Source organism: Channa argus, chromosome 16 (genome assembly GCF_033026475.1).
Source record: "Channa argus isolate prfri chromosome 16, Channa argus male v1.0, whole genome shotgun sequence".
Lineage (NCBI taxonomy): Eukaryota > Metazoa > Chordata > Actinopteri > Anabantiformes > Channidae > Channa > Channa argus.
In genome coordinates, this window is record NC_090212.1 from 20,893,956 (window position 1) to 21,038,134 (window position 144,179).

A 144,179-nucleotide genomic window follows, 5' to 3' on the forward strand; every position below is an offset into this window, starting at 1 on the left:
TGAGCCCAGACTTTGTGTAAAAACAGTTATGGGGGTGCACTTTGTTGCAGGGAGAGCTGGGTGCACACCAGCATATAATACTGACTCCTTCTGACAAACTGAAACGCAGCAAACAAAAGTTTCTGTCTTAAAACAGGATGTTTATCTCCTGTTGTTCCAGAGGATCAGTGATGAATTACAGCAAATTCTGAGGTTTGTGTTGGCAATCCAGCAGCCTGTGAAGGGTAATCATTGGATCCAGAAAGACAAGTCGAGATAAAACACAAAAAAGGTCTCCCACACAGTGGATGATCTCTGAATATCTGACTTGTTGATGTTCCGGTCTGAAGCCATTAGTGAAGAAAGACTAATTGGAGACAACAAGATTCTGTTCTTTTGTCCAAAGATTTAAACTTGACTAAAAAGGTTACGTCTCCTCAATAATCAAAAGTGACGAGCAGTCTCGCGTACGAGGTTCTGCTGAATTCCTTGAGAAAGTTTCGTGATTTCACCAGATTCACCACAGCAAACGTCAAATTACTGTTGTGTGGATTTTAAATGAAGAAAAAAAAAAGTCTGGTTCCCACACAGTGCATCACCAATTTTCCTTACATCACATTGTGTGAAGCCTCATTATGCCGATTTGTTAAGACAGGATTGTCAAGTAATTAGTAGATAAAGAGATGAGAACTTGTCAGAGCAATGACTGGATTATTACAAAGACAACACATTTCCCATGGGATGTGACTCTTTGCTGTGAATCAGTACGACTTCTACTTGAATCTCATTGTAAAGAGTTGCACATGCAGAGATTATCTAAAGCTAATTATCTACGTCTACGTCTATCTCAAATTACATCATTTGACTAACGGGTATGAAAAGAGAAAACTTTCCAAGTTTTCTTAAATATCCATGTCAAAAGAGTCAGATTTATATAACTGAAGTATATAATATAAAGATAATTGTGTATCAAAAATCATTTGGTGGCAAAAGTAATTTGATGGATTGTGACCTTTTGGCTGCAAAGAACTAATTTTAAACATAAATACAGACTCTACATAAGTTAATACAACATACAAACACGAATGCACTTTATTCACTTCATAACAGCTTTTAAAATCACTGTGTAGACTTTGAACACTGACTTTATCATTACCGGAGGTAAATATGAAAAAGACACAGTGGGAGATGTGAATACTTTAGACAAAAATCAATGTTGACAGCCATAAAAAGTAAAGTAATAGAGACTGTAGGGAAAAATTGCGCGCGCACATTTTTCATTACATAAATCTATGCTTGCAGACGATCATCACCTACATGTGACACAAAGTGTAGCTATCAGTAATTGTTGATGTGTCAGTTAAACAACTGTGTAAAGATGATTTGGACTGACAGTGAAAATCAGCTCCATTACGTCTCCAGGTTACAGACCCAAACAGAAGCGACTAATCCACTCTCTGGGAAGTGTGATGTGAGACAGGATTAGTAGTGATTGCAGTGTCTTGGCCAATAGTCTTAGCTTACTGTTTGGTTCATCAAAGGTCACAACACCAAGGTAACATCAAAGAGTAAAGTTAAGCTGACTCACACTAAGATTTGACCACAGTTTGCATCCCTGATAATATAATAAACTAATTCAAGTGCCACCTATGTTTATGCAAGAACGAGACAAATTTAGATCATCCTTCTTTAAACCCCTGGGGCTGACTTTGCTACGAATGTCATGCCGTTTGGTGGATGACTCTTCAAGTCCCATCATCTCGTGGTCCTTTAAATGCACCGCGCATTCACCGACAGTCAAGTAAAACTGGCAAATAGTATTTAAACGCGACAGTTCTCACATCTCAACACGCATCTTCATACAAATATAGTAATGTCACATTATGGTGTATGTATGCGTTTCCTACTGTATCTCTGATATTAAAAGTGTAACACGAGTGTGACGATCGCACAAGTGGCTAGTCAGTGTGTGTGAGTCCCACACAGACACACACACACACACACACACACTAAAAGGAACAGCTGCTGCAGAGCTCAAGTGCAGTCACTGTCTTAACAGCATGAATAATCGAGCATGGCATGTCTTCAAAACACACACACACACACACACACACACACACACACACACACACACACACAGCCTCTTCTTTGTATAAGACTGTAATCCATGCGTGTGTCACACTCTCTGTTTGGTAATTTTCCTCACACATGCAAATGGCCACAGACGTTTGACCAAAAGCACTGATGGGATGTAACTAAGTACATTTTCTGTACTTCCTCAGTGTTGTACAGCAGTGCTGTAGGTTTTAGTGTGATCTGATTGCTTAGCTCTGTCCGCGGTCACAAAGGCAACACGTTTGGCTTGTTGTGTCCTTTTATCGGAGGATCCAAAATGCAGCAGCATGCATCACCTAGGATCAGCCACATCGCTGCTAATGTCTCTACACTAGCTTCCAGCAGCTGCTTACATCAGGCTCAACAGCACCCTCTCTACCTAAACACCCTCATCTAGGTTTACATATCCTCCACTGCACTGTTCCAATAACCGGGATCTGGTAGTTCCAAAACCACACAGCAGAAGATCTCAAGTAAAGCTACACAACTACTTACACAGCAGTGTCACTCCCAATCCCAAAACTGCAAAGCATTTCCCTAAATTGGCACTTATATCAAAAAAAATTAAAATTTCTCATCTCAAAACACTGGTGGTCCTATCAGTGTCATGGAGGACAAGGGTCAGCATGGCCACTCCGATCACAGAAAATACACAGCAAAATCTCATACACCATGTGCAAAGGTGGTAGACGTACACAATTTTAATACTTAAGTAAAAAGGTCAAGTATTGACCTAAAAAAAAAAAAAACCCTCCACTACAAGCACAACTTAAAATGTTTTACTAAAATAAAAGTCCTAAGCAGATCATCTACATTTTTCTTAAAGTACAAATGTACTTCACATTTTTAGTAATAAAACCAGCAGGTTCTATTAATGTCGTGGCTGATTGGTGAATAAGTGACTTGGGATAAACATTACTTGTTTTGGGGCAGATTTCTACAAAAACTATATAAAAATGCACCTTTTTGTAGGTTTAAATAGATTTTAAACGCAGGACGTTTATTAGCGCTTTCTAAACTTGACAGACACGTGAAGCCCCACAGACACAAGAACTGTAACAATCTAAATCTGCTAAATCAGCTGTCAAAACGAACGGTTATAAAAACGCAGGGGGGATGTAAGTGGAGCGTCAAAGTTCAACACATTAAATGACCTAAAAAGGAAAAGAACACATGATGATGATGATGATGATACGTGATGCGAATGCTTGGCGTCCAGCTGTTATGGCCGACTGCGTTAGAGGAGGTATGCAGCCATCACGGCTTGTAATGTTTTCACTCCTCACCACATGGATCTGGTACCCATTTCCTGTTTGAAGGGATTTACACATGGAACAATAAAAGCCTATAAGTACAAGTCTGTGTCCGTGAGCTCAGAGCAGTCAGAAACTCAGTTCAGCCATTTGTCTGGACAATGTAGCCATACAACTAAATCCAGGTAAACATCCAAATTCATTGAGAATAAGCCGTGATCAAACCAAATTATAGTGTTTGATTTACCGTCAGGGTGTCCTTTATAGTCCCTAACCAGGCTGTAAAATTTAAAAAATAAGCTACCATCACATGATTTAAAAGATAAGATTGCAGTTGCCTCATCTTTCCACCAGAGCAAACCGCTTTAAAATCTCCAGATTTGGTGCAAAAATCTTATTATATACTAGATTTAGTTTTGTTTTGCTTAAGATTTCCTAATGGGCATGAGACTGAGAGAGACATGTTGAAATCTATTCAGATACAGGTGGTGGCGTGGTTTTATGCAGACACCTGACAGCGAGCAGGTACCTGGTTGGAATCCACCATGTTGTTCCTGTGCTGGCATGAGTCCTCTGGTTTCCTCCCATAATCCAAAAACATTCAGCTACGTTAAACGGTATCTCGAAACTGCACAGAGGTGAAGGGTTGTCGGTTTTTGCATGTCTCCATGTCAGCCCTAAAATAGACCTGTTCAGGCTGTACCCTGCCACTTGGCTGATGACAGCTGGGATCAGGTCCAACACCCCCCACAACTTCTAACAGGCTATAGTATAGTAAAGTATAGAATATGGATTGTTGGACATTGGTGGTTTTGTTGTTTTCATGGTATTTGCTAATTAACATTAAGAATTGGTAAACCGAGTTCTTCCAGCACCAATACGCCACTGCTGAGTGTACGGACTCCTTCAACTTTATGGGATCAAACATTTTCACACATACATGGGAAAATTAGCATTACAATCTTTAGATTTCCATTTATCATCACCATTTATCGTCATTGGCATCTTTGAAGTATGGAGGAATTCTTGACAATGGATCAGGCTTTGAAATAAAAAGCCTTTTATTTTTTCCACATGAGTGGATCCAGCTTTCTTAGGCTGTGGATGAGCAAACCAACCTGCCAGAGATCATCACCGATACGACATCTGTATGTGAATGAGAAGCAGGTGTGTGGCAGCCTGGTTTAAAAAAAGAAAAACGCAGAGCTCATGTCCAGCTGCATGGTGTGCAGCAGTTTTTCAATGATATTAATAAAATTATATGGAAACTAACATGGAATATTGTTTTTTTGCATGCTCAATACAAATTGAAGTTTACACTAGCACATACAGACTTTAAGAAACAGTTATTTGTTGTATTCGAAAGTCCAGCATTGACAGAAACTTATCTTCTCTGGTCTACAATGCACAACCACTTGGAGGGCAAAACGTTTGCTTCATGTGGACTGTGTGCAGTGCTAGAGCACACGCTGTGCACGTGCCACAAATGTAAGCTAGCCACTTGTTTAACATATCGTAGGTATGTCATATTTAAACTGCATGGCCCAAATCTACATTAATGCTTCTACAGAACTTCCCTGTATTAAAATATTTCCCTGCTTCTAAATAAATAAATAAATACATTTTAAAAATCCTCCACATGACATCACCCGGAGTAGGTTTTCCATCACTAGGCATTCATATGATGTCATCCGGAGGAGTTCTGGAAAAAGTTTTGATTGAACGATTTATTTTTAAAAAAAAATGTTATTCAGTTAACTTCCTTAAAGTTTAATATTAGAATTTACGTAAAAGCATCCGTCTCTTCTCCTGAAGTGACCACGCTTCACACGTCGACCTCTATAACATGCACATGCAAGTTTGAGTATATCAGTTTATCCAGTCTCAGTCTATAAATTTGACCCCAAGTTTTTATCTCTCTGCCAGAGAACGAGAGACCAGCTTCCGGCGCTGGCTCGCGTTCATAGGGTTTTAAAATGTTGTAATTGATTTTGAACGATGAAAGCTGGTGTCAGCTATTGGCTAAACTACAACAACCACCTCCCACTGCTGTAACCATAGAGATGGTCTCGCGCCTAAGAGCTGTGAATGATGACTTCATTTAAATATGAATAAAAGCAACCAAACCTCTGAAGGCACCAGGCTGGTTCTACTACTTTTTTCAGCGTGATCAAATTCTTCGATCTGCTCAGCTGTCTAACAGTTACTAAAAGTGAAAAACCATTTAAAATTTGGACAAGAGGCAGATTTACAAGCAGGTTTCTGCTTGTAAAAGACTACAAGCATTGTGTTAAGTGGAACCCGCTCAGAGTAGAAATACATTATATTATCTGCTGTACCACTGTTTAAGGCGCAGTTTATCTTCTGTTTTCTCATCACGCTTTCCTGTTTAGGATGAATATAATGAGAGTAAAAATCTAATTCATTTCTAACTTCTAATTAATTCCACCTTTGTCCTTGTTTTTTTTTTTCCTTGAGCCAGAAAATATTTCCTGACTCCACTGGATATTCATCGAGCTGAATATGTAGTGCGTTATCAAAATAACTTTGATAATGCTGAAGTTTAAAAACACCAGCAGGTTAAAATAATTCTCAGGTCAAACCAGTTCTTACTTGGGAATAAAAAAAATGAAGCATATGATTTAAACGGAACATCGTGGAAGTGTCCCTGAGCAAGACACTGAAGCCCGTACAGCCCATCCCCATCCCCTGCCACGCAGTGCCGATCCCAAGCCCGGCACAAAATTGGGGGTGCGGGGGGTGGGGGTTGCGTCAGGATGGACGTCCAGCGTAAAAACTGTGCCAAATCAACATGTGGACAAACAATCCACTGTCCAATCCACAAGCCAAAAGGACAAAAATAATGTAAAAAAAAAAAAAAAAAAAAATCGCTAGATTGATGTGATCACAACAAGGCGCTGTTCTCAACAGTTGATACTTTAAACAGACCAACCATTTTTGGCTGGTATGAGAAAATGTGTTTTCAATGGTCGTGATATATGTTTTATCCAAAGCACTTTACAATGTTGCTTCCCTTTGACCCACCCACCCACCCACCAACACACTGATGGCAGTGGCTGCCATGCAAGGTGCTCACCTGACCCACCGAGAGCAACTTGGGGTTCAGTGTCTTGGCCAAGGAACCTTGGACACTGAGCCAGGAGTCGCACCACTGATCCCGTGTTCCTTACGGTTTGCCTCAACTAATATATTTGACATAAAGTCAAACTTAATACATTTGGCTTTGGAACTGGTAATAAAATGTACAGTGATAAAGCTAAAAATCCAATCTGCATACCTCTGTGGTGAGTGTTTGCTTCTCGTGTTACGGGCACCACATGCAAACCACGCTGGTAAAGTAAGAGTTGCGTTTCAACAGGGTCTAGTAACTTGGAGACACTGACAAAACAATCATTCTCTCTGCCTGTTCTTCCAGTGTGTCCTTTATTAAGATCCATCTCCTGGCACTCTGCTAGACTTCCATAAGAAGCATCTGGGACTCACTTTCTGTCTCTCAAGATTTTGGAGAGAAGCGAAGTTGAGGCTTTGAAGCGCGGGCCAACGCACCGACCTGCCTGCAGAGGCCAGGCTGAGGTGCAGGATGGCTGCAGGAGCGTGGGGATAACAGAGGAAGTACAGAAATATGCTCTGATTTGCATACACTGCAGTGTTTTCCCCTCTTCATTTGACTGGGTTTAGTAACAGAGTCTAATTCCAAAGCTCTGTGAAAAAAACAGGATGTTCACATCTCACGTTTTAATGAGGTATGATTTATGTCACATGGATCCATTTACAGCAGGCATTAAAATTCCACTGCAGTAGGAAGATGCATCAGAATTATTTATAGATGTGAACCATGTTGAAAAGCAGACACAAACACAAAGAACGTTTCACCTAACACTACCTTTCTTTCACTACCTTAGGTTGTTTGATACTGTTTGCTGCTTTTTCTTCCTTCACATCTCACATGATAAAATTAGATTTGTTTAAGTGAGGGGGGGGGCATATGTCTTTTCGCTGCTGGAGCACTGGAATTTCCCCATCGAGGGATCAAAAAAGTCTTATCTTAGCTTATCTTATTAGCTCCACAAACAGTGTCGGTGAAGGTTCTCAGTCATCCAGGTGTGGTTATCCGAGGATTAAACCACGTCAACCGGACGTCTTTCTTCTTGGTTAGAAAGGAATCACCTCATCCATGCAGCTTCTTCAGTCGGAGGAAAAGTTGGCTGGGGGACCCAGTTAGCAGGCATCAACACATGTCATCGGTTAGAAACGCCTGACTGCATTAATTGTCTTCATTTTGTCTGAAACTGTTCCATTATAACACCCGCGAATCTTCTTGGAATGTCTCAATTAAAAGTTGGGAAAGTGTAAGAAATAAAAAATATATGTAAAGAATGAAACCAATTAAAATGTCGACTGAGTGGGAAGCAAAACGATGCATTTCTAAAATAATTTGCTAAAATTATTTTAAATAGTTAAAACATCATCAAAAAAGTTGAAGCTTATACTGCTGATCATCCCTGTGCTTAAGAAGAAAGGCAATGTCTCCTTTCTCCTACCTGAGCTGAGGGTGGTCGAGTGGTTCATGGTTCATCTCTGTTATAGAACCTATATTTATCTTGAGATCTGACCTGGAAACTCAGGGGTGAAGTGGCCCATTACCCTCCGTCTGGCTGCCTAAAGGCCTCTTCACAGCAGCCACTTAGCGTTGCTGCCGTCGTCTCAGCTCAGCTTCCACTGAAGAGTGGAGAACTTCCCCTTTCACGAGAAGTCATCCATTCCACACTTCATCCATCTCTCTGTCCACCCATACAGGACCAGCGGAGGACAACAAGCCTGTGAAGGGGTGTTTGGTTCAAAGGCTTTTCTAAGTCAACACATCAGCAAAAAAAAAAAGAGTTTTTGACCACCTCCCCAGAATCCGCTAAGGTCTTTGGTTTCACTTGCAGGGTGGAAAAACACAGGTCCTTTCTTGTTGTCAGAAATCAAAGCTGAGGCTGTAAGTGGAGAAGATTTATAAGCTGGTCGTGTTCCCCTGTCAGGTTGATCCATGTTTATACATGGCTTTTTCTCTACTTTGACAGCTGCTGTGGTCAGAGTTCTAGATTATACTGGACAATAGCTGAGCAAACCCATCATAGTCGAGGGAACACAATGTTAAGGAATCCCGGAGAAAAAGGCAACAAACAGTCAAGTGACATGTTCCCTGGATGAAGCAAACTTGGTGCTCGTAGCTGAAGACAAACTCAAGCAAAGCGGTGACGTGTTCATACCAAAGTTGAGGAAAATCACTAAACAATTGCAGTTGCCAAACTGATCACACACGACACCTGATTGTCAGTGAATCATCAAGGAAACTTTGCCAAAGATTTCATCACTGATAATGACTTGTTAGAGAGTAATAACATCACTGTAACGCTGAGTCTCAGAAATTTCTTGCACACACCGACTGCGTAACAGTGGAATGTCTCTATTTTAGATTCTATACTGTCAGTCATGCTTAATTTTGAGCATGTGAAAACTGGCAAATTAAAACAGTAAATTTCAAACTACAGGATTTGTGTTACTGGTCATGTTCTCCAAACGGTGACTGTCACCGTTAGTTGCACAGCTGAAAGTTTTGGATATGTAAAGAATATGAATTTTGATCGTCTCCTGCCTCTGTAATTTGGTGTGCTGCATTTCTGTAAGTGTCCTCAAGCAGAGCAAATATACACATTGAAGAACATTATACCGAGTGAAACTGCTGAACACCATTCGACTGTAAAACGCACGGAGCCCAATGCTGACATGCCACAATCACTTTTGTGACACAGCCAGTGTATCTTTGGATATGAGAACAGTTTACGTAACTTTAGGCTGAGTCATAACCTAATCTCCAAATAACCTATGACTCAATTTGCAGCTACCACCCTGGATGACGGACAATCTTCTCTGACAGTTTCCATTCACAACATTAAGACTTTATATGGCCTCGTAAAAGATTACGGATAATTTTATATTCTAATATCATTTGCAACTTCTACCCCTTTTATTTTTAGACACTGATCAATTTACCTGTGGTCCATATTATAACAGTGCTGATCTTGATGAAGTTTATTATGTTTTCTCCAACTACAGCATAAACTTAAGTTTTGCTTGTGTTTTTGTTAATCCAGGACCAAACCGATTGTAAAGGTCAACCTTATCATAGCAACTGGTTTCAGTGTATTTTTCTGATTAGGTTTTGACTTTGGGCTTTCCACAGACACACAAGGCCTGCTGCTTTAAAACATGAATAAACACTGGTCCTGGCACAGTCTCAAATGCTGCTGGCAACTTAACCTTTGCATACTTCTCCCCTATATGAAATGTCTTTGTACTAAACAGTTTGATGGAAGGGAGCTAACACCAGACCAGTGTCAGAAATTATTATTTAGAATGACTTAGTCAAATAAATTACAGTTTTTTGATAAATTAAAACAATTGACTGAAAAATTTCAAGAGAATCCTCTACAGCTTGACTAGACAATTGCTGTTTTGGTCCAGAGTCTTTTCCAGGTCAAGAAAGTGGCCAAAACAGGCAAAGTTATATGAGAATTTGCACCAATAGTAAAACTACTTATTGGGCTGATTTTAAATAGAGGCTACATGTACACAACTTTGATTTGGCTCTCACTTCATCACTTTAAGGCTAGAGTTTAACTGGATCTGAGAACAAACCAAAACAGACAAAAACATGTGCTGCTGATCAGCCAAGGCCTCTAATAGTAATCTGGGCAAAATCCTTGTGTTTGCAACTCTGTCCTCAAATAGATGAATATACAATATTTATATTTGCAACCTCATGTCATTCAGTGTATATCAAGGACAAGTGATGCCGTGCTTTGGGGCAAGAGCCCTCCTTCTGTCTCACCAGGAAAGGAGCAGCACATTTGGATGGACTGCCATAAATCTGTGACATTAAGCACCGAGTGTTCAGCCCAATCCACCAGCCCAAGGGTTGTAAAACTTCCCGAACCTAAAGAGGAACAATTAAACCTTCAATTCAAGCAGAAGCATGCTAAAAATAATCAAAAATGCACTTACAGTGTTATTATCCGACAGCTAAAAGGTAACTTTTAGCAAAGTCTCTTTCATTTTTGTCTGCCTGCTGAAGCAGACAGATCTCAACATGTCATATTTAAAATGTCAAATCAGCTTCTCCAAAATCCTGAGGGTAGCGTAGGAGGTTTCTAATGATTAGGCTGAGTTTGTTTTCCCCTTATTTTCTTTTTAGAGCTTAAATTATCATTCCTCCAGCCTTTAATCATACCACTGTACCTTGCCCCTGTGGTAGAACCTTGATAGACAGGTAGCATAAAATGGAATGAGTGAAATGTCACCAGGTAGGAGAGGGTAGAGATATACAGTTCAAGACAATGCTTTTCATTCACTGAAGCAACTAAGGAGGCAGATTTAATGTTGCAGAGGTGTTGGCTGGTGCTAAACAAATCAGGCAGAAGGGGGAAGGAAGGTTGGCATTTGATGAAAGATAAGATGAGAGCAGATAGAGGAGAAAGTGTTGAAAACTTGAGTGGAAAGCAGCAATTGTAAATATTAGAATTACACATGAATCAAAGTCTTCGTGCGTTTGCCTTTATTGTTCCTTTTTGTTTTTTTAAAAAAGGGCATCACAACCAACCACAACATTAGAACATGGGAAAAAAATGCTGAATATGATCGACAGGTGTCAGAACACACAGTGTATCACTGCTTGCTGTATTTGAGACTGTGTAGCTGCAGAGTGATCAGAATGCCCATGCTGACCCCTGTCCACCAATATGTTAAAACCAGCAGGTGGTGTTAATGTTGTGGCTGGTTATCATGTCGATAAGATCCTGCTATAAGTCAGGGCTAATACTGATTTTAGAATGGCTTCTCGTTTTCTTCTTATTAAAAGTTTTCTGAACATTTACCAATACTAATACTGTAGTACTAATAGTAAATACTATTGAAAGTGAAAATAACAGTATCTAGCTGTTTTGCAGCAATGTGAAAAAGGTTGCAAAAGAAGGAATTGCTGTACATTTAACCTTTGGCAACTGAAGTAATTTTAAAGAGAGAGGAAGAGGCGGTGAGAAAGCAGGGAGCACATAACAGGTACATAAATGCAAAATGGGAACAAAATGTGCCTGCAGACCACCAGACAGGGGCAAACACTCACTTCAACATTTCAGTGCAAAGCTATGGTTAATGAGATTATGTTTATGAATTAGAGAGACAGCAGAACAACACGAGTTATATGATTGAGACTTAATTAGCATTATGCTTTGCTGGGGGGACAAACTGCAAATGTGCAAGTGGTTGAAGAAGGCGGCCAAAGAATGTTTTGGGTGGACAGAACCCAACCAGTCATATTTTATGATGTTAACCTTAGTCCAGTCTTACCCAGGACCTACCCAGTTACTTCTGCCCACACAGTACATTAAATAAGGTTGTTACAGAGACCTATGCGGAGTCATTTCAACCCTTCAATATTACAGTTAGCATCATTCTTTAGCTTCTGATTCTTTCTTTGTTGGTTTAGTTAACAGCTTCAGCTTGTAAAGAAAAATGCATACGCACCACATTCCATGAGGGAAACTGAAATTGTGACTGGTATTTACGACCATTGTGTAAAAGTGAATCACACACACAGAAATGGGGGCAACAGAACAAATTCCTGCTTATTGGGGCTTAATGTTTTGATGCCTTGAGCTCAATAGCATCTGGTTTGGATGCTGTCAGGTGCTCTCAGAATGGGAACAGAGGTTGTTGAAGGAGAGGAAAGCCACAGAAGAACGTGGAAATCACAGGAAAGTCAAACGAGCAGTGAACCAAACTGATTTAAAAACTACTGGGGAAGGATTATGGGAGGACTGTTACCTAAGCCTAGATAGTTCATCAAGTTGACTGACAAGTGCTTAAAGACACCACCGAAAAAATGTGTTAATTCGAGTTTAAAGGTTTCATGTCGTAGCTTTAAATAAAATATAAGAATACAGAAGATGGCTTACGGTGGCAAAGTCAAAGAAGCAGACATTTTTGCACGATGTGTTTTTTAGCGAGATGGGTTCAGGGCAGGCTTGGACGCAGTTCACTTTTTTCTAAAGGGAGTCCCGCTGCACCCACAGTTGACATGCTCACCCATAATGAGAACTGATATGGGACTTAATCACGCATTAAGCCTTATTGTTGCACCTCCGGCTAACTGATGACGCAGTGATCCGCACATCGCGCTGTCTCAAACCAACCACTCTGGCACAACCACACGGCGTGCAAATGGCATGATGTAAGGTCCTGCTGGTGTCATGTCTCTGAGTGTGTGTGCGCTGCAGGAAGTGAGTGTGTGCTGTACTGGTTTAAAGAGAGGTTAATAAAAGGTCAGTTTGTAAAATCTATCAGTTTCAAAATCTTGTTCAAGTATCAGTTATTAGGAAGTTGTCAAATACATATACACAATGGCACATTGTGTGCAAAAGCCTAATTCTATGATAACCATGTACAGTATATTTATTTCACAGTCTCTATTACAATAAAACTATAAAATGTAGAATATATAACTGTTTAAAGAGCGAAGAAGCTAATCTGAAATGGCCTTTGTGAAATGATGCCACTTTTTCGGAAGGGGAACAGGGCAAAAAGGCTAAGATATGCAGAGAGGAGGACTGGAGATCATGGAGTCATAAATCCGTGTAAAATTTATAGCCTGGAAAAATGATTGCTTGAGGAAGATGAGGGGAATTAATATATATTCTACAAAAAAAATCCTCACTCCCCCCTGTAGGGTGGTCTTGTTTTCCTTTAAGCTCAGGTCCTCTATAAAAGGACTGCAGCCTTCTGCACATAGATTTTAGCTGTTGTTCCTGGAATCTATTTGGTAGGTTTGCCATTATCAGTTTGTCAGTTTCTATGCATTTAACTTTTCTCCTACAATTTGGAATAATTTAAGATTGCACGACTAAATGTACAAAAATAAAATAAATGTAAAATAAATATTTTCCAAAGTTTCATTTAAATAACCACACTTGTATAAAATGGTTTAAATAAAGGTGTCCGTACATTCAAGAATGGAACTCACTTAGTTTTAGGATCATCAATAGAAGAAGAGCTTTTCCTTTCACCTTCAGGCCGTTTCTGTTGCATCATGAAACCTACTGTAGCACGTCATTGGATAAGTTATTGCTTGAGCACATCTATATAAGCGTATCAACACACGATAAAAATCAACTTTCCCCTTCCTGTGTCCCTTTGCCGTCAGTGTGCGTGAACAGCAAAACCCCGACATGAAACAGGATCCAGTCCATTTACTGTGATGAATAGGAGGATGACATTGGGAGTCACGGCGTTCCTCTCTGAGTTGAGGCTTGTCTATGAAATGTGTAGCCTTGGGTGGTGTGCATGGAAGCCAGGCGTGCCACTTCAGATTTCAAAAGGCAATAACATTACTCAAATTGTTGAACTGTATTCATTGTGTGTTTTAATGTTTTACTTTTTTTTTCTTCTTTATTTTACTGTTTAGACAAATGTTTAGAGCCTACTTTGTCAAGACAGTGGAGGGTATCAGGGTAAATCTAATTTAGAGATTATTCCATTTTTAATAAGGCAACCTTATCCCCCAGTGACCTTGACTGACCCGAAAGGCACTTTTAAATAAAAAGGTATTATTTTAATTATGATGAAATTTTACTCGATTACATACTTTTTCCACACTGGGCTACTTAATATCACATTATAGAGGGATATTTGATGATGTACTCCATTGTAATCTTTTACAGCTATAACTCCAAATTATTTTGAAGACTTTACAAAGCATGGGAATATAAATCATATACTGTAAATCAGTTTCTGGCATATCATCAGCATAGGATAGTTTAATCAATGACAATGAAGCATAACAGTATATGTAATGTAAGGAATCTAGAAAAAGCATTTCCAAAACAAAAATGCAGTGTGAATGAGTCAGTGCTCAAAGGATTTGGCAAACAAATCTGAAAAAAGTATTTAGAAAGGCTTTTTAAAAGTAAGTTTCCTCTGTGTGTGTGTGTGTGTGTGTGTGTGTGTGTGTGTGTGTGTGTGTACTCAGGATTTTTTGTGCTTTTAACAAAAATTAAACTGTGAGGTCATTTTTAAAACAGCCCCCGTTTGTGATTTGAGGAGAATTTCTGGACCTCTGTTATAATTGGCTCCAATGGGAGTTTCAGACGGCACTCTGTCCACGTCAAATACTGTCCCAATGAGAGTAACATTTCCTGACAGAAGACACAAATATCTACGCTTAAATGTATAATTTGTTCAGGAAAGAAGAAAGCTGAATATTTTGGACTGGACTATGTCTAATAGATGTTAAAGATATTAAAAAGCTTCACACGTCCCCTAATAAGCTCAACGTTTTGAAGTTTAAACTGTGTTTCTAGCTGAACGTAGGCTGAAGTAGTTAAGTGCCAAAAAAAAAAACGTACAAAAGACGGAATTTATAATTATAAAAGATTAGAACACGGTTAGAATTAGAATCCTTTAGCATTCACAGTATATGACTTTGGGAATAATTTGCAGAGCTGTGTGATACGGTCTCCTTCAGGGGATGGAGATTCTTAAGGTGGCATGGAATTGGACCATAGTCCAGGTTTAGCAGTGGCACTTTTAGGACTTAAAAACCGTATAGTCCTTAGCTTAAATTCATCCCTCCAAAGTTGTCAAAGGTTTAATTTTAGATCCCAATGTTAGCATGCTCTAAGCCCCCCACCCCCCCACCCCCTTCATTTAGCTTCCAGTAAAAGTTAAAATACTGTACTTATGAGACTTCATCCAAATAAATGTGATTTGTACAGTTTTAGTGTGGGGGAGAAAAGTATCTTCAGTATTTCAGCATCACTATTTATGCATTTTTTAGAAAGCATGAATATCCTCATTATTTTAACAAGAAGAATGTATCCTGTAATTTTTAAATCTGTTACATTTATGTATGTTGCAAAAACATATTTGCGTTTAGTATTGTAGTTGTAATAGAAACAGTTTGTCAGTTTTTTACAATGTTTTCTATAAACTTGCATATGTATCAGTAAAACTGATCCAAATCAGACTAATGAAAACGACTACACACTACACATCATCATTCATCAGTCTGCGCCTCCATCAGCTGCTACAGATCCCTAAAGTCTAAAACAAGATGGAGCGTTAGAACGTTGAAATGTATTTCTGAGAGTTCAGTCCAACATCCAGGGCTTCATAAAATATTTACAGCTAATTCTGCACTTATAGCTACCAAGAAGAGCTCCTTCTTTGGACAACAGATATTTTCTATTTTTTTGGTTTAGCAGTTTATGGCACAAAACAACTTTTCAAGTTCTCCTCCTAAACTAATGGCATCTTACCAACTATCCGTCTGGAAAACTCCACACCATCAACTGATCGAGTTAATCAAATAAAAAGGGTTGGATTTAAATCTGTCTCTTAAACAAACACTGCGCTCAGGCTCACATTTCTCAAGCTACAGATAACAGCTAACTTTTGGAAAACTGGAAATGTTGAGTTTAAAGATTTTTGTACAAATTGAAATATGCTTGTTCTCACCCAGTTTTACCATCACACTCTCATGCAATATCATAAACTAATGAAATATACAATTTAAAAAAGTGCTGCTTAAGTGAAAAGTAATTTTAAAAAAATAATAATTGTACATCATCGTAGTAGTATAACTTAAGTAGTTTTTGTGCATTTACTTTTTAATCTATGGTTATAAAACATCCTCACTAGAAAGCAGATGTTGCCATGAATAGAGACAAAAACCTTCAGTCCACAAGCATTTACATTACAGTACGAGTGAAATTACTAGCAAAAGGATGCAGGCGTGGGCTCAAAATATGTGTTGGCTTATCCTCTGCTCTATGAATACAAACCCTCAGGACAAAGGCATTAATGTCAGCTATTCTGACAAGCAGCCCAACCCACTTCTTACCCTCCTAAGTCACTGATTCCCTTTCTCTGCACACACACACACACACATCAAATTTTCATTTTCTCTCTCTTCTAGAGCTCATTGTTTTGAGTCCTCCTCCACACTTTGATGTGAAGGGGTCAAGCAGAGGCTCCCTCCTCATCTCGGGGGAGCGGTGAAGAGCAGAATATTCAGTGTTGGGAACATCTGGGAGAGCACGTTAAGCAGGGCTTACTTGGCAGGCGGTTGGTATTGGCACCGGCAACCTTCCTACCGGGGGCCTTTCATCTCCGTTTGAACATGTGGACTCAGCCCTAACCCTGGGAGGAGTCGGAGGGCTCACCGCCAGCAGAGAAGCTGAGGCGTGGTTGCTCCAAGGAGGAATCCAGCTCTCCTGCTGTCCTTAGGAGCACCATTGAGCATTCCTGCCTCCCTCTCCGTCTACCTATGCATGCGTAAGCTTCCCTTACCTCCTAACAGGCTGTCAGACTCTGAGACTCCATCTGCTTTGAGCACATCCAATTGGCGCATTGGGGTTGAATCGATTTAGGATTTTAAAGACTGATACTCATTTGCTGGGTTTAATAGCAGGCCCAGAAGCTAATGTTTATCCCAAAACGTTATTTCGTTCAGCACAGCAATTCATCTTCGCTGAAACCTAAACAGATCAAATTCTTTCAGGGTTAGCGTCTCCTCGAGGCAGCGTGAATCACCATGACTGTCAATGAATGTGGCAAAAATAAATGAGCTGTATGGAGCCCAGTAGGTATCGGGTGTAAATTGATTTTTTTGTGAACAAAGCAGTCGTTGCTATTGTGCACAAACTGAAAAACAAAATCAAATGTGAAGCAACATAAGCAGATACATGGTCTGTTAGGTTTTTCACTGCAGTACCCAAGAGGATGTAGCCAACAGCCAAAATCAACAAGGAGTAGTCACCATCAACAGTACCATCCTGTGAGTGAAGTCATTTCTGTGCTATACTGAAATATACTGACCTCCATGACAAGGCACACGCAGGTTACAATTTGTTGAAGCTAATGCACACAATCAAATGCAAACTGGTGGCTAATAACGGTTCAAATCTACTACTTATACAGTGATACACCGAAAATTTCAAAACCCTACAGTGCAGTAGTTGCCAACCCGAATAAATCAATGAATACGAACCTTATTCCAACTTTCATGCAGTTTGTCTCTACGTTTGTACAGAGACCGACAATAATACTAAAAATATCTTAAAAGGATATAATGGAAATGAGTAAGCTTTTAACATATGCTTAAGAATCGGTAAATAAAAGGTTTTCAAATGTTGAGACATAATTGATGTTACGCTACAGTTCACTGTTAAATTCCCCCCACATGTTACATGTAAACACAATAAGAATAACACGAACAGGAATGATGAATACAACATGCCTATAAGGGTCAAGCACACATGGATGGTCCCTCTACCGCCAAAGGAGAAAAAAGAAGACAGACACATTCATTTAACCCAAGGTGACTTCAAGCTAGTGAATTCCAACCACACAGAAGCGAGAGCCACTGTAGATTATCATGCATATTTAAGACTGTATCCTATCAAAGCAAGTTCAGTTCAGTGCAATATTTCAAGTCCTTAGAGGGAATTGTAGAAACGTGATAGAAGTCAAATCAATTGCAATCTTTCATGATGAGTTAAGTTAGTCAGTCGTCCCCACGTGTCTGACAGGAACAGATTTGCTCCTATTTTAATAAACCCAGGTGTGTACACAGACCACATTCATGCTTTTCGCAACTCATCTTTCGCTCACACTTTATCTGTGAAGCGTGCCTACAGTATACTCTGCACCTGAAGGTATCCACTGTAGGTACACATGCAGCATTGAATGTGCTCCGCCGGTGTGCTGCTCGCACTGTGAGATCTATGTAAACAGTGTTATGTGGGAGGTAGCAGTGAAATGCCATGATGCATCAGTTACTGGCATGCAATCAGTTATTCAAGTGCATCTCTTTGTATAAAAGCATCATATAAAAACTGTTTCATTTGCTTTTCCAACATTTTCATGGCTTACGGTAGAGAGAAACATGCAACCACTGGAGCACAAGCTTGTTTCTTTGTCATTAGGTGATGTGCTTGGAGCAGCTACTGGACCTGAGCTAAGCAACAGACCTGGTCCAGCAGCAGTGGTTGGGGCAGGATTTCATCATGGCCTGGGTGTGTGTGAGACTAGAGCATGCTGCAGTGATCCGGTGAAAACAGGTGTGTGTGGACTGAGGTTTGGGTGCGTGCGGAGACAGGGTGTGTGTGAGAAGCAGGAGGCGGCTCAGGAAAGTCATTGAGCCTGCAGGCTTTATTATATCTGGGTCATTGTGTTTGAAAGCTGAGCGGCGCCAGACCAGCAGGTCAGGGAATGCTTCAGATTTTATAGTGATAGGCCGAGCTTGGACACCAAACAACGTTTATTTATTCCCAACCACACCGGCCAATAAACAGAATTTTTGACACCAGAGGATTCGCATGTTTTATCTCAACTATTTTAATATAAAGTTGAATAATCCAAAATTATTATGTTCTCACACGCTTACAAGGTGCACGACACGTACAGGCACAGATTGCTGTGGTAACATATTGAAGAATGAACTTCCTCCACACAAAGCAGGAGTTGGACCCAGAGCCCAACACAACCATAAAACCAGTACAACTAGAAAAGCACTGCACTGAACTGAATTGAAGTGTAAAACCATCACAAAATGAAGTGGTCTACAGGACCCCGGGGGCTCTGCCTCAAATGGGATATAGCTTAGTCGAGCAAAAGTTCGTAGAGTTCCTGATTGAAAAATAAAAAACCAAATGAAGAAATAAATAAAAGGAATTGCTTGTCATAATGTCATGTTTTCTTCACAGTATAGCTGAACATCCTATACATTAGGTTCAAATTACCTCATGTTGTGTGTAATTGCATTTATCCTGAATTTATGACTTTACTAATGCAAATACATTTAGCAAAAGAAATGAACACAATCATGGTCTCGGTTCTAAACTGTCAACTACTGATATATTTATAGCTTCAAAACAGTTAGTTTTCTCCACTGTCGCATCCCAACTTTATCTCCGTGTCCTCCTCCCTCGACTTCCTCTGAGATATTAAAAGCCCGTTTTAAAAATCCATCAGTGCATCAATCAGTAATTCTCAAACGTACACAGTTTAACTGAAAACAAGTTCAGAGATACTTTCAACTTAACAGCCTGAAAAACCGAATGGCTAAAACAAACTTTTTTTAAAACTAAAAGTCTAACAGCTTTAAAGGAAGCTGCATCTATCCTCCAAATCCTCCTTTATCACGGCCAGTGCTGCAGCGTTGATCTTTGGTGCAATGGGTCCATTTGTTTTAAGTTTCACATAGCACAAGTGAGAGGTGGGCAGATCTCTTGGTTTTACCAGAAGTAACTGTGAAGTCGGGAGGCAGCATTGCTAAAGCCAAAGAATTGATAGACGGGATCGTGTAATGAAAAGTGATGACCACGTAGTGTAACGTCAGATTCTAGGAGTTTATGGGCACCAAAGCTCACCGTAGGGTTTTTCCCATCAAATATCACTGCACTGCAGCGTACAAGCCCTGTGAGTAAGCAGTAAGCACTTGCTGACTTTTTCCTTCCTGAACCCAAGTCCCAACAAACTCTAGCGTCGTCATTTTCAATAAAGTGCCTTTTGACAAGAAAAGCAACAGGTAGCCAGACAAACCAAACACTGGCACTAATTATCACTTTATTGCAAAAAGCCTAGTTTTACTGAACTCTAAATACTTTCGACCCACTAAGCCACATCCCTAATGACGAGTCCACAAATGAAGTATGGTTTCTCTAGATTGTCTGTGCAGCTACCACAAAGTGTTTGTTACTTTGACTGGAACGTCTAAGTTTACACCTGTCCATTCATTCATCTTGGAGGGTGTCTTTGCTCCAGTGAACCAGTCTACTCACCTGAAAGGAGAGCGCTTCCCTGTCGCTGCATCCCTGGTGACTGTGATATTGCAGCCATCCGTCTTAACAGCAGATTATCTGCCACACTGAGTTGTCTATCGGGATACAGAAGATGATGTGAGACTTTCAGTTAAACATCAAGCAAAGCCTTCAATATATCACTGTGGAGACCGTGTTGTGTTGTTTAAATGATACAAGTGGACGGGCATCAAATGGACCGTGAAACCATGGTGTGTCCATTTGACATCAGTTAGTGCTGTCCAAGCATGCACACAGGCTGGTCGCTTAGGTTGTGTTTGTCTTGCGGCGCCATCTTGTAAACCGGTTGATTTTAAGGAACATATGTTGTAACTGTTGGGGTTTATTTATCTAGTCACTGAAGACTTTAAACATTACAGTATAGCGGTCCAACATCAATAAACACACCTGCTGTAGCTTTTGGAACTGAACACGAGTCACAATGATGTGAACATCCCTTCAATGTATTTAATTAGAATGGAACCGCTTCCCAGCACGAACCACTGACAGTTTGCCCTTTCAGAAAGTGGTATTGTAAGGCTCTGCATCCGGCACTTAGCTTAGACAGACATGAATAAATGCATATTGACTTTAAGAGGCGAACATATTCAGTTGTAGCCAATTACATAGTAAGCATTGTAAACCTATACTCACTGTGACATTTGAACCGGAAACCTTGCGTGAAACAATGCGTAATCGTAGAAAAGGCCACACAACTTACCAAATTACAAATGTGGCTGTAAACTGTGATGAACTACTGTACTGAATACTGCTTACAAATCCGTCAATGTGGACAAAGTGCAATTGGCGTAAAGACTAAGAACTGTGTTTGTAGACGACTCTCAATGGAATCTGACATAAGCTTCTCCCCATGGTCAATAGTCAGGCATTTCAGTGCCTTGTGTACACATGGGGAAGTGGCTGAAGACGAAGTAAAAATGAAAACATCGACACCATATTAGTGGTTTAACTCAGTGGAAAATATGATGGATACTTTATTCAAATATGATGCCATTTGAAAGCATCACAAAGCCACAATTCGTCAGTAGCACCCTATGAAAGGGCACGTGCTTGGTGTTAAAAGATGCTAACAAATGACATATCAAAAGAACATATCCCCGTATAAGCAGTGTGTATAAAAATGTATTTTACCATATGTTATGCAAGCTATTGTGCTTTATCAGTGTTTGTCAGGCTTTCGGGACTGTGCAGTGCTGCTGCTTCAAATCTAATAAGGTCAAGGTTCATTTTGCACAAAACTAAATGCTGCAAAAAGTTTATTTACATCAAGTTTTGAGTCGCTCAACAGGATCTTCTTTAGCAAATAACAACGGAAATGTTGATCTTTGAACATCTACCACGCGTGGGCCAACTTCGTCGCTGATGAAGAACTACTGAATGGAGCTTGGGGTTTTTTCTACTCCTGTGGTTTTCAAAATCCACAATGCACTTTTAAACTAAAAGGCAAGAACCATTCAGACCCAGTGTTGCACTCAGAGGCCCGTTTTACAGTGAAACTTGGCTGCACACCACCTAACGCCCTTTGACACAGACACATGATGCACAACATGCATAAATTAAAAATTAACCAGCATGGACCAGTGGTCTTCCATCTAGCCAACTCTACCTCTGTGCAGTCATTTGGTATCAGCTTGATGTCTTATTCCTCCTCCTTCCACTACACCATCATCTACCCTTCTCCCTCATTGTACTTCTATCCAAGTAGGTCACCGAGTGTGCAATGCAAATGTATGTGACCTGAGTGCTGCGCCATCCAGGATTCCAGACACGTTTCCCATTCTTCCCAAAACAACTGCCGGGTTAATGAACACACGGCGCGGCACATAACATCCCATCAAGCATTGTGGACATCAACACAGCTGGTAGGAGGCTTTCACGCAGAGCAGGCTCGTGTTAATCATTTCCCGCCGCGTCATTAAAGGAGCAGATGGCGGCGAGGGGGAGGAGTCACCTATTAGTAGACTGGCGCTAAATGCGGCGGGAGGGACGGAGCCGATTGGCTACTTCGAAGCTCAATGAACACTCGTGCACGTTGGCGCAATTATTTCCTTGGAGAGTAAACGCCATTTTCCTAAACCAAACATATTGTGGCAAACTTTGTTCTAACATGAGCTGCTAACTAGCTTAACTACCTCCAACCTGGTCTTAAGATTAGCAACACGGCACAGCCCAGAGTCTAACGTGTGGTGCTGTTAGCTGGCTACGTTCAAGCTAAACTAAACGCGGCGTAAACTGGGAAGAAGAACCGAGCTCCACACGTCCAGAGCTCGGCTTTAACGCTGTTCCTGAGATGACGTCATGTTTATGCCAAACCACGTCAACGTGAAACGCCGTCTGAAAACACCTACCTCCGTCTATCGAGGAGCCACAGTGACGAACCCGCCACCGGCGTTTTTGAAGGTGCAGAGGACGTTCTGACGTGCTTAGCAACAGTAACTGCGGGGGGCGGAGCGTAGTGAGGAAGAAATAGGTCACCCACAGGAATTAATTTAGTCTCAGCAAAGTAAAACCAAACAACTTCAACTTTGGTATAAAATACTTTAATAAATAATAGGATTGTTCTAAGAACAAACAAAAAAAAAAATTCCACCAACAAACCAAAACTTTTACCAAATTTTGTACAAAATTACAATATTCTGCACATTCAGCCCATTCTCTGGGGCCAACACAACATAAAAGGTTACTGACTGAATCATTTTGGGTTATTCCATTATTTTCATCAGCATTATTAAAAAATATATATTAAAAATAATGTTCATCCGCAAATAGCGACAATACGTGACTGTGTTTTCTCACTACCACTGTGGAGGTATGCTAAATGTTTCCCCCTTCCTGTGTGTTCTTAGTGCAGAAAAACACTGGACAACAACCGCAACAGTCAACATCATCAACAACAATACAACTTGTTCCCTTCATTAGACCAGAATAGATACACAAGGAGAGGTGGGGCTAAAACAAGAGGACAGGGTGCAGATTAGGACACACACACGTTGCGAGGAGATTCCCATTTAAAGCACACACACACACACACACTTTGATTTGTCTACACTGGGGACTCACTATTTTGATAAAGGACACTTAAGCAGGGTGGATGATTGCTCTCATAAAAGCGAATCCCACAGCACAATGTGGTTTTCATACTCCCTAAACACCCTGCTGCCCTGTGTGGCATCTCTGCTGTCAACAGACTTTGAAACCACAAATTTATAACTGCAGTATGAGGAGACCAGCACTGGGTGGTTGTAAGCAAGTGTGTATTGAGCACAAGGCAAAAATCGTTTGTGCCATTTTGAGTCACTAATAAAGGAAAAAAAAAAAAAAGTGTGTTTTGTAAAAACACTGACGATTTCGTAGGTGAGAAGCTGTGGCTAAAATATTTTAAGGACACAAAAAAAAATCCTGATATGAAAACTGTAGTAACAAAAACTGGCAAAGCGCACAGGATCCAGTGCAATAATTTCAAGAAACAGAAAGTGCACCGTAGATCGATGACATATCAGTGATTATTAAGGGTTTGGGGTTGTGCCAAAATATACAACCTGTGGCTTTTCCTTAGAATTTTCAGACTTGTGTACTTCTTTGTTGGTTTGGGACTTTTGGGTTTGTCGTTTAGAAATCTTACACAAAAAACGTCCGAGTGAGTCCCTGTTGCCGGGTCGCTGAGCGACACCGTTGTGTGAAATGATGGTTTGCTGCTGTTCAAAAGTTTGCCAACGGTGTTTTAATATTTACTACACATACATTGGGAGGTGTAAGAAAATATATAGATACAGTATTTCCCCCCCAAAAAACACTTTCAGCAGACTGACCAACACTGTTAAGAACCTATGTGAACTAAAATGAGTGTCAGTAAATTTTGGAGGGCTGGCCCCAAATAAAAATACATTTGAAGGTGTAGAAGGTGTTTTTAAAACTGTTATTGAACAGATAATATTTAAATAGATGTTAATAAAAAAATCTTTGTTTTTAGGAATTCACTCAGAATTACTGGAAACAGAGTTCCGTTCGTTTTTCTATATGTCGCTCAGATCCAAACAACCTTGCACAATGATTGACAGGCTTAACAAACAGCTCTCCAAACTATTTATCTTCTTAACAGCTGTAACAAATAATCATAACAAATCAACACAAAAGGTCAACATCTGTTTTCTTTAAAACCAATGCTCATCGATCAGTGGGACCCTGGAAACAGTCCGAAAATTTGTATAAAACCTGTCGTAGTGTCAAAAGACACTAATAAACGGAATGACATATTAAAAAAAAAAAAAAAAAAAAAAAAAACAACCACAAAAATCTTATTTAGAATACCTATGATACAAAGCATCACTTAAGTTACTAAATTCAAATATACACAGCCATTTGTTCATATTTACATATTTACAAGAAAATAACCTTTACTGTAGTATGAACAGTTGTTACTAGGACATCTTTCCCTTTACATGTGTTTAGATTCTGCATAAATTCTACAGGAGAGAAAAGGAGAAAACACAGGGGCTGAAGGCACTTTTCTATTAAAGCAAATACTGAAATATCATTATGCACACTTGCAGAAAACAGTGGAAATCATTTTTTAAAAAAAAGGTATCTGCATAAACACAAAATGGAAAAGATGTCTATGAATGTAAACAAAGAAATTGCCAGGTATCATACAGTGGGTTTTCTGTGCCAGCTTCCAAAGAACTTAAATGTATATAAAACATTAAAGGTTTGTATAAAAAGACATGATATCAAGCGTAGAAAAGGCCCATAGATTTGGGCTAAGGCAGACAGGAACCGAATGCACCAAACAGTAGAAACATCATTAACAGCTGCCAGCCAATGACATTCAGTTAAATCTTCAAGGTCAAAAGAAAAACAGGTTCGTAAACGCAAAAAAAATAAAAATAAAAATCAGGATCAGTATAAAAGAAAATTCTTCTTAACTGAGACAATTAAAATGAAATGAATTGTTTTCCATGTCTTTTTTTTGTTGTTGTTGTTGGTTTTCTGTATTTTTTTGTTGTTTTTGTTAGAATAAGCCTATAAGTTAAATAAGATGTGACAAAATAGAAAATTAAAGCATCTGTAATCTTCACGTTTGGTGCTTTTAAGTGTTGAAAAGTCAGCGTCATTAAAGACTTTGCAGTTTGTTTCTCCTTTGAATCAGGAAGGTCCCTTCTCCCCGTGTTCATACGTAATGGTCTTTAATGTCCTCACTGAGCTTGGTGGCGTTCAGGTTTTTACACCGGTTGTCTTTAGGGCTGTACGCTGTCCGGTGAGGCGCCTTGACTGGACCACTGCGTGTTGTGGAGATGACCCCTGCCCTACCCATTATCCCCCTGTCCTGCACCCCAGCGGCAGAGCATTTCTGGGGTAGACATTTCTCCCCCGTGCCCAGCGCTCGCTCCTCATCGTCCCCCTGCTCCCCTTCCTCCTCGCCTTCGGCCCCATCGCACGTCCTGTCAGAGGGGCCCATCAGTTTCTTACATTCATAATGAATGTCTTTGTCGCGGTTGTCCTTGGGGGCGTTGCTCCGCAGCGGTTCCAGCTGGTTGTTGACCGTGGTGTCGTCAGCTCGGGCCATTCTTTCACGCTCTTTCTTCCTCTTGCGGGTCCACCAAACGCAAACAACGATGCAGAAGATCCAGAGAACACTGAAGACGACGCACAGTACCGGGACCAGGTAACCTTAAAGAGAAGCAGAGGGAAGCAGCTGCTGATGACAAAGTCCCATTTCCAGTTGAAGCGCCCATCCCCATACAGCCATACAGTGCTACTCCGTTTTCTAAAAAACTAGTAAAGGATCACACCTATCTGTGCTTAAAGGCTGAAAAGGACTTCTGCCTTATTGCTACCAATTTATAACTCACCGACAGGAGGAGGGTCCACTGACGTCTCCACCTTGACCTCCACAACAGCTAGCAGGATGGTGCTGTTGTGGCGTTTGGACAGGGCGCCGATTATGGAACCGAGTGCCTTCTGGATGGGTCCACGATCACTGTCCTTTGAGTGCCCGTCCTGCTCAAACGACTGCAGACATGGAGGAAGATGAGCGATAAAGAGGAAAGGTTTTAATAGGTTTTGTTTTTGCACTTCACATCTTAAAAACATCGCTGGCTTTATGTTTAGCCCATTACTTCATGGACTCGATCCTGTGGGTTTATAGCAACGCATGACAACAAGATTCCTTCTTTCTAAGGAAACCGTTGGGATTTCTGATATGCTCGCAGAAACCTTTAATATTATTCATATATTTTATATATTAATATATTTAATTGCACGATTTCTTATTTAGCCTTTTTCTCCACTGGAAAGTTGATTTTCATCATAAGAAACCCAAGTCTTAAAAATTGTCTGCAATCACACAAAGTAAAGCTGAGCTGTAGGTAATGATTAAAACCGACAAAACCACCAGTGAGGAAAATAACACAGACTTAATCTGTATTGTGTGAAGAAAGAAAACAAAGCACATTTGCCAAAATGCTTGAGGCTATGCAGGACAACAAAAAGGAGAAGAAAAAAAAAAACATACATTCATCTGTCAGAATAAAAGAGATTCTCATCCTAACATCTGGCAGGCTGTGGACCCCCTCTTGCTGAGACCACAGAGACTGGAGTTAATTGCCTAATAAGGTGCTGAGGGTGAGAGCAGGGAGGTGGTGGGGTGCACAGGGGGATTAGCAGTGCAGTTCAATTAGGACAAACAAAGGAGAACAGGCCAGCTGTGCTCCCTGCTTGGCCGGGGACAAACACTCCTCTTTTCTTGTCCTGAGGATATCAGCAGCTCATTCACACACCTCTAACCCGGCCCAGAAATGACTGACAGTCCACATCACAGACACGGGGCCGAGGTGTGTGTATGCAAACGGTCACGTACCTAAACTAGGATGTTTAATCTGAACGGCTGGTTTACATCACTTGAACGTTAACCAGCATGCTGAATAAAAACTAAACTGACACTCTTGGATTTACTAAGAGCGGCAGACGGGTGCCTCCAAACATTATGCTCAAACGACTTAAACATCTTGGTTTTACCCCAGCACACTTCGTGCAGCTTCTACGTGTCAAAGTAAGGCAGGGACGCCTCACTCTCCTCATACTTTCGCCACACACACCCTGAAGAGCGTCGAACCACTTCGATGCCTCGCGCTCATCGGTTCAGTGGTTTACAAATACACTCGGCGCCTTTGGAAGTGAACGAATCGAGACGTCTTGGTGGCAAGTGAACCAGCTGCACTCAACGAGTCTCACTGAGATTATAAAGATTTCAGCCACACTTGGAAATGAGCACTGACATTTTGCTACAACACGAGTCAGAAGCGTGTGGGAGTAAGGGTTTTTCTGAAAGCCTTGTTGTGGGCTTTGGGTGAATGTCAGGCTCACCACTCCTTTTCCTGTATCAGTCGCTCAAAACAGGCCTGCAAACATAAGAAAAAGAACTAATCCCCTCCATTAACAAATTAGAGCCCCAAATTCACTGATTCCCCCGCCCCGAGTCTGGGTGGCCAGGAGAAAGAAGGAAGGAAGATCAAAAAGAGAGAGCGGAAGAAAAGACAGCGAGTTGCTCAGAAAAGATAAAGGAGAAACAAAAGCAACCAAATAAAACCAGGATGTAAAAGAGATAAGGAAAAGAAGAAGCGCAAGAAAAAGGGAATGAAGACGAAGAAGAGAGAGGAATCAGACAGATGAGCAAGGTGTTCCAACAGAAAAAAGCTAAATCTCATCCAGATGTGGTTAAAAGCTTCAAACGTCTCTCCCTCTACTTGTTCTGTTTCTCTTGGTATTTCTTCTTTTGTTGTTTCAAACAAAAAGGGCAGAAACGGAAAATAGAAAGTGGTTCACATTTTACTGGACTCCTCTGGAAACAATTTGCAGTGATGAATTAAGTGTGATTTAATAATGTGGGAGAAGAGGATGGGAGGAAGAGAAGGCAGCAGCCTCTAAATCTGTAGATGTGCTCGTTTTAAGTGTGTGTTATTGTGCGACTGTCAATATGCAGCATGTGCGTGTGCGAACACGGGAGATTAACAGACCAAGTTATGCCGCATGGCTGTGTTAAATGTTCTGTTTTATTATCAAAGAAATGCCAAAAATTGCAATTTGAAAGGAATCACAGTTAAGAGCCAATAGGGAATTATCACCCAAGTTGACTTTTCTTCAGCTTTTTAGTCTCTTTCAGCTCACTGTTTTGGTTTTGGGGCTAATGCATAACTGTTTACTGCTGTCAGCCATTTTCTTTCCAGCACCAAACGAGACAGTTAACTGGTGAACATTTATTTCATAAGTAGCCATATATTTCACTCAGAGACCACAACAGAGAAGATAGGAGACTGAATATAGGGCTTTTGTCTTGAACTCGAATGTATTATTCCCAGTATTCATCCATCCATGCATCTAAACAATATAAAAAACATAAAGATTGTGTGCTGGCATGTGTATGTGTCGTGTATAATCACCATGGCGACTTCCACGGCATTGTTGTTGGAATAGGATAGGTCGCAGAGGATGAGGAGCGCCCGCTCTTCGGCCAGCATCTGAGTCACAGGGAGGTACCTCAGCTCGGAGCAGATGTTTTCTACAGTGGTGCCCTGCGACACACACACACACACCCACACACGCAGATTAGTATCTGTGCTGTTGGCAAGGAACAATCAGCTCTTAATTCTTCCTAAGTCTGTTTCAGATGCAGCCAATCGGAATGTCTCGCCCAGCGGGGGACGCTGAGGCTCAGGTCTCAGATCAGTATCAGAGGTACAGATTTCTTTTCCATTCATAAAACTTCATTCAGACCTGCGCCGGGGGGCCAATTAAGATCTTATGATACAGTAGTAAGCAACCAAAATGCCATCTGGACTAATGAGAGACACACAAAGAGAAAAGATTCTGATTAGTTTAACAGGTTCAGGAGCAATGTGGGCATTACAGAGGGAGCCTGCCTTTCCCTTTGTGGCTGAAGTAAGAGTTTTCTCCTTAAATAAAACTGCCAGTAAGTGCAGCTTCAGGGGCAACTACTTTCTAAGTTTTTATCATTAAGAGCTTAGAAGGAGCTTCCACATCTAATTAAATCTGCAAGCCAACAGATTTCCAATATTGGTTTTTAGTGTGTGGGCGAAGACAAGCAACCTCAAAGCACCAGCGTCTTAATGAGGACATTATAAGGTATGAGACCATTAAACACACTATTCGACAGTCAGGAGGAAAAACAATGCAGAAATCCTCTCATCTCTTTCCATTAAAGCATGATGTGTAACAACCATAGAGTTGAAAAGACTTGTTTCCCGGCCTGAAGCCACTGCAGGGATGTCATAGCTGATAAAACCTCTGTCCCGCTTCGACATAGGATATATCCAAATACCTTTATGTCTTGTCATATGTTAAACATTTTCTAGTTCATTTTTAAAGCAAAGCGTGCCACACAATTTTTTATTGCCGGAGGTAGGAACAAATTTCCTCAGATTTCAATTTTTTTTTTTTTTGCGTAAAGAAAAAAATAAAACAAAGTTCAGGCCAGCGCACTACACGTTCTCTCCCTCTTTGCTGGGACAGCTCAAAAGGCGCTGGTTTAACTCAGGGCATCCAAAAAAACCAAACCACTGACTTCAATTATTAACTTCTTTATGTCCCCTACCTGTGGCACTTTGTCCTTTTTGAAGACAAGTGTGATACGAGCACAGCTGTTGTCTAGGTAACCACTGTTGGGTTCACACTGGGTGTGCAGCGGCGTTGGGGGCTCCGGTGTCGAACACACCCCCCACTGGTGACACGGTGGCGAGAAGCAGGTGAGGAACTGGTGCTCCACACACTCATGACCTGCAGGACACGAGTGAGGGTTTCCGTCCAAGGTAGGACGAGCTTTAGGAAGCAGGCAGGGTCGACGACCACACCTCACCTGGAAAAACATGGCTTCAGTGAGTTTCAGATTTTTATTTGCTATGCACGCACTGATGAAGAAAAATATATATGGGTGTTCATAAACCATAAAACATACACCATGAATATATTTCTCAATAAAAGTCAACTCTGATGCTGACCTTAGAGCAGCGGACGTATCCATTGACACACTGGCAGGTGTTACAGTCCTCCTCCCACTTGCTGCCATGAGGAAACTGCAGACCGGTGTGACGACACGATTTTCCGAGTCCTATGACTAGAGTGAATAGAAGAGATGCTGTTAAATGTACACAACCATACTTTTGTTAAAACATGAATTTTCTTGCTACTTAGTGCTTTGACAGGTCGTGTTTATCTGCTGAGAAAGTTCTCAGGTTTGGTGTTAGTTTTAAATGTTAAATATTGAGAAAAATAAAGGAAATGTAACTTAAATCCTGTTTGTACTCACACTCTTGACAACGAGGTCCAGCGTATCCTGGCGGACAGACACAGCGATAGCCGTTGATCTCATCCAGGCAGGTAGAACCCTCAGCACAAGGGGAGGACTGACACTCATCTATGTCTAAAAAAAAGGAAGCTGTTATTTTAAACATGTAGGGAGACAACGAAAATATCATCTTATTCCTAAAGGTAAAAAAAATATGGGCACTTAATGATTATGGTTATAAAATACCAATTAATCAACAGACTTATCGGTGGATTAAGCTTCAAATGTACAGCGTCACGATTATTTTAAGTAAAACACTGATAATAGGTGGAATGATGGAAAATCCATCTAAGTAATAGAAAAGCTTTGTGGTATTCAGTCAAACTTGCATTCTTGATTTCCCTTTCAACGCTTCCCCTAACTTTTCCTGACAAAAATGGCAGCTTTGAGAGATTTTTCATATTTAAATATTTTCAGCGAGAGCTGGAATTCAGAGAATCACCTTCTGCACAATGGGCAGTCTAGTTTCAAGTGATTCAACTGGATAACTGAGGTTGTGAAAAGGCTTTTCTGAAGAGATTTATCCCAGAAGGCCGCGGGAGAGCGGCGTGACCCGTCTGATGAACCTCAGCTCCGACCTCGGCTCAGCACAGAGGGGAGAGGTTAAGACAGGCTTCCTGAAAGGCTTCCTAATCTGTCGCTTCGAAACAATCGGCTCACACTCCCATGCCGAGGCCTTTCACCTCTGACCCCCCGCCCATCTGACCCCTCCACACGTCCCCTCTGGTTCCCAGGGACTCACTGATGCGGCAGTCCGGTCCGGCGAATCCTGGAGCGCACTCGCAGCGAAACCAGTTCACACCATCAACGCAGATGCCTCCGTTGTAGCTGCAGAAAAGGGAGTGTTTGAAAAAACGTGATGAAATGCTGCTAGAGACACAATCAGGATGAAAAAAAAAACAAACAAACTCACTTTTACTTTTGTCACATTTCTCCCCTAAAGCGCTAAAAATGACAGATAGGCTTTCAAACAATGTAAATTAATGAATGTACACCAGAAGCTGGAGCTTCAGGTAAGTTGTGACTACATTTTGGAAATTCTTCAATATTCTTCAAACTGCCAGTGTGGACTGTGTTGTCCTGGACTGTGCAGCTCTGTTAGCATTATTTGGTTTCCCCAAAACCACAGTGAACCATACAGAATCTAACTCCTATCAAGGGAAAACATTTTTCTGATTGATCTGAAAAGTATCACAGGAATTATAATGAAACACCAAAGTGAAAAATAAAGCAGCGTACAGTACATAGCAATGTAAACCACAGTGGCTCTTCTACTAAAAAACAAAGGGGATTGTTTTCTGCTAAAACATTGGTAGAAATTAAGCATCGTGTTCCATCGTACCTATTGAATTACATAGGGGACAGTTGGCGGTTAGGGTTTAGGTTCCGTAATTTCTAATAACTTCTTAAAAAGGAGCTGGTATGGAAGTGCCAACTCTGTGGGAAATCTCATATGAAGACCAGCGTCGCCGATTCACCACTGAAACTTCCGTCTTCTGTGGGACTACGACGACATTTTTTGTTTTCTGAAAAACTCCAATAGAACAAGCTGCACTGTAAGCTGATGTATTCTCTTCAGGAAAACTTAAGAGTTGACCAGATAAAAACTTTTATAGGGAATTGTGAAGTAAAAAGCAAATGGAGCAAAACATATTGTGTGTACATGCTTTTACTCAAATACAATCTCATCTTTGTAGAGCTCACTACATCTGTCCTGTGTTTTCCATTCCTGCCCCCTGAACTACAGACAAACTTTCTGTCCAACTTTTTTCCCACAGACTTTACAGAGACTGAGTGGCAGCAGGCTGAGGCTGAAGCTGATCTCTGATCAATGTCCAGACTTCATATGTAAATCCCTGCTGACCACATACTGAGCGCCCCCAACCCCCCAATACCTCTACGCCTCCAATTTACCCCCAGGTTGAAGCCGGTGAATGGTGAGAGGGGAGTCTTTTCACACTCTCCAGCCCCCCTCTCCCTCAGCCCTTTCCACCAAGAACCAAAACCACGACTAATCCACCTGTCAGTCATTGTAGTGGTGGGCGAGGAGGAAAGAAAGCAGGGGGAAGGGTTAGGCTTTTGTCAAGGGTAGCTTCTTGGATCTTAAGAAGCTGTCACGAGATACACCTCCCTGGCTTTTTCTCCAATTGTATGTTTTCATACCAGGGTTTGACAAGGAAATAAAACAACTAAACTCAGAATTTTCCAAAACTCAAGTTGATGCCTTTAAATGTCTTATTTTGAGCGAGCAACCGTCCAAACCCCAAAGATTGTTGAAGCCAACGTGCACATTTGCCCCACGCAAACACGCACAAGTGCAACGCACGAGTGTCACTGGGAAACGCTGCAGCTGCTCCAACACTCTCTTTCATATTCCCCAAGTCAAAACAATGCATCTCAAGTAGTTGGAGTTTATTCAGAATGACTCAGAAAAGATGCAAACGTCAACTGAGCTGACGAATTAAAATTAATGACAGCAAATGTGAGGATCAAAGGCGCAAAAACCCAGCAGCAATAAAAGTCGGTAGAACTTAGGGCTGCAATCCAGACCACCTGAGTTGAATCAATTTCTGAGATCAAATGAAGTCAAGTTTACCTCACAATTAGACGGCAGAAGAAAATGATTCTAAGCACCAAAGTAGGCACTGAACTGCATGGAAAATACAGTGGTGCTGCTAACAGGGCAGCACTGGATACACTCGAAAAAATATCCAACAGCCAACAATGGCCATAAAAGGTAAAAAAATGTATTCCTCTTAAAATGTTTCTAAATTATACTGATATAAAGTAAATCAGGCTTACCAGGGATGTGGATTGCAATCATCAACATCTGCAAAAAAGAAATGACAAGAATGTAAAATGACAATTCAATTCCCAAATCTAAATACTGCTTCTGCTATTTAGTCAACTGTTTCAAGTGCATGACGGATTAAACGTTTCTAAAATCTCACCACTTGTTATATTAATGCAAAATTTAAATGACAACAATAAATGGCTGTGCTCTTTCATCTCTCTTGCTCCTTTTATCACATCCAAATAAACAAATCTGCTTTAGTCTCAAATACCAATTAAGAGTTAATGCTTTGTAACCAGGATTTACGTCAACATCCAAGCTATAATTACAATGGGAAAATCTAGATGTCAGAACGCCCTGATACGGCTAACTTGGCATTAACTAACAGTCAAGTAAAGTCAACTTCGAGGCATTTAAACCCAAATTAAATGGAAATTGTGTTTAACTGTCAATAGCACTTGAAACACTCACACAACCTGCTATAAAATCATACAACTGTCTTGACTTGTCGAATGACGCGAGTGTTCCCAAGCTGTAAACTTGGGAGCCTTTCCCATCTGTACCATCCATCACATGTGACGTGAACATGGCAGAAGCTTTCATAATGACGTACTCTGAGCACAGGTGGGTCCCTCCCAGCCATCCTTGCAGATGCAGGTGAAGGCATCTCCTCCTCCGACACAAGTCCCTCCATTCTCGCACGGACCAGAGTCACATGTGCTGTTCTTAGCTAAAAAAATAAAAAAAATAAATAAATAATTTTCTTTTATGAAAACATTTTAATTCTGACCAGCCCAGGGTGGGAGAGCTACACTTAGCAGGTAAGAACAGGTTCATTTCGTATTTTAGACACACTATAATTACCAAGTCATAACAGTGTAATTATGTGTTCTGAGAGCCTGACCTGTGTTGCAGGTGCTGCCACCCCAGCCCGAGGGGCAGCTGCACAGAAAGGAGTCTCCATGGTCGTAACACGTCCCTCCATTGCTGCACGTAGTGGAGTCGCACTGGTTGTCACCTGGACAGAGGCAGCATGGGAAAAAGATTTCAAACACTTGACTCTGTGCCAGTGGTGAGCAACAATTACTTGAGCTCCAAGGCCAAGATCAAGGAGGCAAAACAATGCTGCACAGCAGGCAGGGAGGGCATCATGCCTCAGAAAAGAGTTTAAGACACTGCGGTACTTAAAAAGTATAAGACCTGACATGTTGGAGAAGACAGAAAGTTTAAGGCAGAGAAGCCACGAATGAAACATCCATAGGTGCTCGCTTTTATTTGCCTAACGTCAGCGATTAAAATAACCTTTCTAACTATTGCAGGGTAGTTTATTTTATATTTTTTCTATTATTTCATGGGACAACAAACAAACAAATTAAAAAATACATACAGTTTGAAGATTAATCTTTGTTTACTCACTGCTTTTAATGTAGAGACATATATCAGTGAATGTTAAAGTCATAGCATGTCACGCAGAAAGACTTACGCGAGTGGCAAGTCTTTCCTTTCCACTTGTCTACACAGTTGCAGTAGAAGTCGTTGAGCAGATCAACACATCGGCCTCCATTCTGACAGGGGTTTCTGTCGCACTCATTGACCTCTAGATATCAAGCAGAGGATCATTAAACTGGTTTTAGTTATTAGCCTTATACTTCTACATTCCACAACTCATACAGTTACAAAACGCATATGAAGGCACTGTGACAAGACATCTATAGAGCCAAATATAACAACTTCATTTTAATCAGAATTTGTGCAGAATAAATTTGGAGTTTGCAAAACAAAACATCAGATGCTTAGTCTTAAGATCTAAAAGCAAGATGTGATTTTGGTTTGTTAATGCTGTTTTTTGGCTCCTCTAAATATAAGTATAAGTAGCAGTGTCATCGGCAAATGTGCACGTTACCACATTTTCCTGTCTGCCTTTATCAATTTCAACAAATCCATCCATTGTTTTGTCTTCTATCAGATTCTCAGACTGTTGTTCATTCCAACACTGCTGCTACTGCCCTGAGGATGCGTGACTCATAAGAAGCATGACATGGCTCTTTCCTAAAACGTGTACACCTGTGTTGTTGCTCCCCTTTTTTCTTACCGACATCACACAAGCTGCCCTCCCAGCCGCCTGGGCAGAAACACTTAAAAGAGTTGATCCCATCAATGCAAGTGCCTCCATTCTTACAGGGGGATGCTGCACAGTCATTAATGTCTGCAGACAGATATGGGGAGATATTTACACACTTAAAGAATTCATGTTAATTACAGGAAGTTTTGCATTTTTGCAAAGCATGAAATCAAAGAAATTGAATTTGTGACTTTTGCCTTGTTGTGATTTGTATGTTGTAAAATGTCAGGTTAACGTAAGAAAAGTAGCTTTTGCTTGCACTTGCTTATTCGAACATTAGAAAGAGTGAATGTTTGCACAAGCTAGAGAACAAAAATGTGATAATCATCCTGTGAAACAAGAAAACCAATGACCGCAAAGAAATTGGATGTGAGAATATTTTTTTCTGCAGACACAATCTCTTTGGCACCATTTCCTGCTGATTTCTTCATCTAAATTTCCTTCTTGTGCTTTTCCCTTTGCTGTAAACTAAACTAAGACGGTGATGATTAGTAAAAACAGGCGTGTGAATTACCGTAAGAATCATGTGGTTCCCAGTGATGGTAACGGATGATAAATATAGTCTATGTATGCGTGTCTGTCGAGCTACTAATGACTCACTCTCGTGGCAGTAGGTGCCAGTGAATCCTGGCTCACAGGAGCAGCTGAAGTTTCCAGCAGGCAGGCTGATGCAGCGGCCATGAGGACCGCACACATTGGATGAGATGTGCCACACCCGTTTAAGGGTGCCGTTGGTTGCTACAGCAACTGTGCAACTGTCAATAACTTTAAGGGGGGGGAAAGAAAAAACAGACAATTAGCGGTGTAATAAATTGTGTCTTCATCTTTCAATTTGTTTTTCGAAAATGTTATAATGACGCGACTTTCAATCCACTTGCTTTATTGTGAGGAAATTGCAAGAGTACATTGTGCTGTGTCGCATCTTAAACAGGTTAAACAAACAAATCATGATGTGTGTTCTTTTAATTGTGTCATCTTGTTGCACCTTCTCACCAGCTCCTAATATTTCCAAAAAGGTGATAGATAGAAAGTGCATCAATAAGCATTTTCTTGAGTCAACTGGCTCAAAATTCCGAACACTTCGGTGCTACGTTGGGATGGAAACGCCACCTACAGATCACAAAATGGTCTAAGTGCTGTTACCTTGACACTGGTTGGTCTTGCAGTGGTCCTTGAGCTCTGAACAGGTTTTGCCCTCATAGTCATCTGGGCAACTGCAGTAGAAATCCCCTTTAAGGCTGTGGCACTGGGCCTTGTTGTGACATGGATTCGGACTACATGGGTCACTCTGCAGCTTCGTGTGGAGAATAGGAAAGTAAAGACATGTTTCACTGACACTGAATAAAGCGGTTACATAAGCATCACACGGTGTAAGTCACCAGCTGGATGTTCTCCTTACCTCACAGGTTGTACCAGCGAAGCCGTGAGGGCACTCGCACATGAATCCGTCCAGTAGGGCGTGGCACCGGCCGCCGTTCCTACATGGACTGCTGGAACAGCGGTTTCTTTGAATCTCGCAGTGCCGACCTACGAATCCTAGCTGGCAAACACACTGATAGCCTCTGGCCACCTCCTGACACAAAGACAAGACGTTTCCCGTCTCACGGTGAGCGAATATGTTGAAGTACCTTCTGATTTCATTCCAAAAAGGCACTTTTTAAACAACTATTTTAGTTCTCCTTTAACCAACAATCTTGACAAGTGATTCCAACTATTCTTAAGTTTACATTTGTGTAAGTGGAAGAGCTTTAGATTTGGACTATTGGACAAAACAGGTACATGGGATCTCGGAGATGTATTTAAAAACAATCAAAGGATTGATGATAATAGTAATAATTCCTAGTTACAATTCAAAGTATATCAGCAGTAGGGTGGAGAGAACTTAGCAATTATGTTGATCCCAATAGTAGCAAAGTTCCTTTGCTATAGGAAATTTTATGATGCTACGCGCACAAAGAATCTGTATCTAATTATAAAACCAGAATACATAACACGTTATATCATAAAGCTTTGGCCTCCAGTTCTACTGTCAGGAACCTTGGAGGGTTTTTTTGTTTTTTTTTTTAAAATATACCAGAATATGTTTTCTTCAACACAAAACAAATCTCTTGAACAGCCTCTTTGACATACAGCTGAACCAGCTCTCTGTTCTTCTGCTTACAGACTTAGACTTCTGAGGGGACCCCCCCCCGATGGACTGAGCTCCTCTCTCCAAACTCTGCTGCTCTAGTTTTAAAAACCTTAGTGCTTTTTTATTAATAAGATAATTTGTCGTGAATTGAACTGATACAAATAATAAAGATGGGTTATAATGTTTTCCACATTGTTATAGTTATTTTAGTCATATTTGTGGGAAAACCTTTAATTACCTTACCTTTTACTTTCCTGACATTACATTACTGGCTTGTTGATTTGTGCCCAACGGGGTGACTGTGTAAACCAGAGGCGGTATTTCTCTTTGTAATTCATTTTGTACTTATTAACTGATAGTAGAAAAGGAAAAACCCTTTCATGCAGCAAGTTGGTAACCACTGTTTCTAAACCATAACACCCTTAAGCATATCCTTTTATGTTCTGACAGGTACTTTGATGAGCAGCAATAACCTTTTTTTCCCACTCTATTATTATAATTATCTACTGCGTAATTTTAATTTAAAACAATGTATAATATAAACAAAGACCTGAGTGTTTCCTAAAACCACAAAGTCTTTAGATTTGACATTTCAGCATCTCACCTTGCAGGTCCCTCCATTCTGACACTGTCCGTGGCAGCTGTTCACATCTGAGGACAAATCAATCATAGACGAAATGTCAGGGTTTAGCTTGAGTTGGACAAACGAGGGGATGTGGAACATGCACCGGAGGTGGAGCATGCAGATGCTCCTGGAAAGTAGGGGATGCATACAAAGCAACGTGATTCATGCCGAGAGGAAATGTCAAGTTTCAGAACTAAGAGCAGCAGACGACCTGTGAGGACACTAATACAGAGGTTTTATGTGAAAGACTTTAAATTCAGGTTTGACAGTAAAGAAAATGAGTTTCAGTCCTACAGCCAAGAAAGGTTAATGCAGGTTGTGGCAGACGGCCTTTGAAGAGGCAAGAAAAACACAGTAAATGGGGAACTGAAGTCCAGCTATGTTTGCTAGCCATCTTCAATTAGGAGACTTTCTCGCAAAGGGTTTTTCTTAGTTCATGTTTTTTGTGTCTATATTTTAATATAAATAAGTATAGTGGTAAGGACAGTATAATTTGAACCTCCTGTCATTTTAACCAGAAGAATGGCCTGAGTTTTGTTGTTAGCATTCAGTCTCAGTTATTAGCATGCTAGCTTTCTGTGGTTTCGAGTCCGTAACGCAATAGGAATCCAAACCGAAGTTTACAATCAGTACTTTGGAGCCGGAAAACAAAAAAAGGGCATATAATAACTAGACCGCAACATCTGGACAATTTGTAGGTTAGAAAAAGTTACAATTAAATTAATGTTATGATTTTTATGAACATTAGTTGAGTGTTAGCATCCTATCAAAGCCTTGTCGGAGCACTAGCAAAATATGTTTCTGTGGTTTTCCGTTTATATTCTAAGATAATTAAATATTTACTCTCATAAAATGCGGTAATGTTTTAATAACTGCTCATTGTAAGCTCCAAAAAGCCATGATTACTTTGCTCGTATTGGCAGGAGCTACATACCATGTCATTAGCATCTCGTTAAAGCCTCTAGAAAAATGTTTAATAGCAAAAATCTTTGTTGTTTACATAATTAGGTGACTCCATTATCTATGGACACTATAATAAACACTAGGAATAATTTCAATAAACCCTTTAAGAGAAAATGCAGTACATTACAGAACTAGCAAAGCAAGTGGACCAGAGTCTGGCCAGCAAAGGCAACAGGGCTGGTGCTCTAATGGTGCTACAAGGAGGTGAAAAGAGTCCGAAGACTAGCGATTTGCTGGAGTGATACTAACTCATGTCACAGTTCTGGCCCACCCATCCACCAAAGCAGGCACAGTGATATCCACCAATCAAGTTTTTGCAAGAGTAAGCATTGAGGCAAGGCTTCCACGCACACTCATTAACATCTGCAAAACGGAGACGGGAGACACAGAGGATGAATGACAGAGCTGAGGACCTGGTCAGAAGCCCCATCACCAAGCAACAACTGAAATTGTGCCCAAACAGTCTAGGTCTCTTTTTACAGGAAATGTCTAACAACTAATACATTTTGGGGAAAGAATGATATTTAACTTTTACTAAGCAGTTCTAACGGCCTCATTGGGAAGAGAATTGATTGCACATCAATAACTGCATTATCGTGCTTCAACTGACTTCCATCATCAACACTGTTGTAGGTCCTCCCTCAATAACTTGTATGTCAAACATTCAAAAGTATAATAATATCAGAAGTACTGAAAATGTGTTCAGACATTCAAGCCCTATATTTGCTCTTATATGGTCGTCCTCTACTTGTGGTAAAACCTTCCCACTGATGGGCAACAGTAGCCAGCCAGGTCCTTCTCAAACATGTAAAATTGCCAGAACATTTAAAGGGTGAAGTTCATGTCTGGAAGGGTTTTATTCCCCCCCCCCCATTCCGGTCTACCTTCCCCCCTCCCTCTGGGTTAATGTCTCTCTATTGCATTCCCTAAAGGCCGACCTGAGGAATTCCAAGTGATCAGTTTCAGAGGCAGCGCTTGCTGCACCCGCCACACGGCCCTGGTCACTATAAACCGACAGTGCATTAATACTACTCCCAGGAGGTAAGCAGCACCTGTTGGCCTACTGAAACTGAACACCGTGAACCCTTTTCCAAAAACCAAACCTACCCTATTACCACTACCCCGCCTTCATGTCCCGCTCTCAAGCAGGTACCATCCCGCTCCCTGAAATGGGGAAGCACTCTGAGAATAACAGACTCTGAAACACAAGCCTCTGCATTTCAGTTCCTCCCCACACGTGTTTACGGGTTATAAAGTGTTTCCTGGCTAAAGCTGAAGGGGCTGAAGGCTCCACTATTCCGACAAGTTGCCTCACTGTAGAGTACATACAGTAGTTCCCCTGCTACACCCAGTCTGGAGCCAAAGATAACTCTCCAGCAGAGTATATTTGGTCCCAAGGCTAGCAGTTGCCAGGCGGGAGGTTATTTTTATCTTTACACAAGTCACCTGGCCCGAGCTGGGGATGATGTCCAATGTGTCTCCATTGGGCATGAGTGTACACAAACATACATTTGAATTTAGTGGCCCTCCGGCTGTAATACTACTGGTTGAACCATACAGTAAGATAAACAAACAGCCAGATATGCTGTGACTCTGCAAGCAAATGGATTCCGGGGACAAATTTGGACACATCGCATTCATCAAAAGTGCAAAACACAGGAAAACACACCGGCTTTACCACAGCAAAATAACATTCAGCATGCAACAGTTTTTTGTTTTTTTTAATTTAGACCTTAAAAATGTGATGTCTACATTTACAAGCATTCCTGCAAAATTAAAGCTACAGTATGGAACTTTCTTTTTTTAAATCAGAGGAAGTCAGACCCTGTGCATCACATGCCAACATGAAACTGTACCTTGTGTGTATCTATTGGACACAACAGGCTTTGACAGTGTCAGTATTTATAGTATCCTAGGTGGATTAATTTTGAGTTTCATTCCCAAAAGTTGCATATTGTACACACAGAACTCTTTACTCACATGAATGCAAGATAAAAAACCTGCCCTATGATCTTTCTTACACAACTGTAATTATTAGGCAGAGACATACCTATTTGACAGGTCTTTCCTGTCCACTGTGGAGGGCAGATGCATTCAAAACCATTTTCCATGTCAATGCATGTTCCACCCTGAGCACAAGGGCTGGACGCACATTCATCTGTGTCTGAAATACACATAACGATAAAGGTTAAGGCAGTTATTACAGTCGTATATAATTAGGCAATAAACGTTTCTGTCTTCAGTTTACTACGTGTTATGATTTCATGGGTGCCACAGTGACAGATCGTACTCACTTTTGTCAATCAGCCACTCTCTGAACTTTGAGTAAAACTAAATCTATTTCCGGATGTTACGTTTTATTGCAACTATGGTGGTCACGCGTTAAATCTTGCTGACTTATGTGTGGAAGAGCAGTTTTAAGCCCCGCACCTTTAGCACAGGTTGGCCCGGACCAGCCTGCTGGACAGTGGCACTCAAAGCCTGATGGGACTTCGTGGCATGTCCCTCCATTCGCACAGGGGTTGGACACGCAGGCGTGCTCCGCTGGGACAGATAGGAGATGGGAAGAAAAAGAACATTAGGTATAATTTTCAAGTCTCAGAGCTGAAAACTTATTAAGTTAATTTGAAATTGTTGTTTAAGGTACGTTTGATTTATAGACTTACCAATCTCACAGTTCTTGCCCGAGTAGCCTTCTGGACAAGCACAGTTATACTCATCTGGCTCTGAGTTCATACACGTTCCTCCATTCTTACAGGGCCGGTTGGTCCCACAGTAGTTCAGGTCTGCACAGGAAAGAGCACTCATGTAACCGTGTGTGTGTGTTTATGTGTGTGTGTGTGTGTGTGTAAAACAAATAACAGACCCCAAAGTGAAATCCAAAATTCCTGACAGGTAAGTTTGTTATCGTGATTAAAAGACTTATCACAGTATCAGTTAAATAATTTTTTTTCCTCATTACTTTTCATCTTTGTGCTGGTTGACTTGTGAAATACAGCAGTTTTACAGAAGGTCTTGTTGCTACAGGCTTGGGTTCATTTTTTTCTTCTGAAAACACCGATTGTGGGTTAGAAGGAGCACAGTGTAAGAACATGTTTATGGTAAATGTAATTTCTACTTTAGTCCTCTGCATGTTGACCAATCATGCTGTGTCCTCGTGTGACTTACAGTATGTGGTTGCAACACAAATCAAGCTTTGAAGGAACATGCCAGTGAGTTTGAAGGCTTTAACCCGTTTACTGGAAAATCTAAATTCGTGATGAGAATGATTTTTTAAAATCCATCAGAGTTAACATCAAGTCTTTTTTGTCAAAGGTAATTTTTGAAACAAATATCCTTCTAAAATTACTATGTGTTATAATCTATGTTGACTAACATATCTAGATGTAAAACACGGAAAAAGTCCAAAACTACGTAAATGTTTTGAAGGAGCTTTGTTTTTGTTGTATATACACAGAAAATAATCTTTTTTTTCCAAAACAATGATGATCTTTAATTGTCCCAACAACCTGAAGCCACTTGTTTATTAGGGTATGTTTCAGGAACATAAACGAAGGCCGGTCGCTGATGATGATGATGTTTTGCATTTCTGTGTAAAATCTGTGCCGCACATTAATAAGAGAAAACAAGTTTTCAGTCTGACCTTTATCACACAGCAGACCTCCCCAGTTCTTCTCACAGGTGCACTTCCAGGGCTCATTGCAGGTACCGTGAACACAGCCGGGGTAGGGCAAGCACTCGTCGCAGAACGGACCCTGCCAGCCGTAGCTACACCTGCAGTGCACAGCACCAAAGATTATTAGTTTCTACAGTGACAAACACCTGAGTGTGAAACTGCCAATTCCATGTTATATTTACTTCTGTCTAACTTTACCTTTGAATACATTGTGGCAATGCTTTATTTGGACTATCATTAAAGGAAGTGGGTGCAGAATCAAACAGCAGCCAAATTGATTTTTTTTTTGTTAAAGTAAATGCCTCTGCTTTCACAATGTGCTCTTATTTCCAGCTCCAGCCTGAGGGAATATCAGCCACACAGATGCACTTAATAGGGCAGAGGGAGTTGGCCATGATAGTTACGTAGTGATAACAAACAAGTCATTTAATACTTTTACAATGAGTGAGAACAGACGAACGCTCCATGTCGGGCATCATGCTAGTCAAATAGCATTTTTAACCATTTCAGCTCGGTGCAAAGGGAAGAGCCACACGTGCAGGACACACGATGAGCAGAACGGTTCAGAGAACATCTGAATGTTCACGGAGTTGCACCAGAATGTCACAGCAGTAATTTGTTGGACAGAACATCTCTATCAAGGTTAATGATATGGTTCTGCAGCTCCTAAACTTAGGACACACAGTGCCAAGGGACATTACTGAGAGTGAGTGAGAGTGTGTGTCCTCCTGTACATCCCTTCCTGATGACGTAATTCCTGTCCCAATTGAATCCTATACATTTTCTTTTTCGGTAAGAATAAGAAAAATCTGCCAATTTACCACAGTTGAAAAGTACATCAACACATTTTTAAAAAGTAATCAAACTGTTTTCAGACTTAAAACCAGCTTTTGTACATACATAGAAGTGTAAGTCAAGCTAATATTAAGGATATGAAACAAGTTCATTTGTTATAGGGCTGATATTCTTCTGATAATTAGACTACAGTTGATGATTACTTTTTTCAATGATAACTCAAATGTCACATCACAGGTTCCCAGATGTTTTGCATCTAAATTGCTTTGTTTTGTTTGCTCAACCCATCAAAAACTGACAAAACTGTAAAGAAGTTGGTATTTTGTCATTTGCTGCGTGTCGTCTCTTAGCGCCCGTCCTGTGTCGTGAGCTCAATTGAGGTCAAACCTTGATTGAGCGACGGGCTTTTGTAACGAGGGCTAGTCATCTCGAAGGGGAGGCCAGGGAAGGGTTAGCTAATCTGTTGGTTTATGGCAGCACTCTGTTATTCCAAGGCCAGCAGTAACCTTGCCCCACCTGTCTTGTCATTTCTCCTCCAGGGGCTATTTTTAGGAAGCAACCCACCCACCCTGACCACCACTATGCTTCAAACACTTCAAAATGGATGCCGACCAAACACTTCTCTAACCAGCAGTGATATACAGCGCTGCAGTGAGCTCGATCCTGTTGTAGTATGCTGGGCAGCAGAGGACAGTGACAGACTCGGGGCACCACACTGCTGGGGCAGGGCACTTGTTGGAATTATATGACTTATGATACATAATAAAAAGGTTGCCAGCACAGATTTGTAATTACCATCATTTAAGTGTCATCACTTTTAGACCACTCTTCAATTAAATAAAGACAATTAAACTCTTTGCATATCAGATCTGTTGGCATCTGCACCACAACTCAGGTTCTTAAAGAACATATTTTCATCCTAATGTCATGTGTTTTCTATTTAATTTTGCAAATAGCTTAAGTTTTATTAATCTAGGCTTGTAAAATCCTCTGACATTTGTGGCTAGATTTTAATACAGCGTACATCATAATATACAATATTCATCCACAGAACAAATTGTTAGGACAGTTTTCCTCAGTTTAAAACCTTCCTCTTTGATGAAGCTTATAGTTATGCTGCTATAGGCTTAGACTGCTGGGGACCCCCCCCCCCACTGCACTGAGCTCCTTTCCTCCTATTGACCCTCTCTACTATCCTACCACAATTGTCCCCACTGTATGACATTAACTTTGTGTCTTTCTCCCCCATAGTTGTCCGTCTCCCTCTCTCTGTCCCTTTCTGCAGGTGTCCCCGGCTTTGGAGCTGTGTGTTTTCCAGTGTGCAGCTTCTGGTCCTACCAACCTGCCCGTTAAAGGGAGTTCTTCCTCTCCGCTGTTGCAAAGGGCTTGTTCCAGGGGGGAATCGTTGGGTTTCCTCTACATATCTTTATAGTCTTGACTGTATCCTGTAAAGTGCTTTGAGATGACTTTGTTGTGAATTGGGGCTTTATAAATAAAGTTGAATTGAGTTGAATTAATTTGAATGATAATAACGGGGGTGAACTGACCTTTCAATAGTGTTACATATAAAAGGCAGAGGAATGGGTTTGCACCCTTGACGCCAAGAGTCTGATTAAGTTTGACTTTTAAAACTTGGCACCTTTTAAACGCCCATTGTGTTCTTGGAATTTCAATATGGGCAGAGTTGTTTTATCGCAGTGATTATCAAATACTTGCATACTAAAAATGCAGCTAGGACCAAGTTTACAGTAGGCGATGTTAAAACATGCACACCTTGTAAGGCGAAACGCCTTTAACTGCAGGCATGTTTAATCTGATCTCTCTTGCTATGTGAAGCTTAGTTATGTGAGTGTGTTTCTGTGTGTGTACGGTCGCTGTGTATTGTTGACTACAGTAAGTGGCGTTGTCCAGCGTTGCGGTCGGAAGTGGTGCCCTGCACACTGTCGGCCATGCGGCGGCGGTGGCAGCGTGGACAGTCAGTCTGGCTGCAGTGTGGGAGAGCGGGGAAATGATTTTGGGCAGCCACAAGCAAAGGGTGGCATTACCCACAAGTCCCATCAGCAGGCTGCTACTATCCCTTCAATAGAAGGGGCCATGAGGGCCAGGCTGAGCTGAAAATATCCCGCCGTGCACACAACCCCCGCCCGCTGCTGCCCCTCAGACAAACCACACCCATAAGACAGAATAGTGGGCAGGGGTAGATAGGGGTGTGTGTGTGTGTGTGTGTGTGTGTGTGTGTGTGCGCCAAATTATTTACAGGCAAGCCTCGTGCCCAAATTCAGTGGACAGACTTAGCCCACTGTTGCCTAGCTACATGTTTAGTAGTGTCACATGAGGGAGCGTAGGTTGTGAATGTGCTGTGTGTAAGAAACAAGATACCAAACACACATTTTTAGTTTTCTCCTGCCAGGCTGAGATGCTTTTTCCCCCCCATTTCTCTCGCTCTCTGGTTTTAACCCTTCAGCGTCTGTCTTTTTCTTTGTTTTTGCCCAGTTTATTTCACTTTCAGTTTCTTTCTGAAATTAGGTTGTCCGATTTGTTTACTACCTGTTTAAATGTACTACAGGATACATGGTTATAATAATTTGCGTTGAACCAGCTCGAGTCGTATCACTTTTCTCCTTGATCTGAATCGCTTCATTAAGAGGCAAACACAAGTGTGAGTGCATGTGAAATGGTGACACTGAACCTACATGAAAACTATACATGCACATGCAGTAGGTCATATTAAAAACTTGGATTGTGTGATGTTACCTACAAAGTTTGTGCAAATTTTACAACTTTATCCTCCGACTTCCTGAGTCTATCAAAACCAAACCTCTGTATCTGAACTGCTAAGACCCAAATCTTTTTCCTGTGTTGAGACAATGGGTGCTACATCATTTTAGCACTAAGACTCAGCTCTTGTTCTCTCTGTATCCATCTCCTTCAGTCTTCCTCTCTCTCTCAGTAGTGTGTGTTTGTGATCTCCTGATTGTAATGAAGCCCCACATCACATGTTGAGGCACATTACAGGGTGTTGCTCTTCCAATCCTCCGCCCATTTGCAATGAGAAATGTCAACTTTTTTGTTGTTTTGTTTTTGAAAACAAGATCTAAACTAACTCCAAACTAAATCTAAACTAACAAGCCTGAATATACAACCCTCACCCACCCACTGTGTCAAAATGTACAGTTCAGGTGTACATGTAATCAAATCTAAATTTCTGTGCTTCCTTTCCACTTCATTCAGCTGCTGCAACATACATACGCTTTTTTTTTATGTGTATGATCCATGATTCTATGTAACTACTGTAATTACCCCTTTACACAATTGGAAAGTAAGGGGTCAGGGAGTAGAGCCAACAAAAACCTTTACTGTGAGGTCAGAGTAACCTCAACATCGTTTTTTTTTTTGCTGTTTTTTTAATTGACCCGTGGAAACAGTAACTCTGTTTTAAAGAAATACTTTTACACTGTAAATATCTGAAAAATCTACCATTATTGGGCTAAAGAAAGTGAGTGAAACATACCAACCACACACTAACTCCAGTATATAAGGGTACACGCATCTTTTTTTTTAATCGATTCTACCCATGTCATTATTTAGCATTATTTGGGCAGCATTGTTTTTCCTCTTGGTCAAACCTTGAGGTGTAAAAGCAACTTTAATGTTTAACGTGAAGCTTTAATGTTTCAGTGTAAAGCCTGTGTAACAATGTGTCTATGCCATTAATTTTATCAATGCAGAGATCGTGCGTGTTTAAATATTCAACCATTAAAAAAAAACTGTCTGAAAGTAAAGACACATGTTTAGGCCTCCTCTTTCTTAACGTCCCTGCCTGCCGGTTGTTTGCAGCCCACTAGGAAGAATCTTTCCAAAAGGCTAATTCCAGCCATAACAAGGTCCAGAATAGGAAGAGGTGATGCGGGCTGCAGACATTAGAGGGGGGTGAATAGGAGGGAGTGGGAAGGCACAGTGTGTCTCTGCTGCTGGAGGAGGAAACGGCAAAAAAGGCTCCTGCCTGTGTGTGTGCAGGCAGGAGCACGCCAGCTTTAGAACAGGAAGCAGAACAATAGCTTCTGGATCAGAGTGGAGCTGAGGGATGGAGGCGGAGGGATGAGGGGCTGAAGTACTTGACAGCGCTATGATAGGGGTAGTTTTGTCGTGGGGTTAGGCTGCTTGGTATGTTATGAAAACACGCAGCCCCTCACCCGGGTCATCACTCTCATGTGTCACTAGTGTTTTCCTCATTAATGCTCTTACGAGGGGGATCCAAACCAAATCGTATTTCACCTCAGCTGACAGCTACTGTACCGTGGAAGGTGAACTAGAGGCGACTCACCTGCATTCCCCTGGCACGTTGCACCCTCCATGCGCAGCACTGCATCCTTGTTTGCAAATAGCTTTTGGAAAAAAAAAACAGTGATTAGTTCCAGCTCAAAGTCTGCAACAGAAGCATTCAGCATTTACACAAGTTTGTCAAAATACCTCTGGATGTATTTCTGGTCGTCTGTTTTCAACCAATAAATTCCAATTTCCTGTGTTTAATTGTTTGTGAAATAGCAGAGAATCTCTGCCATGCTTACAATGGATGGCCACGTCATTGTTTTGAGGCTGGAGGTGTCACTGGTTTCCGAACATTTTTTGAATTCTTGCAACGTGACACATGACATTAGCTTCCAAATATTTTCCAAAAAGAGGGCAGAGAAATCCGGGTCGGTGGGATTACAGGAGTTTAAGTGTGCTGTGTTTACTCTGGCTCTCTTTAAAGAAAGGTATTGCACTTAACTTTTCACCTTTTCTGGACCAAAAGAAATTAGATACTGAAGGTAATACAAACATTTCAAAACCCTATATTGCAGTAAACAATAAGCACTCTGATGTTCACCCATTGGCTGTTAGAGTTGATCTGTATTTAAACAAATCTATTATAGATACTAATACTCCTTCCTGGTGGAACCATGCATTGCAGTCTGTTTGTGCTGTATGACTGACCGCTACCATTACCTGTGTTGCACTCGGGCCCAGTCCAGCCCTCCATGCAGCCTCTGTTTCCTAACTGGTCGCACACGTAGTGGCCAAAGTAGTCATCGCGGGGGCGGCAAACTTTGTTGCACTTGATGCCATAGTAGTGCTCATCGCAGCGCACACGGATGGTGTACTCAAAGCTGGCGATGGAGCTTTTATAGTCGATCGTCTGCTTCTCCTCTCCGGGGTTGATCATTCCTTTGTGGATGCTGCGCTCGATCAGCAGCTCCTCATCTGAGCACAAGACAAACAATTATTGACTTGAAACTATTGATTTACTAATTGAAAACTGTAAAAACATGGAAACCTGTAGGTAATGCTTTCATTTTCCTTCTATTGTTTCGGATGTTAGCAAGCAAACAGAGCTGCACCAAAGATTGGGGGTCGAGGAAAATATAGGTTTTCTGGTTAATCTCGATTTTCCTTTGTCCAATTCCACGTGGATTCATACGGATTTGACAATCCTTCATTGAGGGAAGCTTTTAGATACTTTAAGTAAATGCAATGAAAAAATCTGAATGACATGACTGTGAACAGGATAGATTCCGGTTATGGGATCTGACCCCACAACTCCTCGTTTAGCGAGATAAAACAATCCACGAGGTTTCGAACAATGCCAACAGATCAGAGGCAAAGGCGTAACCTCTGGTAAAACATCACTTAGTTACAACAAGAACGTGGAACAATAAAAAAAAAAAAAAGTGAAGGAAAAAGTGGGAAAGAATAGGAAAATGAAGCAAGCACAAACAGAGGGTGTAGGAGAGAGGCCTGTGAGGGCTTGATAACCGAATGCTTTTTCAGTTTTCCTGCTTGGCGAAAAGCTTTTCGGTCCCTCTCCTCCCCCACCAGCTCTTGCAGGATATCCAGCCCCGTCTCCTTCGGAGCCATGCCGGAAATAATAAGAGACGGGGAACAGACGAGGAAGGGCGACATAGGAAAGGCCCTTTAGCTTGTTCTCAAGGAACAGAAGCAGTGTGACCCCAGCCTAAGAGGGGCGTGACAGAACTGGAAGGAAGAACTCATCTTCACTGGTCCTGGTGGTGTTGACTTCAGCGGCTTAGACAAAGCAGCACTACAACCTGCATTATTTATGGCTTAAATCGACCATAACATCAGTAGAGGTGACTGTACTAGAATAGCTCCAGGTGGGAGAAGTTAGGAATAATTTTACATGTTTAATTAAATTAACAATTTATGACTACATTTTGTCTCTAGGTGAAGTATTTGGATACAATCAGCATAACTGCTGAAGTTTGACTAGAAAACAAAAGACTAAAGCAGCACTAAGAATTCATTTCCATGCTGTCCTGATTCTCTGAGTCTCACTGTGAGTTAACACACTGCCACAGATTTCAGTCCTACACCCACCACCTGAAACACCCAGGCACTCACTCACTGCTGTTCATCTCCAGCAATTAGATATAAAAATATAGACCAATCATGAGCTCTCTCTGTAGTGGAGGAGACATGCTCAGAGAGGCCGTTGTTACTAGGGAGAGCAAGAGAGAAGGGTCCATATAAAACTGGCTTGAGTAAACAACGAGGGGCTTTATTGTTGATCGTGTCAAGACCAACACGACTGCTTTTGCCTGCCAAGAGAAGATTCATTGTGAAAACAAAGTGCATGCGAGATTTATGAAACCACACAACCCTCCAAGCAACATGATTATCCGGTTAGGGGGAAGTGAGGCCTTGACCTTTGACCTCTTTGGGGCTTTCTGCTTGTAAACGTGGTGATCTCTGAACTGGAGTCCAGACTCAGTTCACGCCGCCAGTTAAAATATACCAATCTGTCTTCCTGCACAGTTTGATCAAACAAATTCTACCTACAACTCAAATTAAAATTATATTTCTACTGTTTATTGTGTCTAAACATGGATTGAAAAAAAAAAAACTAAACTAGACTTTTTTCAAACATTCAATCATTTTGTGGTCATGAAAATTATATTGTAAATAAAATTGAACCTGACCTTTTAAACGCTGTCCTGTGATTCCATCAATTAAAAAAAAAAAAAAAAACAATTTTGGGCACATCTCATACAAAGAAACACTTCCTCAAATAACAAAATGTCTATTTTTACTGCTGACATCAGTCTTTATCATTAAGAGTTTCATTAGAGAAGGTTTACTTTTACAATATTGTATCAATGCTTTGATAGACAATACTAACATGGCGTAGTGTCCAAAGTATCGTCCTTCTTTAACAGCAATGTGCCAACGGCAACATTTCATATTTGTTTTTTTGGGCTCAAGAAATCCCTCTGGAAAAACCCAAACCCACTACCAGTGCAGACTGACTGGCTCAGTAGTTTAATAGAACAGCCAGTGAAGTTTTTAGCAAACAAACAGAAGGAAGCAGGAGTTCATTTTAGGGACTATTTTCAGCTGTGAATTAATACACATCTGGTGCTCTAGTGAGTATTTGGCTATGTGGGACAAAATAAAATACAATGTGTGTGTTCATAATAATGAAGGCAATGGAACTATGGAACAATGGAACTATGTGGCACAGAGGAATAAGACATCAGGGTTTGGACGCATGCAAACAGCACTTGTTGTGTTAAATTCACTGGTGGCTTTGGAGTTTGCATGGGATTTGTTGACTGTATGAAAACACAGGATACTGGCAGCCTTATCCTTTTAACTAATGGCTTCTAGTGGGGAAAATGCTCCTTGCTACTGACTCAGTACTGGAAACTCTCCACACCAGCCAAAAATCCACCAGCACGGAGTCATCGATAGCTCCATCCTCTGTTCTCCTGCCATCTTTGTTTTGTTTTTAAAGAGGCGGGGGCTTCCTGAAGGATAAACAGGCTTCACAAAGCACTTTTTTACTGTAGGCCTACTTTAGAATAAATATGCACTGTGCAGCTGCATTATATATGAAAATGCTCAACAGTGTAATAATTATTTGTGTTGGCAGACAATCGAAGGACTCAGATTGGGCTCTTAAGCAAAACAAACCTTTTTTGGATATGGACATCCCTACATTCTTTCCTTTGTGCACACTTGGCCCATAACAGATGAGAAATCTCTCTCTAATTATGCTGCAGTATCATTTATGCTCGCTCCACCCGCATGTAACACCCACAACTAGATGCAACAGGTTCATGCCTGCACTCTGATGTAAACGGAAAGTAATTCCTGAAAATGTAGGAATTCCCAAACTGACTGAAGTGAAACTAAAGATGCGAACATGTAAATCAAAACACCTAATCTCCAAATACCTATACAAACACACAGATGACCTCATAAATGCTGATGGAGGGTTTTTGCTTGTCCAGTGTCTACAGAAAACGTAGTTGCTGACAGACTCCGAGTAAGAAAGTAGTCCAAGTCTACAAGATGGCGCACAGCAGCACCTGCCGTCCACTACGTCCCAGCCTCCTCCCCGTGAGCATGAATAAACCATCCATCCAGCCTTTACATCTACAGGTGGTCAAGCAAGCAAGGTCTTCCACCTGCCTAAGCTTCTATCAAGCCTGTCACATTGTTTTGGGATAATGGAGTAGAATGCAGTAGCTGTACAGCTGCTGGGTGGCTAATTAGGAGACAAACAGAAGACAGAGGGGGTCCAAAAAAAAAAAAAAAAAAAAACAATAAAATAAAAAGAGATGATGACTGGCTTAATGGGGCATTGCTCTCACAGGCTTAAAATAGAAGTGGAATGAAAACAGCCTGGGTGACCCTGAAGAGGGCAAGAAATGTGGACTGAGTGGTGAAGGACTCATTCACAAGTCCCATATCTCAAAGGTAAAGTCAGGAAACAGCTGATTTTTAAAACCTGATGTTTGCACAGAGCAACAATCCCAGTCTTTTTTTTGGCACTGACACATTCAAGGTATAGCCTTCTCCCCAAATCCCACCTGTGTGCTTCACACAAATGTGCACTTTTTAGAGAACATTCATTTTGTTGCACATGAAGGTGGCAGGATGGAAAATGGCCACTTATATCGCGCTTTCATCCAAAGCGCTTTACAATGTTGATTCTCATTCACCCACACACAAAGATGGTGGTGGCTGCCGTGCAGGGTGCTCACCCGACCCAACCAGGAGCAACTTGGGGTTCAATGTTTTGGCCAAGGACACTTCGACATGTAGCCGGGAGTGGGGATCGAACCAATAACCCTGTGGTCCGTGGACGACTGCCTTGACCAACTGAGCTACCAAAAATGAAAAACAACTTGGGAAACAAACTGATTACTTTCTCACCTCGACACACCTGAAACTAGGTGGGCATGAACCTTAAACGTTCTGCTTCATGGAGCTCAACACTTCACCTCCAACAAACACACGAGGAGCTCAGAGGTGTCTCGAGGCCAGATTGCAGTGTGTCCAAGATACACACTGCAGATCCTGAACAAATACTTGCGCAAAAGAGGACGACGCAATGAGAGGACGAAAAGAATGAAGAAACGGCATCAGAAGCGTTGTTATTTGAAGTGTGCCGTTCTTCCTTGGTGGTAAAACGCAACAAAGAAGTCGCCATCGGCGGTGAGGAAGACTCCATGATCCGGGCCCTAAATCAACTTGTCTAAAAAGTGAGCCAGCACCTAGCGAAGCGAATCCCGCTATGTCTTATGACAGAGATTACATCCCACAATTAACCCTTCTTCCTTCCAGCAGCGTCGGAGAACAAAGTCAAATAGAAGTGACATCAGAAGAGCATGTATAAACAGGATACATGTGTTTACCAAAGAAATACGTGCGCAGGCAGAAGACAGGTTAGAACCAAACTGGCTGGGCTCATAAACCAGTTCACATGGTTTTTACTGCTGAGGATGTGTTCTCAGGCTGAAAGATTAATATTTCTGACATTAATACTAAATCAGACAACATTGTTGCTGCAAAAACATCACAGTGAGGCAATATTTTAATCCTCAGAACAGGTTGGCAAAAACCAACACATAATCACTGGCAGTTCCCACAATCAGCTATTGACTGAAGTGAGCTTCTGAGATTACAAGCAGCCAAGCTGAAGTTTTTGTGGTGCACAAGGCAAAGCCACTGTGCTATGCCAGAGCAGAAAAACGGGACAAATACTGTTACTTTAGCAAGATCAAAGACTAAAGCTATTATTTCAAGGAGTATTTCCCAGCATGCAGAGATGATAACGTGTTATATTTGGGGATGAGAGAGACAGAAACATTTTGAAAATACGTATTTAACAGTGTTTGAAACAGCAAACAGCAGCATAAGAGTGAGTCTTACCATTGCTGTGTGTGCCGTTGTCCTTGTCCCACGCCTCCACTATCACAGTGTATGCTCGCTGAAACAGACGGGGGGAGGGGGGGGGGGGGGGGGGGCAGAGGTTATCACAATGCACTTTAATAGAGAAACAGCACACAGTCCATCTGAGTCAGGTACAAAGACTTCAAGATGTAGATGTTCACATGATGTGGAGTTTACAGAGAAACAGGAGATAAAGATATGAGCAACAGTCATAAAACAGAAGACACACTTTTGGCATAAAAGGTGAATAATGATGGGAAAATAAGTTCTGTTCCCACAATGCTGTCACCGATATGCCTGAGGCTAGTTAACAAGTATTGCCACTCTTCTGGCAGAAAACCTTCAGCTTGAAAACACCAGCGCACATTTGGCACATTTCACCACACGAGATTGTGAAACCAAAAAAAAAAAAATAAGCCACTTCTGGCTCAGCTTGGGATTTGTTCTCTTCACTACTATTAATGTGACACTATCGATCCCAGAGGGTCCTCTGGTTTCCTTGGCTCCACAGGGAGGTCAGCACCCCCGGAAGTTAAAGGGATTTGATGACTTGCTTAAGGGCACTTTGTGTGGTAATGCATTGATTTCCAATAGGGAAATTCATTTCTCCTTCCTCCTCCACAGGGATCTGGGGGGGGGACCCGATGGTCCTCTTTAAGTCAAGTGGCAAAGGAGACACTCTGGAGGATGGGATCTATACTTTCTTAGGGTTTCTTGCAACTTATTTTAGCCTGAATACATGTTTACCACTGGGTTAGTGGGTATATGTGTTTTTTCTTTTAAACTACATTTGTTCTTTTTGTTTCTGATTGCACAAATGACAAAGCTTTAAAGAAAATTTGGAGAAAGTTCTGTAGAATATAATAGTCTTTTCTGGTGTAACTTACCGCCGTCATGTTAGCTTAGAACATTCTATAGAAAACAAAGGGTTGTGGTCACTACACATCTACATGTGCACATTGTCGTATTTATCCATAGCCAAAGCCATCTGCTGGACCACCCCAGAATTGTGTTGTCCATAATGTGATAGATGACCCAACAATCTTCTAGCTACCGCACTGTATTACAGTATTACGGGATCAAAGAAACCAAAAGAGATTGCTACAACATCTGGAAATGAACAAGTTGAGAAAATGCTTCTCCTTTTCATCATGTCAATGTGTCCTTGGTTAAGACACTGAATTACAATCTTAATTTTTAAGATTTTATGTTGGTTATGATGCCAAGACTATACACAGGTACCCAAGCAAAAGCAGTGCTGCTGGTCAACAAGCGTTAGAAGAACATTAGGCTGAAGTTGAACTGACCGTCCTTTTACATCAATACCTTCGTTCTAGTGCTACTAATAACATTAACCTAAGTGAAGTACAATTGTGGGTTGAATACTGATCATGACACGCCGCTTAGCACTGCGATACAGTGCCGCTGTTGTGTGCAAAAGCACAGCACGCCGGCACACTATGCCCTACTTTCCAGAAGAGATGGACTCTGGATTGTTTCAGGTGCAGGGATATATTTTTCTTTTTTTTTCCACGGGCATCAGCAAACAAACCGAGATGGAGAACGCCGTCTGTCAACTGCATGGGGCCGGACGAGCAGCTGTGAGTTCCCATGACCCAAGTCTGACTCAGTGACAGAGGGCCGCAGTCAAGATTACAGGGGAGGTAACAAAGTGGCGCTGGGAGAGATTAGAGACAAAGAGAGGACAGAAACCCTAAAACAAAAAGGTGCTTCGCAGTGCTTTAAAGGTAATTTCATGGTACGCTGTGGAACAGTCAACAGAAAAGATGCAGGACAGACAAAATTGTGAGTCAGATGTGAGACCATGTTGTTACAAGTACTTAGCAGTTGCTGTGGCGTGTTTTGCCAACATGCAGGCGTGGAGCTATTATTCAAACTAGGCAGATTTTCTTCTTTAAATCAGGGGAGAAAAGAAAACATGGGAACTTCATGGAAATGACAGCCTGCAAAAAAGCAGGCGTCTGCTCCCTGCTTCTTTGAAAGCAAATCTAAATAGGCTACAAGAAACAACCTCAACATGCGAGGTGTTGGGGTTATTAGCAATGCAACTGTATGTAACAACTTTTTCCCCAATTTTAAATCAAATGTATAATCTACAAAGTGTCAAAAAATAACTTAAAAACACAGTAAAATGTCTTAAATTAGTCATCCAACAAAAACAAAGATATTTCATTAAATTGATATAAAACTGAGAAAACCATGAAAATATCACAATTGAGAAACAGACTCTAATGAATTCTTCAGTTTTGCTTTATAGGCTTTAGGACAACTTGTCATTTTTTAAATTAATTACAATCCCCAAACCAGCTCTGAATGGCCTCTACTCCCTGTCGAATTGTCCAACAACATTAAAGACCCCTCTGAAATCGAGGGTTCGATTAGATGTTTGAATTGGCTGCCAATAAACTGCTCTTTGTCATCTTGTGATCCTGTGTGTCTCGATACTGACACACATCGTCAACGTGATTTAGGACATTGACTGAATCGTACCGCTTTGACCAAGCTGCAGACCACCTTGAGAGCTCAGGGTTAAACATTTGAGCAGGAAACCAAGGGGAATTAGGAAAAACATGTCAGCGGTGCCATCAATTATTCCAGTGATTGCACCAGAACTGTTGTTTGTTGGCACCGTCCTGTTTTTTTTCCTGAAGTAAGCAGCACACAAACAACTTGAGAGCTCAAAAATATGCAGCTCACATTCTTGCTGGATGTTTGTCTGTGTCAGCTAATAGTCAAGATCGTACAACTATGGATTTAGAGGACCCTAAATAACCCGTCTCAACTGAATCAATGCATGCACGTTGCCAATTGTTGCCGTGAAAGAGTGTCGAACTGATCTTAGGCTGCATCATGGGTTACAAATGCAATCAAATGTGGGAAAATGTTTCAGTACATTTTTCAGACCGGTTTTGTTACCCTGGAGGGGACTACGTAATGATACGAAACCTCCAGAGAGCCAGATGCTCACAGCACAGCAGCATTTTCACAATCGCCCTTTTTATAATTTTTTTTTTTTTTAAACCATCCACTCCCTCAGAGTGCAAAGACTTGTTACACCATCACCCAGTGAGAGGCAGCATGGATGTGGAGAAAGCCCGAGCTGATTACTTACATCACCAAAATAAGACGACATAGGAACTGTGTGGAGGCTGTGGTCTGCCTCAAGTTTTCAATTCAACCATTTCATTGGGAACCTTCTTTCCAAACCGTCTCACTGTTGTTCCACTTTTGCAGTAACAAAAATGTATAATCAGTCAGTGAAGTTGTGCAAAAATTACAAAACCCATTTTCTAATTAAATTAAAATCAGCTGGTTCTGGCAAAACCAGAGAAGCAGCTTCCAACACTTCACACCCAGCTCAGTGATTCTGACGAGTTGACCTGTCCAGCTGTAATTTCAGTCTCCACCTGCCACCATTTTTCCACAAATGAAACCACATGAAATCACATCTGTAACTATATGGACACATACATACAGTCGCAGGTTCAGGCTTTCTTAGCCGTAGCTGATAGAAAATAAAGATAAACCATCAACCAGATTTGAACACACAGTGCTTAACATTATCTCACCGTAACCACGTCACGGCTGTTCTGTAACGATCAGACCCCAGATTTACTCTTACTCAAAAAGCTTTAACGTAATTTGCACATATGGATTCACACATATACTTGGAGTAAATGTGTAAATCCATGTATTCATAGTAACTGTGAATGAGTTAGGTGATTGTAGGGAGTGTCCTCCTGATTCCTTTATGATTCAACTTGAATATATTGGGACTTTCACAAGGAATTATGGGAAAGCAACATCTTTTGGGAAAAGGATTTTGTAAATGTGCGTAAATGCCACATTTATCTCAACCAACGACAATGTTTGTGAATCTGAAGCAGCTCCATCTTGCACAACACAAACTGAAATTTACTGCACTATTTCTGTATGTTGTGGCCACCATTTCACAACACAATAGCACAGTCGTGATGTATTCATTGTGAAGCTGCAGAATGGATTTCATTGAGAAAACAAAATGTATTTATCGTGCATTTATTCATACATGGCCAAAGATGTGGCGTTGTCCACGACGATGACCCATAAACTGGTACCTCAGCCCGAACACTCGAGAGAAAAATGACACAGCAGTGATTTATGAACCCAATGAGCAGCTGTCACTCTTGTCATGACCGGAAACAAATTGACATCTTAATCAATCTTCTCCTTTGTAATCAATTTTAAATGCCACAGCCACTGGCTTCCTGACAGATGGAGCTGTCCCAGGGCCTCAGACGAGACTCACGTAGGTGTGAGTGCACAGTATGCATGTCCATCAAGGATCAAACTCTGCTGCTCGCAGTGAGACAGACGAGGAGGCAGGACAGGGTGGGGACATGCTGGGAGACACTTGACACCTCCTAACCAATTTACATGAGTCTGAGGGATTTGAGTTTTCATTAGGAGAAGGGAAACACTCCTACTGCCTTCACCTGTTCAATGAATAAATTACTGCTTCACCAGGGCAGGAACAGCCGCCAGCGACACAACTGTGCACTAGTGCTGCTGCTACTACTACGGTCTGAATTCTTCTTAGTATGATCTGAATGACTTTCACTTCGTTGCTCAAAACTTTCAAGCTTTGGAGTCTTGGTTTTGATCTCAACCTGAAGAAATGACATAATAACAGGCTTTTTCCCTCAGGTGCTATCACAATGTTGTTTCCTGCCATGTTGGCTGTGACGTTTTGGACGTGAGTTATGAATATACTTCCATCACCACTTGTGACAGTCGCAACCAAATGAAATGGTTAAATGAAACTCTGTTGTATCAGGATTCAAACCCTACAAGTCACTGTGTGACTAGAAGCTCTTTCCCAGTGAACATTGAAAGTTTGCTAGAAATAAACAGATACTCAACAGTATTGAAGCTGTATAGAACAAATTCGTGCGATCATCCCTTTAAATTTAGTTTCACTAGGAGGGAATTTTCCTTTAATTGAACATTCACAGCAAGAGAGAATTGTTAATGGGGGGAAGAAGAAAAACCCAAGACCCAATTAACAACTTTTCCAGAGTTGTGATCAGAGGAAGGGGGGGGGGTTAAAAAAAAAAAAAAACCCAAAGCAGCGGCAACACCTGTCACGTCACACCTGTTAGTCTATTGGCATGAATAAAACATGTCGCCCCCGGCAGAGAGAAGCTAGGATGGTTAATTTAGCAAGTTATTAGCTGAACAAGCCCACCGCCCCTCCACCCACCACCTCGTCTCTCTAAGGAGGCCTTGCTGCACAAACCCTCCCCGAGGAGGCCTCGTTCAGAAAGCAAATCTAATCAAAGCTAATCTAATCAGGGCTTTATACGGAGCTGCAGAACGGTGAAATGACCCAATTCACTTTTCCCACACCTAACGTGTGAAAAGCTATTTCTGTAGCTCCAGGTTACACCAGCTCCTCTGGTGACAAGAGAGGAATTCTGTAAATTGGGATTATAAAGTAAATCGACATCTTGGATGTTGAATACATACACCAGGGGAAGAAAACACCACCTTACACCTGTTCTGGTCAAGTTTTATGCTTGGGGCGGGGAGAGAGAGAGACAAACATAAAGTGATGTAGCTTTCTTTAAGTATCTAGAGCCAATACAACATCGTGCTCAGATTTTTATTACCTACTCGTCAAATTATCTGTAATCAGATGCTGCGGCTGGGAATGAGGCTGTGCTGAAGGCAGCGCACCCTCCCACAGTTACACGCATACAACCACTGTGCATATACAATATAGCTGTGTGCTACAACATGTTGTCGAAGCCTTTATCACAGCCACAATCGCTTATCACAATCTCCTTACTTGTAACCTTACACTAGGAGGTGGTGAGAAGTAGGTGGAGAAGTGGCTTTGTTTTATGCAGGCATTGTCTCCTTGAAGGTACATTTAGTACAACAGGCAACGTCCTCTTATGCATCTGAGCACAGTAAGTGTGCAGCAGGTAGCTACAGGGTTTGACAATTACTAGAAATGTAATGAAAACAAAACAATAGATAAGATGACCGAATACAGGGGGAGATGATATTCATTACATTTTTTATTCTGAAAAAAAGATGCCTGGAGGCAAAAGCAGGCTTGTTAGCTTCACTGAAATCTTTAGAAAATAACTTTTCTATGGTAACTGGCATTTATATAACACTCCACAAAACGTGGACTGTCTGACAGGTTTCCTACCAGCTAGTGTGCGTGTGCACTGCTCAGTGTGTCTGTTACCAGTTAAAATGCTTGGCAGAAGCTATTGATTTGATAACAGGCTGTAAACAGTGTGAAGTGGGAGAAAATTTCAGACCAACCATGACCATAAAAGTCCACAGTGACTCACTGAGGAAATCCACTAGATTTTCACAGCGTGGGTTAAACTGATTTCAGCACTGAGTCACTGTGGAAATGATAGAGAAATGAAGTGTGGAGCAGGCTGGAGCTCGGGTTACATCCAACTCTAGAGGTACAATAAGCAGGAGGATGGAGCCCTGCTACACAATGAGGCATCACTAATGAAAAGACACTAAATTGGTGACAAAAGGAACAACGACAGAAAACTGACAAAGGTTCAGAGCTTTATGTTGATTTTCTGTTTAAAGCTGGAAATTTAAACTGTAGACTGAGAACACTTCAGTCAGTTGTTGCAGGGGAATTCAATGCAATAAAATCAATTCAAATATTGTGCTTTTATATAAGAAAAACATAAAAATGTCACCTTTTCTCAATATCTAATATTATAAACTCCTTTAGGGTTTTTGTAATTTATAGATAAAAAACCAAACCAACGGGGCAGCAGTGGCTCAGTTGGCCATAGGGTCAGAGGTTTGCTCCCAGCTCTTCCGGACCACGTGTCGAAGTGTCTCTGGGCAAGTCACTGAACCCCCAACAGCCCATCCCCAGCCACGCAGTACCGGTCCCAAGCCCCGGGAGAAACTGGGGACGGTTGTGTCAGGAAGTGTAAAGAACTCACAGGATAGTTTGAAATGATTTGCTTAATTCTAGTTAGAGTTTGAACTACGTATAAAAATGCTTAAATCCCAAAAATCGCCAATTTTACTCCTCCCTGAAACCACAACAGTAATGTCAGTTGTCTCCGCTGCCCTGGAAACGCCGGCACGCGTGTAGGCTGTGCTAGTCATCAAGCTGGAATCAGTGCAGTTGTATCAGGTGAAGACAACTAAATAAAGCCAAAGAAAGGCCATGTTACCTTGGTGATATGGAAATTTCAGACATGCCAGCGCCTCGCTCCTTCACCTGCTTATTGTGAAGTCCAGAAGCACAAAGTAAAACACAGCATTAGCCACCTGCAGGCAACCACATCACAGTGCACTGTCTGCACTGCTGCATTCAGGGACAGTACAGAGTGTTGGCCATCTGTGGTTTAGAAGAGTTCATAGCCCATACGCACATACACAGCTGCATCTATTGTGATTCTGTATAATGTTTACAATATATAAACAGCCTTTTTAGTGACGTTTATCTTCATCAATATGGAACATATAGCTCCAGTTACTGGGAATTAACATAGGTACGTCTATTTATTAATCATGTACAGGAAAACAATGAAAAATCGTGATTTGCCTAAGATACTGACAAAAAAGAAATAAATACATACATTTTTTTTTTTGGTTTTATCGCCCAGCCGATGACCAAGAGCTGTGTGGAGCAAGTAGCAATGTGTCAGATGGTAGAGGAGCATAGCAGAGCAGGAGGAGTTGGGGCTAGGTGTAGCAGAGTGAAATGATCTGTAGTCTCATGCTAGTGCTAGTTTCAGTTGCAAGTTGTAGTTTTAGAACAAAAAACTGCTTGGTCTCAATATCTTTCCGTGACTTGATCTAAAGCAGCTTAGTTTGTGGAATGTGTACTGTAGATGTTCTAATCCTGTGTTCAGTAAAATATTTTAATAGTGTATAGTAGTTTGGTATTCAAAAAGTATTGGAACTCAGCCCCAATGAATTGATAATATTGATAATCCATGTTTCAATCAGTCATTCATTTCAGAGCATGTATATTAAATAGTTTAGTTTTGTCCTCCTCAGACAGTTTCAATAAATGATTTTCCTTAAAGAAGGCAAAGTTTTCAGTATTTGATAGGAAAGAAAAATTGTGACCCCATTTGGGAACAACCGCTCCCCCTCAAACTGCTTCAGTTCACCTTCCAAAAATCTAGAAATCTTATGCAAGTCTCCGAGCCAAGCAGAGGACTTAAAAAGGACTAGAACAAGATTGATTTTAGTGATCCAAATAACTTTATAATTTCTTTGAACCATAAATTCCGGTCTCTATGTCAAGCGAAAAGCCAGCACCTGAAAGTGGGCGTGAATACCACATCCAGCATGATGAATTCCAGAGAGGCACAAAAGAGGCCTTATGTAAACGCTCTCAAATCCACTCCTGACAGTCGGCCTGATGCAGCTGCCCTCCTCCATCTCCATTTCTCCCTCCTTCCACTTTAGCTGATAACTCAATATCTAGGCACAAAAGCAGAGGAATAAACTCATTGTTCCTGCTGAAAAGTGCGGTGACAAAGAGGTTACGCTAGCCCTCGTTTCCACAGCACAGCCGTGAAAGGGATATTCACGCCATGGGAAAACCCCCCAAGCGGCTTTATCGCCATTGAGCCACACGATCACACGTACAGCAAAACTGCATGCAAAAAACAATGAAGATGAGGTGAAGGCACAGAAACTGTTTGTTGCATGCAACCTAGGCTCAGATGGCCATTTTTGATTCAGCGCCTCAGTGGGAGGAGGATCGTCCAGTGGCTCTGGAACAGTTTGGGCACAGAGTTGTTCAGTTGTCATGCAGTTAAGCACATGCAGGCACTTCACATAAGTGTATACAGAAAAGAGGGAGAGATGCAGTCAAGTAAGCTTAGAGGGAAAAGAAGAGGACAAGGACAGCAGTACAAATCTAGTACTACTGCAAAAGGACAATCTCAGAGAAGTTCAGTTAATATTAACTTACTTCCAGCGAAGCTTAGTGACCCGCAGAAATGTGTCAACTGCTCAAGAATAAAGCATTGACTCACCTAAACCGTCTATTCAGTCATTACTCAGCCTAAACCATCAGTTGACGAAGATGTGTGGTGTGAAGTGTGGCGTGGTCTGACTGTTTTCATAGCATTTGCAGAGCCAGACAAGTTTAAAGGTTTTAAAAGCCATTTAAACTTTCACAGTAGTTTGGGGAATGTAGCTCTCAGGTTTAATTTATTCGAGTGTTGACACCCTGACTTCTCTCTGGAAGTTGCTTGAGGACAGAGTCCTCAGCAAGCGTCCAAGTTAAAGGATAATTCTGGTTTATAAGGAGGTTATTACTATAATAGACAGTTTGGGTAATAATTATATGCTTCACCTTTGTTTTCTGTCTGTCTGTACATCTAAATTTCTTGTTTCACTTCTACTAAACGATGTCACCATCTTCCCAGATCCTAGAACTTTGACAGAACTAAGACAGACTTCCGCTTCATTCTATTAAATCTAATGAGCAGATCAGAGGTCATTTTAAGCATGGTACAAATTCAGAAGTGTGCGCGAGTGTTGCAGGGGTCTCTCTGTGGGGAGGGAGGTTGGGTAACTGCTGTTACTGACAGATTTTGGCCCCAGATGTGTTGAGAAACCCTTGCTGAACCTTCGCCCAATCCCTCTGGAGAAAAAGGTTACAACAGGCTGCGTGACATCCATGTTGCATCAACGTAAAGAAGAAGAACTGTAGTAATACTTGTCAGGGATGATTTCCATCCCATTTACCCCATTTGAATTCTTCAGCATACTTTCAGAGGGCCAAATGATGAGTCAGGGGGCGAACATGCCAAGCATGTTTGCAGGAGTTTACTTGAACTCTGGAGCGTTTACTCTTGAAGTTGGGTTTATCCGTTCATGAAAGAATGACAGTCATGTTAGGAAATAATTGGTTTCCAAAAATAATGTGATGTGCTTATAACTGGGATAAACAAGAGCAGCAAAATCTGTTTTACTTTAGCTGAAGACACACGACAAAAAAACATTAGCACTTCTTGAGACTAGTTTCACATGAATCCTCTGCAGTCCTCTCACTTTGTTCGGTGGGAATGAAACAAATCTATGTACCGTAATGTTTGGTGGATACTCTGCTTCATAGTGCGAGCTTGAATGAGGCAAAATGGAGAAAAAGCCCACAACACTTTGGACCAAAGAAAGTCAGCTGCAGGGGTAACTGGATGCTCAAAGCTAACAAAACCAGCTAACCAAACTGCAACACAGGTTCCAGACGAGTTTCCAAGCTGTGGATATCCAGCTACAAGCTTTGCTCCTGGTGACTACTCACAGAGAAAAAGTAGATAAATTTGGAGACAAATAGAGCAACAATTGAGGTTTGATGACCCCATCGTGCACTTTTTCTATTTCATTCTGTCTCTTGCTTAGGTGCAGCTGAGCTCCATTAGCCCTGTGAACAACCACATGGAGTCAAGTGGGACATTAAGCTGAACTGTGTGTATGTATGACTGTCCAATTTGTGTAGTAACGTGCTTTAATCCCCCCACTGCTCAGCCAACTACTCACAACGCATGCATTTCATTTCCTCGGCCCTGCCTAAACACACACAGACAGTTAACATGCATACATACACAAAGTGCATTATCAGAACACGAGCGTAAACGTGGCACACAGATGTGTGAACAAACATATTCACAAGCTGACTTCCATTTACTCAAACATCGATGGCACCTGTCAGGGGCAACAGGATCAGTACAAGAAGAGCAGAAGATCCTGTGATCACAGGACCAGAGCAATCCCCATACTGCACATAAAAATCATGATTTGTCTGCAACTAGTGATTATTTTATGCAATTAATAATAGTTTTATCCCTAAAATACAAAAAAAAATGTAATTGACTTGAAATCATAATGGTTGCACACTCATTGTCCATTGATTGACCAATTGAGTAGTTGGTGCAGTTTTATATAATAAAAAACACAAGATTAACTATATATGCAATAAAGTACACAGTACACAGATTGATGCAACACATGTAATAATGTTCTCATTTTACATAAAACTAGTATTTAAAGCCATTTTTTTTATGTATTTCAGTACATATAATGTGCCACAACATAACACATATAGTTTGTATGCAAACACTTAAGTGGTCCATACCTTAGTACCTATGGGAACAGATTTATTCCCACACAAAGTTATTAAAGGAGCACACAAACCTGACTCTAAAGAAATGCCTTCAGAAATGCACCAAATCCAGCAGCAGTGTCAACAAGACAGATGAAGCAGCTAATCACACATCTACACGCCTCGGTCCAGAACCTGGTCGACTGACGTGTGACCAGCAGCACCGTAGGAAAGATGAGCTGTCCTGACTGCAGGAAAGCAAGCAGAGAGCTTTTAACCATCTCACCACAGAGCAGTGCCCCGCTGTGCTCATCTGGCAGCCCTGTGTAAGCTTCCCAGGACTGTGCAGAATGCAGAGGGGATAAAGAGGAATGGGATGCAGTAAAAAAAATCCATCTATCATCTTTTACTACTTATCCTGTTCAGGATCGTGGGGGGGCTGAAGCATATCCAAGCTTCTATCGAGCGAGAGGCGGAGTTCACCGCGGACAGGTCTCCAGTCTATCTCAGGTCCAACACAGAGAGACATACACATACAAACAACCATTCACACTCACACCTACGGGCAATTTGGGGGTCACCAGTTACCCTAACATCATGTCTTTGGACTGGGGAAACCGGAGGAAACTCACGCCACCACGAGGAGTACCTGCAAACTCCACACAGGGATTCAAACTGGGGACCTTCTAGCTGTGAGGATGCAGCGCTAACAACTGTGCTGCCCCACTGTAAAACAATGGTAAATTAATAGTTTCCAGCAAGTCCAACTTTTAGCCATCATCTTCATATGGAATAACATTCAGCTGGAGGAAATTAGGGAACAATTTCTGAGTGTTGATGCCACAGGAGTCAAATGAACAATGTGTGGACTGTGTGTTGTTATGTGTGTTTCTACCTGCTATATACTCAAGCTTGTGTCAAGAAGGACAAACAGCACAAGCCTATAAATTAATGATTGGTCTTAATTAAACTGAATGTTTTAAGTAGTTGAAGCATGTGGTACTGACACTCTATGACATTGACAGCCTTGGTGCTGGTGCACATTTGATATTTTAGCACGTGCATTCCTAACATACTACGTTTAAGTCTTTCAACATTCTGCAGGATCCCTGAACTCCATATGCATCAAATGAGCTCACCCAACACCACCAATCCTACATTGTGCACACAGCCATCACACCATCCACCTCCTCTTCTCCCAAACATAATCAACCATGAACACGTCACCAAAACCGAGAAGAGCTCCTGATGGAAAAGCAGGTGCCAAGATGGCACTCGGCAAATGAGCCAAACGAGCCAGCCGACGCCATCAAGAAAATAAGCGCGAGGACATGGACTCACCATCATCCAACTTTGCACTTTGTGATTGCTCACTGATACTACTCTGAGTGAGGAGAAGCTACACTCAACGTGCTGTAATCATAGCGTGTTTTCCTAATGCCATTTCACTAAAACATTTATTCTGAAGCAGGAGGAGGAGGTCTCTAAACAACAGCTGTTCCACCTCTGTCCTCCCAGCTCTGCCAGGCTGAAAGAGAAATTCTGGCAAAAGTGGGGGCAGATGAAAAAAAAAAAGACAGGCTATGAAACTGAAGGAGGAGTACGCACCCTCGATCCTTGATTTACTCAAAGAGGGGTGAGGGGAGGACAGCAGTTCTAAAAATACCGCATAAGGAGTTGGAGGGAGGGGAAGATGTGGAGATGGGAGAAGGTTTGGGTGAAGAAGGGGTTGCAGAAGAGAAAGAGGAAAAGACGTAAATGCTGGTTTTTGCTTCAGTTACTACTGTAAAACAGCATCTTATGTGTCTGTGTCCAAAAATTACATCTCCCTCGTGATAAAGGAGTCACAAGAAAGCCGGGTGGAGGTTTATCTTTATTTTGAAAGGGGGTTGTTTCCTCCCTCTCCCCATCGCACAATCCCCCCACCCCCCACCCAACCCGTTCCCTTTCATGAAAAAAGATGTCAGTGAAGACCCAAACAGCCAGAGGGGTTAACATAAAAGGGAAATGATCAGTGAAGGAGAAGACAGAACAATGTCCTCCTTTTGTTTCAGCAGCTAGTTCATGTGGGGACCGGTGGCCCAGATAGAGGGGCAAACCAAAAGAGTCCACTATAGCAGCACCAGAGGCTACAGGCCACTGCCTCTCACAAAACACACTATGTTAGTGCTGTCTGTTGGCCAAGAGCATGCCACAGTACGAACGGCAGTGAGTGCTGAGAGCAGTGACGCAGCTATCTGCATGTTTGGCTGTTAAGACAATTCAAAAATGCTATTTGACTTTCTCACAAAGTGTTTCTGTGGAATTGTAAAGTTTATTCTGGAGCTAGAAAACAGTTATTCTCCAAGAACTAATACTAAGATTTACTTTGAACCCCAATAGTAGATCATGAAGAAAGGGGAAAAAACACCAGAAAAATATTTCATGAAGAACTTCACTTTTAATTTAGAGTTTAACATTAAATTCCAAAGCAATTTTACTACTAATACTTGTAGTTATTAGCATTTTGAACTGATGCCACCTGAATGAATGTGATTTATTAGGGATGGTTTTGCAATGGCATCCTCTGTTTAGACAAGTGAACAAAAACTACCAAAGCCGGTGCAGTGTATCACCATTCAAGGATCATATTTGGCACTGACAGTACCAGAATTACAGAAATGTTGGTCAAATCAAATGTATAAATAAAAAGGCAATAATCAGGCCACACACTGGTTGGTCCCCATGTTATAATACAAATGGAATAAGGCATGTAAATGGCCATTCCTAATTGTTTTCTGATATTTTATACGCCAATCATTTAATCCATAAAAAAAAGAAAAAAAAAAGGGGGGGGGGGGGTCACTAGGCGTGGTGTCAATACCATACCTCAATACCATTTTATCTGTTTAACAACCAATTCCAGCAATCAAAAAAAGCTGTTGCACATTGCCATCTTCTTTCCTTTATGTCCCCCCTTGCACACACCTCCACTGCCCCTCCCAGGTGGATAGTGGAAAATATTGACCCCCCACACACACTGAGTGAGACAATGACCCAATAATGGACAGAGCACAAACCTGAGAGGCGGCGAGGTAAAGGCATCCCCGGCCCAGATTGACCGGGGATCTTCACTTGGCGACACCGATATCCACCGCCTATGTCACTCACAACTTAGTGGTAACCGTATCTGCCCACAGGGCCCCCAGCTTACTACTCCCATCTTCCCCTCTGCTGACAGCTGACCGTGGGGAGTGATGAATGGAGAGGTCACGTAGCCAACCGAGCACGCAAAGCATACGGAGACGGTTTGAAAATGCAGAGTCATTTTGGTCCATTTTGGTCAGTTCTGCATGTCATTTGTAAAAGCAAGTGGAAGAATCTGCCAATGTAAAGAACATATCTGAACCTGTCTTCAATGACAATAAGCTTAAACCAAGACACCCTCCCTCACGCCTACTTTCCAGTCCGACTCAGAATTACTGAGAACTCTTATTTTGATAGCTTACTCAGCTGATTGTGGGAATCAAACTTGTGACATTTCCTATACAGAATTTCCCATTCAAACCTCCATGATACAAATCTCTGGGTGTAAGAGTGGCTCTTTGGACCAAACAGTAGTTTTCATAAAGGTCTGATTGCAAGCACTGTTCCTGTTTCCCACGCTGGCTCTCCAAATAAGGACTGGGAACAAATTTTCATTGGCTTCTGCTCTGTTTAGATTAGATAATAAGTTACCTGCCACCTCTTAATCAACACCGGCTTGGAAATATTTTTTTTTTTTTTTAATTTCCCTTCAAACATGGCACCACACCCCCTCATCCACACACCAATTAAAACCACGCAAACTACAACTTGTTTGGGAACTCAAACCAAGAAACAACTGCATCTCCGCTGTGCGTAAAAGTCGTGCGTCATGCGCACTCGGGTTTTTGGTTTGATCGGAAACATACAGAGATTCATTCCCAAGCTCATGGCACAAATACGATGTCCTTCACACGATGTTGGATGATCGAGACACGCCACAAGTTGCCAAGTGGACACAGGGAGGGAGGCACGCAGAGAGCCAGTGTACCAAATGAAGACACAGCCAGGATGACAGACTCCACGGCTGCATCATGTGTACCCACCAAAAACATGCAAACGCCCTTTTATAATCCTGTATGCTCTTATATGTTTGGTTATTAAGATAAAATCATGTTTTATCGTGTGATTTAAGTATAAATTCTGGTGACGCACAGACTAGAAGACCCGAAACGTGCATCCAGGTGAATACACGGCAACTTTTACACATCTGCACACACGCACACACTCACCTTCTTTAAACAGTTATTAACTAGTACATTCAGACAGTCAACATGATCCACTCACCGGCCATGCGAACTGGAAGGGAATGGTGATCTTCCCGGCCTCGTTGTTCCGGTTCTGGCCGCTTTTCTGGCCGCCCTTGAACTGAAAAGTATTCCCACCGATAACCTTAGTAGTTTCCGAGCCGTAGGTGCACGCTCCATTGGTCGTGACCTCCGTTTGATATTCCTTTAAACACACTCTGAAGTATGTGTCGCACTCGTCCGCGCCGCAGTGACCCTCCGCCGCGCTCTTCTCCGCATCGCAGCATTCGCCGCTCAGGAGCTGACCTTTGGGGTTTTCAAGCGAAATCAACTGCAACTCGAAGTAACCCGTGGACTGAGACACCTGAGGAGAACACGAGAGCATGAAAATGTGTTAACGCAAAGGAAAAAATCCCAGGAAAAAAAAACAAAACCCCAATGTTCACATTCTCGCGAAAACTGCTGAATTTCGTTTGGAAACGCGTGTGATCGTCTCATTTTGTGAGCAGTTTTAATAAGATTTACCGCGTTTCTTTATTGCACCGCTCACCTCTTACTGTACATTTTGGCACAGTTGAACCTCGGGACTCAATAACACGACTTGGTAACGTTACTCTAATTTAGCCCAGTCTGCAGCTGTACACCACAACACTCCCAACAAGAATTCCGAGCTCCGTTTTTTTTTTTTTTTTTTTTTTTTTTTAAATGTTAAAACATGAACCGTTTCACTTCAAGAACCTGAATATTGAAGATTTGCTCGCTTGTGACTTGTGCAACGCATTTCTGGGTTCTACTTCGCAGCAGGTGAAGCTCCTGCACAAACACGTGAAGCCATTTCACCCACTGATTCTGCGGTAACCTGGTTTTTAATCGTCAGCCTGCAGCTTATTAAACACGTTTAATACTGGCAACGAGCAAAATGCATGAAAAGCAGAAAGAAATAACCAAACCATGTAACTTGATTATTGGTTTATCACGCAAATATAAAGTTAGGACTAAACTGCAAACTTCATTAATTTCTCAAAGGAAGCGGTAATTTGGAACATGATTCAACAGTTAAGTCTGGAGTTTTCCAAATAAACACACACATACACATTAATCACCCAGACGATGGATAAAACAGCATTAAACATACTGTGGCACGAATCGATCAACTTCTCACCTCAGCCTGAAGCATCAGGAGAAGACACACTAGTGAGAAGCGGTGCAGTTTCCCCAGATTATTCCACATGTCTCCGGCTGCTCGGTGTTGGTTACCATTAGGGAAATGAAGAGAAATATTATGTCTCAATCAGTCCATATAATGAAGACAAAAACAAAATCCGCCTCCTCCCGGTGTCCGAGGCATGCACGCCGTGGATGCTCCTCGGGATGCCTGCGGCTCTGGAGGAGGAAACGCGCACCGCTGTTGCTCTGCTGCTTTTGGTCCACGGACGCACAGGACGCGCAAACTCCACTTCCCTCCACCGATCGACGCACTAAACTGCACAGACGGAGCGCGGCAGTGCGTCTCTGCTGCCCAAAGCCAGGACCATGCTCTGGGGCCATTGACAGCTGAGCGCACCAATCACAGGTGCCATGGGTGGAAGCTGACAGCCAATCAGAGAGAAGGGGGCGGGAGCAGCAGGGAGGGGAGGACGGCTGATGGATTTATTAAAGTTTGCTCATATTTGTAATTTTATTTTATTGTACTCACATCGTAAAATTGAATTTGATTAAAAAAATGAAAATTAATAAATAGATCCACGTCAGGATGTGACTGTGTCTCAGCTTTAGGAAGAACTGCTGAAGATTCCTATTAAAGCAATACAACACAAACAGATGCAGGTCAGGGCCAATCAGCAGGAAGCAGGCTGTGTGTAATGAAGGACACCTGAGCTGCTCCTCACAGCCCTGCAGGCAGAGGAAACACGGCTGCTAACGCCCTCTACTGACAGCTCCCAGACGCGCATACACTGATGGGAATGGGACCTGAGGTGGCTGGGCAGCCACTAAAAACTCACATAGCTGACATATACTTCTTTTACTAGAGGAGTCTAATATCTGAGAAACACGTGTGTCCTCCCATTGCACTTCACAACACTTTATGCTTTTACTCTACTTCATTTCAGGGGAGATGTTTTGTATTGCTTCTGCACTTGTTATCCTATCAAATTTGTTGTTTGCTCCTTTCCTTCAACTCACTGATCTATAATCACCCGTCCATCCCCTTCTCTATCCCCAAGTCTTTTACTTTCAGCTATGAGTATAATGGAACTCGTGGGTACTTTGATCCAAAGTCCTCCCCAAACACCTGAATACATCATCGCTTCATAACGTTTTTCACTGGCCAGGGAGCTCGAGAGTGGCTGGAAAGCACCAAGTAAGTAAAGACTTAACAGGCATTTCTCAACACAAATACTTTGACAAGCACACGTGTAACTAACATTAAGGATGACATTTGAAATGCTTTCTGTAAAAAAGCAGCTACCAAAAAAAAAGCAGCTATGAAACCATCAGATAAAAAGTGAAAAATGAAATATTGGCCAAACACACAACACTTGCTATACCCAAAATCCAAGATCAGTTCTTTGGTTTTACCTTCATGGAAATCAACAACACTCTACAGCTGAACCACCTGGAGACAGAAAAACAGGAGAAGAACCGCAGGCAAATTCTGGATCTTGAAAAGGGGCAAACAGTGCAAAACTGGAAGTAAATAGCTTGTGTTACAATTTCTGCCGCAGACAGGTGACATGTTCTGACGTAAAGACGATCAGACTCTAAACGACTCTGTGGAGGTATCTTTGGTTTCAGTGAGCACAGGTGATGGCCACTCAGAATCTGAAACACACAAGGTAAAGGTACAGGTTTTAAGAAACAGATGGAATTGTTGGGTTTAGGAAGGACAACAAATTCTTCATCTGCAAGTTGCACAGCACAAAAAAACACCAATTTTAATTATTTGAAATTAAAAATTTAACAATAATTTATTCAGTTTTTTTACATAACCAGTGTAACTAGTTAGAAAGGAACAGTGTGTATGAGGGTACTTTTATTTTTTTTATTTGACACTTTGGAAAACATTTAGCACAAAAATGGACAATGAGGGTGTAATATTTAATAAAGACCCTTAACTGCTGTGAAACAAAGCTCACTACAGCTGCTCCACAAAGGCACAAACTACAAACTATAAACCTTTAAGGGTGGAAAGTGTCACATTTAAATTAGTCAAGGGTTCATTACTTTACTACAGTATTTCTTCACGGTGGTGTAGGTTTAACCCCCAACCACTCTGTGATGCTTATGTTCACCATGTTCATGTTCTTAGTTTAGTGTTAACCTGCCAACATTAGTTAATTCACACAAAACTCAAATTCAATGGTAATTTATTCAATAGATTTTAAGGCACTTCAGCAAACTAAATATGTACCAGGTTGACTGGGACGTTACAGTCTGAACCAAACATGTGCACAGACCACGGCTCGAAATTGAGCTGAACGTAATAAACACTTGTTATTCATTAAAACTGGCAATTTCCAGTCTTTTCCCCAAACACTGTAAATGTGTTGCTTCCACGTGCAGAAAACATATCCTGTTTCCACATTTGACACAAGACTTCATTTGGGCAAAGAGGGCAAATCCACGCCGTCTCAGATAGCGGACCAAGCGGTGTCTAATAAGACAGTTGTTTCTCCTAAAACAGATCTTCCTGCTGCAGCTTGAGCAGACAGTGGATCAGTTCTGCAGCTACTGTGTCTCTGCAGGACAGAGTCTGACAGGTGGCCTCTGACACCCTGCAGCAGATGTTTCCTCCTTAGGAAGCAGGTGCAGAGACACGCATTTTGTCATTTGCGCATACTTGTGTGCATATGACTCATTCTCACGCCTGCACACAGACACAAACATCTTGTGTCCATCTCTTTACCACTGCTCTTATCTGCAGAGGCTGCTCAGACGGATAAAGTGAGGAATTATTGAGGTTAATGGCTTGTTGCAGTGCAGCAGTTCGGTCACATCAAACTGCCTGCAGTGCGTTTGAACTTGCATTTGTGGATGCAGCGACATGCTGTTGCTGAGTCTCAGCAGTGATTTGGAGTCACAGATTTGGGCCTGTTTTCAAAGGTTTTTAGCCTTGTTCCCTGCGTACAGACTTCTCTGGATTCTCTGACTCTTTTAAAGGACTCTTCTCTTTTTCCAAATGAATCCTATAAGACCCACAATCAATCGACTCTGCTTACGGGGAATCTCTGTCAGTCTCCAACCTGGATTAGCTTTGTCTGTGCTGTAGATCTCACTCACAATCTTTCACAGTCTGCAATCTTTCACTGAATGATGAACCCTTCTCCAAACTAAGCTTCTCTGGGATGTTTTTTTTGTTTATACTTTTATTTTTTGTGTGTGTCACGGGCCTGTTGCTAACTAACCTAATTCATCGGGAGATGTTCCATCAGGATATTTTTTAGCATTACATAACACTTCTGGCGTAGAAACTTTTTTCTGTCTCTCTGCTGCCAAGAGCTGTCGGCAGAGATATTTTGTTCTCAGCTCAAAAACGTCATAAACATCCACTTTGAGTCAAGAATGAACTTACGAGATGTTGGGGTCAAAGGTCAAAGTCACCGCACTGTGACCTCTTTCTTTTCAGCACATCTCAAAAAAGGCTTAAGAGAATTCTAGTACAAACTGACTCATGGATGAAGTAATGAATACGCATATGAAATAAAATGATTTTCATTTTAGGGTCACATTTCATCAAAAATGGCCTTGGCCATGTTGTAAATGCTAAGGAGAAAGCTAACATGCTTACAGTGCTCACAATCTTAGAGTAACCTATTAATCTTTAATTAATAGGGGATAAATTCCACTGATTTTAAAGTTATATTCCCACCTGGACCCAAGTGAAGTGGTCCCTAGCTTGGCTAAAAGCTGGGCCACACCAGAAAGCTAAGCATGGACGACAATGTTGTGGTTCATGCAGTGTGTTGTTGCCGTAAACCAGGAAAGATTCATCTGATTGGTAACATCAAATGAATCTCTCCTGGTTTAGAGAAACAGTAACCAGAACACAATGACAATCTCACCAACAAAAAGCATTTGGTAATAGCTGCCTGCAGAAAGTGTGTACTACTACACACGTTGACTCTTGGTTTGGAAATTTACAAAAACATTCAGGAGTTCAACGTTTGAAGGTTTAAGAAACTCACCATGAGATAAAGTCCCATCTCACATTGCTGGGGCCTCTAATGCAGAGGAAAGACTAAACAAAAGCGCGACGCAGATCTGATATGTCCCGTGGTGCAGATATGATGCTGCTGTTTACGAGCACTGCACCACATCAAATAATACTCCAGTGCCATCCACATTTTTGGCTTGAAATATCTGAGTTTCTCTTTTGTACATACAGTTCTCTACGGTGCTTATATATTCCACTATGTACTATTACGTGTCTTTCATTGCATGTATGTCCTGCAGTAATAAACAAGCTCAGCTCTGTCTCTGCAATGATCCCAATGATCCGAATTCCTGAACACTAATCACACCTGGTGATTAAAGTAATTGTGCCTCTGATGACTGTATTTTACAAACTGAGTGGACATGAAATATTTAGACTTATCCCTCTGTCATTGTGAGAAGACCTGAGTCAGCTGTGCAGGTGAGTACAGAACGGCATGTGCCTACCTGCATGGGAGGAGTCAGTGGTTTTTGACTCCCTTTCACTTTTTATTTCCCCATTTTGTGAATCGGATGACTTCAGTTGCCAACAAGGTCTCAAAATTACATCTGCGTACTACTATATTGTACGTGACTAATCCAAAAACCTTCTCAGAAAGCACTGAGGAAATGAACCCCAGTCTTCTGCTGTCACAATCCTCCCCTTTGTCCCGTGTAAGGAGAAGGTTCCGGACTGATTTTGTATTACAAAGGTAATTTCAGAAGACTTGTTTACATCTGCATAAATCCCAAATTAAGTTTAATTACTGTCCTTCAGGTTTTATCAAAGCAAAAAGAAAAAGATTAAATTCTTATTTTATAATTCTCACCACAATTTACAACAAGCACCTGATCTCAAACTTTGTGTCAGTGTAAAGCCCAAACAACTGTACTGTCATCTACCATCATGTTTACGACGCTTTCTGAATGGGTGACACCTCAGTCCTGATGCCTGCACTGTAGTGATACAATCTGTGATGAAAAAGGATGAAATGAAACATTAAAAATGTTTGTTGTTATCTTGTTTTGAGGTGGCTCAGGAGATTGAACAGATTATCCCCAGCTAATTCAGTCCACATGTAACAGCGTCCTCGTCCCAGTCACTTTTCAATGAACGTGTTTGCTAAATGACTAAAGGTAAAAAAGAACATCTCATCATTACAGTTAGAAACTAAGCATAAACAGACATTTCATCATAAACAAAAGAGGGTTAAAAGCATCACTGATGTGAAGAGGTTTATGAACTTGTGAGCACAAGAATGAACTTCGCATCCATGACTGAGGCTATAAATCTTTCACTTTCTCAAATGCTAACAGCAAAGCTTTACTTTTTTAACAATAATTCATTCCCTTTTTTAGTCTTTTGCCTTTCTATCTTTGTGACCCTCCGGCTCACAACCACATTTTCCTAAATTTTCCCTCTCACACTGTTTTCTTCTATCTAAATGACTCTCAAGACATCAAGACACTGCTTATATGCAATTTTGTTTAAAATCAAACACTAACGTGTTTTTTTAGAAAAGTTATTCGCCCACAAACACAATCGCTTTCACCTTTACAATGTTGAGTGCAACAGCACAGAAGCAGGCTGAGGGCTGAGAGAGCTGCCATAGAAACGTTTACAAGTCCTGTCCTGAAGAATGCAAACAGAACTGAGTAAGACTCTTATCTGACAAAAGAGTAAACTTTAGACAGTCTTGTTGCAGCTTGCCTGTGTGGTCTTAGAACTACAATACTCCACATTGGATGATAATTTTCTCAGAATGGATGATTGTCTTACTATTAATAACCCAGCAACTTGCAGTTCTGTTTACAGGACAGGCTTGAGAGGGGTTGGTTTCTGAATGGTTACACACATGCACACGCTCTGTGCCGAGCTCAAGGAGTATGTTCAGGGAGTGGAGAGTTACTCACTGACTTCACACTCGACTTCCCAGCAGGGGCTGTGATGCTCAATTCCCAAAGCAGCAGCTATTGCTGTTATTTGTCAGTGTTGCTCATCACAAGGTGGGGTCTTTGTCTGGGTCAAAACATTCAGTAGCTGTGAGCTGTACGTCGGTGCAGGCAGGTGGGGTTCACTCCGCTGGGAGTCCTCAGGTTGTGTCAGATCATTTATCACGCAGCATGAGACATGCTCACATCATACTCAGATCAGTGTCTGGAAGCAAAGCTCCAATGATCATCAATGTTCTTGGACCTGGAGGCAAATAAAAACAAGGGTCTGCTGTCTGGGCTGCTAAAAAGCATTTTGCAAACAGGTTATATAGTCAGACAAACTATGAGTACAAACAGTTAACAAACATGTGCTACTTCATCTAAAGAACAAGGAAAATTACATGATGGAATTAAAAACGCTAGACCATGATGAGGTCATGATTGATTTGCCCCGTCTGTTTTAGTGGTCCCCATTTCCTCCAGTAGAAAGAAAAATAAAGAAGACAGGAAAAAAAACAAAAAAATCTTTACAAAATCTTTCAAAATTAGGTGATAAAAAGTTCTTGACTTACAATGACAATAAAAACAAAAAGAAGAGGACGTAGATGAATTTATGCATGATCCCCACGAGGACATTTTTGTTGGACAGCTGCACGGCGCTACTTTTAATGTGTTTTCTTACATGTGGCCAGGAGGAACCATAAAAGTTTGGCCTTCGTTAAAATCATGAGGTAAAATAGTCAAAATTATGAGATAAAAAAGTAAAAATTCCTAACTTTTTAGATAAAATGTCAACTTTTCTAACCTGATAATGATGCTATAAGCAGGGAGAATTTCTGCCAAAGAAGGGGTTCAAGCTTCCATGTGAGCTGAAGTACCTTTCAGCATGATGGCTTCAGGTTTCAGGGTTGACCTTAGCCCGCTCGTCTTCTCACCCCTGAGTTTTAAAGGCTCACACCTCCAGAGGAAACACTGTTTGATCACCTGACAGCTTGCTGACAAGCTCAACCCCACTCTCCACTGGTGCACATACCGACTGGGAAACAAACACACTTATCTCTACTTTATGAGTGAAGTGTTGGAACAGGTATTGGAAATGCACCATTATTCACCACTTCAACCTCCTTAACGCCCCCACACACATATTTTCCCTGTTTATGTATTCTGTAGAAACATTCCTTATCATGGGATAAAATGGGATGGTGTCATTCTTGGACTATTTGTGGGCTGGTTAACAGGCTTCATATTAGGGCTGTGCTCAGGATGCAGGTAAAATGGTTTCAGTCAGAATTTTACCCCCTTCAATCTGAAAAATACCACATGCTGGTAGTATTTCAATGCTTCATTTGCTACCGTTTTATATATATATATATTGGTAGGCAGGCCTGTTGTAATGGTGGTGCTCTTGGAGATTTTGGAGCGGTGCTTCAATAAAAACACAACTGCTAGTGTCATACTATTGCATTAGCCACAGCGCCATCCACTGACAGGTGATGTCAGTGGATAACATTAATTATTTTGCCACAATGGCACACGTCACGAGTCCATTCTCGAAACCAACGCGTTTGAAATATATTTGAAATATATTTGAAATATATTTCAAATATATACGTTTAAGGACCCGAGTGACTTTGGCAAGAGCTAAACTGTAATGGTTGAGCGACTGGGTCAACGCGTCTCCAAAGTAGCAGGTCTTGTGGGGTGTTTCCAATATGCGGTGGTAAGTACCTACCAAAAGTTGTCCAGGGAAGGACAAGTGGTAAACCAGCGACATGGTCATGGGTGCTCAAGGCTCAATGATGTACACAGGGAGTGAAGGGTAGCTGGTCTGGTCCCTCACAAAAGCTAGGACTGCTGGCCGTGATGGACAGGTGGGTGTGAGTGGCTGATCAGCAGCGGGCCGATCAGTGTACCCATGCTGACCCCTGTCTACCACCTGATGCACCTACTGTACAATGGACATGTGAGGGTCAGAAATGGACAGAGATGGCCTGGTCTGATAAGTCGTGTTATCGTTTGCATTATATATATAACATGGGCCCTAAGTGACAGGAATCGACTAAACATCCACTTTTTAAAATTTCTTTGTAATCACTCCCAGTCATGATTGGAGAATTTCTGGTGTCTGCTATGGCCTTAACGGTAAAGACTTGTTCACTAGCTAGGTCCTCTCTACAAGTCAAAGTGTCCTTGCGTAGGTTGCTGCCTTCAAACTAGATGCGAATGGGTGAATAAAGGTAAAAGTTTTATACACTCTCTTCATTACTGTGAGGATAATTTACCATTTAGTACAGCAGCAAAACAACAATCACTAATCGCAGAACAACTTGCAACTTTATATGATTAATCTGATCATTTCAGGTGATAAACACTGAGTGTAAAGAGACCAGTCAGTCAATAGGAATGTGTTCGTGTGGTATAAGTTTCTGTACTATTCACAGGAATGCTTCAATAGACTGCATGATTTATGACCTTTACTTATTACTGGAGTCTTTTGAGCTAATAGAATCTTGGACTATAAGCCTCACATGTAACTGAGAGTGAATGTCGTTATCTGTGTCTGGTGGTTTTTCCAGTGAACAGCAGAGCTCTGGGAAATTCTAATTACTCTCCTGAAAAACACTTAATCGGTTTAACATAGAATGTAACTCAAAGGAAACCAAATAAGCACTTAGAGCAACATGCCTACATACCAGTGCACAAACACACAAATCTGACGTCAGTACTTCCACCAGCAGCTAAATGTCCACACACACACAGGATACCATAGGTGGCAGGGGGCGGGTAAGCAGGTGTTGGTTGTCGGGTGGACTCAGTTCTTTTGAGTTGAGGTCAGTGTGTGTGTGACCAACAGCAGCAGGTGCAGCCCCTCTAATCTAAAGTGTCTGATAACACTGGAGGCATGGTGGCTTATTGCCTTTATCACCTGCAGCACAACAGAGACCGAGCGGCTTCACCTGTCTGTCAGTGAGATAACACTGGGTTTCCATTAGTACATAAAACTAGCGACAACAAATTAGGGAAATTATCTCTCATTTTTAATTCATATTTTAGTGTAATTCCTGTTGGAGTGGTTTGCATTTGACAGCAAAGCACTGCAGATAAGAATCAGCAAGTCAAAAATAAAGGAGTTTAGAGATCTTTGGGCTTCTGCTGACAAGGGTAAGGTGGATAAACATATTGCCAATGGTGTATCAGAATGAGGTGGTGTAATGACAGATGGGGCTGCCGGCAAAGCTCTTCATTTCTATTCCAACCCTCAAATATGGTTCCAAGCTCTGACCTGTTTCCTTTGAAGTTCAGCTGAAGCCAGTAGCGTAGCGACAGGGGAAAAGAAATACAAGCCTAAAAAAAAACAAAAGAAAAACTTTTGCCCACTTTTATTTTGGTGTATACAGATGTCTGTGTTTTGGTATCTATGTCTTTAGTGAACAACGTATATTTCTAAACTGTATTTCATGGATTCTATTCTTTATCCTGATACACAGGACAAAAGCCCCTCCCCCCCACGCACACATACACAAAGATAAGGGAAGCTAGGTGATGTGTCTCGGCAGAAGGATGAACAGTCTACTGGTCAAATGTTAGCACTATGAAATGCCTGGTCTTTTAAACGTACTGCTTGATCAAATAAGTTTGGATCGAAATAATAGTTTTGCTAAGTTTGGACTATATTTTAGTATAGCTAAGCCCTTGTTGTGTGTTTGCTGTTGGTCTAAAATTCAGGTAATGTGTTGGCAGTGGTGTCCATAACTTTTAGTGACTTTTCATAAAAGGGCGATTGTTTCTTACGTTTTGTTTTAACATTTTGTCAGGTAGAAGATCTTATGCTGTGTCACACCTCACTGCAGGTCTGTGGAGGCCAGAGGCTCTGATTGCAGCACTAAAACCTCTTAACAAGGCCAAAAGCACAAAGCAGGTCCCTGTCATCTTAGATTGCAGCATATGGGACATGGGCCCCAGTTCCCACACCCAGCTTTATGTAAACATCTCATTAAGCCCCCCCCCCCCCCCCCCCCCCCAAGACAGTGTCAATTAGGCTCCCGTCTGCGATTCCTGGCTACCTGGATGAAGGTGGTGTAAGTCCTGTGAAGCTACAGTAAGTAGTAATACCTACATTAGCTTAAGTGGCTTTCCATAAACTCCGAGGCTCCCTCCTGCATCCTGCACACTCGAGATGAGGATCAAATATTTATGTGCTGAAAATCTGTCTAACCATATCATTTGATAAGGAGCATATATCTATACACATGAAGACGCCATAGACATAGTGGCATACAAACGCTCACAAGACAAAGACCGTGTCAAAGGATGTTCAGGTGATGAGTTACAACTTAATGCGTGAAACTAACTGGCAGCAATGCGGCAACACTTGCTTCCACAAACTGAATTTGTGTTTACAGAATTTGGGTTTAACATAGCAATTTCAGTATCAGATCAACCAAATTTTAAATGAGCAAAAGTACTGGAACAGATTCTGAAGATTTGGCGGAATCTTACTGCTGGTGAGGGCTATACATCACGTGCTGTGACCTCTGTATTTCTGATCACCACGTTTTCTTCATTTACCCGTTCTGTAGATTACTGGTGATTTCACCAGAAGAAAAACCTGTCACTTCAGACTTAGGTGATCTGATACAAAAGTGCTATGTTCTATGTTGTCCAATACACCCTAAACCTGAAAACAAATAAGACACTTTATGACCCATTGGAAATATACACCACCAATTCAAAAAACGTTGAAACATGAAAAAAACCTAAAAAAAAAAAAAAACTGAATGCAATGATTTCCAAATCTCATCAACCCATATTCTATTCACAATAGAACATAAACAACATATCAGATGTCACAACTGACACATTTTATTAGGTCATTTGATGTCAGCAACACATCTTTAAAAAAGGTGGAACAGGGTGATGTTTGTGTAGCATCCCCTCCTCTTTTAAAGCCTGTTAAAGTCTGTGAAGTGAGGAGACCAGTTGCTGGACTTTTAGAAGAGGACTATGGCTTCTTCTTTGCACGATACAGCTTTCCCTTACATTCGTGGAGTGTGTGCACAGACAGTCATTTCTGGAAGTGTTTCTGAGCCCATGCAGTGATGTCCAGTAGAGAATAATGACTTTTTTTTAATGAAGCCCAAAGGTCACTTGCACCTAGGTTTGACCTTCGGCCTTGTCCCTTGCGCACAGAGATTCCTCGTGATTCTCTTCTCATTCTGTTTTTATTTAGGTTTTACACACATTGTCCCGACATCTTTGGAATTGGCGTTGTAATACGATGTTGATTGTTAAATCTACGTCAGATCTCAGAGTATCTTAATATAAATTCCCTCAGACAGAAAGAAACTACTACTACGAGCTGACATGACTGCATTTCCACATATCAGAGCCTAATGAAGACAAACTCCCTAACCTGAACAATGCCACTGAGGCCAAACATACATACAAATACATACAAAGCCAAACAAGACTTTCCTTAGCCTACATATTGCATTGGTTTCTCTTTTTGACACTCTTTAAACAACATAGTGGGAGGGAGCTGGGATGCGGGAGAGGCTTCACTCTCATGACCATCATTGCAACCACAACCAGGAGCGACAAGTGTGTGCTTGACTGCATATTTGTGGAGGTGGGCATGTTTTCCTTGGCTCACACGAATATTTCTGGTTAAGTGCGGTAGGTGATACCCTCCACTGACTGAATTTACTGGAAATGAGCTCCTTTTTACGACAGCCTTCTATGTAACACTAGAAGAAGATTTAAATCATCTCTTTTTATTGGGACTATACATTGATGCTTTATATTTGAGAGGTTCTCTATTGCTTTTTCTTATTCTACAAAAATGGGTGGGGTCTAGAAACTTGGCGCCCTGTTCAAAAGCTATAAATGCCAGTTGTGGTTCATTGTATTGGAATTAGATTTTTTCAGGAACAAAAGGGCACATTCATATCTTAATTGTGATTCATTATGTTGACTGCCAGCTCAAGCTGCATTCAAGCGACAGCACAGGGAGGGGGAATGGATATTGTCCCACAACAAGAGCACTGTACATGTCTGCATTTACAGCCTAGCGGTAAATGATTGAGGTGTCCTCTCAAGGCGAAACACGCTATTGTTTCCCTAACAATCTGCAATCTGACGCAGGAAGTGATACACAGGACACAAATACAATGTACCAGCGTAGCTGCCGGTTTGCGACAACAGAATGGCGGCTCCACGGGACAGTGGGAAAATGTTCCTGTGTGCTCTCTGGAGCACATGCAAATACACAAACACATACTGTGCACATGTGGAAAACTTTTGTAGCCTCTATAATAAAAAAAATGTATGCAATAAACTTTTGTGTAGAGGTTTTTCACGCCATGGTTGCTACCACATGTAAAAGCTAATTACAGCCGTGGTCTAACAAGAAGTTGACGTTAGCATGATTTAAGACTCCAGAGATAAACATCATACAGGATACTATCTTGTAGGAAATCTAGAGACCTGGAGATCTGGAGCTGATCCAACTAGGGGCCACTTCTCCTAAAACACTTGCTGTTCCCCTTAGTTCAACCTCCTGAACTTGGACCTGATCCAACTTGTCCTTACATAAAAACAAAATGTCTGCTTTTATTTTTTAATATAGATTTTTCTTCTTTTTTTTTTCATTAATAAAAACCATAATAAAAGTAGCATAAGTGTTGAAGGGTATGTTGAAATTTTGTCAAGTCTAAGTATAAATGATGGTTGTTTCTTTATTTTTTGGACAAAGTATTATAAACAACCCCCAAACAGACAGTAATAACGCTAATGTCCATCAGTCTGCAACTTTGAATAGCTAATGATTCTGTGCACGAGAACTCCTTCGCTTCACTGGGGGACATGATTCTTCATTCCAAATTTCTTGGTCAGGAAATTGTTCAAACAAATGTTGCCGGAAATGTTTTCAATCACCACAACTTTTACGGCAGCGTGAAGAAAGCAACTTTCCTGTCTTGCACATGTATCTCATAAAAACTCTCATAATTATTGCGCACAAAGGCAGATGACAGTTCTACTTATGAAAAGAGAAATATATACCTGATTCCTGAATACCTGAATAATACCTGATTCCTGGTATATTTGCAGGTGTCAGGGAGCTACTAGTTATATACAGACTGCCTGAACTTCCTGGAGAGGTCTGCAACAAACCGTTAAGTCCATTGCAGGAAAAGCAGGCACCGATGTCGTGAAGGAATACATATGAAAATTGGCAAACACTGTTTGAAAGGCTGAAACATGGTAACAGACGAGACAAAGCACTGCGACAGAAGCTGTTACATGTCTTGGTTTTTTCTTTTGAGTATATTTAAATGGTAGTTTTAGCATTTAAGCAGGTGTCTACACCACTAACCAGAAGTGATTGGCAGATCTGCCCGAGGCTTTTGAGCGAAATCAAGCATCTCTGGGTGAAACCTGTCGACCCAACCAACATCACTCTGACTAGCCTTCCATCACTTTTCCTTTCTACCACCCACTATCTGTTCTGTGTTTACTGTCAACATAGATAAGAAGCCTTTAAAACTGTGATTTTGTTTGTCTTTATTCTTTTGTCTCTTTTTGTCTTTGCATCTCCAGCAGGAAGCCTCCCGTTTTGTCGGCGCTTTGTTGGAGGACTTTTAGTCTAATCACTCTAATACAGAGGGTACTTTCATAGCTGCATGCTTTTCTCAAAATACTTGGGAAAGTGTTGGGTGTTTGTGATGGGAAGACTAAATATCTTTGTTCTCTGAAGGAGTTTTTTCCTAAGGCCTCTGCAGTATTGGTCCTGTTACTGCTGTGGTTTAATTAAATAGTCCTGTTTTATATCAAATTCAGCAAATGGGATGATTTAAAAACTCTTCAAGTCACAGATCACCTTCACATTGCACTGGAGTCTTTTAAAATGTGTGATTTATTTCTGAAACTGTTAGTACAATCACACTTTAAATCCTTTGTCACCTAGCTCATTTTCTCACTTCTTACTTTCCAATCACTCTACATCTAAGACGTAATTGGTAATAATCCATATCAAGCATAAGCACAGCACACTGACATTGCCTTGACACCACTAGGCTGCAGTGATTATCCTAGAAGCAAAAAGGGGGAAAAAAAAGTGAGGAAAGCAATCTGCTAGGAATGTTGCTGGAATTCCCTGGAATCTCCCCACTTTCCCCCCATCAATGTTCACAAATCCATAAGGAGTTTTAATGTGCAGCACAATGGACAAGAGGAGCTATTCTGTGACTATAATGCAAGGAAATGTTACTTCAGTGTAAATAATGTCATGACTACAGAGGCCCCCGGGACTGGAAACAATCAGTGAGGAAGCCGAGGCAGGTGCCCACCTCCTGTGAAACTATTCTACTGCAACATGCAGAGGGGAGGGCTGGGTGTGATGCTGTTGACAGCAGCATCAGAGCACAGAAGGAATTAAATCATAAAGTCTTAATTGCGCTACACCACAAATTACTGTGCAACACTGTGCATCATAAAACACAGGCCCTCGCATGCAATGAAATACGAAGGCACGTACTACAGTCACCTTCTAAATTATCATGATATTCTGATTATTTCCTCCAAATGATGTATTAGCTATGCAATTCAATAGCTGGACACATGAAAATAAGACCCAGGTAGTGTCAGATGAAGAACTTCTATTCTTCTAAGATGTTACAGAAGTAATTTGAAAAATAAAATAAATACACCAGAATTAGCATGTTGTGCTGATATGCATCCACCGACCAAACAAGTTGTAGTTTCCATACATTTCTGTCTCAGGTCGTGTTGTAATCAGGATTCAGATGCAATGAAATTCCCCCTCTGCCTTCCTGTGTTGACGAGAAGGCGACAGACACGAGTTCACAGAGAGTTTAGATGACCACCAACATCTAATCAGTTCATCAGGTGCAAGAGGGCGTTTGTACCAAATCTGAAGAAATCCCTTTAAAGTTAGCAATTCCTTCCTTCCTTTCGGGGATATTGTGTTCACAAGAATGACACGAATGACAAATAGACACACAAAACAAAAATATAATGCCCATATAATTAGATTTATAATACCTTCAAGTCTTCTGAAATTAATTACTCTTGAGTCCATGGGAGCCTTTAAAAGTGTATTATCATAGTGTAACGAAAAATTTATTAACTGAGGTTTCTCTCCTCTCTTTCAGGGATTTAACGCTTAAAAAAAACACAGTGCTACAGACACACACACACACACACACACACACGCTATAATTCCTGTGTGAGACATGATACTTGATGATGATCTAGACTCCAAACGCTGTGTATCGTTCTATAAATTACAGGGACATTAGAGGCACGGAGTACTGTATTTTCTTTTTTTGTGTCCTGGTTTTTATCCAACATAATGAACGGCTCGGGGTCCCGTGAGAGACGACAGAGATCAAAACTCTGTGGCCTCCCAAAGGACTTCCTTTAATGTCTTTGTGCATGCGTGGATTTGATACTCTCCCTCCTTTAAATTAGATCCCATTGCATCCATTAGTCACAGAAGCTTGTTAATACGTCTCTTCAGAGGAGGAAACCCCCTTCGTGAAGGTCTATACCAACCTTTTGTGACTCTGGACCCCCATTAGGTTGTAATATAGACAGCAGGCATAGTTCCCAGACTAGGCATAGGTTTCACCAATCAGTAAGATGTTTACCTTTGGACTGATGTAGCTTTTTTGTCCATAGATTTTCCTCTTATGTGTTTTACTGGTTTTGGTGATGTTAATGTTAATGTAGATTGAGCTAAGTGGGCACCTGTGGCATCACAGCATTGGTGAAACTCATATCTCACAGTGGGGTCTTCCTGGATCAGGCCTACAAATAGTGAGAAAAGCACTCCACCACATATACATTACATTAAAACAATTTGTTTAAATAAATGGGTTTCTTTAACTTTAACCATTCTATTGGTAAAGTGCATCATACTAAAAACCGGTCGTCACCAAATCACAACGGACTTAAGGAAACTTAATTGTGAATCTCTCATGTTATGAGCTCTGACTCTTACATACAAAGACACAATTATGCTGATACCCAAGTTTAGTTTGCATTGTGAATGAAGGAAATAAGGAGAAAAATGAGAAATGTAAGTGTTTGTATGAAAAAGAAATATGGTGGAAAGAGCTAAAATGTTCAAAAAATGCTTGGTTTGTAAAAAATTACTTACTTAAGATAAACAGAAACTAAAGACTAAAACACCAAGTCTCATTGAGCCTCATTCTACCACCAGCTTAAATGGGATGTTGTAGCTTTTAAACTATACAGTAGAGGTGTTTCTATTTTTTTTAGCAAGTCAAGTCGATGTAGTTGCAATTCAACCGTCAGAAACCCTCCATTCATTTATGTAGTCATTCATGTGGTCAACCAGGCGCTTGGTTGTTGGGTCAAACTGGGTCAACATTTGTCAGTTGTCAGAAATGTTGACCCAGTTTGTCAGATTTGAGCCGTCAGTGCAAACAGCTCAAATCTGGAAATTGGAGATTTTTTTTGTACACATCATTTACAATCCACCTTGTCCTTCCCACACTAGCATTCGGAGTCTCCTGCATCATACTGTCTTTTCCTTTCTGAATGTTACCCCTTTCGTCTGCAGGAAGCCCCCCCCCCACATACACACACACACGAACACACACAGACACAAAAAAGATGGCCTCTGAAAATTACAACACAAAGTCAGAATTTGAAGTCTTTGCGAGAGATGAAGGTCAAAAAGCCAAAGCTGTGTGAGAACATATGTTAATGGGTGTGTGCATGTGTGGTTATCATTGCCCAAGATCTCAAGTGGGAGCAGCAGCATTGTTAATACACAGTCATTTTGTGTTGCACTGAGTGACAGACGGGCTTGAAATGTACATTACAGACTTTGTTAGGAAGGTGGCAGCGGGCTGTGTTTGGGTGGGTTTAGCTTAAGGAAATGACACTTTCTCCTGCAATATCTAATTCATACGCAGCACACTGCCAAGCTCAACAATGCGGTGTTGAAAATGGGAGTGGGCCATGTTATACTCCCCGGACCGGCCTGGTTCCGAACTGAAGGAGTGGTCCAGCTGGTGGGTCTGATAAGGACTAGCCACAAGGCTGTCACAAGGAGAAAGGAGCGCCGCGGTGCAAACTGTTCTGATTACCACCCTGGATAGCCCTGCATGAGGTCACCTACCTCGAAATACTCCAGGGAAAGAAATAAAGGGACCTGCTAAATGAAACGAGGTGATTCATATAAGGTGCAGTACATTGGTGGCTCCTCCAAAGGCACAGTTCACAAAAAGATTAGCAACACATCCAGGAAGGTAACAAGGAGGAACGGTAGATAAGAAATTTACGGGAGAGACAATTAATATCTAAGGCAGCGTCCATGACTTGTAATAAATGAAAGAATGAGTATGAGTAAGCAAATCAGATTATAGCGTCTATGGATGTTTTCAAACCTATAGTTTGTTTTATCTGCTCCAGATCAGTAGACCAGTGAGCTCTGGTTCAGTTTTCCCAATAATACTTTTTCTCAAGAAAGCAACTTATTTAGCTGTCGGTCCCACAACTTTATTATTCAAGGTCAATCAAACTGCAGTTAAAGCATATTTTCAGTCATAGAACATCAACACAGTGGAGCATGTAGCAGCTGAAGAGCCAGATATTTCCTTCAGGAGCTAAAACTGAAGGTAGAGGAGAGTTAAAATTGCATCATCCGGTTGACACAAACATGACCCCAAATGACCCCAAATCCTCTTCATGATAATAATGTGTAAATATTCCCTATAGTAGAAAGCTGTGTGAACATGTCATTACGTAGGACCACACGCCACACGCTCACACGCTAGACCAACAACAGTATGAAACTACTTTTCTTCAGAAAGATTTGTCAGCATCTTTAAGTAAAGACTAATAGGAATCAATGGGACTGTTAATACAAACAGTTCCTGTAACTACAGTAAATACAATCTTTTTTAAAGGGATCACTGATAACATCTTCAGTTTCCCTCTTAAGCTGCCTGAATTGTTCCCGTCACTACATCCATTTCATTCCATTCACCAGAACAAAACATGAAACCTGAAGACCATCACTTGTTGATCCTAATGGTCTTACTATCACCTATTGTGAAACTGGAATCCATCAGCTTCTAAAAGCAACTTCATCCTCCTGATGTCAGCTTTGTGGTCAAGAGTGGACACCAGGGCCAACACAGTCTCAGATCCTAATTACAGAGGCCAACTGTGGGACACACAGTGGGGAAGACATGCCCGGACATGTGACCTTGTGACATACACACAGTACTTTAGGCAGCACCCTTCACCTCCTCAGTCAATAAGGTCATTCTCTTTGAGTACCAAAAAATTATGGTTTATTTGAGCCTTTTGAATTACTAATCGGGTGTGGTTTACCACATCAGAAACACAATGAGTAGTGTTCAATCGCAGGAAAATATTGTTTCAGTTTGTTTAGTTTACCTTACTGCAAATGACAACTCGCATTAAAAACTGTTCATTCCCACCCATGTGGTTCTAAACTAAATGCTGAGACTAACCGTAAGAAAAAAATGCCAATGCTTCGACAGCCAGGTCACTTACAACTAATTCAGGTGGACAAAACTCAGGAGGACGGCGTTACTTTTAGAATGAGAAGGCTCAGAACCTGCAAAGTGATGATTCAGTTAAGGACATTTCGATGCAAAAGAGCTATGGTGATAACAGAGTCGGTCTACTATTTTGGTCCGGACTAAAATTAACGCTTGACAGAAGACCATGAAATTCTTTACAGAAATTTGCCAGGTCGCCATTTTTTTCTGCTAAGCCCTGCTTGTGACGCATTGACGGACATATGTAAAGTGACATATTTTTGTAATGGACTACCCCGATGCGTAGAGTTCTTCTGAGACAGGTTTACCACATACAACCACCTTGCAAGTGAAACAAAAACGAATGTCAATAGCTGCAGAAGTAGTAGTAGTAGTAGTAGTAGTTGTTGTCCCAGTTAGCCTTCAATATATATCACTACAATAACTAAATCCAGCATGTCAAATACATTTTTAATCAACATTTACTCTGGAACGACTAAAAGGTATCACATCAGAATCCGTTGGCAGATACCTAATATTAAATAGATCAGTTCAGTCTCGGGGCCAAAGAAACTGGAGCATGCCCCTCCTGCTTTAAATTCATAAAGGTTCACGTTAAACTTGGGAGGGAGTACATTGTATATCGACAGGGTTCTGGGAGGATGAAGAAAATGGTTTAGAGGCCTCATTAAAGTATTACATTTAAAGCAATAATCAGGTTGAAATTGTACTGACAAAAGTCTTTCTAGGGATGCATGCGTTTGTCTGAGGGTGTGTCGGCAGTTGTGTGCCTCACATGAGCCATGAAGACTGGACACAGACGAGTGGCTTCTGACAGGCATCTCAAACCCCTCCTGCCCTCTCCACTGTGTGGCCTCGCCAATAATGGGAATCTGATCGGAGGGAGAGCAGAGTGGGCGGCGGCGGGGGGGGGGGGGGGGGCGGGCGTGTGGTCCATCTTTTGTGAAAAACTCTTCAAAGCGCCATCCCTCCTATTTGTCCAGTAGAGCTCTTTGTAACGGTATCCTCCACTGTCATTTTGCCTCTTTTATTTTTAGGCAGGGCTATTATTGCTTCCATACCCCTCACATACCCCCAGGCATTGTGTGCAGGCACAGGGTCACTTTTTTTTCCACCCTGTTCAGAACATCTCACCCTCCTCCACATGTTGTGCATATAGGGTAATAGCTCATGCTGGTCGGCATTCGGCTAATTCCAGGTGTCACTAGGAAAACAGAAGATACGTGGTTCAGCCCTTTATTGCAGCAACATCTTGGGGTCTCAATGCCTCTGCTGTACTATAATCCAGAGTTGCAGATTTTCATCTACCATACAAAAATAGGGTTGACCTGAGCAAACTGTCACTTCCCGATAAAGCTCGTTTCATAACCAGATAACAATATATATCAAGCATTAGCACAAACTGATCAAACCACTGTTTCGACTATGGAAACATGTCCATGTCTGCAGCTGAAATGACAACTGTTAACTCCTGTATTCACAATTCTTTGCTTTACAGTGTTCTGAAGACAAAAACAAAACGTCTAACTACTTTTAAGTGCTATTGTACTTCTGCGGCTCTCACATGAGTTGAGTAGGTGGTAAAATGCTAGTGGTGTTTTGAGTCTATTGTATAATTAGCAAAGTATGGCTTTGTGATCCATATCAGACATTTCAAAGCAAAACCATGTCTGTGTGACAAACCTCCCCTGTATTTTGCATAAAAGCCCCTTGTGTTGTCTTGGCTGGTTGGAGTCATTATTCTGTTTGTAATGACTCTTTGCTCTGTCATGTTCATGTTGCTGTCTGCATACAGGCTGTGTTGGAAGAACCAAAGGTTTTTGCTGTAATAAGCGACTTGAGACACAACAAAATAAACAACAGGTCATACTATCAAATTTCCTGTTGTGACATGCTACATATCGTAATCTCTCAGCCGTATACAGTAGTTTACATTTATATGTAGTCATTTAGCAGAGGCTTTTATCCAAAGCGACTTACAAGTGAGTTACAAGGCAGCAAGAATCTAAGTCAAGGAGAAAACATCAAATTAAAGTCCTGTCAGAACTTAAGTAGTGTGGTTTTGTCTTACAATATTTAAAACATTTGGTGTATCTTAGATTCTAAATAACTACAAGCCCAAATACCTCTACTAACAAACTAAAACTAATAAGACTGAAATTTCAAGACGCAGACGGTGAAAATCTTTTTTGGGGGGGTCAAAATGCTTCTGTGTAAATCCTACCAACGTTTTATAAACTGAATAATTAATAGAACAACATGCATAACAGGATCTGGCAGAGAAGATGAACACTGGCTGTGGATCAATTCAGAGCCTGAGCTGACCCACTTGAACACCGTACTTGTTTTTGTTATGTTAAAAATGTGGTTCTTAAGGCTTAACCGTTTCTATATGAACTTAGGTTCACAGGCAGTAAAGTAAAGTTTGGCCTGGGAGCAACAACACAGAAACAGGTGGGAGGTTTGTAGAAGAGGAATAACAGTCTTCTCCAGGATACTGTGACAGGTGCATCATACAGCACAGAGCCCTACAGTGTGATTGCCAGTGTACTCCCTTGTCAGCCTGTTTGTGGCCACTTTATGACCCTGTGGTGCACCAGCGCATGCCAGGCCCCTCCCCATGTTCCCCTGTAATATTTGACATGAGTAGATGAATAATACATCAGAGGCTTTAGCTAGCCAGTAACTCTACCCGAGTCCCAGGACAGGAGGCAGGCCAGTGCCTTCAGCCAACAGAGAACACGTGACAACAGCAGAATAGCCATTCACTGTAACCGTTGATGAGTAAAAGCTGTATTAATATCAGCAATAAAACACCATGTGGTTGATATGAACCCTTAACTGTACTCTCAGTGTTCATCCAGCTGCTCTGCTGCACACAGCTGTGGAGGGAAGGCAATGTGTGTGATCTAGTTTAGACTCTATGTGAGGTCCTACTGTTAGAAGACTTTCCTGCTGCGATGAGCTTCTGCAACACTGCAGTTTGTCTGGACAAATGACAAATTCTCCATGTGTTATTTATTGAGGTGTCACCTTAACACAGCTGAGTAACTAATAAAGCCAAATTACGTAGTTGTTTCATTCAGAGATTTTAAAGAAAAATTGTTTAATACGGGCACAGTCTTCCACTTCATCCAGAAGTCCTTCTCAGCAGAGACAACCATACGTGACCACTCGTCCCATGACTAATGATCGCTATTTAAGGCACGTGATGACAACTAGGCGGACTTAAGCTGCAGATGAAGTCCATAAGATCCAACTGAAAGCTAATAAAGCTAATCACATAAATTACCTAAGTACATACAACTTGGCTGTCCTCAATTAACAGGAAACAACGCTACAAATGGAGTATTTAATCAAAAGATGCCTCGTTTTATCCAAAATGTGGTCGTGAAACCGATGCTAAAACTGTTACCAAAGTAAAAACTTGTAAACAACTATGTTAACAGGAGTGTATCAAAGGAGGTGAAGAAGGTCAAAGGAGCGGATATGATACACTGGAGCAAGATGTAATTACGTAATTACGTTGCATCCTTCAACGGGGGAGCGGAAGCAAATGTCTTTCATCTGAATGAGAAGCTTGTTCCATAGGCATTTCAATGAGATAGAAAATAAAAAGGTGCACTGGGGCTGCGATGAATGGGAAAAACAAACCCAATGAGTCAGCCTGCAGCTGCTGGAAACGAAGGCTCATTTTCACTTTTCTCTAACAGGATATAGCCTGGCGCTCATATCCGTCTAACAAGCAGTACGGTAAACACAGTGCAGAAGCACGTTCTCAGTTTATCCTTCACGTTTTTGGTTTCTGAAAATCATACACTCGAGGACTTGGTGGTTATTTGCCAAACTATGTCCTAATAAAACCTACTGCACTTCATGGCTCCTAAAGTTCAATCCAAACCTTGCCTAAGTCTGATGCTTCGAGACAGATGGCCCAGTACTACTGGGCAACATAATAAGGCTGAAATAATGGCACTTTAGCCACAAGGGAGCAAAAGAACTCCAAAACGCGCTAGAATACATGCAGCCCAGGAGAACTAAGGCCCTGGATTTACTTGTTGTTCACCAACATGTGTGTGGGGAAGCATGGCAGCATCACTCATCTACCTCTGTGTCTACTTTGTGTATTGTTTGGAGGATTTTAAATGTTATCCACTATGGACTGACAACCGATTTCCTTCTCTATGAGCTTCCACTTTTCCCCAATCACACAGAAGCCATGGCAACAATGGAAGAGGTTAAAGTTGAGATCATGGCTGAGAAAAATATTTCACATGCAAACATGTAGTTAAAAGGAAGTATATCCAAGACCTAAGGGTGATTGTAACTACATGTGTGATCTCCCCAAACAGAACCACTGAATGTGCTCATTTGCATTTGCAGTAAAACCAAAACACCAAGAGGGAAAGTTCTGCAGAGCTACAAAGATGGAGATAATTCCTGTGCTTTTATCAAAATGAGCTGCCACACTTTCCATATATTAGACTCATCATTTCATGGTGCTGAAAAAAAGGAATTGTTGGGGCTTTAAAAGACAGAGAAAAAACTGTCAGGGTGACAAACGGAGTTGGTTTCTCAGAAGCTGGGTTCTGAGGAGAAATCCTATCCGGCCTTGAGTCGATTACAACAGAGCCCAATCAACACAGTGTATCTGATTCACACACTGACCAGAGAATAATGCAGCACGCTTGGATGCTCACACAACAAATGCACAGAGAGGGCAGAGACACAAATACACAAGCACAAAAACACACACTCACACATGCCATCCTCTCCGGAGAGGATCAAGTTTCCTTCTGTGTCCAGTGGCTTATTAAACATTAAGTTCAACAGCTTCCCTACAGGAGGGAAAAAGGCCTCCTCCACCTCCCTCCTCCCTGCCTCCCCTCTCTCATTACAGTTGTTAAAGTATGAGACAACAGAAGCGTGGTCACACCAATGGAGCTGGAGGCCGATAGCCAATCAGTATGTCCGTTGTAACGTTCTCCCGGTAACAGCAGGTAGGCCTGAGTAAGTGAGATTAGCCTGTTGTCCTTTTTCCCAGAGTAACAGAAACTCAGCTTTTCATGTGGCGGCAATGCGATGAATATTAATAATGCGAAATATACTCTGATTCCTCATCTACACACTTTAGTAATAATCTCATAAAACAAAAAAAACAATGTGAAAACTGATCCTGATGTTTAATCATATGTAACCTTTTTAAAATGATCTTTTCTTGTATTATTGCACTTATGCACAACATACTGCATGGAACTTAAATGTCATCTCCGATGCTGAAAGGACTAAACAATGATTAGATCATCAGGAAACGATTTTGCCATATGAATATGAATAGTATTATTCTGGCTGCTGTAGCTCAGTAGGTAGAGACCCCAGGCTCCGTTGCTCGATTCCCAGTTTCTTTGAGCAAGGACTTGAACCCTCAGTCGCTCCCGCTGGGTCAGGCAAGTACCTTGTACCTCTCCTGTTACTAAATATTATTATTTATTTATTGTGACTGTGTCTCAAAACTAAAGTTTATTTTTCACAGTTGAGCAGCATCTATCATGTTCTCCACTTTGAGCTCTGAGAGGGGTTGTCAGCTTCTCAGGTGTTGTAGCGACACTCCCTTAAGTGTGTGGTTGGTAGTTTGACACCCGATACCTGACAACAAGCAAGCAGTGTGTGTACGTCTAATGGCTCGAGTCGCACAGGTTGAAGAAAAGTGGAACAGCAATCAGCCGCACATGACCTGAATACTTTGGCTGAAACAACAGTACCACCTGCTGGCAGTCCTAAGAAAATGGATTTTGCTAATACTACTAGTGCGAGGGGGAGTAGTAGGTCAGTGGTAGAGCATTGCATTGGCATGCAGAAGGCCAAGGGTTAGATTCCCACCCTACCAGGTACAAAATCTTCTGCTGGAGGTTTCTTCCCTTAAAGGAAGTTTTTCCTCTCGTCTGTTGCTTAGGACTGGCCCAGGGGGATGTGTTGGGTTTTCTCTACACATCTGTATGGTCTTGACTGTGTTATGTAAAGTGCCTTGAGATGACTTGGTTGTGAATTGGCGCTATATAAATAAAGTAGAATCTGATTGAAAAATACAACTATTCAAACGGAATCTAAATCCTAACCCTATAAATACACCGGAATGTATTGATCATACTGTGTAGCTTTAATGTAGTAGGTTGGAACAAGTTCATAACACAAAATATATTCAGCACTGTCACACCAGCAGTTAACTAAGGTTATTCAAAAGATAAATTTGGTCTTTTCCTAAATCAAAAGCATAGAGTACCATAACCAGACAGATGCCACGAGCAACAGTGAACCCTGCTCTACTCACGTTTGGTTAGTTATCAGCCTGCAGCCTAGGCCATAGGCCTCAACTGTTCTCCTAAAACTATTAATTTAGGAATATTTACTTTAGAAAATATGGGCTGCATGTTGGGGGGTTCCAATCACTTGCCATTCAAACTTTGAACCTTTTTAGAGTAAGACCAAATCGCTCGTATGCCCTTTAGACAAACATCTTATGTGATTATCAAAGAATGGCAATGACTAAATCAACTCTCCTAAACTAACATGAAAACTCATTTTTTCTCTGATTCCTTGATATCAAGTTCTAAGTTCCCTTTCTGACAGTGGGAAAACCCTGCTGTAGACCCCCATCTTCATTTTAAACCTCTAAGCCATCATGTGACTCAGATTCTAATTCCAGGAAATGTCTCCTTTCCTCTTCTGCAGCTCCTGACTTGCTTCAAAGACACTCTTCATCTCTCCTATTTCCTGTCTTGTCACAGAAGCTCTTCTTCATCCCAACAATTAAGGCAGGTAATGCATTGAGCGAGCCACAGATAGTAGAGTGATTTAATTAGTAATCATATTCTATTGGATTAGTCTGACTCAAAATGGGAGAAGACATGAGAGAAGCCTCCATTCAACATCCTCTTGAATTATAGTTTGGAGAGTGGAAGAGTCTTTGAGGGATATTCCAGATTAACTAAAGCTTTCAATGCTTATTCAATAAGCAATAACCCCCCCCCCCCCCCCCCCGTTTCCTGAATAATCTTAAATCTATGCTAATCAAACAAATGAAACATACAGGAAGATGACTTAGTGATACAGTACAGTGATAAATAGGTACAAGAAAAGTGAGGTAGAACTAAAAATTTGATTTGTTTAAACAAAAACAACTTTAGTAAGGAAATAAATAGACCTTTATTTGAGTTTAGACTAAATTACTGGTGCAGTTTACCAGCACTCAGCAGTGATATTTAATTACTAAATAAATTCTATTCCCTTTTGATAACGTTTAAAAATTTGCAATTTATCGACTGCTACGGTAGTGAAAGTTATGATGTCGTGTACTTTTTAGCCTAACATTGTGTATTAGAAGTATTATAACTTATTGCATTTTAGGCAATGAAGCCTACAGGTTAGTAAAACAAACTTTTTGTTCAACAGAAAGCAGAAACAGTAAAGTGTACTGACTTGGGGTTTTGTGTGATTGTAGGACCTTTACTTATGTTTCCAATAATACAGCATATTTTGAAGTTTTCCAAAGTATTTCCCCATGTTTCAAATACAGAAGTGCAAATCTAGCACCGTTCCCCTGGTTTCTACTTAGCCTGAGGTGATGGTTACAATTTGGTTGTAACCGTGATTTCATAAGAGCTGGACATTATTCCTGTTACTGTTTGAATTCATAGTAAGATATTTGCATATTGAAAAAGTCATGTACAGTGAATGGGGTGTACACACACATGCCCGGAGAGACGCAGGTGCATTAAACTCACCTTATGAACACATGAAATCATTCTTCTCACATTCATGCAGCTTGAATATCCGCATTCACGTCGTTAGCTCCTGTCTCCGTACGTGCTAACGCTAATGTTAGCTAACCTCCTGTAAAACGGATCAGGATAAAAGCATAACTAGCAAGACTGAAAACACCGACTTTCCCATTTTGTGTTACTTAAATTTTTTAGCTTTCTTTAGTTTATTCTTACCCGAAGTATAACCACGTTTACCTTTCCCCTCAGTTTCCTTCTCTGTCCATCCACATTTTCGCAGCAAATTGGCGGTGAGCACGTTTACACCGGGCGAATATCAACTTCACATTCGCGTTCTTCGTCGACATCAATTAGGGTGCAATACCAAGTGTGACCGCATGTGCTTGGGTGACGTTGGCAGCTGGCACAACACGGGGGGGCGCTGTTTCACTCATTGGACGAAAAGTGGGGGAGAAGAAGACGAGGAAGCGATAGCGGCTGAGGAAAAACAAAATCAAAACTAACTTTTATATGACAAAATGTCGTCCCTGTGATAACAGTTTGAATAGCAACATTTGTCTTCACTTAAGTCCTTACAAAAACTGATCGACTGTATGAAGTGATGTTTAATGTTACCAGAAAGAAACAAAAGATTTTCTTACATAAAATAGAAAGAAAAACACACAATTTCCATATGGGATCAAGAAAGTTTTTCAAACTTGAATCTTGAAACTTAATGGCCTTATTTGTGGTTGTTTTGTGTCTCCTTTAGTCTCGGGGTCCTGTGGAGGGGCGGGGGTATTTTACCTCCTTGTGTCATTTAGATCTCTGGTAAAACCCTGAGTAAATAGAGTTGGACACTGTCTGACACTGTAGTATAAAGAAACAACAGAAGAACAACTGTTTGACCATCTCATTCATTCAGCTTTTAATGAGCACCAGAAAGTGAAAATCACTATCACACATGGTAGCACACATAGAGATGAAACACACACACACACACACACACACACACCGAGCAGCTGCAAATGATAACACAGAGCCACATTAATAATGCATGAGGAGAAAATGCTGCAGGACAGTAAGGGTTATTAGGGCTTTTAATTAAGTGGACTTTCTGCAGCCCGAGGAGCTGCTTAACTGCTCCTGTTACATGGAGAGAGGAGGAGGAAGACATGTAAGACAAGGTCACATAGAAAGAGAGACAAACTTAGAGGTTTGAAGGTGAAGAACAGTGAGGAAAAGCGTGATGAGGGGCAAAAGCCAATGAGCAAAGAAAGACAATAAAACAATGAACAAATGAATGAATGAGACAGAGAGGATGAAATTCACCCAGTAAATGTATACATTAGGTTGGAGCTGAAAATGAGAATAAATCTATGTTATCTATCAGAGAAAATAAAGTAGAAGGGTTTTTTTAGAAAGTGCAGTGTAGTAGTTCTGTCACGAGGTGGCGCTGACTGACCATTAATGCTCCATTGTTGCGGGGCTCTTCAGAAACAGCTGATCATGTTCAGTTCATTTAAAAGCTTAATCGTTTTATATAATTACACATCTGCAGGGTTTTTTTTTTTTCATGAACCGAATCCAGAAAAGGCAAAAACTACTGTATACTTCTACTACTACTCCAGCCAAAGACTTTCAATTCAATTCAATTCAATTCAACTGTGGGGATTTGATAACTAACCACTGTTCTAAATTAGAAATCCCAACTCCAGTCATTTAAGGAGAGAAATAAGTGCCATAGAAAAACATGAAACCTGAAACAATATGAGAATCTTCCTTGTTCACCTCCATTGCAGCTAAAACTACAAGTACTGTAGCTGTTATCACAAGTGCTGCTACTTTTTCTTGACATCTAACACTTCTGCTGTTGTTGCACTACTGTACTAATGAAAGCTGTAAGACAAAAGCTGTATGTCACACATATTAGTTATTTGCTCTTCATTTTACCTGTAATTATTATCAGTTCGATTGCCACTTACATTTAACTTGGCTTTTTTTAAACTAGTGCATCAGGACCGTGCATCTACTGACAGAAGGGTCACTAAATAACAAAGAGGATGATGAATAAGGCCGGAAATTAAAAGAACACATACACAGATTATGTTTATTTTACTCATTAGTGCCATGAGTTTTCATTAATAGAAGCCTTATGATGGTTGTTCTTAAAGAAATAATTCACCCTTTTGGCCAACACATGTGTTCATATTCTTGCTGAGAGTTAGAAGACAATATTATTACCATCTGCAAGTGTCTGCAAGTTTTCTCAGCTCAGTACAAACAGAAATAGACAAAAACAATCAGAAGGTAACAAAAATCCCTAATCAGCACCTCTGAAGCTCACTAATTACCATGTTTTATCCGCTTTGCCTTACTTATATTTATATTTAAAACATTTCTTATTCATCAGGTTTCCCTCTGCTGTTTATATCCTATCTTTGTCAAGATAAGACAGGTCTTTAGAGACTGATGGTATATAAACACAGAAATAGAAAAATGCATAGTGTGAGCAGATCCCGATTAACATATTTTTAGAAAGTAACAAAGATATCCCCCACAAATGAACAAGCTAAAATGAAAGGCAAATGTAAAGATTAGGACGAGGTTTAGCATTTTAAGATAATTTAATTTGATGTTTAAAATCAGTTTGTGCTGAGCCGTTTCTTGCCTGTGACTTCAGATTCCAGGTCACTGCAGGCTGTGAGGTCTGAGCTTTAGAAGAGCAGGGTGGAATGTTACACTGGATACAGACACGTAGCTGGTGTTGAGTTTCTTGTTGAAGCCTGTTTTCCAAAAGTGTCTCCACAGCATCAGAGAGCAATTAAACAAATGTGTTTCTGTTCATTTCAGCTTCCGTCAGGAGAACACATACCACTGTTTAACATCATCAATACTGTGAATGAAGCAGTTTGGCAACGTTTCCATAGTAACAAAAACAAAAAAACACGGCTGAAGATTTTATTACAGCTCTACGTTATGATCAGATAGTGTCAATGTGGAATTGACCCCTGGCCTGTTGGAGGGCGCTCAGTCTGAAACGCTTCATAATCATAAAATAAGTCACGCTTTTCTCCATTGTATTGGACTCAAAGGAGAGTATTATTCTCTGATGGAGCCTTTCACTCGCACCCCTCCTCCTCCTTCTCATCATCATCATCATCATCATCTCCGGCTCCTCAAGATATCACCTTGCTCTCCTGTGATAGGTTAACTCAATTACACGGAACAATGTGTTCCTCCCTGGCTCCTCCAGCCCAGGCCATTTGTCTAACCACTTCCTTCATACTGGGAATCCAGTAGGCAGCTTGTTGTGCTGTCACTTGAGCTGAAGGTTCCCGTTTTCCTGAGAGATCCAGCTGTCACAAACATGAAATCACCCAAATGATCACATTTCAGGCTCTTCAGGGTGGAGTTTAGCGTAAATACTGTAGAACCATAACAGCGAACGTCTCAGTTCCACTAGTCTACAGTCAGAATGAGGTCAGCATTTAGTCTTTTCGTGCGTTATATTTTATTTATCATTGTTTTCATCTGTTTTCTTGATATTTTTTTAAAAAATGTATTATGTTTTATTGGGTCATCATTTTTCATTGATTATTATCCTCTTTTTATCTATTTTTATCTTTAATAGATGGCCTGCTGGCTCAGCGGTAGATCGTAGGGTTGGGATGCGGAAGGCCACGTCAGATGTGGCCCCTCACAGCCACCATGGGCCACCTTGGTGCTGAGCCTGGATAAAATGGACCGGCCGCGGCAGGAAGGGCATCCGCCGTAAAAACTCAATTCAACGTGCAGAACTCATTCTGCTGTGGTGACCCCTGAAGCTGAAAGCTGTTGCTGCACTTTGAATTACCTGAATCAGGACGAAAGGTGCTATATGAACAAAGTTTGGATTGATTTGATTTGATTTACGGTGTCTATCTGCTGTATGTACAATAGCTATGGTACAAACTCCCCCCCCGTGTGTAACGACAGAGATGTGAAGGCAAATTCATGACATGAAGGTGCTGCACCTCAACATTAGAGATTAGAGCGCTTTATTAGTTTGGCATCACAAAATGCACAAAATTGTAATATGCACGACACCTCGAAGCTTCTGTAACTTTCAATTGATGAATTTTTCACTTTACGCATCACCTGTTTTTACTCCCACAGGTTTGTTTAAACACATTTACACTATAAAGTCTTACATACAGCATCTCTCAGTTTGCTATTAAAGGACTGACATAGAACATAAAAAGATTGGATTTGGCTAAACGCTGCTATTGACCATTAAGGCCTATAATTTAAAATGAAGAAATATAAATTCTCACAGTCACTGGGTGAAACTTTTCACTCAGCGTGTACTTTCTGAACCCAGCAGCAGCTTCCTGAGAGAGCAGAGGCTCCTTTCTTATGTTGTTAGCATTATAAAACAACATGACTAACGAGGTGCCACTGCTTTCTCCTCTTCACCAACGCTGCCGCAGAGCGCTGTGCAGCGGCAGATGAAATATTAAGCTTCCTGAATTGATGAGAGGGGACAGCACGTTGGGGGGGGAAAGAGAGGAAGAGGAGGGAGGGAGAGAGAGAGAGAACGTTATCAAAGCACGACACAATGAGAGAGGTAGAGATGGAGAGCGTGAGGATGGAGAGGAGTTAAGAGAGAAGATGATTTGATTCCCCTTCTCTTTACCACCATTCACTTTAAAACAGCTCATAAAGTCTTTTTTTCAATTATTGAAATCAACATTTGAAGAATGATCTGTTTTTCTGTACATTTGAAGCTTTTGAAATTCTCTGTCATTCAATTCTGTCAGCTCCACATCTTACCAATAAACATTTATTCCTAGAGCCGATCGCTGCACGGCCCAACTGGATTTAACTGATCTTCCACTGCAGAGATTAACATGCCTCCGCTGGCAACAAGTCACTGACTCCAAACCGATGCAGCTTCCTATTTCTTAATCAACTACGCTGTAAGACACGTCATGTAGTGATGGACAAGCTCTAACTCTGTGTCAGAAGGCTCAAACTAATGGTTTGCATCAAGCCAAGAAAAGAAAATAAGGACTGTCCAATGCATTATTACGACCGAGAAAAAAAGTGGTGAACCATGATCTTCATATATACAAAATATTTTTCTTTAAATACAAAATCTTGGCGCACAATTAATGCAACTCTGGATGGAAATAAATGTGCTGATGTTGCTCAAGGTCATCATAATGATGCCACAGCGAATAAAAGTTAGAGGTGGTCCACTGACTTAAAAAGGCGGTGCCTCTATACCTGCTGCTAATCTGCTATTATTTCATGCTCATGTCTGAATCCGACTGACATTTGACTCATTCAATTTGTTCATGTTGGCCACTTTCCAACTGATTTCTCCACTTTAGCACTTTCTGCATGGAGGTAGCAAAATTACTACCACCCACTGAGTCACAAACCCAATTTCAGAGAAAAAAAAAGTTCCTTAAAGCCTGCCGGACTGCAGGACCGTCCTCTGTGTGTGCTCCAAGCCTGATTCTACAAACTCCCTGCAGAAACATCTCAGTTAAGCCCACGATTCTATATTCTGATCATTAATATAATCAGTGCCACCAAATTGCTTTACAGGTTTCACTTTGTTTTGGGTAAAAATGTCAGTTAACTCCTACATAGAATAAGCTCTACAGTCAAAATAAGTGAGTCTAATGGCCATGAAACACATCACACTAATGCAGTAAACGGAATATTGTTACGTTAACTTCATGGTATCAGTTGGTTATTGCAATAACCCCGCACTCCACTCACACACACACACACACACACACACACACACACACACAGGGAATAGAATCGTGACACCCTGTCTTTTATTTTTGACCATTTGCATTCGCATCTGTGTTGAAGGCTTCCAGGTTATTCATCATCTGTTGTTTTGTATCCTTTTTGTTGAGCATCTCTTTGTGCTCATGTTGTGAACAAACTTCATAAGCTGCATCACACATATGCAAACACGGAGCCATGAGTCCAGAGTTATTTAGCTAGAATAGTTTTGCACGTTGTGTTGCTGCATTTTCACCTGAACTTTACCTTTTGAGGATTTAAAATGAAGGTTTCTGGTTTCTGAAATTTTATAGAATGACACCAAATCTTGGACTCACAAAAAAAACATGCAAACTAACCACAAATTTCATCATTTGTCAGTGCTTTTAAACAATGACTTGATAGTCCCAACAACGATACCTTGTTTTCTGATCCACCAACTCCAAATGTTGGTTTCAATTCGTTGTGGGTGATTAATGACCGAAGAAAGAGCGACAAACACAGACAGTGAAAAGCTTGTGCTGCATCAGCATTTGCTTTATAATCACTTGTGCAAACGACCACCGCTGTCATTTTTAAGAAAAGACAAAGAACCATCATGCAGACCCCCTGTTGTAGCTGCACTGGCATGAAGAAAGAGTTGGAGGGAGAAGCTGAGAAAGGTTTAAGGTAAAACAGACCCTGACACTGCACCTGCTCCTGATCAATCAATAAAAGCAATGCATATTAAAATGGAAATGCCACTCTGTGCAGGTGCTGCTCCCTGGGGGTCTCTGCCTTACCCTTCACCCCCGTAACATGGACACCCACACACTTTGCCTTGTGGGTCACTGCTACAAGCCAGGTCACCAGAAATTGATTTGCTCCGTGTCCCTGCCCCATTACTCACCCATTCATCATTTCCCACAGTGAAGTGTGATGTCGGATGAAACAACATCTCTTACATCTCTTAGTTGTCTGGCTGCATGTGTGGCTGCCTTCAAGCTTTTGTTGGGTTTTTGGCTCGCTCACACGTCAGGCATCAAGCTGCCGGAGACGATCGCGAGTGACGGCAGAGGATGGAGCCTGGCGTGGCTGGAAGGCGGCCGGTGTTTTGACATACGTATCCAGTACTGATGTTCTGAAAATGACAGCATTCATCTCAACACCGAACACAACAATGCTGCACTGCCAGGGAAATTCCTGTTGTGATTAAGTGATGAAAATGTCAACGCTGTTCTGTTATTTAGTTTGCGCACATTAGGCCCTTTTAGCTCAGACTCTCATAGGAAGTGAATTGACTAATTATATAAAGCTTCGTTACAGATGTTGCTGTAATAAAGTCATAATAACATAATGAAGCATGAAGGTAATGACTGTAATGGTGTCTTAATTAGATTCATGTAATAACTTCCCTCTTCGCTCGCTCTACTCTAAGAATGAGGGTTTTTAAATACACACTGTAGGACTGGTCATACCTATGAGATTAACATAAATGAGATGGCTCCAAAATCTACCAATCAAGCTGAAATATCTTTGCACCGCTGCCAGAGCTGTTCAACCACAATGAGATACCGTAAGTTAGAGGGCATTTCTCTAGTTTTTAAAAAGGTTCATATGTCTCAAAACAGTTATAGATAGACAGTTTGGCGCGCACATTCCCACCCCTCAGAACAAATTATTCCACGCTCGGATGCAGTGTGACCATAAGGTCACCGAATGCACAAAGAAAAAAGATACATATGATTACGTATCACGTAACATAGGTAAGGAGCTGTAGCAATGTGATTTATTGAGATATTCTCAAGACCCAATTTTAGGAGAACTGTCTTAGTATAAAGAACACACCACCATATGTATAAAATCTAAAGAAAGAGCAGACTTTTAATGCAATCAGAGACGGAGAATCCAGTCATCAGGGGTTTAAACACAGCACACGTTGAACCAGTGGCTGCCACTACAATTTGGATGGAAAGTGTTAATCAAAAGTGACAGTTATGGGGTTGAGTGAAGCACAAGGATAATATTGTTATAATTAAACGAATTAATATTGTGGCACCGCCGCTGTGGATGTTAGCGTGCAAACACCACCGAAGAAGCCCATCCACTGAGACATCACCCATTTTGGTGTATGTCATCACCCTGGAATGTACACAACTGTAAATGAACACACAAATGCACTTTTGGAAAATTGGACTTTGCCTGATAAACAAATAACTTGTGAGCATTTGTGTTTTTTAGTTGGCTCGTAGCAAAGGAAAAGACCCCCATGTTCCCAGGGAGGTCCATTACCTCATCGGCTGTCCCTTCAGATTTGGGAAAAACAAATCGGTTCCTATTGAGAGAGTGTGTTTTTCTACCCTGAGCTGGTTCAATCAACAGGGTGAAGCGGTGGCGCTAGTGGCAGCCAGCATGGGGGGGGGGGAACACAAAAGAATTCCTGGTCCCATTCCTCTGATGCCGATGTGGTCATTTCATTGAACTGGAGGGGGGAATGCAGCCCGGGCTCTGGGGACATAAAAGGGCGGATCAACTGAACCCCAGACGTGCTGGTTACCCCCTTTTTAAAAAGAAGATTGAAGAAAGAGAAAAGAGAAGTGGAGCTGTGAACAAGTAGACAGATGAAGTAATAGATCAAGTTGAGAAGAACAAGCAGCACTGATCGATAATTTTATATTAACAATGGCTCCGATGTGTTGAAAGTCCAAGACGCCACGAGTCGTCTCCCCCTTCCTGCTGTTTAATATCAGCTTTAATCTGGTTTTATATTGCCAGCAAACCCGCACAGCCACAAAAGCCCAAGGTGGAAATGCTGAGTGCCATTTGCAGCAGCGTTTACAAAAGCTTAGGATTTAAACCTACCACACCTAAAGGCAGGAACGGGAGATGGTGTTCCCATCCCATAATGTCAGATAAGGACGCTTCCCAAGGTGTCAAATTAAGGACTTTTTACGTCCTTTGGCGTATCATGTAGGAACAAGTGCACTTTCACGTCATTCGGCGCCATGGTAACAACTTTACGTGCAAACACAAAAGTGAACTGGAAACTGAGGGTTAGAGCAAACAACTTCTGAAAACGTGACATCACACACGTACTTCCTTACTTTAGTAACCACACTGTGTAATGATCATTATTAAAGCCCACAAACACCTGCATATGAAGCTGTTTCCTCGTTACACACTTCGTCATCACTTTAGGTGTCAAAAATTGAAGTCTCTGGGTTTCCACTGTTGCACTGTTCCACCGTCAGCGTGTAACGCAAAAAGCCCCGACAAGGCGACGCTGTTTCTCGGTATTGACGCCTCTGTTCTTTGTGTGGTTCTTTCGCAGCCCCTTTCAACAACTAGAGCGAGCATGAAAATGGTGCATTCAGCTCCAAAAAGTCCAATAATTGTCTCAAAAGTCGAGACCAAGTTAAAAGAGAGGGTATGTTCACACAGCTGCTAAAAAGTTAACCATAACCACCTTTTAAGGAAGCACAAAGTTTGTTTTTCCTGTTTTTCCTGTGCACAAAATCATTTCATTTCTAAAAGTAATGATGACAGTCACTTTATGCAGCACTGACCAAATGTGGAGGAACTGGAAACAAGTAACACAACGACAGGCAGCATCGAATAGAATTATTTGTCAAAAATAATGCAACGTTCATGTGATTAAGGCTTAAGTTCCTCACTCAGTTTCTACAGAATTTGTTCCGTTTCCAGCTTAAAAATCCGGCTTCATAAGTTTGACTTATCATTTGCTGTAAAAGTGCCGTTTATCTCACGCATGAAGCTTACGTCATAAACGTACTTTGCTGTGGTACAGCTGAAGAATATCAACGGCGCCAACAGGCCACTAAGGGGGATGGAAGACGACGTGAGGAGGGAGAAAATGAGCAGTTATTCCAGATGAGAGGAACCGAACAGGAGCAAACAGCTGAGGTCACCTCAGTTCAACAGCAGCCTGATGAAACACAAATACAAACCCTGTGAAACACACACTCTGATGCCAAAACACACACGACAGCCAGCGCTGGACAGGGTGCGAGACACAACAGCTGTCCTTCTTGAGAGGAAGCACAATAGAGGAGCTCTATGAGGGGGTGGGGGGCAGCACCTGCCTGCCTCTGCTCCCTCCATCCCTCTATCCTCAGGAGTAGAGAGGGGTAAAGGCCTGCAGGCTTCCAGTGGGGAGTCTCACCCCTCCCACCTACCTCATCTGCATACTGTTTGACTCGCTGCTTCTAAATTGAACACATATCCCCCCAAATATTACAGATAGATCTTCACGTACAGCAGTGGTAGAGTCATCGATTAGGCCCCTGCCCCTCTTAGACTGCTTTGTACCCACAGATCCCTCTGAGCTAACATCAATTATTACCTCATCTATACCAACAACCTGTCTGTTAGACCCTATTCTAAATAAGATGCTCAAGGAAGCTTTACCCTGAATAGATACTTTTGTATTAGACATCATCAGTCTATCTTTAGAAACAGGCTATGTACCACAGGCCTATAAGGTAGCTGTTCTCAAGCTCCTCCCCTGTAAAACCAGCTCCCAGTTCAGGTTCGGGGGATTCGTTGGGTTTTCTTTATAATCTTGACTTTATTCAGTAAAGTGCCTTGAGATGACATAATGCGTAATACATAATACATAATTGTATTATGTATCTACTTGTTGGTTATTTATTTGCATAATACAATTTATTTAATATGACAAATCCCAGTATTGTGCACAGGACTATCAATACAACTACACCAAACCATGCGGCTAAACACTTAATGTCCTCACATTTCACTTCATCACAATTAGACTTATAGGAAATGGGTTCACGTGCAGCCTCTGCTTTTTGTGCACTAACTTGTTTTGTATCGGGGATAAACTGCAATAAAAATGTTAAATTTCTGTTCTGCACATTCAACAGTTCACTGTTAGTGAAGGAGTGCGCACACACACACACACACACACACACACACACACACACACACACACACACACACACACATAAGAGACATTAGGACAGAAACTGTAAAGCTGCAATGTAGATAAAAGACGGCTTTTAATGTAAATAAACACCAGTTTTCCTCATGAAACACGTTGATCAGTTGAATCCCACTGAAAGCTGGGAGCCATGACTGTTTCCAGATGTTCGCTGTCAGACCAGGTCATCGTGGTCCTGTGTCGGTTGCTAGTGTGCACACCAACCAGTTTGCATGTGGAGAGTCTCTGGACCCCATGGGGTGGAAACAGTCTTCAGGGTTTATGGACCCTTGCCTAGTGTCCTTGATAACCAAGTACCTCACAGACAGACCTCAGTATGTCAGGCTAACGTGGTCAGCAGCACAGGTGCACCTCAGTCAACAGTTCAGTTCAGGAACCTAGTGAAGAACACTACAGGAATCTAGTGAAGAACTTTGTAGCCTGGACTCATGTAAAACCACTTGCAGCTTAACACCTCGAAGACCAAGGAGCTGGTAATAGACTTTGAGAAGTCTAGATCACATCCCACACCAGTTCTGATTGAGGGAGTTGAGGTGTACCTCAAGTACCTCGGGGTCGTGCTTGGATGATAAGATGGACAGGTCAAGGAATTCAGACCACCTGTAGAGACTCCTCAAGACTGGATAACCTCATCAGGGCGGCTGGCTCTGTGGTTGGCCTGGAGCTGGATTCACTGGTGACAGTTGCAGAGAAGAGCACTTTAGACAAACTGCTGGCGATTATGGATAATGACAGTCACCCTATGCATACAGTCATCAGTTCGTCAGTACCCTGAGAAGTGGGTTCAGTGAGAGACTGCTGCTCCCCAAAAGCAGCAGAATGGTAGAGGATGGGGAGGAACAGTGAGTCTGTGCTTATCTCTATTTGTTCACAACATTAATACAATATCATACATTATACACCATCCCTATATATTCATACCTCGAGCCTGTTTTTATGCTTTTTTATTTGATTGTTTCACTGACACTATTTGATTGCTACTGACATGTAGATATGGTGCTAGGCTGCCTCTGGAATTCTAATTTCCCGGAAGGCATTTGCCCGAGGGATTAATGAAGTTCTATTCTATTCTATATTTTCTGTTTTCTCCTCACACCGATGCCATGTTGGGTGATTTTATTCAAAGTGCGAGTTGAGTGTATAAAAACACAGAATTGGATGCGTTTTTTTAATATCGTTCAGCCTTTTGGGCCCCGCATTCCCAATTCCACTTTAGGTCGACATGCATTATTAAGAGCCGCATCTCGCAGAAAGTACCAGCGCTGTGTCCAATGAATAAATTGTGATGGCAAATAGGATGTGAGTGAGAACTGGGTCAGAACGACTCAGTACAATGTGACTCAGCATTATGGCTCATCTCTCCATTTCCCTCCCCGCACTTTCTAAGCAGCCCTCTCACATGCAAACATGCTCACTCCATTAAAACTTCCAAAGCTTCCGTTTGGTACATTTAGATGCTAAGCGTGAGCGGCCTCGCTCTCGCCCCGCTGCAGCATGTTAATTGAGCCCCAGTTGTGATATTCTCCTGCTTACGTATCAAGCTTTGCCCCCACGTTTCCCCTCCACAGATAGGAAATTACACTTGACTAACATGCTGTTACTTATTTAAGCCTTTTTATGGTCATATGAGTACATGGATTTTCAGCATGGGTGGCCTCAGAGTGGCTGGAATCCTCGCGGGATTGGTGCAGAACTGACTCCTACCTAAAGAAACTGGACTCTCCACCGGACGTCACTCTTTGAATTGATTTTTTTACACTTGTTTGGATGAACTCCCGGTGGAAGAGGCTTAAGATGTGCTGCCCATGAAATCATTCTCACCATCATCACTTTCACAAGCTGAACGGCGTCTCTCCATCCGCTAAAAATAGACCTCCACATGGCTGCTATCAGCGCAGTATCTGTGACGAGATGATAAATGTCTCAGTGCAGAAAGGCTTCAAGCACCTCTGCTTCTTCAAGAGCAAGTACAGCGATTTTTATTATGCGAAAGGACGGTGACATGTTTGTACCCTGGCTCAAATCCTTTTGGTCTGCTGAGGTGTGAGGTGCTGCATGGCCTCTAGAGGCCGCTTTCAGTCTGTCCAAACGTTCTTTTTTTTAATCTGACCGAGTCCCCCAGAAGCTTTTTTATGTCTCATCTGACTTTTGTTGTTGACAGCACGCTGATGCCGAAATGCAAAAACAGTCTGCGCAACATAGTCGTCCTAGTTCTGCTCCCTCTTGGCAAGTGTTGTGTGTTTTAGCTGTAAGTGGAAGTTTCTTTTTCTGCTCTCATCTTTGCCAATATATTCAAGTCTTATCTTGGTAAAAGAGATTTCAAACCTTCGTCTGAGCCCAGTAATGCTCATGTCTGTGTGTGATGTGTCTGACATCTGCCTTCGACGATGCAGGAATGTGGAGCAGAAGGGGAGGAAGGAGGTGATGATGTTTTGGTGGAAGGCGGTGGTGGTGGTGGTGCTGGTGGGTGGGGCAGTAGTTTTAATTGCTTTTTTTGGTGTGGGAGGAGGGAAGGACTGATTGAATTATGAGGTATGAAAAGAACAAACCTGCTGGCATGAAGGTGTGTGTGTGTGTGTGTGTGTGTGTGTGTGTGTGTGTGTGTGTGTGTGTGTGTGTGTGTGTGTGTGTGTGTGTGTGTGTGTGTGTTGTACAAAGTGTGCCAGTCTGTCACTTTGTGTTTACAGTATGTGTGCAACCTTCCTGTGTGTACTTGTTTTGAATGAATGTGTGTGTGTGTGTAGGAGGTCTCTGTCAGGAGCATCTGTTGAGGCACGGGCCAGATGGAGTGTGTGTGAGGAGTCTTGTGTGAAGGCACGAGCTTCATTCCTCCTCCTCCTCCTCCTCCTCCTCCTCCTCGTTCTCTCCTGCCTTCTGCTCCACTGCTCCAGTAAAGCAGAGGCCAGGGGGCCCGACAGATGTGTCATTTCAACAACTTGGGGCCCCTGGAGGAGACAAAGGGAGGCAGGAGAAGGCAGAGGGAGCGGCTGACCAGGTCTGACTGACCTCTGACCTCAGCTATAAACACACACGCTTCTTATGTTGGCAGGAGTTGGTTTGAATTGACATAATGGACACACCCCACCATGTGTCTGCTTCAACTAATCCAGACAGACTGGGGCTCGGCATTAGAGGGCCGATCTGTCAATCAAGGTTTATTAATAAAACATAAGGTTTAATGTGAATCTAACTGAATTATCAGATCCAAACTGCGTGAAGGTTTACAAACCTCGTAATCAATTTACCGAACAAAACTTTTTGGAATTTCCATTTTATTGGCCGTCACAAAGAGATTTTATTTTGAAACAGCAGATTCTCTTTCAGTAACATGACTGTTGACACGTTCCTGTTTGAGTCACGTGACACCAAACACTAAACCAACACCCTGAAATGGTTAACGTCAAACCTGCCAGCGTTTTGGATCAAAAATCAAGGCTGAAAATCCAGAATTTGCCCCACAAAAAAAAAAATCAAACAATGAAAAGCCTGCTTCTATTTCCTACATCCTTTCTTTGTGAAGTGATGCCGAACAAAACAAAACCTTTCTGCACTTTGTATTTGTTTGTACAGTAAGCTTGTTGTGTACTTTCAGTGTACATCAGTCCGTGGTGCCAACACACACGGTGCGACATACTGTGACATGTCCAGCCTGCCTCCCTCTGTGCTGATTGGTCCCGAATCTGTTGGGGATGAAATGTCTCTCAGGTGCCGTATTTATTTCGGTGTGTTGAGCCTTCTTACTGATTGCAATCATGGAACAAATCCCATTTTGGCCTGTTGGGTATAAATGTAATATTAGTATCACAGAGACACCCTCATTATGAATATTACTTTCAGGGTTTATTACGTTTTATATTTCACTCCTTATTATGTTTCCGGTCTCAGTTGCCCAATCAACTTGTCTATTGTTTCTGCAATGACTGAATCTTCCTTTAGGGATCAATAAAGTTAATCGAATCTCATCTTGTGTTATTTTGTCTTATTTCCTCAAACACACACACACACACACGCTCCCCAGTGCATACTTATAGCCCTGCAAGCTAGTGGTCTCAGGCTGCTTGTTAGCGTTAGAATATCTCAGATCTACGTGTTTAGTCTCCTCCTGTCTTGGAGTGAAACACATTCACGCTTGTCCTGTTAGTTTCAGTGAATGACTTCGAGATCCCCTGTTTTTTACTCGATGATACCGGGGTCAGATTCATTCACTCCTCTCTGCTCCAGCCTCCATCTATTCTGCGACCACCCACTTCCTCCCATTTTTCCAGAGCTTTAATTGCCCCCCTCCCCATTTACAAACTGTCCACCAAAACTTAACTCCAGACCCGTCACTGCTACAGGTTCAGTCTGGGTCTTTCTAATTAAATCATTTATTCTTGAGTAGAACTCTCTTCTAGTGGAATGAGTTTTATGTGAAGTGTTTGGTCAACAATGGGCGACATCCACACGACAGCTTCAGTGGTAAACATTTTCACATTGAATATCAAAAGGTCAAATCCAAGGTTTTCAAAACCAACTTCGACTGGAAAGGGTTAATGAGCTGAGCAAACACTCAGAAGTTCAAAGCTCATGTCACAGCAACTTGTTTGAAAATAAAAACCACACTTTTTTTCTCAAGATGCTTAAAATCTAAATTCAATTATCCGTAAATATTGAGCTGCCTGCTGTTTGTTTCTGCCCACAAGAACCAATGATGGACTCAATGATGGATGATTTCCCTCTGCCTCCGTTGTTAAAGTATCAGAGCACAGCAGCTTTGCAGCACCGCTGCTCTTCACACTGGGAAATCTAGCTGGGTCACTTTACCACAATGGAAAATCTAAACTAAACCTCACAGGTCACATCAGCCCAGGCGTTTGATTCTAATAGTACGTTCACAACAGTTAGGTCACCATGACGACAGAAACAGTGTTACTGCTTAAATGGAACCACGTTCACATATGTCATTATAAATGTTAGAATTGGGGCTCAGTGGTGGAGTGGTTAACCTTTCCTCAGGGTTGATCCAGGATTTCCTCCCACAGCCCAAAGACATGCACTTAGGTTCATTATCACAGCTAAATTGTTGGTGTGGATGTGAGTGTCATACACGTCTGTTTGCTGCTCCCAGACTGAAAAACTGTAGTAACAAATGAGTTTTGTTGTTGCAGATTGAATTGTATTAGCATCATGTCAAAGAACAGCTTAAGTGGATTTGCTCGCATGGACACACACACACACACACACACACACACACACACCACTGCTGTGCCATCATTGTAATGTAATATGTGTTTTAAATATACCCCATGCAGCTGTTCTGGTAAAGGCAGCAGAGAATTAGCTCTCAGTGTGTGTGTAACTCATCCTGAGCACATCTGTTTGTAGGTGGCAGTGTAAGCTGCACGTGTGTGTGCACGGGCTAATTGCAATTGCCACTGCGTGCATGATTGCGTGCGTGTGCGTGTGTGTGTGTGAGGCATCTCATGCTGTGCTCATTGTAACCTTTGTTTACCATAAACACAGGAGACAGATGCTGTGGCCTTTGACTCTGTTGTGGGTTGTTCTGTGTAACTTCACTCAGACGAGGCACAATAGGACACTGAGGACTCCCCCCTGCAATTACAAACCTCCACAGCTACATGTGCATGTGTTCATGTGGGAACCACTTTATGTTCCACGTCTTTGGAGCCAAGCTTTTCTCTTTGATTTTGTATTAGATTAGAAACCTTGGCTGCTTCTGCAGAAACAGTAAACGTGGCACAACATCCACTGTGGTACTGGAAAGGAAGCTTTTCTGCCGTGTTTACTGTAGTTAGCAAGTCACTGCCGATGTCAGTCTCATCAACATGTTTCAGGAACAGGTTCAGTGTCTTCAACGAGGGCAAATACTCTCCCCAAGGTGGTAAAACTGCTTTAAAACATTCATGATCTGTTGAGCATCACAGCGATGCTGCAGAATCAGATTTACAGAAGTGCAAAGAATTCAGTGTGGTCCAGTGTGGGTCATATTGTGCAATGAAAACGATCCCAAAAAAATCTTTCTTGCACTTTGCTTTCGCGTTTTCTCCTTGACTTAGATTGTAAGTCACTTTGGACAAATGATTAAACAAAATGCAAAATGTGAACATACACAACATAGCTAAAATCATAATAATAAAGAAATCAATGTAACCACTGACTAAACGACAGGAGGAGATGGAAGTGCCAGAAGATGCTGCGGTTTTCATTGGGAGGGACAAGGACAGACAAGTTTAGGAATGAGAGTACCAGTGGGACAGCACAGGTAGGACGGCTTGGAGACACAGCGAGAGAAGCCAGATTTTCAGGCGTGTGCAGAGAAGAGAGGCAGCGTTTATCAGGGAACTGAATATTAAGGATGGAGCTGCTGGACAGAAGGAGAAGAGGAAGACTAAGGAGGAGGTTCATGGATGCTGTGGAAGAGGACCTGTGAGAACAGTTGGTGGGACAGATGAAGACGCCGAGGACAGCGTGAGACGGGAGTGGCTGAAAGGAGAATAAAGAAATCAGCATAGCAGTAAGTGATGCGTTAAGTGTGAAAGGAGCTGTGTGTACTGATGTGACTCCTGTTCTTCCTCCCCTGGCCTGAACAGGCTCGTCAGGTGGAAAACAGGGGAGGTGAGAACAGGGCGGAGTCAGAGGGATGGAATGTTTCCCACTCTAGACACCCTTAAGGCGGAATTACACTTCTCTGTTGCTACACGTAAACGCTGACGCGGACCCACACGCAGAGCAGGGAGGCTCCCAAACGTGTTGTGTGGAGATGTGTCTATATGTGATAATGTGGAGATCAAACCGGCAAAAGAAAAAAAAACAAACATAAAAAGGAACCGGAAAGAAGAAAAAGAGAAAAGCAGAAAATGAATCCTAAACGTTTACACCTGTCTAGATATTCACACTGACTTATATAATATTTTTATATTCTACTGTTGTACTGCTGCTTTATTCAGACTTTATTCCTTTAGTTTCCACTGTTGATAAAAAGCTGTACTTTTATTAGAACGAGTCCCACTGAGATGTTTTGAGACGTGTATTTCAACTTAGGAGTTTTTCTTTCCAAAAAGGGAAATAAGAATAATCAGGGTTTGATAACATGCTCTACTTCCCATTGGACACTAACTATTTGGTTAATGAAAACTGAAATAGTTTCACAATTTAGCATTTGCTCTTTGAAATGACCACTTCTGTTATCTCCCAAACTCTTCATAGGTTTATTAAATGTCAGCAAAAAACAGGGAGCTCCAGAGGCTTCACATACTTTTGCTTGTCATTTAACGTTGTGAAATTCAGTTCAGTAGACCCCACCTCAGCAGGGCATCCTGCAGAACCCTTCCTGCAGGGGTCTGGAAAACGTTAATCAGGTCTATTTTATTGTTGAAATCCACGTTTGCCTTTACAGACACTGAGTGTTGAGAATTGTACAACACACACATTTAAAGTTCCCGTCTGGATTGTTTGGATATTTTCAGCTACTTGAGTGAGTTATACACACAAACGTCTACGTGTAAACATAATAGAAACACGTCTTGGAGAATAGGTCTGAAGTAAAATTCCACCCTTATTCCCTCCAGGATTGGAGAGTTGGAGGTGTTAGGTGCGGCCTCCTTAGGTGATGTGTGAAGTCGTCTTAATCTTCTTGGGGACGAATGACCAAGGAGGAAACACCTGACGAAGCTGCTTGAATGAGTAGTGGAACATTTCCAACCTTCAGAGAAGCAAACCTGGATGACTGAGAACCTTCACCGGCACATTACCGTATGCAGAGGTCGTCGTTAATTCTAATTCCAATCATTTATACCTGTATTCTGTGCAAACGTTGGAGTAAAAATGAAGAGATGGCGTTTTTTCTTTTGTGGGTACAAACAACTGCAGCCACTCTGGGGGATTTTCCTCCTCTTTCATGTGTCTCTGTGCCATTAAAACCTCAGTTTATTCTTGCTGACAGGAAGCAGAGTGGGACACAAAGTCCTCTGTGTGTCACTCTGTGCAGTCTGTTCATGTTAGTGCTGTTGGTCGCAGTCGCTTGTCGTTTGTTCTGCTGTGAGTCTGAGCACAGAGCTGCTCAGGTAATTATCATGCAAGTAACCAGGGACAAGGACCAATCATCTCATATACACTCTCTCATAAACACACACACACACACGCACCATATTTTCAAATTCCTCCCTGATGACTCTGTACTCAAATGTCTTTCTTCTTTTATCTCTCTCATTTTCCTTTCTCCCTCTGTTGATGAGGCAGCTGCTGAGGTGATTGTGTTGTGTGTGTGTGTGTGTGTGTGTGTGTGTGTGTGTGTGTGCATAACCCAGGTGGAAACCTCTTAGAGTTCAGGGCACCGTGAGTCAACATGAGATAAGGCGAAGACGTCTCAGAGAGAGTCGTCACTTTGACAAAAAAATAAACATTGACTGACTCTCTCACACGTACACACACACACACGCACGCTGAACACACACACGCTGAAGTTAGGGATGTTCAATGAGTGTGAGGGCCAAACGGCTGTTTGCATTTCCTCCTTCCTGTTTGCTTGGGAGCAGAGAACAGGCTCAGGTTTAGGTTCAGGCAGATGGTTTGATACAAGTCAACTCTCAGGTCGGCATCGAATGACACACGTTCATGTCCTTTAAGTCATTTGAGAAACATTTATTTTAAGGCTGAAACCCAAAGTCATGGGTTGAGACAAAGTCAAGGATCAAGTTATCTGAAGAAAGTGGATCCCACAGTGGATCCAAACAGGAATCACAAGGAAGCAAAAACAGGAGATGTAGCCTGATGCTTTGTCAACTAAACACTGAGCCAGACACCAGGAGCTCACTGGTTGTATCGTCTTCATGAGGTAAACAAAGCAAATTTCCATGTTCTTGCCAGCACATGAACAAACACACAGCAGTGTGCCAACTAGACTGAAAGGAAATAAAGTGAACTGCATGTTTAGACTAATATTGTTATAATTAAAATAGGTTTGACCTGTCACTTCTTTGCTCAGAGACACGTTAAAAGAATTTAAGGCATCATTTGTTGCAGTAATCGAACCCTTGACCCTCCATTCATTAGGCCAGTCTCTCTGCGTAATAAAGGGATCATATTTCTGGACTGAAACTCTTTGTTATAGTCATCTGAGAAGACAAACTGAAATTGAAAACTAACTATTTCCTGCTGTGGAAAAACCCAAATGTTGTTTATGTCTTTATGACTGAGGCTCGGTGGAGGCAGCAGGAATCTCGAGCCCTGGAACCTGAGGGTCTCGGCTTACAGTAAAACAGGCATTTAAAACAAGCCGCATGCGTATGAGGCCATGTCCAGTGCTTCGAGTTAAATGCAACATGGACGCGCCCATAAGAAGGTTGGGAGGGAGAACAGAGCCAGGACACCGTGTCAGTCCAAATCCAAATGTCCAAATTTGAAGCACAGCCACAACTCAATATCCTCATCCAAAGCAGATACTGAGAGCACGGAAATCCAACAGGTTCAGACTCACAGACAGAAGCACATAGGTCGAGTCCGGGACGCCCAAAAGCGGGTTTTTTAATCAGGCAGGTGGGTCAGGCAAACAGCAGGTCACGTTCACAGGTCAAAACAGGTCAGGGACACAGGCAGACCAGACATTTTAATGTGGACGAAAGTAGTAACTAACCAACAGGGCAGCGAATGTGCTACTGTAAAAGTAAACAACAAGGATTATTGTTCTCTGCTGCACCACTCGTGTCCTAAAACTGACCCCACGCAACTGGGTTTTTGGAGGAAATGTGACGCCTGGATGACCCTGTTCCAATGCAACAGCGTTTCGGAATGATGAAGCGCAACGTCTAGTGGCTTGGAACTGTCCCCCCACAGACCTGAGTTCATCGCCAGGTTTAGGCAAGAAAAGCCCTTTGATTGAGGTTAAAGAAAGACTGTGGTTTAGTTTGAAGGTCAATAAACACGTTGTGTGTGAAGCGAGATTCTTCTCCATTATTCACCACATGCTGTGAGACTCTAACCGCAACCATAAAAAGGTTAAAACCACTGTGCTCAGAGGAGCCGTTGAACTGAACGCTCGGACATTTTGGAGAAAATATTGTGTTTGTCTGTAACCATTTCGCTGGAAAGATCAGTATGAACATTTTTAAACTTGCAGTTTACGTTGATTGTGAACGTACCCTCATCACATGCAGTTGGCTGCAAATGTTTGTATCCTCTTATTTTGAAATGGCAACGACCACTCAGCTGGTGCTGAGCGTATTTTCACCATCAGAAGTAACAAGTGTTTGGTGAATTGATATTTCAGTAGCTACTTTTCACTGATGATCCAAAAGGTTCACTTCAGGTCGCCTGTGTCTTTGTCCACACGTCTCTCTACATGCTGCTCTGTTGTAAGGAGCCACTCAGAGCCTGGTTATCCTCAGGCCCGGGCACGTCTGATTCCTCTAAAAACCAGTTTCCAGAGCACGATTGATCTGTTTTCATCTGCATCACTGCGTCTGCAGCAGGCAGCAGCTAATGAGCAGCTGTGTAGAAAAAGTGGCATTGTGCAGTAAACCACATCTGAAGTCTGAAATTACACAGTAAGGTCAACAATTTCTGCTCTGACTCACTCACTGGAGGTTTTTCGCTTTTCTCCTGTTGTTTTTTTCCTGTTGTTCAGTAAGATGTTGTGGGAATCCCCCCACCCACCCACCCACCTTCAAGGAGGAGACAACATTCTTACTGCCGTCAGCAGGACGGAAAGAAAAGTTCGTTTATTTTTCTTTTTGTCGGGGCCTCGAAAAGATGAGAACAACTTATCAGAATCTAGAGTTGTGCCAAAGAAACTGACATACTTTTCATCATTTTCACCCATTTAGCTTTTAGCTTTAGGATCTGAGATTCAAGCTTGTTGTACGTAAAACGTTTAGAGCAGCATTGAACAGCAGGGGGTCAAAGCTGTCCGTTTACCAGCCGGGCTACGTCCCAGCTCTCGTCTGTGGTCAGGAGCTCTGGTCAGAATAAGATACAGAGATAGATAGATACTTTATTAATCCCCGGAGGGAAGTTTCTGTGTTGCAGTAGCTATTACACTTAATAAAACAGTGTCTATACAAAGCAATAAGATGTCAATGAAGCTATAAAAAAACTTTTAATACTCTGTACACTGAGCAGTTTAGTGAGGTGAACAGTCTTAAAAGCCAGAGCTATGTTCCAGTTTTGTCCATTGAAAAGCCTTAGTGCGTGCCGTGGACTGTTTGTACCACTGTGCACGTGCAGAAACAGTGGATGTGTGTCTCAGTTATTGTTGTGATGGAAACGCTGTCACAGCGGATTTGACCAGCAGCTCATGGAGAGGATGTGACTGTTCTCCACGATCTTTTCAGACTGATCATTCAGACCCTGTGCTGTCAGTCTGCTGGGACATGAACACACACACACACGAAAAAAAGAAAAGTCAGAAAGGAGCGTTTTCTGTCACTACACCCCAGAAGTCGGAGGTGTTGCAGAAATCCGATTTCCAGTATCTCGGTTACTTAAGTGCATGTGGACACGCTCAGTGACTCTGTGCACCAAGAGTCCAACGGCTGACAGTGCAGCTAGTCACTATAAACCATCTGTGGACAGTGAGAGCTGGAGTGGTGTGAAAATGTTGGTTCACTGTGATTGTCACTGTGCCAGGAGGAGCTGGGAAGCGTTGCCGGGAAGACGGGCGTTGTGAGCAGCCTTCTAAACCTGGTGCTGCTGTGACTCTGGATCAGCGGAATGGATGGAGGGGAGCAGCGAGCGGTTCTTTTCCTTTCATTCATCACCACACAACGTTTCAAATCAAGTCATCTTCAAAGCCAACTCAGTGCTAATGAAGAGCAGCCAGCACACACACACACACACACACACACAGTACAGATGCAGACTGATGCTATAATAAAAATCTTCAGCGGGCAGTATTTCACATGTCCAGATGTGCTCACTTTATTATTTTGAAGCATCTGGTTTGAGCCGATGTTGGAGCTGCACGTGTTTCCCTGACGTTTCTATATAAATCACTAGTTTGTCGACACGTTCTGAAGCGTATCCCTGTTAGCAGGACGTCTTCAGTTCTGTCCCGCAGTGTCAATTCCATGTTGTGTAACTGTCTTGTAGACTGTCAGAAGAAGTCAACCTCACTGAGCCTCTGTCTGGACGCAGCCTTTGTTCTTGATGATTAAAGTGATTGTGCTGGTGATCAAAGAGGCGAACGATCTGGGAGGAGGAGGCCAAAGCATCGCATTGGCTGTTCTTCTGTGCACATTTCCTGTGACATCTGTCGATGGAGAAGAATCCAACAGATGAAAAGTTTCTGTGACTGTGACTCCAATCGACACTGTTGAAGACGTTTTGATCAAATGGCCTCTGAACAAACACGGAGCTGGAGGATCCCAACAGACCTCCAAAGGGTGGGATTCAAACCGGGGACCTTCAGGCCGTGAGGTGGCAGCACAACCACTCTCCCCCCCGTGCTGCATGGGATTTCAAATTTCAAATTATATAAGTTTATAAATGAACTACATATTTAGTTGAAGTCCAGTTTGCTGATTGGTGATTCATGTTTAATGCTGAATGCATTTGTATCAGCGTCACAAGGTTCAAAACTGCTGAAGCAGAAACCCATTCAAAGTGGGGCCCTGGTCTCATAGACGCCCCTGGCTCCTCCGAGTCTGTGCGCATCACTGGTTAAGTGTCCGTTGGAAAACTCGGCCGTCTTACATCAGTTCCTCCTCTAGTCCAACTTCATGTGAACTTTTTTTCCATTACAGCAATTCTCCCTGTGTGATGGAGACGTGGGAATTGAACAGGACAGTCTACAGTCAACGCTGTGTCACTTCATCCCAGGGTTTGTGTTTGATTCAGCACTGTCTGAGCTGTGGGAGTGTGTGTGTTTGCACGCGTGTGTGTGTGTGTGTGTGTGTGTGTGTGTAGTTGTCCAAGTCTTATTGGAGAACACAGATATATAGTGAGGATACGTTTAAGCTGTCGGACAAGACTGTGGGTGTAGGAGAGGACAGCCGTGTGCCAGCTCTCTGCATGCTGTCAGGAGCCATCCACGTCTCACACACACACACACACACACACAGGGGCAGTACAGGCAGCTTCAGACCACATGTGTGCCCGCAGAAGCGCAGCGTAAGACACATGAGCCCTGACAGTCATGTCCGCTCTCGTTAGGAATGACAGAGAGCGTGTCTCAGCTCCTCTGCCGCGGACGTTTGTCCACTAAAGCTCGACCCACACACTTTGTTTGTGTAGTCTCCGAGTTTAATGTCCACTGGGAGAAAGGATCTCCCGTGTGGTTCTGTGGAGAACTTGACTGTGATCAGTCTCTGGCTGAAAGTGCTGCTCTGTGCAGCCAACACACAGTGAATGGGGTGGGAGGGATGGTCCAGGATGGACAGGAGTTTGGACAACATTCTCCTCTCAGCCACAACATGCAGAGGGTCCAGCTCCTCCCCCAGAACAGAACCAGGCCTCCTTATTAGTGTGTCCAGTCTGTTACTGTCTGCCACCTTCATGTTGCTGCCCCAGAAAACCACAGCATAGAAGATGGAGCTGGCTAAAACGGACTCAGAGAACATCTGCAGCATGAAGGACCTTTTTTACATGCTTGCAATTATTTGGTCCTTCTTTACCGGAGGTGCATCCAGCACACTACCTACTGTATTTTGTGCATGAAAAGAATCTGTGTCTTTGTATGAAATATGTTGGGATTTGAGATGCCAAGTACGGTGGAAAGAAGACACCAATCATCCCACCTGCTGAACCGAGTGTTTAAGGATGATTACCTTTGTGAAGGAAGCCTCCAATGTAAATACGCCTCCATTTGCTGATGAATTCATGGCAAACATGCATCATTACTTTGTTCCCTACAGGTGCAAACGTGTTAAAATGTACCTGAATGTCCTCTGTCAGATGCAGCTGAAAATAAAGATGAGGGCGACACACGTTTGTTCTTTTCGGTTTTATCTCCGAATGGTTTCATTTAGTTGGAAATGGTGTTGTTGTGTTTCTGCAGCAGCATTTTCACCTCCTCCTGCTCTGTTTACTCTGATGAGAGGACAGATTTGGCTTTGAGTCTGTTTGTGTGCAAAGATTTACTGAGTTAATATATCAGCTGCAGCAGCTCACACACACACACACACACACACACACACACACACACACACACACACACACCTGCACACTGGTACATTAGTACTTTGTTATGTTAGTTTTCTTCTTTGGGTATTTTACCAACATGACAAGACATTTAAAAGAATTCAACCCTGACTTTGAAAAATAATTTAAGTCAGGATTCATACGTTTTATCTCTTTCTAAAAAGCTTGGTTGAAAATGTTTTTGGAAATTCAGATTCCCACGACAAACATTGTAAGGTTGGTGTTTTCTCATGACGTGACCTGCTTCCAACCGTGCAAAACGTGTACAAAAGGAGGAAACACACACTCTTCCAGCGGCTGTGAAGGCATGTTTATGAATGACGGGCTCCTGGTGGAGGAGGGGGAGAGGAAACGCTGAATAGTGCTAAAACCTTCTGAAGCAGACCTCCTCCAGCATCATCACACATCAACCGTACGGTGAAGGTCGACGGAAAGCTGACTCATGTTAAAATGGCCAAACCCCCCTTCCCCCCCACCACCACCACCACCTCACCCACGCATCACCTCTTCCCCAACACCCTCATCAATCCACCCATCCCCCAATCCGCCCTCCTCCTCCTCCTCCTCCTCCTCCATCGCCTCACTTTGCCTGTCTGCTCAGCATGTGACACATCCCATCTGCAGCCAGACAGCAGCAAACACACACACACAGAGACGTACACAGCACGAGCACGGGCGGGGGGACGGGGGGGGAGGGGGGGGGGGCTGCTTTCATGCGTTAATGCTCGCGTCCAAACAAATGGGACAAAAACACACAAGTATTGCAATAATAGAAAGATGCAGAAATTAAAAAAGAAAAAACATTGACATCCAGTGATTTAAACACACACACACACACACACACGTCAGACCCAAACTGCTGCCTCCTCACTCAGGCTTCAGGAACGGGTGACCATGTACCGTGAACCGTGATCGGCCGGCTCAGGGGACACACGCACTGAACTCGCTGGTCGGTCTTCTGAATACCAACAAGGTGAGATTTACAGGGAAGACGTGTGAAGCTACGTGATGCTTTTCTTGGACGCTACACACAAAATATTCTCTACGATAAACTGTACTTTCAGCAACTCCCGTAGATGAAATCACATTTAAGCGATTCATCTGTGCAGGGCACCTCGTTTACAGTCCGTAAATAATTTCAAACACGTCCGAGAAACCCGCCGACACACAATAACAAGGAGACACTGAAATGAGTGTCGTTGACTAAAACGAGATGTAAGCGGACACTGAACTAAAGGAAAGAAGATGCTAAACAATGGAAACGCAAAACGACAAAACACAATAAGTCTGTTTGAGTAGATGGGTTTAGTTTAGGGACATTTTACATGTCTGTCTCACAATCTGTCCCTGCTTGTGTTGTGAGTCATTGGGGCGGATCTGAGATTCACCATCTGCTTCTTCACTTTGATGACGTCTTCCTGAGAAGACAGACGCTCTTTGGAATCTTAGTACAGTCTGATCGGGGGAACTGGGGTTTCACAGTAACTAATATGACAAATAATGTGATATGTCCAGAGCTTCAACTGATGCCAAAGGTGTTTTTACTGGGACTTTTTCTGCGTTGTGTGTGTGTGTGTGACACCTGGCACAGCACACACACCTGTTTTCATCCGACAGATTCAATTTGACGCTTCCTCAGCAGAGCATGATGTTCTCGGCGGTGCAGAGCGCGGCGCATTTTCCTCCATCGTCCCCACAACTCGTCTCCTGAGGCCTCAGATGTAGTGCTGGCTCAGCCGAACATCCTGAGCTGAGGAGATGTCAGTGGATCTAGTTTGGCTTGGGGACACGTTTCCTCCTCCATCGCTCAGTCGGCCTGTTGCCTTGCTCCAGCACATGTGAAGTGACTGGAGAGAATTTGAAATCCTGCAGCCTCAGATACTGAGCGACCTGGTAACCAGATCGTCTGTGTCTTTTCATGAGGACAGAAACATTTGATCATTTTCCTCTGTGTAATTAGGTCGTAACACTTAATTACTGCAGTGGCTTTAAAGCCATATCTGGGAGATTTTAAAACAGAAGTCAGAGGTTAATTTGAACGGGGCTTCCCACTGCACGCCTGCTAATAACAGTGTAGTGAGGGTATCATTACACTGAGATGTCCTAAAATGTCCACCTGTCACAGGATAAACCCTCCTGATTTACTGGAACATTTGTGGGCAGAACGTCCGTGAGATTCAATTATCTTCTCATCGTTTTGGCTCCTCCCAGCTTCTCTCTTAATTTGCCCTTTTTTCAATTCCATGTTTCAGGCTGCAACATGGGAGTCAAAGGCTCAAATGAAGCTCCTCATTGGAACAGAAAGTGGTGGTTTGAGCTTAAATAACCTGAGTTTAGCTCAGTGGGAACGATGACGTTTTAATTCTGCAGGCCTGTGCTCACAGCTTTGTCTTCCTCAACCATTTTCAGTACAACAGTACAAACGATCGGGTCAAAGATCGTCTCGGCTCCTCCAAACCAGCTGAGAAAGCTCCGTGTTCAGGTTACAGTGTTTGAAGCTCTGGCGTAAATGATGAGTCAGTGATAAAGTGGAGCTGATAATAAATGAGGCTGAAGTGAGATTCTAACTGATTATGTACTGAAGCCAAAATCCAAATCACTGCATCATCTTCCGTAGATCACATTTAAAGCCTTTGTGTTTGTGGTTCCAGAGTGAACCTAAACTTTTAAGGTTTTACTATGGTGGTTAAAATTATTAGACTACTTTGATAAACTGTCACATGTGGTTTTCAAAATCTGAAGAATAAGGCCTTTGATTTTCTCTACAGAAGGAGTTTGGAGTTTGCTTAATTATCTCGTTATGTCAAGAAAATAAATTTTGTTATCTCAAAATAATGAGAAAAATTATCTTTGTCATCTCGAGAAAACATCGTCTGCATTTTGAGATGAGAAAAATATCTCGTTATCTTCCAGGTGTTATCAGTGTTTACTGTGTTTTTTGTTAATGTTTTATTTTTCTTTCTCTATTTCTGGTGTTATCTTGTTTTCCCAATGTTATAATTCTTTTTCATATGTGGCTGCACTTTGTAAAGCACTTTGTGATTTTGTCTGTGAAAAGTGCTACATGAATAAAGTTTACTGACTTACTCTTCTCGAGAAAACAAATCTTATGTTGAGATTAGAAACTATAAAACACTTAATAATAGCTTCCGTAATTAAGCGGGCTGCAAACTGAAAACTGTGGAAAAGACTTTGAATTGTTTTATGAATCGCTTCACTTGCAATTAGCCAGGTTAGGTTTTACCTGGATTTGTGCAGCAGAGTCTGCAGTGCTGAGGTAAAACAGATCATTTTCAGGTCAGCTGACATTCTGCTGCAACTTTGAACCTAAACTTGAGTTTGTTTTAGATGCTTTTTATCTGTAATTGTCTGTGTTGGGTTCAAATTTTTAATCATCCGTGAAGCTCTTTGAATCGCATTAATCCGCACAAACATATAAATAAAGTTTTGATTGATTTACTGTAACTGTCGAAACAACACATTAGGTGCTTCACATCTGTAATTTGAAAACCCTCAAATTATGCATCAGTCTTTTAGATTTTTTGCTTAAAATCCCACCTGACAACTTTTCATACGCAGTGTACAAACAGGTTTTATTTAATTAGACAAATCGAGCAACAAAGGACCAATGATCTGTGTTGTGAGAACGATGTTTTCAAAGAGTTTCGCAAATTACCCTCTTAGCTGCAGAATGGAGCCTCTATTATCTCCACTTAGCGTGCAGCACACTCCACTTAAGACAAAAAGAAGGAGGGAACAGAGATGAGACAGCGCGAGGGTGGAGGAAGAGAGAACGAGGGAGATTAAACGGACCATTAGAGCAAAATGACTCCTGTGAAGAGGGATCAGGAAACAAACAGGGCTGTGGAGAGCTGCTGGCAGCGGCATCCTTGTTACTGGGATCGTGTTTACAGCGACGACTCGCTGCAGAGCCGATGAGGGGGCGAGATGTGTAGCCGGGACACGTGGCGCCAAATGACCCGATCTGGTAAATAAGGTTGCAGAGCAGGATGTTGTTAATTCACGGTGAAACAGGAAGTCAGCTCCAAACTCATGTCAAGTTAACGATGACTTATAAATACACAAAGCTACGCAAAAATGCTCTGAAACAAGCTCAAATTTGGAGCAACTCCGCCTGCTTCATGCGGCCCCCTAATGAGCCACCAGGAGCCCCAACATCATTACCTACCTGCTCTTATGAGGACGGGTCCAGGAAAGGATGGGCCCAGCTGTCTCTGCCAGAAACCCAGCGGAGCCTGTGGGAATCAGGCTTCACTGGCTCAGCGTGGAGAAGCAGCTTTTAGTTTAGAAACTGCCTGTCATGGGGATTTGTTCCCTGTAAAAGTAAGACAGGTCCCAAGTGCTGACATATTTAAGTCCAGGGTCAAAACATTTGGTTTGTTTACTACTGCCTTTCTATAACCTGAGCAACTTTTCTAATTGACTATTTGATTGTATTGGCAAATGTGTTTTATGCATTTATCATTTATTATTATCATTTTTTTGATTGGAAAGCCTTGTGTGAAATGTGCTACATAAATAAAATGACCTTCATGGGTCATTTGACAAACTTGAAGCTGAGCCTTTCTCAGCTCTGCTCTGAGAGGGAAGAAAGGATTTTTAAAAATCCACACCGGAAAGTGACGTATTTAGACTTTAACAAGACTTTTATTTTAATGATCTCCACTTTCACTCTGCATCGCGTTGCTGTACACAGCTGGAGAAACCAGGTTTCTCTAATCCCTTCCCCTGATTTCAGAAACCAGCTTTCCTGTTTACATGACACTTCAGAAATCGGTGGCTACAATCAAGAATCTCCAGTGTATTTATTTCTAGTCTGGTGTCTTGAGTTTGACCAACATCACTCTTGCAGGACAAAGCGCTGCATCAGCTGGGGACTATTTTCAGCAGCGGATAAAGATCCACCCAAAGATGGAGGACGTTGGGTTTACTGCTGTGCACAGTAAATGCAGTATACTACTCACATACACATGATACACACGTTTGGCCTTTGACAGGACACTTTTATGCAAATAAAAGTCATATGTTTCTCCACTCTTCACACTTTGACGCTTTTATTGAATAAACACGATTGGTTTTATCTTTTCTGCTGACGCCAACCTCTCCAGCCGAAGGTGAAATTTATTTCCACAGCAGGTCATTAACTCATTAATGAGAACGGATGCACACCCCCACCTCCGTGCTGCGTTTACCATCGCCATGGCAACCGCAGCCCGTACTGCATCTGAGGAGGCGACGGGGGCGGTGGGTTTTACTGCCCACACTCACACACACACACACACACACACACACGTGGAAGATAAATGTGCCACGCTGATCCTGACAAATGAGCCTCTTTAGCAGCTCGACCCATTAGCCTCTGCATACGAGTGTCCGGCTGCTTCTATTCGATTTGTCTGATGAATGGTGGGAGGCAGACGTACGTCCAGTCTGCTTCTATTTCTTTATTTCTTTGTCTGTGAACGACTTGATTAACCTTTGTGTTCAGAGCGATAACAGCAGCTTGGGGACCCTATTCCACCTTCCATATTTCCTTCCATTTCCTGTTTCCTTCCACCTGTTGCCATCTTATTTCTTCTTCTACCGTTCCCTGCCCCCTCCTCTCATTTCCCTCGGCGCTCTTTTCCATACAGCCTGATTGCTCATAATCACTCACAGTCTGCTTCCCTGACTAATGGGCCTATTAGAGTGGGATGGAGGCCGTATGGTCGCCGGGCGGACTCGGCCTCGGTTTCCACTGTTCCTTCCACACGTCATTTGTGTGGTTTAATAGGGATTGTGCAGCTCAGTGGGTAAAGAGTGACACTAACAGGAGCAGGTTACTGCAGCGGAGGAACACTCATTTTAAGTATGATTGTGCACGATGAACCGCACTGCAGCAATGAAACATGTAATATTTCTGTTTCTGAAAGGTCTGCAGGGAAATCACAGATTTATTTAATCGGGCTCCCTGATCACTGGAGACATCCTCTGTCTCTCTGCTCCAGTCCTAAACTGGACGAGGAAAAACTTGATCTGGGAAAATCCCCAGGAAGTGGAGCAAAATGTACACGTTTTTTTTTTTTTTTTTTTTTTATGTCTTTCTGAACGCTGATGTGAGCGGCTTTACGTCGAAGACTTTCCTTTTCTTTTGCCTCCCCCCCCCCAGCAGCTGATTGTTGACAGTCATATCATACTTAGGTTGTGACCTGCAGCAGAGGTCGGCTCTTTCGTTCTTGGCTAAGTGTGTGTTCACAGTTTAAACCCCCACCCCCATCACCCACCACCACCTCCTGCCTCAGGCTGTGAATTCAGGTCATTCTGGGTCAGAACATGGCTCCACCTCCTGCGTTTTTACTGTACTTTCCTTCCTCCGTTGTTCCTCTCTCCTTCCCTCTGTCCTTTATTCTCCCTGTTTCCATCAGCAGCCTCCTTCCTCTACTCCTCCATCCCTCCCTGTTTTTTCCCTTCCTCCTCCTTCCACCCTGAACCTTTTCCCTTCTCTTTCTTGGTTTCATGCACTGAGCCTCATCTTCATCCTCTCATTATCTCAATCCGTCTTTTATGTTTTTTACTTCTCCGTCTTGCTGTCAGCCTTATATTTACTTTTTCTCTTTCTTTTTTTATCCTGTCTTATTTTCTCCCGCCCTCCCTGCTCTGTCTGTCTCTGTCTTTTTCTCTTTCGCCATCCTTTTTTTTTTCCTATTCACTCTCTCTGCTCTTTATTTTTCACCCATCACCCCCTTTCCACCCCTCCCTGTAAAAGTCCTGTTTTAGCTCTTCATTATTACACCATCTCCATCCTCACCTTCTCAGTCCTCAGTCATGGAGACAGACCACCCCAGGTTGCTGGTTATGTAAGAGCTTACGCTGCTGATGTGATGTGAGGAGAAGTGTTTACGCGGCCGAGCTGCTCAGTCCTACACTGCCCCTCACTCACACACACACACACACACACACACACACACACTCCTGCTGAATGCAAGCTGGCATTTCTGGCATTGTAGTGTGGGTTACATGTCTGCTCAGGCTTCTTATCTGTGTGATATGAGAGCAAAATATCAGACTGACAACAACTTAAACACTGCTTGAATATTTGTTGGCATAATGAAGTATCCCCCCCTCGTTCTGCCCAAATATTCATGTGATTTTTATGACAGCTTTTTCTGAATTGATGAAAAACATCTTCTAAAAGCTCTAAAACACTAACTTCAAACCAGCGTCTTAAAACCTTTGACTCATCTGGGAAAAGCGTCAATAAATCATCTCAAAACTATTTTATCTTCGCTCAAAGACCAAACACCACGAGCAAATGAAATTTTAGTCCCGCGCGATGACAATACAGCCAGATTCTGATTAAAGCAGCTAATGTATAAACACTACACACCGGTCATTACACAGCAAACACAAAAAAAAAGTACAAAACACTGTACTTATAGCATCACAGGACAAAACTAAACTTGTGTATTTTGAGCATTTTTGGATCCATGAAAACAGTTTTAATTTTCATATAAGAAAATGAGCAAAAATAGACACATTAATTACCTGAGGTACTTGTAGGATGAAGTGTCAACATTCAGGATCTTAACATTGGGTTTAGCATCGTTGCAGTCAGCCTGCTTGAGACGTCCAGATTTTTTGCACTTGTTAAGACACAAAAAGTGGCACAGTAACTCGTGTAGCCTGTCTGTTGACCTGGTGTGGTAAATGTAGATGAAGTTGGCTTTAACTTTGTCCATCAAAGACGCCGGGGACAGAACATCACAGGACACTGTGTAATCAGTGTCCTGTGATGTGACACCCGAGCGCTGTCACATATGATCATGTCACTCTTGCCCACATCAGGAGGAGATTTTCTTTTTTTAATTCTGGACTTGCAAAGGAAATTAAAGGTGTGTCTTCAAATCTGCAAGTGAGAAGGTCAATAAAGTTTCTCTCTGCTCATTATGATTCCAGAGACCAGCAGAGAACATTGTTTGTCACATGTCCTCCTGCAGAGATGGCAGCGGTTTGTACAGGAGGACTAGACGTGGTTTCCATGCACATTTCCAGAGTAAACCCAACGACACACACCTCTTAGTTACTGAATAATTTAGGGGGGAAAAAAGGAGCGGGAGCCAGTAATCAGGAACCCCCGGGTAATGAGGCTGGGCAGGAGTGAGAGCAGATGGGAGGATTCTCGCATGAGAACGGAGTGTGATGCAAACACACTAATGACTTACTGTAAAGTGTGTGTGTGTGTTTATCATGTGCAGGCAAGTGAGACATCTGAAGAACAGAAGTAATAAAAGCCAGAGATTACAGTAAGTTACTGTGACGCTTCCCCAACGTCACACCACCACACACATGGACACTGCCCACTTCTCCCAAATTAAGAGCGGATTTGCTCAGGTACTGTACATGCTCTTCACTCAGGGAGTTCACGGTCACTTTTCTCTGTATTTGTTCCGTGTGTCGTTGGTTTAAAGTGGCTGCATTGGTTGAAAAGCACAGACTCAAACTTAATTTGGTTGAAAACTGGTCCAAAATCAGATTTTTAAAACTTCCTGGTTGCTTCCCGGCAGGATCTGCCACATTCCTCTGTTTGAGCCTGAGCCGAGTTTACAAGGAATAATAAATGTAACTACCCATGAAGGAAAGAAAAACTCCCAGCAAAGCAGGTGGGCTGGAGGCAGGTAACCATGCGTTTAGGGCTTAAGGTTGTCTGACCATTTTCTAATAACATTTGAATTAACAATAATGAAGCTATGAAGCAGTTAGAAAACAGTTCCACTGCAGCAGGTGGTTAAGTGAAACTATTGTAAACAACATTAAAGAAACGATTCTTTTATCATGTGCTTCACTATATATCAATACAATAAAAAGTAGCCACTTTAATGTTACTCCTGCACAAGTTAATAATAATAATTAATTTTATATCTTGTTGAAAATTCTGCAGCCTCACTACGTAAAACCCTCCATAGTGTTGCCCCTCTGAAAAAGAAGGCGGTAAAAGAGGTGATCTCCATGGTATAGTTCGCAAACTCGCAACCTAAAACAGGCTGTCGTGATCTGGCCCACTTCCTGTTCTAGACTTTTGCTTTATAGCCCTTTTTCTCCACTTCCTGTTCCCTGTTCATGTCATCCAGCTTTACCATTCATCACGTCCACATCAGATCATCGTCTTTGTCGTCCCTGCAACACCCCATGTTCCAGTTTAACTGTCTGGTGGTTTTTTGACTCCTGATCTTATGTGGCCTTCTGTTACCCATATCTTGGTCTGAGGTTTGGTTGTAGTTTTGTCTACTTTATTTTAGCTTTGTCACATTAACACTTTAACATTTCGTATTGATTCCCCACCGGCTTTGTTTGTACACCCGTTTTACTTTCTAGGTCATTTCTTAGTCGTCCCTGTCCTGAGTTCTTTTTACTCATCCCTGTCATCCTTGCGCCGTCTGGTACTCAGTTCTCCCCTGGTTTGTGTTTCCTCTTAATTTGTATTTAACTCTTTGGCCCCATTCTGTGTTGGACCTTGGACTGTGATAACCTGAATGTTTGCTACTTGTTACTTACATGCTCTCCTGCAACAAACACTCCCCTGTATCCTGAGCTCCTCCACAGAATCTATGCAGCACTCCCCTGCAGCCTGCCTCTCATTCCTGTTACGCCATTGTCCTTCTCTCCTCTACTCGCCTGGTCATCTGTCATTTAAACCTCCCTCACAGTTACACTTATTTTTTTTTTATTTTTCCCCTTGTCTGGCTCCCAACTTACTCGCCTGCCCCTCCAACCTGCGCCTGCTTTCTCCGGCTTAAAGCCCCTTTCTGATTATCTGCCTTTTTGCCCCCAGAGATACTGTATTATGATCACTTCTCTCTCTCGACTTAAGTGCTCAGTCTCCTCCCTCAATCACCTACTATACTGGATCCTCTAATCAGACTCCAACCTTCAGATCACCATTTTTCTATTGTTATCAATAAACTGTTCTAACCTTCCCCTTGTGTTCTGTGCTTCTGGGTCTTGAAACCTAAACCCATTACCGACAGCATCGCCGACTTCACTTCCCCCTTCAAGACTTTTATTTTGCAGCCACTTCCTGTTCTTTCTCACTGCAGCTTTCCAGCGTTCATCTAAATCATCTCTGCTATCTGCGGTTGGGACCACGCTACGTTTTTGACCTGACTCTGCCTGCTACTTTGGTTATGGGAGTAACTGCTTCCTATTGACTCTCTGTTGCCAACCTAATGAATGACTAGGATTATGATTACTGTTATCTGCCCATGAGGGGTCAAGTTTTTCACAAGCCCTTGTAGCCACATGATTATAAGGTGAAGATTTACCACGTCATGTCTCCGTTTTGATCGTGCCATGTTACGTTTTTACCAAGCTATGTGATTATCTGCTACTACACTAATACGGAACTCAGACCAGTATCCATCATGTGTTCAAGATGCTGTATCAAGTGAATATCCACTGTAAGAATTCTCATACCCATGTTAAGGAGCATGTTTGTGTCACGTAAGAGATTTATGGAAAGGCGCTGAGTCACTAAAGGGATTTTGGAGTTCTTTTCACTATCAGGGATTGGCAGAAACCACAGCTACGTTCCACGGGCTCCCTATCAGACCTGCCTCTGTTACGGATCCAGACCACTACATCTTCCCCAGTGCTCCCTCCTCCCACCATTTCCCTACGCTATCTTCAAGTTACTCAACCCCACCGCATCTCCAGATTTATCCACACTACCAGGACCATACTCCACTCTTCCCCCAAAGAACCTTGCTTCTCTTCTAACCTTCCACTGACTCTAGTAAATCTTACTTCCATGTTCAGACACCATATCCCTCACGTCACTGTGAAGATACTCGTCTTCGTCTCCTTTCTCATAGACTGGAGTTCAGCACCATCTGGTGAGTCGGAGGACTTACTACATCTCCATTCTGTTTTGCCAACTATTATATTTCATAATAAACCTTATTTAAACTGAGCAGTTGTGTGTCAAGTACCTTATGGGGTCCAACCCTTAAACTAATACCCTACAATTACAGTGGCAATTATGTGACACTGCATTCAATGATCCCCGTTTGAAGACACATGTCACCATGAATTCAGCAGCTTCGTGTGTGAAAACAGGCCATTAGTCCTGAGCAGTGAATGCAGATCTCTGTAGACACAACACACACACATACAGGCTCTTTGACTACTGCTAACAGGTCGAAGAAGCCTTTAAATAAGACCATGAAAGGAGGAACTGAAGCTATGTGTGATCCTGGTTTAGTGAGAGATTCATGTCTCACTAGTGATTTGTTTTCAGTAAAAAGAAGAACGGAAAAGTCGTTTATGATGAAATGTGGAACGTGAGTGTAACGCAACTTTCATTAGAAACGTAGTGGAGGAAAAATCAAAGTAGCCAGAATGAAATCTACTTAAGTAAAGTACAGATATGTGAAATTGTACGTACTTTCCACCACTGCTATGTTTCCATTAAATTGCACAGGTGGTCATCAAGTTATGCTTGATCTGTATATGCTGACAGTTGATTAATCCATAATCACAATCAATGCATGAAATGATCAGTTTTATGATTTGATTTATATAGTGTTAACTCTCTCTCTGGCTGTTGCATCTTTTTGCTGCACTTCTGTGTCCTCTGCTGTTAGCGTTTGGTTGTGTGTTTTGGCAGTAATTCTATTGGTTTTTGTGCAACTCACACATAGTTGCTGCTCCATCTGCCCAAGAGAAGTCGTGAGTGTGTGTGTGTGTGTGTGTGTGTGTGAGAGCCTTGCTGAAAATTGTGTTCGAAGAGCAAAGATAAGAAATCGGATGTGAAACAAGTCTTTAAACCTCAGACAGCTAGAATTTACTCACACATTCACTCACTTCCGGCCAAACACTCGGAGCTAAGTGGTAATTAGTCAGAGAGGCCTGACCCAGACCCACAGCACTGAGTCTGTGTTTGAAGTGCTAGAATGTAAAACGAGATGTGCGGCTAATTAAGGAGCGGTGAGGAGAAACCTGAGGCAACACAGAACAACTGGAAGAAAGAGGAGGAGACATCATTTCTCTCCTGTCAGGAAGCTCAGCTTTTAATGTGTTGAGTCTGTAAGAGATATCATTTGTTAAACACAGTGTTGGGGAAATGCAGAATCTCACATGGTTCTTCAATAGTTTGTGACACTGCTGAGAATTACATATTTACTTTGCATCTGTCTGTCTGAGAAATCATGAGATGAGTCATCAAAGTATGGAAAAGCCACAAACATAATGAATATTTTCTTATTGTTCCTCTGTTTAAATTTAACAGCTTTTTGTTTTAACTGCATCATTTTAAAAATCCTATTTCCATGCAGATTCACATTCACAACCATGTTTGCATTTCTCCCATTTCCTTTTCAGAGGATTATTGTAAAATAGTGTTGTTTTAGATTAAATTCAAGCCCAATTCAAAAAATTTGAGCTAATATTTTCTTCAAAATGATAGAATAAGATATGGGTCCAACTTTTTTTGAATTGGGGTTTGTAGCTAGAAAAAAAATTTTCAGACATTTTCATTGACAAAATACGCAAGACTGAAAGGTACTGGACCCCTCATTTTCTAAAGTCTCTGTGCTGAATCCCTGAATCCCCCCGTAGGGGCCCAAACTTGGAATAATGAGGTTTTCACCTTTACAGTAGGATAAGACACAGCAGGGCAGAGAGAAAATGTGGGGGGTGAAAAGCCGGTATGTCCTCCAACCTGCTGTGTAGATAAGAGAAAATGACCATCATTACAGGAGGAGGGACACGGGAAGACACATTTTCTCCGTCAGTGATCTGCTCATTAATTTTCAGGTGACCTTCAGACGACTAGTAAGTCATGGAGGAGGGGAAAGACGCGGAGCAATCAGTTTTTTTACATGGTCTTCACACTACCATGTTTAAAAAAAACTATTGAAAGAACTTGAATAAAGACATTTTTGCCAGATATTTGTCTCATTAGAAATGGACCCCCTGTTCTGCACCTGTCCGGCTCAGCCCGTTCTCATTCTCACGGCGTCAAAAAAAGCTTTTTTGTCCAGTTCCTCGTGTGTTACATGCTCACACTTAGGGTTCACATTTGCGTACGTGATCAACCCTCAGAGCTTTCAATGTAGAACAAAGGAAAACCAAACGCTGCGAGTTTTGACGCCTAAACTAATGATGTAGACTATAAAGTGAGAAAGTCAGGGAGGTGGACGGGGTGGTGCATGCTACAACAAGACACGGGCCTTTTCCATGGGAGACCGGGGTTCGACTCTAGTGAGAGACATTGTGCACTTTAATGATGATTGTAACACAAGGAGATGGACGTGGTTACTATAGTGAGGAAGTAAGTGCGTGATGTCACAGTTTGTTCCGTTTGCTTTTTATGTAATGTATCTGTTAATGCAATCTAACCCTGAAGTTGTTTTCTCTAACCCTAGTGCAGTTTCTGTGCGTATAGAAAGTTGGTGACACCAACACGTACCTGAAGCGTTATTACCAGACGCCATTGTTCCCAGGGCGTCCAGTAGTAACGGCAAAGGACGTACAAGCAGCCCAATTTGACGCATCATTATCTGATGCTGTGGGATGAGGACGGGTTGGTCTTGCCTTCGTCTTATTACCACAAACTAGTTGTGTGTCTTTTTTGTTGTGCGTTGGTTTGGGTCTGTGATATGTTAGATTTACGCTTCACTAATCTTTGCTGTTCCTGCCTGTTTACGTCCCTTTTTCTGCCTTGTGATTTAGTCTCGTGTTCTCTCAGCCCTGGTTTGCGTCTTAGGTTATTCAGCCCTGTTCATCAAGCTCATTCATTTTTCATGTTTTCTTCCTCATTCACTCAGTAGCTTATGTTCTTTCCTTATTCATCAATCTGGTTTTTGTTTGGTTTTTCTAGTGGAGTTTCACTCAGTCCTGTTCTTAGTTCACGTGGCTTCTTTCCTCCCTACTGGAATTTGTTTTTCTATTTTTTCCTGCTTATGCTCTCTCACCCTGCCTTGCATTTTTGGGTCCACTATCAATCTGAAAATCTGATACATTTCATGATGTGATTGACAACAACGGCAGAATTTGGCTAAAACACTGTAGATGCTTAAAGCAACAACTAAGCAGCAACATTTGTGCTCTTTTGTTACAGGACGTTGTCAGTGTCACAGCATAACAGCGAAACACTTGGAAATAATGAAAAATGTTACGTTACATTAAACAAACAATTGGAATAAAAAAGATTTTCAGAGAACCACTTTTTACTCTTTATATTAACATATTTCTGTAGACATTCGCATTTTGTCCAAAGTTCTGATTTTGCTTTTCTATAACCAGAAGAAGTTTCCTATAAACTACAGCTAAAACTTGAGTTAAATAGTGTCAGACACACTTTATCTGTCAGCCCATTGATGTTCACATGACCTTCAGTGGGTTTAGTCAGTAAATCAGGGTGGAAAAAGGAAGTAAAGAAGGATTCAGTTTGGTTTTGATGGTTCTTGGGCCAAAGTGCATAACACGATTACATGGGTTCAGATCCGAGTGTGACCTTTTTAAATGTCAACGGAAGCAAAGGAAAAGCATGTAAAAGATAAATGTGAAGGATATAAAACTAAAAAGACATAAACAGGGAAAAGGAAAGGAAAGCGGAAAAAAAAGAGACGAAATTGGTAAATGGTCTGCACTTATGGTGCACGTTATCTGTACCCAGAGCACTGCACATTCACGCTCACTCACACTCCAGAGAGGACGTAATGGAGAGGAACAGGGCAAGGAACCAAAAAGGGAAGAGAGGAGAGGAAAACTAAATGAGAAAAACAGTACGAAGGGTACGATGAGGATCTGCTGATGAGTGTTTGTGCAGACAGGTCTGAATGTTGCTTTTTCTCGCAGAGATCGACTCAAATCCCTCTGCCATCACTGCTGACAGATGACAGATGAGCCTCTGCTGAGGAAACGGCCAACAGAGCGAATCACAACAACAACAGCGCCGACTGACAACACCCGAGGTTAACAGCTGTGCACTTGCATTTCTCCAGCTGAATAATGTGAAAATATTAGCTCAAACTGTCAGGCTCAGCTCTGCACAGTCAGACTCTGCTGAACTTCCAGGGCTAACAATTACGACCCGGATGCTGAAATGATTCATGAAGCAGGTCGTTACTTGGTGCACATTCTTAATATATACAATTAATGATAGCAGGCGGAAACAAGCTACCGCCCAATGCGCTTTGATCACATTCCTGTGCAGCAGCCATTCGATGCAAACTCTGAAGCTGCAGATTAAAATCATCTAAAGTTTATTGTTTTAAATTATTGAGTCAGGTTCATCTCAGAGAGTCTGTAACAATGAAGCTGTGATAGTTTGGGGAGATTTTCCAAAGGTTGAATGTCAGTTGTTTATTTACCTTTTCATATATGACGGAATAATTCACTGTGAATTATTCTCACGGATCACAGCCAGTCATATTTGAATTTCTGCATTTGTAAAGAAGCTGATGCTCTTTTAGTTGTGCAGCGAGATGGGATGTTTTCGCAGAAAAGAAAGAAACTCTACCATTTTCATAAGTTCAGTACTGACATATTTGCGGCTCCCGTTTGCATAAATTACCATTTCCTCACTGTGTTACTGTAAACGAAAACCTCTATTTGTTCCCTTAGTTGTACAGAAACGTACGTACAGGAAGCCCCTTTCACACATGGACTGAAATCCTGACATTCTCCTGACATTATCCGGACTTAATCCTGCAGGTGTGTTTGCTAAAATGTTATCAGCCTGGGCCCAAACAGATTTATTGATCCTGATCTCATAATCATCAATACTGATACCAACTCGTTCAAGTTTAGCTGCTGCGTGAGCTGCATGCAGATGTTTGGGAAGTTACAGGTCTTTGTTTCAGTAGATTAAACTGCTTTATCATGAAATGTGAAGTGAATCACTGGGATTTTTTGCTCTGGAGAGTAACATTTGCTTCCTTACGGCTAAACTAAAGGGACGGTCCTGTGAAATGTGACACAGTGTGTCCTTTGTCCTTTGTCTGTGATAAAGGATAAAGAGATACAGGTTATTACTTGGTGACATCTAGCAGCAGTCAACATGACGTAATAATTGGAGTTTGTAAAGTTTGTAAGATGGCAGATTTAACCAAACCCAACACAACACAACCTACGGTGTTTGCCCATTTTGAAATCCTGCACAGTTGAGCATTTGGACTGTTATGCCTGACTCGTAGAAGCCATAACAAAAAAGGGAGGTCCAAACAGCAACCCTTAAATAACCAATTAATTTATGATCAAAAACTCAAAAATGAAAGAAAAAACAAAAAAACGTGGTATCGAATAAGCAAATCAGTAGTGAAGTGATGGGTGAGGGTGAGTGAGGGTGATGGATGCTGTGAAACCTATATGTGTGTTAACAAAACTACGCCAGGTGCCTCCCAGGCACCAACCTTCCAAGGGAGGGAGAGAGCAACAGTCTGAACTCAGACCAGCTTTATACACTTCCAGCAGGTGACTGAAATCCTCATTAAGGTAGGAGGGGCCAGAGATCAAGGTGAACCTGAAAAACAGCAACAGGCCAAGGCATAAGTTTCATACGGCCATAAGGTCATCACCCCCATACACGTAAAAGAAGTTCGGGGCCCAGATCAGTGCAAAGAAACAGACAGGACTCCTCCTTCCCCATCCTGCAGGAGGACAGCACCAGCACCAATGTCACTTGCGTCCATCTGTAACTCCAAAGGTTTCATAAAATCAGGAGATGCAAGTTGGTCAAAGCTTTCAGTGCCAGCTTAGCTTAAATCGAACGCAAAGCGTAAGCCGCAGGATAACGAGTGCTTTTACAATTTACTGCCAATAAGTACTTACTGCCAGGGTTACTTTTTTGGAGAGGACCCACACAGTCCAGCAATAAATACTCAAATGGCCTGTCAGCCACTGGAATAGGATGTACCAATTTTTCTGTGACTCTCTGTCGAAAATGTTATCTCAGAAGGCTCAGTTTGTTCTGAAACCTTTACTTGATCCAACATATTGTTTGGTCTTGGCTCGTGTCAAAAGAACTGTAAGATGCTGTTTAACACCGTCATGAAGTCGGTTAAACAGCTGGAACTGGCATCGTCACGGCTCCGTTAAAGTGAAGAACAGCAGCCTCTGTCCAAAACAAAGGGCTATTGATTCGTATGAGAGGGTAAACGACGTCTTAGGGCTTTAAAAAAGAAGAGCAGAGGTGAAACAGATCGTGCTAACTTAGCTGACTTAGGAGTCAAACATCCTAAAGATTCACTAGCTGTGACCTAAAACATGAATAATACACCATGCACCATTAACCCATGAGTTTACGTGGTCACACACTACGAAAGACAACTATTCACACCAACATTTTAAAAGCAGCTGTACATTACTGAACATGGTGGCTCTGTAATTTGTTATAAATGATACAGGAATCAGATAAGATGGGTCCTGCAGAAACGAAGGATTAAACGGAGCATGTGTTGATGGTCATGGCAGTAGTTGTATTATGACAGTATCAATAGCAGTGCTCACAAGTTCAGCTCACTTTGCTGCTGTGACCTTAAAATCTCACTAAGGAGACTATCACTGAATACAGAGGAGAGAGCAATGAAAGGAAGGAGCCTTTTTTCTCATGTCTTAGTTTATACGGAGTGGGATCGCTGCAGTGCAGGCGTTGGCTTTCACAATGCCAAGCTCCTAAAGTGCCTAAAACCCTAAAACCTCTTTGGCCTAGACTTGCACTCTCTGAGCGGTTTGGTCACCGGATTAGATGTACAGTATAATTTGGAGTGCAGTCTTCTGCCTTTCTCCACAGTTTCTTATTCAACTCATTTAATCCAGGCTTCACCGAAGGACATGTGAAATGTCTGAGAGCCTGGGCATTGTCAGCCACACACACACACACACACACACACACACACACACACACACACACACACACACACACAGATAATATGAGCGTGGATGTTGCCTGATGCATTGTTACACTACATGTGAGTCGGTATTTTTAGATGAAACCCACCACATGCAGCAACACGTTGAGCTCGGTCATCATGCATCTCTGTTCTCTCCACACCATCTCTGCCCCTTCCTGAATTATTCATGCGTTTGAGTGAAGCAACACACATCTATTATTCATTGTACCTCCCTGGTGTCAAGCTACCCGTACAACTACAGCAGTGCTGTGAAACCTGAAGGGAGCGCTGCTTCAGCTGGCTTACAGTATGCAACACTTTGCAACAGCCATTGTGGGGGGATTTGCATAAATTGAATAGGAATTTAGCAAGTCAAAACCCAAAAAGCAACCCAAAAAATGAGCGGTATTGAAAGAGAGAATGAGTTTGAATCCAAACAGAAATGTTCACCCATTTGCACATTATTTTGTGACGCTCGTTGTGTTTTTGTGGCTGCTCTCTGTTGAACACTTACACGTTGGAGGACGCACTAGTCTCACTCCACTGTGACGCCCACACTTGGAAATGTTTGCTGGCATGAAAGCAAAGCTAACTATTTAACTTGCTTCACCCTTTAACACTTTACTGCAGGAGTATCAACTTTTTGCAATTAAATGATGTAAAAAAAGCTGCGCCATGGCAATTTTTTGCAATCGTTCCTTAAAACTGAAAAGACACCTTGCATTTGCATTTAGAAATCATTGATTGGAGGTGGCCTGCAGTAGAAAACCTGCAGTATAGTCAAAAAGGTGAGTTTAAAGGCTTTGGACCAACAAGGATGATTCCAAAAGTCCTACAAAGAATGTAATACAGTGCAATCACAACAAAGCTGGTGCAAACCGCATAAGATCTCCAGAATAAACCATCAAAATGAGCTTGTTGTGTGCAGGGTTTTCTTGACTTTTCTTCAAAAGTCAAGCTCAGGAGCATCCAGTCACATGCTGCTTTATATGAGTAGTTTGATGAATAAAAAGCTGGATCTAAGAAGCAGTCTTGCATTGTTCTTATTTTAGTTTTAGTTGTTTTTTTGAATGTTGTCCTTGTCAGTCAAACCCACTTTTCAGTGAAAAGTTCTTTGCTTAGAGGAAAAAACAAGTTATTCCCCCATAAAAGGACACATATTTTAAAATTTAAACAGCAGGGCTTTAGCAGGTTATAAGTACCCAGGAGCGATGAAATGCTCAGTTGATGAATGACTGTCTAAACTTTCACTGCAGGAACAGAAGAAGAATAAAACATATAACAGTTATGAGTGTTTTTGTTTATTTGACAGCAGGGCGATGTTGCTGTGCAGCTTCAAAAAAAATGCACTGCTGCTCCAACACCCAAACAAACACACACACACACACACACACACACACACACACACACACACACACACTCACACTCTGCTCCCCTGGAGGGAGATCCAGCAGGTTCAGTGCACATTTCCATGATAAGAGTTGAGATGACAGCAGTGGGGACGTAAACGGCTTCTGTTTGCAGGGAAACATCAGTCACGCACAATAGCCGCCTCCCTGGTGGTAGTGACCTCAGGTGACTCCGCAGCTCGGCCACACTTCCTCTCAGATACTTCCTGTGTGTGTATTTGTACATCTGGTATTTACACTGGAAAGCATGAGCCCGACTGCTGCTCTCAGACACAGGCTGAGGTCCAGTATGTTTTTTGCTTTTTTTATCTACATGGCCAGATTTACTCCTGGCATTGACAGTGACAAAAGATGCAACTAGATTTGGTCCGAATAGACATAAAGAGCAGAATATTACTACCAACCCGAATGCTGGTACATTCTCTCAGTGACTGTGGCAGATAATTAACCAGTCTTCCTTTTCTCTGCTAAAGCTTTTGTCAGGGAATTTTGCTTGTTGATGGTCCTAATATGCAGCATGAACTCTGCCAAAACACAGATTAGTTTCTAAGTGAAGACACTTTGAGGTAAAGGAAGTAAATGGAAATGGAGGCAGTTAAAGTTATGAGGCAGAAACCCCAAATTACAGTCAACTATTGAGTGTGAGGCTTACTGCTCATAGACTGTTCAGGAACTTTTTGCAAGGTCCCGGGAGCCATTCTTTACTTTTTACTGTGCTCGTGTTTGCTATCAGCCAAAAGGTCAAGAACGTTAAGAAAGTAAAAGAAGGTTGTTAAAATAAGAACAATCACAGTAACGCAAAGTTATGTGACACACATGTGTCATTTTGGTTTAAGGTTTGAGATACAGCACATGCACGCATCAACCATTAGGACAGGTGTTGAGTTAGGAAGCCGTCATCCCAGAGTAGCCATACTTATGAAAATTAAATCAAAACTCATCAGTGGTGAAGGAAGCTCTCTGATCTTTTACATAACCAAAAAGCATCAATACAACACTGCACAATGCTTAATTACAAGTAAGTACAAGTACGGACCTTCTATTGAAAATTTGATATAGTGAAAAATAGACATCAAAAATTAAAGTACTCTCTCTGCACATAATCAGCTCCCGTGACTGTTTAACCTAATTATAAACTAATAGATTTCACCTGGTGTGTCAGTGAGCGTGTAGTGTAGTGAGTTGAGAATATTTTGTGTAAGAAGGACAAAAAACTGTGTGTGTTTGTTCGTTATGGTTTTCATTTGGTCTGCAAGAAATCTGATTGTCATCACTGACGACCAAGCTGAGCTTTACTTACCATGTCCTCCATCTCTCCAGCATGTAGATTTGCAACATTGGAAAGATCCCAAAGCAATGGACCTATCTGCTCCCGACTACCACAGTGCCCTGTTGATGGGGCTGCCGATAAGGGTTATGGACACCTAAAATAAGCTGCGCGTGTGTCTATGGATTGCTTAGAATTTTTCCTTTTTGCTGGAAGTCTTTTTTTCTTACCCGAAAACTGAAATAAACTCAAACTGATTCAAAATATTTAATTAAAAGCAAAGTCCCTGGATTATTATTGTTTCTTTGTCATGATAGGCTCCACTCTATAGCCTACTGTTAGGTAGGAAGGTGTATTTACATCGTTTTTTATTTTTTCAGATTTTCTGTTATTGGTTTGAAAATTATGTTTTTAAATTAGTAAAGTAGGCAAGTACTTAATTAAATGCACATTTTTACCTCTTCCCAATGTCACTTAGAGGAAATTTAAGACCCTTGATTGGTTTATTCGTCAATGGGGCGTCGGCTACGGAACAAATAGACAAATAGCTTGACCAATCATAGGTCAGTATTTTTACTTAGCTACCTTGCTAGCAACAAAAAGTAGGTATAACGATTCGATTTGAACAGTGGTTAATGAACTAGACCGCAAAAGACAAAACATTAAGCATCGCGTGCATAAAGATAAAAAAATAAAAATAAAAAAAAAAGGCCGTGCGAGTCGAAGCAACAGCTGTTTCAGCTTGTGAAAGCAGCGAATTGACAACCACAGCGGAAGTTAGCTTCTTTAGCTAAAGTTAGCTTAACGTGTGAAGACGATCGCGGGGACGGCTCATTATGGAACTGGGTTTTAAGGAACCAGGTCAAGTGGACTTATGAAGGTAAGGAAAGAGAATAACTCCTATTGTAGTTTCACATCAAAAAGAGTCGGTTAGATTTATTTATATTTTTATTCAAATGCAAATGAATTAATGTGACGCAACACACCTGCGGTTCAGGTGTAACATTACCGTTAGCGATTTTTGTCGCGTGATTGTTGGATGTTCAGTCTGTGACGGGTCTCTCCGCTTTAGTGTGACTTTCCATTGATTCACCTGTTATTTTGCAAGTTGCAGTGCTGTTGGCGGTTTTAAGTAATGTTTGGGTGTTTTCCGGTGTCACAGCGGGACACCTGGAGAACTGTCTGTGTTTGTGTGTGTTTAATGCTATGCACTTGAATTCATAGTGTATCGTTTGATTGTAATGGAGAGGACCCTATACACACACACACACACACACACACACACACACACACACACACACACACACACACACACACACACACACCAGTTTGAGGAGACGTCTCTTGTAATAAGAGGTTGGGGTTTGAGCCTTTTATCAAAAAGGCATCGAAATAAAATTGAGTCAAAACCTGAATCTGTGATAACTGTTGGGCATTGAGGGGAAACAACTAATCGATTGTGATACACAGCTGCAGGACATTAACACCCACTAGTTCACCGAAGAACCAGTGGCAGGTTACATAGTCACTTTGGCAGGTTGATGCATTTACAGAAAACACTACCGTGTTCTCCATGTGAAGTGGAGGAGATGAAAGGTGCAACAGAACCTGGAGATCGGCCTGCCACAGTTGTGTTATTGACCTTTTTGTGGACATGACTTGAAAGGTTTTCGCTGAACTGGAAATTGTTTTTCTGGAGCTGAAGGCTGTGTGACAGCTAATCAAGCAGCTCATTGAATATTTCATTGTAGCCTAAACATGGGATTGTAGTTGGATTGGACATTTTTCTCTCTTCTTGTTGTAACTGGACTGTAA

General features: G+C 41.8%; 1 protein-coding gene across 2 annotated transcripts; it reads right to left on the reverse strand.

Annotated features, from left to right (window-relative positions):
• Positions 1-22,814: 22,814 nt before the first annotated feature.
• LOC137101380 (protein jagged-2-like) lies at positions 22,815-70,946 on the reverse strand. Of its 2 annotated transcripts, XM_067479767.1 has the most exons (26): positions 70,602-70,946; positions 69,480-69,803; positions 53,975-54,032; positions 48,743-48,997; positions 48,078-48,138; positions 42,926-43,056; positions 41,949-42,068; positions 41,713-41,826; positions 41,333-41,446; positions 39,532-39,645; positions 38,299-38,345; positions 36,963-37,136; positions 36,707-36,857; positions 36,164-36,328; positions 35,534-35,647; positions 34,925-35,038; positions 34,346-34,459; positions 34,055-34,171; positions 33,450-33,477; positions 31,390-31,475; positions 30,609-30,722; positions 30,301-30,416; positions 29,898-30,158; positions 28,726-28,857; positions 26,140-26,299; positions 22,815-25,957 (listed from the first exon to the last, which is right to left on the reverse strand). In XM_067479767.1, the coding sequence occupies exons 1-26, from the start codon at positions 70,668-70,670 to the stop codon at positions 25,458-25,460; spliced, it is 3,753 nt and encodes a 1,250-aa protein (XP_067335868.1). In that variant the 5' UTR covers positions 70,671-70,946; the 3' UTR covers positions 22,815-25,457. The 2 variants fall into 2 exon arrangements, with proteins under 2 accessions (XP_067335868.1, XP_067335869.1); XM_067479768.1 differs by lacking the exon at positions 39,532-39,645 and having other exon boundaries at positions 70,602-70,945.
• Positions 70,947-144,179: the final 73,233 nt, after the last annotated feature.

Coding starts and splice junctions, on each gene's coding strand:
- LOC137101380 (XM_067479767.1), bottom strand. CDS start 70,670: ATGTGGAATAATCTGGGGAAACTGCACCGCTTCTCACTAGTGTGTCTT. Junction 48,139..48,742: donor TGGGCCCGAGTGCAACACAG/GTAATGGTAGCG, acceptor TTTTTCCAAAAG/CTATTTGCAAACAAGGATGC. Junction 30,159..30,300: donor GATACGTCCGCTGCTCTAAG/GTCAGCATCAGA, acceptor ATGTTTTTCCAG/GTGAGGTGTGGTCGTCGACC.